General features: G+C 36.6%; 1 protein-coding gene across 12 annotated transcripts; it reads left to right on the top strand.

Annotated features, from left to right (window-relative positions):
• The first annotated feature begins 48,613 nt into the window (after window positions 1–48,613).
• Window positions 48,614–142,545, top strand: PTBP2 (polypyrimidine tract binding protein 2). 12 transcript variants are annotated; one of them, XM_005542636.4, is made up of 14 exons: window positions 48,614–48,698; window positions 50,388–50,418; window positions 79,706–79,781; window positions 97,044–97,216; window positions 98,035–98,178; window positions 104,863–105,027; window positions 105,114–105,224; window positions 112,291–112,486; window positions 131,648–131,787; window positions 133,269–133,302; window positions 133,720–133,812; window positions 140,380–140,596; window positions 140,700–140,777; window positions 140,951–142,545. In XM_005542636.4, exons 1-14 carry the CDS (start codon window positions 48,691–48,693, stop codon window positions 141,078–141,080), a joined length of 1,596 nt encoding a protein of 531 aa, XP_005542693.1. In that variant the 5' UTR covers window positions 48,614–48,690; the 3' UTR covers window positions 141,081–142,545. The 12 variants fall into 12 exon arrangements, 8 of the variants coding, with proteins under 8 accessions (XP_005542693.1, XP_005542692.1, XP_005542691.1 ...); XM_005542635.4 differs by having other exon boundaries at window positions 140,948–142,545; XM_005542634.4 differs by having other exon boundaries at window positions 131,633–131,787.
• The last annotated feature ends 1,634 nt before the right edge of the window (window positions 142,546–144,179 follow it).

Below are 144,179 nucleotides of genomic sequence, written 5' to 3'. Positions count from 1 at the left end.
TATTAAACTGGTTGAACCCCTGGAGATAAATATCACAAAACTGTTGAGCACCCTGCATGACTGGGTCACTCTGGAGTTTTTAACTCTAAGACTTGTCCACACTGAGCCTCCAGCAATTTGTTTATAGTTTATAGTTCTGGTTTGCCTACTCAGGCTCTGGTTCTTGCAGCATTTCCACTCATGAATGTCTATTCTGGTAAACCACGACTCCTTGTATTGGCTTATCTGTCTCTCCAATCCTGAGGGAAGCAGTTTGCCTTTTTTCCTCACCTATCTTAAGGATCCTAGAAGAGTTGGTTATTTTTCAATCTGCTCAGCTTTTTATTTGATATTAGGATGAAATGACAACTTCCAAGTTCCTTACATGTGGAACCAGAAACCGAAATTCTTCATCCTGTTATAGTTCTTTAAGAGAAACCTTAATTTGAATCCCACAAACTAAATGTGGCTAACCATTAAGATTTTTTTACGTTATTTAGGCATTGTTAAAAAGAACATCGATTTTGAGGCTCAGAGACATTATGACACTATCTTCTGATTTGGTTGATTGGCATCATATTCTACAACCTAAATTCACTTTGTAAGGATTCCAAGTGAATTATCAAGTAAAACTCCATGCAGAGACCACAAAGGGCAAAATAAGAATCAGGCCATTTTTCACTTGATGTTTCTGTTTCTTGCTGTCATCTCCTTTCTTCACTTCCAATGCAGTAAATAGCAGCCTGATGCAAACATAGTTGAACAGTTAATGTGAGCTTACCCTAGCTTCCACGTTGTTCCAACTATGACAAAAGTTCCAAACTGTTAAGTTGAGACCTATACATACGTTAAGGATTAACACTATATACATACCTATACTGAATAGATTAAGAGTCCTACAAAGGCTTTCATGATGCTCTAAGTCAAACACAAGGGAATATGCTAAAGAAAAAAATTAATAAAATTTCAACTGAATTAAATAATTTAGCAAAGCCCTTTTTCCATAAACTTATATAATACACTATTTTTATGATATTTCAGGCATATAAACATCTCACTAAACCTACCTTAAATATATTCCTGACTTGTACTTTAATGACAAATTAATAATTTAGAGTAGCAGTGTCAGTGGGGGAAAAAAATGTCCAAGAAATATATCCAAGTGTGATTCACTTTATAAATTTGTATTTGATTTTTTAAAAGAAGGAATTAAATGCAGATATCCATGATCTCTTTCACTCAATGATCTTTCAAGTGGTTTTTTTTTTTTTTTTTTTTTTTTTTTTTTTTTTTTTTTTTTTGAGCAGCAGCAAGATTATTGCAAAGAGGGAAAGAACAAAGCTTCCACAGTGTGGAAGGGGACCCGAGAGGGTTGCCCTCAAGTGTTTTTTGAGTTAAACTTTTGTCTTTAATGGTCTTTCTACTAGTCAAATCTCTCATTCCTAACATTGCAATATTTAAATATTTAATTTAAAATAAGTACATAATTTGAATGCCACGAATTCAGATTAGTCCATATCTTCCACAACCAGGTCAAATTGGTGACATTTCCTGGTACAAATATAGAGAAAGTGAAATGCTTAGCATACTATGCCTAGCACATAGTAGATACTTAATAAATCTTTGTTGAATTATTCCATGAATGAATTCTATAAACCCAGGAACTGAAACACCAATGTGGATCTTTTTCTTTTCACAAAATGTCAACTCAAAAACATAGGAAAGGTCTATTAGTGAAAGAGAAAGTGCATTTAATTCCTTCTGCATGAATATCCAAAATATTTCAAAATAAATTTATGAAATGAATTTGTCCTGGATGTATTTCTTGAACCATTTTTTTAAAAGATTGGTTCACTGTCCAGGCAACCTACAGAAGGGGAGAAAATTTTTGCAATCTACCCATCTGACAAAGGGCTAATACCCAGAATCTACAAAGAACATAAACAAATTTACAAGAAAAAAACAAACAACCCCATCAAAAAGTGGGTAAAAGATATGAACAGACACTTCTCAAAAGAAGACATTTATGCAACCAACAGACACATGAAAAAATGCTCATCATCACTGGTCATCAGAGAAATGCAAATCAAAACCACAATGAGATACCATCTCATGCCAATTAGAATGGCAATCATTAAAAAGTCAGGAAAAAAAGGATGCTGGAGAGGATATGGAGAAATAGGAATGCTTTTACACTGTTGGTGGGAGTGTAAGTTAGTTCAACCATTGTGGAAGACAGTGCAGCAATTCCTCAAGGATCTAGAACTAGAAATACCATTTGACCCAGCAATCCCATTACTGGGTATATACTCAAAAGATTATAAATCATGCTACTATAAAGACACATGCACATGTATGTTTATTGTAGCACTATTCACAATAGCAAAGACTTGGAACCAACCCAAATCTCCATCAATGATAGACTGGATTAAGAAAATGTGGCACATATACACCATGGAATACTACGCAGCCATAAAAAAGGAGGAGCTCATGTCTTTTACAGGGACATGGATGCAGCTGGAAACCATCATTCTCAGCAAACTATCGCAAGACAGAAAACCAAACGCCACCCATTCTTACTCATAGGTGGGAACTGAACAATGAGAACACTTGGACACAGGGCAGGGAATATCACACACCGGGGCTTGTCATGGGGTGGGGGGCTGGGGGAAGGATAGCATTAGGAGATATACCTAATGTAAATGAGAGTTAATGGGTGCAGCACACCAACACGGCACATGTATACATGTGTAACAAACCTGTACATTGTGCACATGTATCCTAGAACTTAAAGTAAATTAAAAAATAAATTAATTTTTAAAAGATAGTTCACTATCACTACTGTTTTAAATTATTAATTTGCCATTGAAGTATAATTCATGAAAACATTTAAAGTAGGTTTTGTGAGAGGTATTTATGCAGGCACACCCTGAAATAGCATTCCCTATAACTTTATGAGTATATAAATAAATACAATTATTTTTGAAATATTCAATGAAGGAGTTTTGCTAATGTGATTATATAAATGTGCTTCTCGATCTCCTGCAGTGGAGAGCAAAATTCATCAAAGGCCTCGGCCTTCATGCCCTTCAAGATCTACCCCAACCCCAGCCTGATCGTGGCAAGATCATGTTCCCAGAAAATGGATATAGTGGGGGACAAGCTTAATCCTGCAAGGCATGGCATTCCTTAAATGAATGGCTTTGGCTCAAGAACTCTTTATTGGCCTGACCAAAACTTTCTTAAATATGGCTTTAGTCTGCAACACCTACTACTGACTCCTTCTTCCTTCCTCCTCTTCCTCATAGAGAGCAAATCTACATTTCACACCATCTGAATTCTCTTTCCACTTTCTCTGGCTCCTTCCCCTTTATATTTCACAGATATTTCCCCCAATAAATCTCCTGCACTCCTAACCCCACCTTTGTATCTGTTTCTCAAGCCAATCTCAAGAACAAAGCTGAATAACTCAGTTTAGTTGAAAGTTTATTGATTGTTTTGTCTTTAAAATCTTCTCTGGGGTTTGAAGACCATGCAGTCCTTCATAGAACTCTTATTCTATCCAGTATAGATGTACATACTAATATTAACCATTAATATTTGTATAGAATTCCACCTAACAGTATGGAGATTTTATTGAGACTGGGAAGGACAGCAGGACAAAGCAAGCCCCAAATAGCTGTTCAATTAGGTTTGCATGAGTTGTTAGGCTCCTGGACTGGAACTGGAGAAAGGTGCTAAAAATCAGAAAGAGAGAAATATGGTGGGTGTCCTTCTCATTTAGCCCATTGTTGACCCGGCTTCTGAAAAGCTTCTAAAGTAAACTCAGATTGTTGAACATGGAAGCCAGTCAACCAAATCCAGGAGATATTGCCATTATGTCTTGGAACTTAAGAATTATTATAACATTTTTTTAGGATCAAATTGTGGTTAAAAAAATAAGTCTTAGTGGTGAGCAATGCCTTGATTTGTGAAATTAAAGCAAAGTTTAGCTTTGAAGATCTTATAAAACTTCCCTATTTTAGTAGAGGACAAAAAAAAGTTAAGATATGATTTTTGGGGTGCCAGGCGTGGTGACTCAGGCCTGTAATCCCAGCACTTTGGAAGGCCAAGGTGGGTGGATCATTTGAGGTCAGGAGTTCAAGACCAGCCTGGCCAACATGGTGAAACCCTGTCTCTGCTAAAAATACAAAACTTAACCAGGCCATAGTGGCACATGCCTGTAATCCCAGCTACTTGAGAGGCTAAGGCAGGAGAAAGGAGAATCATTTGAGTCTGGGAGGGTGAGGTTGCACTGAGCCAAGGTCTCACCACTGCACTCCAGCCTGGGTAACAGAGTGAAACCCTGTCTCAAAAAAAAAAAAAAAGATGTGAGTTTTTTTTGTTGTTGTCAAAAAAGTATTCTTATATTTAAAGAGCTCTCAAATATATGCTTGCATATTAGTTAATGTTAAACACTGCAGTTTACTCCAATTTAACCTTCACCACTAGGCTGACAACTCTCCAGATGTGTCCTTGTTTATCCAATGTAATGATTCTTTTTCTACATGTACAATTCCATATCAAGCATGTTTCATTGTTTCAATGTTGTTTTCTTATTACAAACAGGAAATTAATTGTGAAAGAATGCCTGGAAGAGAGGAGTAATAAGTTGCATGACCTGTAAAAACATTAAAACATAACATAAAAACTACAGTAAATAACTACCATGAATTGGTTGACAAAACAGAGAAAACAGTATTTACAGTGATTATAATTGCATACCTGTACAGAAGCAAGATTTTAGTATTAGCTATCAAGGGACACAACTGAGGCATCTGTAAGACATACGAGAAAAAGAGTAGAATGTTGTAGAATTTTGAAAGATGTGAATAAATGAAGAGGCCAGCTAGTCTTGCTGAGGGTATACATGGGGTTTGGTGGCCTGTGAAGGGAGCCAGCACAAAGACCCCCCGCAAAGTAACAGATTCCCAGGTCCCAGCCGCAACACATGTTTCCTTTGCAAGTACAAGGCTGAATTCCCTTGTCCCAACAGCGGGGTCTTCTGGAAGAAATGTAATCATGAGTACATCACATCATGCCTACATATTTCAATGCCTTTGTTTGGCCATAAAAAAGTAGGGGGTGTGGGGCATAGTGGAACTATAGCATGCGAAGGGGAGTTATGGCATAGACCAGCCACACTCCCTTCCAAAGACTACTGCCAGAGATAAACTCGGGGTTTAAATAAGATGATCCATAATTTACTAATATGTTTTCCTGATTGTAAATCAAGTATCCCCCCCAAAGCCAGTTCTAATAGAATATGAACTCAGGAGTAGACATCTTTGCAGGTTTTGCTCACTGTTTTATCCCAAGCACCAAGTATAGTGCCTGGCACAGAGTAAGCACTCAAAAAACTAACTGCGTATTGAATAAAAGATCATCCTTCTTCAAGAAATAGTGAGATCCTTGGGAGCAAGATCTGCATTTAATTGGTGTTTGTAAATCCAGCATCCAGCTTACTGAGATCTCCTTGGCATCAGTGAAGGCTTGTTGCAATAATAAATTGACTATTTAGAAATAGAACTAACAGAGAAAACATTTTCTTGCCAATCCAGAGATAGTACGTGGGAAGCTATCTTTGGGTCACATGTATGTGGCCTTTGTTTAGCAGGTGTCCTGCAAACTCTTCTAGCCAGCTAATGAGGTTCAAGAACAAGAATGAGAATGTATTTCACTTTTCTATGACTTACTGCACTGTTATGCTATACGATTTTCAACTATTATGAAATAATTTTAGATTTACAGAGAGATAGTGTTTGTGCAGATAGTACAGAGAATTCCCATATGCTCTTCACTCAATTTCCCAGTTTCCCCTAATGTTGACATCTTGCATATCCATGGTACATTTGTCAAAAGAGTTATGAAATTAACATTGGTACAACACTATTGACTAAGCTACGCTGTATTTGTATTTGGCCAGTTTTTCCACAAATATCCTTTTTCTGTTCCAGTACCAATTCCGGATACCATGATAACTATTTAATTATAAAGTCTTCTCTAACCTGTGAGAGTTTCTCATTATTTCCATGTTTTTTAAGATTTTGACTGATGAACAGTTTTGAAAATTCTTGGTCAGGTATTTCACAAAGTGTTCCTCAATTTGGGTATGTCTATTATGTCATCATTAGACTAAAGTTGTAGATTTTGGGGGAACAACATCCCAGGGGAAAAGTGCACTTGTCCATTAATTTCTAATGTTCCAAATTATAATGCTTTTTTTTTTTGAGACGGAGTCTCGCTCTGTGGCCCAGGCTGGAGTGCAGTGGCCGGATCTCAGCTCACTGCAAGCTCCGCCTCCTAGGTTCACGCCATTCTCCTGCCTCAGCCTCCCAAGTAGCTGGAACTACAGGCGCCCGCCACCACACCAGCTAATTTTTTGTATTTTTAGTAGAGACGGGGTTTCACCAAGTTAGCCAGGATGGTCTCGATCTCCTGACCCTGTGATCCGCCCGCCTCGGCCTCCCAAAGTGCTGGGATTACAGGTGTGAGCCACTGCGCCCGGCTATAATGCTATTTTACAAAGCAGTGTGAGCATTTCAAATCACAGGCAACACATGTCAAACCTTAAGCCAGTTTTTGATTGTGCAAAATCTAGATATCTTGGTAAATAGTTTTTTTGTTTGCCAGAACAATTTAATACATATTCTAGATATGCAAAGGTAGGCTGGGAGTCTAATCTGGGAGTGGGAGGGTCAAGACCTAAATTAGATGGTTGAGTAAAAATATCTGGTCCTGTTTTGCCCCTTTCATTACTGATCCCAGCAGCCACTAGAGAACAGGAAAAGAAAAATAGACTATTTGGTGGGCATACACCCAAGTTTTTTTTTTTATATTGCTGTCATGGGGGATGACACACTGCACAGTACTTGGCACATACTAACTGTAATAAATATTTGTTAGATGAATAAATAAATGACTGAATGACCAGTCCCCAAGGCACATCTACTGGTACCAATGACAGAATATTGGGCTCTGGGGACAATGGATTTGACCCAGTATGTCCGGCAATTTTTCTCTTTAGATGTCACAATAACCTGCCAAGATTAGCTATATAATAGACAATTGAAGGGAAACTGCCAGTGGGATCACATCAGAGGCTATGATAAGTATAAAAGCTAGAAATTAAATTGAACCACACGAAATAAGTTCATTTTTGCTTTCTTTTTCGAACCAAAAAGAAGATCCTAGAAAAAATTATTCTTTCCATTATTTTAATTGGGTATATGTATCTAACGACCTTAAGTCACTACATTTTTGTAACATTAAAATGAAGTGTATTGTGGGCAAAGATGACAAGAATTTTCTTTCTGTTGCCAAACTTAAGTGTAATGTATATTATTGGCAGTACTTCATTTTCATTATTCTCAAGGGGTTTACCTAGACAAATTCAAAAATGCACACATCACTGAGAAGGCAGTTTTCTATTTCTGAAATAATTCCCCCTTAAATAATGTTCCTGGCTTAAGGAAAATTTGGAAAAGATTTTCTCTTTGGAAAAAAAAAAAAAAAAAAAAACCTCAGATGATTGAAGAGATTTCACCTTCAAAGAGTTTTACTCCAGAGGGAGCCCCCTTTGAGAATTTTAAGCATTGCATGAGAAATGTATTCTTTGAAGATTTTCATGTTAAAAAACAGTTGCATGACTTGGGTATCCTCTTTGAAGTTTTTTTAAAAACAATATTTAAAGGATTTCCCTCTTCGAATAATTTCATGTTCCTGAGTTCTGTTTTTCTGAAAAGTATGACTCTCTACTCAGGTGGTTTGCTTTTCTTTTCATTTCCCCCCATTATTATTATAGCTTTAATGATTTTGTTCTAATAAGAGAGACTGAAGACGCTACTGTGTTAGGGCTCCTCCTACGTACTGTAAAACGAAGATTGGCTTTCCCATCTTCTCCCTGCATCAGATCAGATTCAACAATACTGTAAAATTACTACCTCCTATAAGTAGCCAATGTAGAGATATGACCTAACATAGGAGATTCTCTAAGAGTTGGTGGTATTTGGTGAATTACTCAAGAGCATCATAACTTGATTATAGGTAACAGAGAATATCTCAATGAATAATGTAATTATCATATTCCTAAATCAAATCCAGCTAAAGAGGAGAGAAAGAAATATTTTAGGGTAGATTGGGAGAGGCATATCTTGACTAACAGCAGGTTTCTTTCCTCTGCCTAACTTTTAGTGAGACTCTGTTTTATTTCCGAGGTGCTGAAGAAAACATAGCAAAAAGTATCAGACTTACTTTCAAATAGTTTAGGGGTTTACTTGGATAGTCTAACAAGGAGTAAGTGTATAATCTTACAAGGAGCCTAAAATGCACACAGATATCTACAACACGAGGTCTTGTGTTAATAGGTGCATCAGTGGAAAAAAATCCCTTAGAGCTTAGAGAAAGGAAAGGCTATTTCTGATTAGGGGCATACACATCTTTGTAAAGGAAGGGATATTTTATTAGGTTGGCGCAAAGCTAATTGTGGTTTTTGCCATTAATAGATAAGCATTAAAGCAATGCTTCCATTTGGAGCATAGTAATCCATAATTGGGTGAAGAAAACAATTTGATGGTATGAGACTAGCATTTTCTTTCCATAAAATAGTATGGTAGAAAATAGAATGTAATACAGCTTTAAAAAAGAATGTTCATCACAGAAAGTGGGGGAAAATGTGCTTTAATGAAAATTGTGTTTTATTTTTTAATTTCTGTGTATGTGTATGCATGTTTGGTTACAATGTAAATATATTTCTTACAATAGGTCTCAGTAAAACAAAGCGAAGGTCATTTGAAAGCCACTATGTTAAAAGATAGAAAAAGAGAGTCCAAGGAGAAAAATGAGCTAGGAAAATGAATACATTTTTTGTAAAGGCCTCTGCCTTTGGAAAGATGGAAACATGTTGAAGGACAAATTAGCTCACTATCTGGAAGAGAGTGTTCCCGAGCGGAGTAAGATAAGGCTGAAAAAGTAAGATGAGGTGAGAAAAGTAGTGAACTACAGAAGACTTGAAATCCAAGCCAAAGATTTCAGGTTTTGTTCTCACGTAGAGGAGAGCCATTGAAGATGTTTGGACAGGGGAGTAACAGTGTCAGAGTTACGTACTAGGAAGATTAATCCATCAGTGATAGATTGCAGGAAGTAGGAATTAGACCTGGGCAAGAGATTAGTGTAATATTATAACACTGACTGAACAAGAGTGATGTTTGTTATTTCAAAAATAAACCATATCTATTTGAAAAATACTTTATACATTCGTAAACACTAACACAGGATAAAGCATCATTGCTATTATCCCAAATAGAGATTTGTTTTCTTATATTAAAGTTTAAAAAACCTTCCTCCTTAATTGTGTTCTTTCAAATAGAAAGAATAAAAATTACATGATAGTGACACTATTGCAACACTACATACAAACACTATAAAAATTGGGAATTAATTTGTAGGCCTTTTTCTGTTTTCTTAATATTAGCATTAGGCTTTCTTTTTCCTAGGCATGCAAAAATTATAACTCAGAGATTTCCTTTGAAGTTATAGCACTCTCATGTTTAGTAAATTACCAATACAGGTAGAATTTATATTGCTGATATGTCTAAGAATTACTGTAACTCAGGAAAACCCCTCAAAAGGCCAGATTACGTCTATGCCTCATTGTATTTCAGGCCCTAGCATAGTGCCTGATGCATAAGAGGTAAGGTTGCCATATTTGACAAATAAAACTGCAGTATTCCTAGTAAAATTTGAATGTCAGACAAAAAATGCATATTTTTGGTGCAAATATGTTTCATTTCAGATAAACAGCAAATGATTTCTTAGTATGCATATGCCCCAAATATTGCATGGGACCTATGTACCCTAAAAAATTATTTATTATTTCTCTGAAATTCAGATTTCACTGTGCCATATATTTTATCTGGCAACTCTAATACTAGGTGTCCAGTAATGTTAAATGAATGCGTGAATGCTCGTGTGTGTGTGTTTTATTGTGAACAAATATGTATAGTATAAAATTTACCACTTTAGGTCAGGCGCAGTGGCTCATATCTGTAATCCCAGCACTTTGGGAGGCTGAGGTGGGCAGATCACTTGAGGTCAGGAGTTCGAGACCAGCCTAGCCAACATGGCAAAATCCTGTGTCTACTAAAAATACAAAATTAGCCTGATATGGTGGTGTGTGCCCGTAATCCCAGCTACTTGGGAGGCTGAGGCAGGAGAATCGCTTGAACCCTGGAGGCGGAGGTTGCAGTGAGCCAAGATCTCACCAATGTACCCCAGCCTGGATGACAGAGGGAGACTCTGTCTCAAAAAAAAAAAAATTCACTTTCAAATGTACAGTTCAGTGGCATTTAGTACATTCACAATGTTGTGCAACCATTAGTGTAATCCCTCTCCAGACTTTTTCACCATCCGGAATGGAAACTCTGTACCCATTAAAAAACTGCTCCCCGGCCGGGCGCGGTGGCTCAAGCCTGTAATCCCAGCACTTTGGGAGGCCGAGAAGGGCGGATCACGAGGTCAGGAGATCGAGACCATCCTGGCTAACACGGTGAAACCCCATCTCTACTAAAAAATACAAAAAACTAGCCGGGCAAGGTGGCGGGCGCCTGTAGTCCCAGCTACTCGGGAGGCTGAGGCAGGAGAATGGCGTAAACCCGGGAGGCGGAGCTTGCAGTGAGCTGAGATCCGGCCACTGCCATCCAGTTTGGGCGACAGAGCGAGACTCCGTCTCAAAAAAAAAAAAAAAAAACTGCTCCCCATTCCTTTTGGTCACCGCTGTTCTACTTTGGTAACCACTATTCTACTTTCTGTCTCTATGACTTTGCCTATTCTAAGTACCTCATATAAGTGGAATCATAGAATATTTGTTCTTTTATGTCTGAATTATTTCATTTGGCACAATGTTTTACCATTTATCCATGCTTTATCATATATCTGAATTTTACTCCTGTTTAAGGCTGAATATATGTGTTTTTGTTAGAGCATCTTAGTAGAATGTGAACATAAAGACGCCTCATAATCCTCACATAGTCTTTCAAGCTTTACCGCAATTCCAGCCCTTACGAGGTCGGAGTTTTGATCCTTATTATTGCCCATTTACAGGCCAACAGCTTTCCACCCCCATGTAAGGAGTATATAGGAGTCGGAGGGCAGCACCACCTGCAATAGAATCATTGAACAAACACATCCTCTTGTTCTGTCCCTATGTGATGTTGCCTCCAGCTGTCACAGCTTCCTCATTTCCTAAACACAGGAGCTTATCAGCCCAGTCCTTGAAGAGCCAGCCACCAGAGTCTTCTGGCTTTGCCAAATTTCCTGAACTTCTAACACATTGTCTCAAAATAGATCCTCTAAAGCTTTCTTCGCAACTGCTGCCATGTACTGGGGTGACAGCCGTTTACAATATATTCAGTAAACAATTGCAGTAAATATTTGGTAAGACCAATTGAATTATTTTGTATTATTTTGAAAAATGTACAGTCATTGACACATCACTGGCCATTTTGAAATCATGTTGGGTAACTACATTTAATTCCATGGTAAGACTTTTAAAAATCTTTTGAAATATGTTTATATAATAATATTTTCGTATATCTGAGATTTGTTTGATTTTCAACTCTTAAAGCAATTTTATGCCATTCTCCATATATATGAGATGGTTGCTAGGGAACTATTCAAGGTAAATATCAAGTAATTTGAGTTTGGGCTTCAAAGGGCAAAGATCTAAATTTGAGAGATCAGAGAAAGATAATAGCAGTTTGTTTCTTTTCTTTTCTTTTTTTTCTTTTTCTTCCCCACTTGCAAATCCAGAGACATATACTAAAGTCTCCTTTGTTCCTGTGCAAAATAAGTCAAGTATGGTACCCTGTACCTTGCCTGTGATGACACTCATCACATCTTATGGCACTTGTTTAACTGTTTACTCCTCTGTGCTATGCTACATACTGCATGAGGATTGTCTTGTGTTCCCGCTGGTTCCTTCCTCAATTCCATGATACAAATCTAGGCCTATAGTAGGCTCTCAATAAATATTTGCTGTTTAAGTGAATAAACTGGCTAGACTAATGTAATCGTTTATTTGATTTTTCCCAATTTTGTTTCTATTTCTCTTTCTTCTAGAAGTGGCAGCTAGGTGTGCCGGTGATCTAATAATGGCGGTCATTTTGTGTAATTTATCCTGACCTCACCCCAGCAGTGATTAGTACAAGAGTGAAAATATAATCCAAACTTGGGAAAATCAAAAGGAATTTTGGAGTTTTTGCTGGAGCTTGTGGAAAAGGGGAAACTTTCTTTGTCTGGGGTTGCTAAACTAAGGAATTGTAAACCCAGAGCGTAGAGGGGCCACTCTGTGAATAAGGCCAACAGAAGAGAACAGAATTGACAGACTGAGGCCTCCTGACAAATTCTGTATTTCTGAATTCAATTCTGCCTGACCTTTTCTATCTTTGCACATTTCAGTTTCATGAGTCATTGTATTCCTTCTTACTGTTTAAAAGAGTCTGAATTTTCTGTTACATGCAAATAAGAGTCTTGTCTGAAGTAGCAAGTTTTAAAGTAGATGGCTGATATGAAAAACCCTAGTAATCATGAGCAAAATTTCTCATTTTCAAAGTAATTTTAACTAACCCTCAAATTTTTCTGTGTGTGTGTGTGTGCGTGCATGTGTGTGTGTGTGTGTGTTAACTGTATAGCAAACACTGTTGGTCTTCTCTCCAGAAAATATTGCATGGCTTTACACTGTGAATTAGCCATGCATTTTTAGTAGGAGTAACCTTTTCATCTATTTCTGTTCAGGTAAGCACATGGAATCCTTTGGCTACAGTTTTACTACTTTGAGGATAAGTACATGACCTTACTTGGTCCAATCAAAGCAAAAATCAGAATTTTATTTTAATGGTTGTGGGAAGAAAAACTCTTTCTCTCCTGAATGATGTGGTGTGCAGATGTACAGCCTGGAATTGCTGCAGCCATTTTGCTACTGAGAGGTGAAGCCAGCTGGACTTCATGGGTTGAGTGGGGACTTGGAGAACTTTTCTGTCTAGCTAAAGGATTATAAACACACCAGTCAGCACTCTGTGTCTAGCTAAAGGATTGTAAATGCACCAATCAGCACTCTGTAAAAACACACCAGTAAGTGCTCTGTGTTTAGCTAAAGGATTGTAAATGCACCAATCAGCACTCTGTAAAAATACACCAATCAGCACTCTGTGTCTAGCTAAAGGATTGTAAATGCACCAATCAGCACTTTGTACAAACGCACCAATCAGTGCTCTGTGTCTAGCTAAAGGATTGTAAACGCACCAATAAGCACCCTGTAAAAATGGACCAATCGGCACTCTGTAAAATGGACCAATCAGCAGGACATGAGCAGAGACAAGGGAATAAAAGCTGGCTACCCCAGCCAGCAGCAGCAACCCACTTGGGTCCCCTTGCATGCTGTGGAAGCTTTGTTCTTTCTCTCTTCACAATAAATCTTGCTGCTGCTCACTTTTTGGGTCCGCACTACCTTTATGAGCGTAACGCTCACTGTGAAGGTCTGCAGCTTCACTCCTGAAGTCAGCGAGACCACGAACCTACCAGAAGGAAGAAACTCCAGACACATCTGAACATCTGAAGGAACAAACTCTGGACACACCATCTTTAAGAGCTGTAACACCCACCACAAAGGTCTGCAGCTTCATTATTGAAGTCAGCGAGACCGATAACCCACCAGAAGAAACCAATTCCAGGCACAATACCAGGAGGAAAATCAGTCTGAGGATAGTCAACACACACAGGAAGATGAAGCTGTGAAACACAGAAGCAGCCGGGCGCGGTGGCTCATGCTTGTAATCCCAGCACTTTGGGAGGCCGAGGCAGGTGGATCACCTGAGGTCGGGAGTTCAAGACCAGCCTGACCAACATGGAGAAACCCCGTCTCTACTAAAAATACAAAATTAGCCGGGGTGGTGGCACATGCCTGTAATCCCAGCTACTTGGGAGGCTGAGGCAGGAGAATCGCTTGAACCCGAGAGGCGGAGGTTGCGGTGAGCCGAGATCGCGCCATTGCACTCCAGCCTGGGCAAAAAGAGCAAAACTCTGTATCAAAAAAAAAAAAAGAAAAGAAAAGAAACATAGAAGCAGAATCTAATTCCTAATCAATTCTACTCTACTTTCATGCACCTGTATGTTGTTCTCTTTATTGTTGAAGCCAATTGAATTTAGTTTTCTGCTACTTGGGTTTGAAAGTATTCTATTACAATGTCCTAATTAAATCCCCAGTCAACTAATAAGACAAGATAAATTCACTGCAAAGTGCCTTATTTTGCTAAAATATCTCTTTTTCAAAACCAAAGAGGCTAGCACAAGGTATGGCACATAGTAGGAGTCCAATAAATGTTGACTGAATTGGATCTAAGTATTATTTTAAATAATAGCTATTATTTTAACAAGTTATGCCAGGCTATGCTAACGACATATGCATTCCTCATTAAATCTTCAAAGTTGTAGTTTATTATTAATCTTCATTTTATAGAGGAGAAGACTAAGGATTCAATAAATAATTAGTCAAAGATGTTCTAATTTAAGAGCACTTACACTTATTTTTTAAAATATTACATGCCATTTATAAAAGGGTTTTATGTTCTGAAGCTTGGCTAAGTAATAACTAACTCACATTTGAACTATGAGAGCTTCAAAAGCCAAAAAGGGCATATAAATTGACCAAGGTTATGTATCATGTTTGACAAAGGGTCCAGATAATTTTACCAAGTAGGAGCTACTTTCATTTTCCCAAAGTCTTGAGATCACTGAGGAGAAAGAAGTAAAGGGAAGGGATTTACTGTCAAGGAAGTCCCTTAATAAGGTGGTCAGTAAATTTTGCTAATTAAGTCCCCTGTTGCTTTCTTCTTGCTCCTCCCCACTGAAGATCCTGGAAAATCATAGAGAAGTAATTGTGGGGTGATTGGGTGAAAGGAAAAGAGAGCTGTAATGGAAAATGGAATGGGAGGTGTATGAGCCAGTATTAATAAAACAATAAATAATTAAGAGGACTTGATCTAACATGCAAGTTGAGAGCCCTTTCAGGAGGCTCTTGCCATTATGGTGTGTTTTCTGCCAACTTGAACATGATAGATATAGGTTTTTGCTTTTGTTCTAATTATATCTAACGTTAGTTACTGACTTTCTTTTATAGTTTTACCCACTCTTCTGACACTCATCCTATTGGTTAGGAAAGTAATAGTCAAAGCACTAAACATCACTAGAGTATGGAAATAGATGTACTAACTGTGGTAGACAGAACAACAATACCCCCTGCCCACCCAAAGATGTCCATGCTCTAATCTCTAGAAATTGTGAATATGTTACCTTACATAGCAAAAGGGACTTTGCACATTTTATTATGTTAAGGATCTTGAGATGAGAAGATTATCCCAGATCATGAAGGTGAGCCTAATGTAATCACAAGAGTCTGTATAAGAGGAAGGCAGGGGTGTCAGCAAGATAAAGCAGGTGTGGAAGAAAGCAGAACTTGGAGTGAGGTGCTTAAAGATGTTGGAAGAAGCCACAAGCCAAAGAATGCAAGTAGAAATGCATTTCTAGCCTTTAGTAGCTAGAAGAAGTAAGGAAATGGATTCTCCCCTGAAGGCTGCAGAGGAAACACAGCCCTTCCAACAGCTTGATTTTAGCCCTTCAAGACTAATTTTGGCCTTCTGACTTCCAGAACTATCAGATAATAAATTTAGGTTGTTTTTAAGCTACTAAATTTGTAATAAGCCCTTCAGTTTGTGGTAATCTGTTATAGTAGCAATAGTAAACTAATACACCAACTAATTCTAATGGATGCTGATCATAAACACTGGCACAGCAGTAATGGTATATACTGGCTGAATAAAGTACTGTCTGCAGGAAAACCAGTCCCTATTCCAGGGATGGGATTCATGCCTGAGCCAATGAATACAATAAATTCCAATAGCTACAATGATTGGTTCAAGGATGGTTACATGAGCCAAGCCACACAATCAGAGTCCATCTCAAAACTTTTATAGAAGTTTCTGAAAAAGAGACTACTTTTTTGCCATTGGATGTGAAGTTGGAAGAATATAGGCCAGAATAATCTTCACACACTTAATGAAGGTCCTGTCTGAGAGTAAGACTAGCAGAAGAATCGGAACTAAGAGTTGAAGAAGGAAAAGCAGATCTTAATGTAACTGTTTAAAGTTGCTTTGCTCAAATTTTTCAATTGTGTTATATCAGTTATCTGTTGCTGTGTAAAAATAACATCAAAACTCAGTGACTTAAACAATTAACATTTATTCTTGGTCGTGAGTCTATGGGTCATCTGGGTAGCTCTGCTGATCTGGTCAGGCTGGCTCCTTTTGACTAGGCTTTCTTAGATGTATGTGGTCATCTGGAGACGATTGGTCTAGGATGGCTTCATTTACATACCTGGTGGTTAGTTGCCTGTAGGGTGGAGCAAAGAGGACTACAACTGGTCTTTTGTCATCTAGCAGACCAGTGTATGTTTATTCACATGGCAATTACAGTATGTATTGGATAGCAGAAATGTACAAAGACTCTTTACTCTTATACAAGGAATGTTACTTCTGCCAAATTTTATTGGTCAAAGTAGTCACAAGGAAAGCCCAGATTCAAATGCTACTGAAATAAACTGTCTTGATTGAAGGAGCTGCTAAGTCACCTTGGAAAGCAGGTGAATACAGGGAGGGATGAAGAATTGGGGATAGTTTTAAAATCAATCTATCACATGAGCCTAAAGTGAGTTCTACTCTTAGATGTCTCCATTATAAGAACCAATACAGTCACTTTTTAATTGAGCTTAGTTTCTTATCTCTCATATCTACCAGAATTCTAACTAATGCAATGATTGTTTGACCTATGCAGCCAGATTTTGGGCTACCAAAGGATGAGTTTCATATGCACATATATGTCCCTCAAAGTTACTCTTGGTTGGTGCCTGGAAATTTTACTGTTTAAACTACTGTAATTGAGGAAATATTATATTAGGACTGCCCAATAGTAGCAACTAGCCACATGTGACTATTGAATACTGAAATGTGGCTAATTTGTACAATAAATTGACCGGTAATCATATTTAATTAATTCAAATTTAAGTAGTCATATGTAGTATGAGAGCATGCTATAGGTTGAATATTTATGTCCCCACAAAATTCACCTGTTAAATGCTAACTCCCAACATGATAGTATTTGGAGGTCAGGCCTTTGAAGGTAATGAGGTTATAAGCTCCTTCACCCCTTCTGAAACGTAAGGACATAATGAGAAGACAGCCATCTATGAATCAGCAAATAGGTCCTCCAGACACCAAATCTGTTGGCACCTTGATCTTGAATTTCTCAGCCTCCAGAACTGTGAGAAACACATTTCTTTTATTTATAAGCCACCCAGTCTATGGTACTTTGTTATAGAAGCCCGAACAGAGTAAGACAGAGCACTGGAGAAAACTGACAATATCGGAAAGAAGAAAATAAAACTCACCTATAACTAGGATGACTATATTACTTATTGTCCAAACTGATATACTTTTAAGAGGGAAAAGGGCACTTTACTTTTAAGAGTGAAAAGGGCACTAATGACAATTACAATGGGACAATAGGTGGAAACCAAAACTGATCCAAACAAATCAGGGTATATGGTCACTCTGCATAATACACAACATGATGTGATCTGGGTACATATGCTCTCTGATGTCTGTCATACTATAGGGATAGATTTTGTAGTATATAAAGAAACAGATGGATGGTGTTGCTTTCAGTCAATTCTTCAAAAATAGCTTTTCTCTGGCCAGAACTTTGAAAGTCGTTGAGTAACAAATTGAAGATTGGCACATCAGGATGTATCTCTATTGAATATTGCAGATTAAAAACAGGCCCATGTGTTTTTAACAGTCAGTCAAAGAGAGGGTTGAATTTGCGTCTTTGAAAGCTTACTTGGAAATTCTAGCAGGGGAACACAGCTGCTGGTATACCCTTGACCAAAGAATGGTTCCCCTTTATGAGGGAAGGTCATCCTCTTCAACTGAGCACAGGAAGGATGCACATGAAGGGGACACCCGCCTAGCCAGCCAGATCAGCCCAGCCAACCCAGGAAATCAATGGGATAACGGATGTCACAGCCAGAGTGCCATCACATTCTGCATCTTTTATTAATAGAATTAGCAATGGCTTGCGAAAATATTTACTATCACTTTAATTCTAGGAAAATAGGAACAAATAATCTCTCATTTATGTGAATCGTAATTTGCTTACAAAATGAGAAGGTAATTTAACTGTGACTTAATAATCTTGGTGCTTTATATTATTTCATTACAGCACTATAAAAACAATTTTATGGCCGGGCACAGTGGCTCAAGCCTGTAATCCCAGCACTTTGGGAGGCCGAGACGGGCGGATCACGAGGTCAGGAGATCGAGATCATCCTGGCTAACACAGTGAAACCCCGTGTCTACTAAAACTACAAAAAATTAGCCGGGTGTGGTGGTGGGCACCTGTAGTTCCAGCTACTTGGGAGGCTGAGGCAGGAGAATGGGGTAAACCCGGAAGGCGGAGCTTGCAGTGAGCTGAGATCCGGCCACTGCACTCCAGCCTGGGCGACAGAGCGAGACTCCGTCTCAAAAAAAATAAATAAATAAAAATAAAAAATAAAAACAATTTTATTTGGAAAATAAAATAGATTTTAAAAGATTAAATGTAATCATTTCTATGTAACATTTTCAACCAATATTAACCACTTCCTTTTCTTTCCCTTCTGAACCTGGGTCTTTATATTTAAGTAAATATATTTATATTTTAAAGTTAAATATAAACTATTTATATACTGGTGGACATTATATAGTTGATTCCACTTTTTATTCAAACTGATAATATCTGCCTTTTATTTGGACTGTTCACACTATTTATATATAATGTAAGTATTGATATAATTGCATTTAAATCGTTCACCTTAGGGTTTTTGTTTGTTTGTTTGTTTGTTTCCTATTTATCTTATCTGCTTCTTCACCATTTTTTTTTTTCCGTAAATTTTCTTGCCTTCTGTTGGATGGAATATTTTTCTGATAATATTGTAACTTCTCCTTTGGCTTCTGGCTATAATTCTTTATAGGTTTTTCAATATGCACTTTTGACTGATCATAATCTCCCTGTAAATAATATTGCACCTCTTCATATATAATTTAAGAGTCTTAGGCTGGGGGCAGTGGCTCACTCCTGTAATCCCATCACTCTGAGAGGCCAAGGTGGACAGATCACCTGAGGTCAGGAGTTCGAGACCAGCCTGGACAATAAGGTGAAACCTCCATCTCTACTAAAAATACAAAAATTAGCCGAGTGTGGTGGTGTGTGCCTGTAATCTCTGCTACTTGGGAGGCTAAGGCAGGAGAATCCCTTGAACCTGGGAGGCGGAGATTGTGCCACTGCACTCCAGCCTGGGTGACAGAGAGAGACTCCACCTCAAAAAAAAAAAAAAAAAGGAACCTTACAACATTATGTTTTAATGGTCCCCTTCCACTCCATGTATTGCTGTCATACATTTACTTTAACATTGACTAAATTTTTTCACTACAATATTGTAAAAAAATTTTACTTTGAAAATAAAAGAGATGAAAATATTATATAATATCATTTATATATAGTATTTTAACAAATGCTAGCTAGTTTCTTCTGTTTCAACTCTTAATAAAGAGTTGTTTATTTTTGCTTTAAACTATCAATTATCTTTTGAAGAAATTTAAAAGTGAAAAAGATGTTTTTAAATATACCTTCAGGGCCAGGTGTAGTGGCTCGCACCTGTAATCCCAGCAAGTTGGGAGGACAAGGTGGGAGAACTGCTTGATGCCAGGAATTCGAGACCAGCCTGGGCAACAGAGCAAGACCCCATCTCTCCAAAAAAGAAAGAAAGAAAAAAAGAAAATAAAAAAGCTAACTGAATACAATGGCATATGCCTGTAGTCCTAGCTACTCAATGGGCTGAGATGGAAGTTATTCCTTGAACCCAAGAATTAGAGGCTGCAGTGAGAGATGGCTGCATCACTGCACTCCAGCCTGGGTGACAGAACAAGACCCAGTCTCTAAAAGATAAAAATGAAAATGAAAGGCCAGGTTGGTGGCTCACACCTGTAATCCCAGCACTTTGGGAGGCCGAGTTTGGTGGATCACAAGGTCAGGAGATTGAGACCATCCTGGCTAACACAGTGAAATCCCGTCTCTACTAAAAATACAAAAAAATTAGCCAGGCATGGTGGCGGGTGCCTGTAGTCCCAGCTACTCGGGAGGCAGAGGCAGGAGAATGGCGTGAACCCGGGATGTGGAGCTTGCAGTGATAAGAGATCACACTACTGCAGCCTGGGCAACAGAGCAAGACTCCGTCTCAAAAAATAAAAGAAAATGAAAGTGAAAAAATATATATATACCACTGTGTTTACTTTTTCCAGCACTCTTCATTCCTTTATGAATATTCAGTTTCTCATCTAGTATAATTTTTCTTTTACCTGAAGAACATTTTTATTACAGTGCATATCTGCTGATACATTTTCTCAGCTTTTATCTGGAAAAAAATACTTTTTTTTTTCTTAATTTTGGAGACATTTTCTCTGAATGCAGCATTCTCATTTGACAGAATTTTATTTTATTTTATTAATTTTTCTGGAGGCAAGATGCCTCTCTTGGTCACTCAGGCTGGAGAACCGTGGCGCGATCTCACTCACTGCAGCCTCTGCTTCCCTGGCTCAAGTGATCCTCCCACTTTTTGTAGAGGTGGGGTTTGGCCATGTCTCTGAGGCTGGTCTGGAACTGCTGGGCTCAAGTGATCCGCCCACCTCAGCCTCCCAAAGTGCTGGGTTTACAGGCGTGAGCCACCGCCCCTGGCCCGACAGAATTTTTTTTCAACATTTTGAAGATGTCATTGCATGTCTTCTGGATTTTTTTTTCTTTTTTCTCCTGGTGAGAAGCCTGCGATCATTCTCATCTTTATTTCCTTTGGCTGCTTTTAAGATTTTCTCTTTATCACTGGTTTTCAACAATTCGATTATACTGTGGCTTCATGTGGTTTTCTTTGTGTTTATCATGCTTAATGTTATTTGAGTTCTGGGATCTGTGGGTGTACTGTTTTCATCAAATTTGGAAAACTTATAGTCATTATTTTTAAAAATATGATTAGCCCTTTCTCCCAACTCCAGTATTTTAATTATGCTGTTTAAACTGTTTAATATTGGCCGGGCGCGGTGGCTCAAGCCTGTAATCCCAGCACTTTGGGAGGCCGAGACGGGCGGATCACGAGGTCAGGAGATCGAGACCATCCTGGCTAACACGGTGAAACCCCGTCTCTACTAAAAAATACAAAAAACTAGCCGGGCGAGGTGGCGGGCGCCTGTAGTCCCAGCTACTCGGGAGGCTGAGGCAGGAGAGCGGGCGTGAACCCGGGAGGCGGAGCTTGCAGTGAGCTGAGATCTGGCCACTGCACTCCAGCCTGGGCGACAGAGCGGGACTCCGTCTCAAAAAAAAAAAAAACAAAAAAAAAACTGTTTAATATTATCCCATGGGTCTTTGAGTCTCTGTTCATTATTTTCAACTTTTTTTTCTCATGTCAGTTTGCCTAGTTTTACTGATTGCTCTCCGTAAGTTCACCAATCTTTACTTTTGCAGTTTCTAAACTCCACTAGGCTCATCCCAGCAAAATTTTCATATCAGATATTATCTTTCTCAGCTCTAGAAGTTTCATGTTATTTCTTTTAAAATCTTAGTCATATATTATGTAATAAGGTTATATACAGTAATCTTTTTATATCTTTTATGTCTGTCCTACTTATGTTTATATTTTTATTTAAATCTTTGAGCATATTTATAGTATCTATTTTATTTATTTTTATTTTTTATTTTTTATTTTTTGAGACAGAGTCTTGCTTTGTTGCCCAGGCTGGAGTGCAGTGGCATGATCTCTACTCACTGCAACCTCTACCTCCTGGGTTCAAGAGATTCTCCTGCCTCAGACTCCTAAGTAGTTGGACTACAGGTGTGCATCACCACTTCTAGCTAACTTTTGTATTTTTAGTGGAAACAGGGTTTCACCATGTTGGCCAGGCTGATCTTGAACTCCTGACCTCAAGTGATCCACCCACCTTGGCCTTACAAAGTGCTGGGATTACAGGTATGAGCCACCATGCTTGGCATTATAATATCTGCTTTAAAGTATCTGCTAAAACCCATCATCTGTATAATTTCTGGACATATTCCTACTGATTGATATATCTCTTGCACATGAGTCTCATTTTCTGCTTATTTGCATGTCTTGTAATTTTGGGTTAAGTTCTGGACATTGCAAATGTTGTGTGTGTGCTTTTTTGTTTTTTAGAGTATTGAATTTTGTTTTGTAGACATCTAAGTTACTTTTGGATCAGTTTGATTCTTTCAAGATTTGTTTTGTAGCCTGGTCAGGATGGTAAGATTAGTCCTACCATGAAGGTATGACCTTTCTGGGGTCTCTACTGAATTTCTAGGGAGTTCAACAAGGTCTTTCTATTCAAATACCTGCCAACCCTGCGTGAGCAATGGGATTTTCTCAGTTTACAGTTCCTCAGTCATTCTTTATCAGCCTTGTAGAGTTTCATCCTATGCATATGCAGCTCATTATTCACCATCAGACTTAAAGGTAACCCTTTTAGCAGATTTCTGGAGCTTTTTCTGTGCTCTCTTTCCCTTTTAATTTTCAGTACTTCAAATTTCACATGACTTAGCCTCCCCTAAATTTGATATTTGATATCAAGTCTGCTTTTCTTAACTGTCTCCTCACTTCACCAGAAAATGCCTTCAAGGCACAAAACTAGAGAGAACATGGAGCTCATCTCATTTTTTTCCCCTTCTCTTAGTCCTACACTGCTTGTTGCCCAATGTATGAAAACAGTTTGATATGGTTTGGCTCTGTGTCTTCACCCAAATCTCATCTTGAATTGTAATCCCCATAATCCCCACGTGTCAAGGGAGGGACCTGGTGGGAGGTGATTTAATCATGGGGGCGGTTTCCCCATGATGTTCTCATGGTAGGGAGTGAGTTCTCACAAGATCTGATGGTTTTATAAAGGGTTCTTTCCCCTTCGCTCTCTCTCCTGTCTCCTGCCACCATGTGAAGAATGTCCTTTCTTCCCCTTTGCCTTACACCATGATTGTAAGTTTCCTGAGGCCTCCCAAGCCATGTGGAACTGTAATTCAATTAAACCTCTTTTTTTTTTTTTTTTTTTTTTTTTAATTGAGACGGAGTTTCGCTTTTGTTGCCCAGGCTGGAGTGCAATGGAGCGATCTCGGCTCACTGCAACCTCCACCTCCCGGAATTCAGGCGATTCTCCTGCCTCAGCCTTCCTGAGTAGCTGGGATTATAGGCATGCGCCACTACGCCTGACTAGTTTTGTATTTTTAGTAGAGACAGGGTTTCTCCATCTTGGTCAGGCTGGTCTCAAACTTTAGACCTCAGATGATCCGCCCGCCTCGGCCTCCCAAAGTGCTGGGATTACAGGCATGAGCCACCGTGCCCGGCAAACCTCTTTCTTTTATAAATTACCCAGTTCAGGTATTTCTTTATAGCAGTGTGAAAACAGAATAATACACAATTTTTTTTAAAATATTTTCTCAAGTTTTCTGGTGTTTTTTTATTTTAATGTTTGGCGGAGGATCCAATCCCAGTTACTTTCTAATGACTAAGGACAGATTAATTGCACGTTAGAGCAACCATGTTGTTCATTAGAGTGTGGCCTAGATTCTTGTCTGGGGTCAACTGTCTTGACTATTTACTAGTAAATTTTCTGTTTTCCCCTGCGTGCACTGCTGCTGCGTTAGCTAGGAACCCAGATTCCACCACATGGAACTGGGTTCAGTTTGATCTACTCCTGAGAGTTGGAGATAGAACACAGTGATTTTTGAAGAAAAAATATAGAGCAAACTACTACCTGTGGTCCTTATGTTTTCTGTAGCTAAAGGGCCTTGTCCCCAGATGCCCAGACTGTGGTGAAGCTCATACCACTAGAGACTCACTCAAGATTTTGGTCATTATTTCCTAACCCAGGTGGTATCAGTTTAATATTCTTTAAAGTATTTGTGAACATTTGTGTATGGTATGCATGAAATATTTCACAATGCAAATTAAGAGTTTTGCTGCCAGGCGCGGTGGCTCACGCCTGTCATCCCAGCACTTTGGGAGGCTGAGGAGGGCGGATCACAAGGTCAGGAGTTCAAGACCAGCCTGACCAACATGGTGAAACCCCCTCTCTACTAAAAATACAAAAATTAGCCAGGCATGGTGGTGCATGCCTGTAATCCCAACTACTCAGGAGGCTGAGGCAGGAAAATCAGTTGAACCCAGGAGGTGGAGGTTGCAGTGAGCCAAGATCACACCACTGCACTCCAGCCTGGGTGACAGAGCGAGATTCCATCTCAAAAAGAAAGAAAGAGTTTTGCTTACAGTAAAGTTGAAACTTTAGAATTATGAAGTTCACATTTTGTGTTTTAGCCTTTGTGAGGTGAACATATTCCTGTGGACATATTGTGATCAGAAAACAGCAACCAACCAACCAAACAAACCAAGAAATAAAAACCTATTTGGCAATGTTCTATCAATTCTAAAAACAAGATGTCCAGGGAAAAGTATTAATAGTTATAAGGAACCCGATTAACTGTATTTCAGTATGGTAGCACTATTAAAAAGTTGGTCAATCCAGGCGAATAAAATGTAGTTTCTACCCTTAAGGACCTACAAGGTGTATATGGTAGAAGAGTCAGGGCAATGCGGACAGATCATAGGCTTAAGGAGATAATTAAGAAATAACAAGAATGGGTGATGGAGAGTCACAGGATATTATTACAGCACAAAGGGAAAGATTTTTAGGTAGAAATGGCTCATTAACTGACTCTAATAAAGTAAACAAATTATTTAGGCAAAGGGCATGGGTGATGTGATGTGATGTAATGCAGTGTGGGAAAGTTGGGAAGGTCATAAACAGACATAAACAAGGGCACTAAGACAAGAAATGCCATGATGGGTGCAGAAACTATTGAAGTTTTGTTTGTCTGGGGCATAAAGTAAGAGACTGGGATTGCCTGGAAATGAGGCTCAACACTATAACCATGTTAACAAGCTTGAACTTTACCTACAGTGAAGGGGAATCATTAAAGGACTTTAAGAAAATTGGTCCCATAAACACATCTGTGTTTCACATACGGTGGAGTGTGGAGTTAATATGGACAAGAACAGAGGTTAGGAACAGAGGTTAGAAGAGTCAAGATTATTATAGTAATTGAGTTCAGAGATGATGCCTGCCCCTAAACAAAGGTTAACGATAGAAGAGACGGAGTAATTGACGAATCAATGACACAGATGGTATACCATCAAGGAACTAGAAGGAAAGGAGTGTGAATGGTTTATGTATATTATTTCATAGGAAAAGATCTGCAAATTAAGAGAGATTGTGCTTTATGGCTCTGGTTTTCTCAGTGAAAGTAGTCTGAAAGTAAGTGGAGTATTTCATAAGATGTGTGCAGACTTAGAGTACTAGTTGAGGGAGAGGAGGCTAAGTAAAAATAAAAGAATTGATGGGTGCTGAGCATACAGCTGAGGTTTGAAAATATGACCTTATTGTGGCAGCATCTAAAAGACTAGGGGATTTCTCACTAGCAGTACTCAACTGTTAGGGTGTAGGAAAGAGGAGATTAAAGCCCTGATTAGGGTTTTTTTTGGGCTAAGTTAAGAGCATAAAGTTTCAGGGTTTCTCTGAGCAGTAGTCAAAAGCTTCTCTAGGTGAGCAAAACGTGTTTCTTAAGACATCTGTCCAGTACTCCTATGACAAGGAGGAAAATTGCATTTATTGGAGTTTCTCTTGGGAAGAACGATGTACACTATTATTTGAAAGAATTATTTCTGGAATAGTTCCCCAAAGGTATGTTGAAGCAATAAATAATATGAAATGATATGCATGGGGGGTGATTTTGTTTTGATCAACAGAGAGAGGAGATAGTACAAAAACAAGAAAAATGGAAGAAAGAGAAAAAGGTTGCAGAAGTCTGACTCCTGTACAACGTAACTCCTCACCATCACCCCTAAGTATTTGGGGACATACTTATAAATACCTAATGGAAACCCATTTATCATGTAAACTAGACAAGAAACTGAATTTCAATGCAAGGGATACAGATGCAAAATACAGATACAGGAACTGGAAGCACAGTGGATCATGAGAATTTAACCTCTCAGGAGTGAACATTGGTGATTCACATTGTTTACCTTCATTGGCAGGAAGGCCCCCACTACAGTGTCTCAAGAGCAAGATTCAAACTCTTTTCTCTCCATGTCCTCTGTCTTTATACATATGAAGTCTTCAATAGATAAACTCTATTCTGAGGCATCCCCTCAAGGATGTATAAGAGGAAATGAAGAAAAAAGTGACTGGATTTCTGACCTTTCACTGCCTCTGAATAAACAACTCAAAGCACAGCTCAGTACTGTCATTTTCATATAACAAGGGCATGACATTTTCAAACATCAAAGTACTATGATAGCACATGAAAATTTTCTGAGCAAGACTGGGTAACCAAAAACATATGCATTCAGTACTTATTGTACCCTCCTGTGGCTGGGCTAAAAAGTAAAACCACTCTAAAAGCAACTATATACCAAAAGCCATAGACTTCTGTTCCTCAAGGTAAATGCTGGCTCTCAGGTCTCTTCTGGCTGTTCCAAAAAAGACATTGTCTGGAAACAGCTTGTGAGATTGGTCACTATAATGGCTAATGCTGGATTAATCAATAATCAGGCTAAATTTGTGCTTAGTATGTCAGGAAAGCAGGGCTGCCACATGTTTTTTTTCTCCATTGAAATGCTTCCAAGTAATCACTGTAGGAAAATGTATTGGGCAAGGGTTGGAATTCTTTTGATTTGGGATTATACTGGGAGCTGGAGAGATAGAAACCACACTTTTATCAGTAATTATGTCTTCAAACATTATTCTGTGGCTTCTGTAGATGGGTATTATTGGCAGACATATTGGTGTCGGTTCTTAAACAAAGAGATACCAAACAAGTTGAGACAGTCACTGAGGAAGAAAAAGGAAAATGTCGAAGTTCATTTGATGAAGATGAAGGACAGAAAATATTTTACAATATTGTCTTACACATTCAGCTATCAAGTCTTAAATAACTCAAACTCTTTAAGCTAACAATATGTTGACTAATAGAAGTCCTTCGGGAACTGATTTAATTAATAGATAATAATTATTCATAAAATAATCATAATTAGCATATCAATTGTATGTAAATCCACTACTTCTGAAGTATTATACTTGAGGGTGTTGAAGGTGCTTAGAAACACTTTACAGTCTACATTATTTTAAACCTTCTGCTTATAATTAAATTATACTCTCTGTAAGCAAAGAATTATTTTTGGTAAAGAAAACTTAAAGTCCATTTCAACCTCAGATATCCTAAACAATCATGAAATCTGAATATTGCAGTTTTAAAAAAGATTGTATTGTAGCTTTTATATTTTCCTCCTCCTCCTCCTCCTTTTCCTCCTCTTTCTTCTTCTTTTGGTAATATAGGGAGGGAAATCCAGAAGATGTGCCTATATTTGACATGAATAAAAAAAAGTCCAAAGATAATTTACAAAATTATAAATTATTAACAGTTTATCTTAAAATATACCATAATTGCTCATTTTGCATTCCAAAGCACATGTAACATCAGAGTGGTCAGGTTGGTATCTTCTATTTTGCTATAGCCATGTGACCAATGGGATAATGTATTGCTTATTACTGCCAGAACCCAACAAAACTTTTCTATTTTTATGGAAGATATGAGAAAAGGATAGCTTTTGATGAGATGTAAATAAGCTGTGTCTCTGTTTACTATCAAAAAGTATTAATCCATTATATTAACCAAGGTAAAGTTATTATAATAGTATTAACATTAATATCAGTGGGAAAATATCCTATTGGCCTACTATAGAAGCTTTGAATCAAAGATAGTTTCCAGGCTATACTAAGAATCCTTAAAAAGTAACTAACAAATATCTTGGAACTTAAATATCCTCTATCCTGTCAATATTAAAGAGAAACTATAAAATACTATACTGGTTTTTCCCTCCTCTTCTGAGATATCAAGAACCTCAAGTGGCCAATTTTTTTATGAAATAATCCTATAACTTAAAAAAAGTTAAGATCTCATGTGCCTGTTTTCAATCTCTACCTAAATATCTCATATACTGATGTATGTGTACATGATTGTCCTGCTGCTGCTTAAAATCTTCCAGCACCTATCTACTGCATTGCCTTTAGGATGCAATTTACATTTATTAGCATGGCATATACAGGCATTTCATGGACAGATTTCCTATTCATTGTCCAGTTCTTACCAAAATTCTTAACGCCATTTTTATCTCTCTCTCTACAGGTTCCAAGTATTGCATCCTCTCTCATGACTCCCTGTCTTTGCACATGCTGATTTGTCTATTGGTAATGCCCTTCCCTGCTGTACCTACTGGCAACCTGACACATGAATCCACAATCACTGATAAAAGCTGATCATGTGTTCCCAACATTTTCCAACTCACATTCTGAAAAAATTGCACAGGAGTTCCCTCCTTTGTGCTTCTCCTGGTTATACTGGTGCTATGCTGAATTATAATCATTGACTTTCTTTTCTCTTTGCCAGCAGTTGCTTTACTTGAGGTTGAGGACGGTTGTTGTTGTTTCATCTCTATCACTCTAGGATATCACACAGAGATTGAGACATGGTGGATTTTTTTTTTTTTTTTTTTTTTTTGAGACGGATTTTAGCTCTTGTTGCCTAGGCAGGAGTGCAATGGCAGGATCTGGGCTCACGGCAACCTCTGCCTCCCAGGTTCAAGCGACTCTCCTGCCTCAGCCTCCCGAGTAGCTGGGATTACGGGCATGTGCCACCATGCTCTGCTAATTTTGTATTTTTAGTAGAGACGGGGTTTCTCCATATTCATTAGGATGGTCTCGAACTCCTGACCTCAGGTGTTCCACCCGCTTTAGCCTCCCAAAGTGCTGGGATTACAGGAGTGAGCCACTGTGCCTGGCCCAGACATGGTAGATTTTTAATAAGTATATGTTAAATAATTTTGAAAAATTTTGAAGAACCACAGTTCCATATCTTTACCAGCCTGGATTATTATACCTGTAATCTCGTACTTTTTTTTTCTTTCTTTTTTCTTATTTAAATCTTCCTTAAGTCTCTGCTTAAATGCCACCTTATCAGAATGGGCTTCTCTAATCTCCCCATTAAAAAAAAATCACGGCCGGGCGCGGTGGCTCAACCCTGTAATCCCAGCACTTTGGGAGGCCGAGGTGGGCAGATCACAAGGTCAGGAGATCGAGACCATCCTGGCTAACACGGTGAAACTTCGTCTCTACTAAAAATACAACAACAACAAAAAAAAATGGCCAGACTTGGTGGTGGGCGCCTGTAGTCCCACCTACTCAGGAGGCTGAGGCAGGAGAATGGCGTGAACCTGGGAGGCGGAGCTTGCAGTGAGCCGAGATTGTGCCACTGTACTCTAACCTGGGCGACACAAAGAGACTCCATCTCAAAAAAAAAAAAAAAAAATCACTCGATTCTCACTCTATTACCCTCTTTCTACCCAGCCTTGCTATCTTTCTATACAACAGTTATCATATCCTGATATATATATATATATATATATTTTTTTTTTTCTCCCTGTTTTTTTCTCTGGAAAGTAAGTTCCTTCATAGCAGTCAGAGTATTTGGTTTCTTACCTGTTGTATCCCTAGTTCCTAAAATAGTGTTTAAAACATAGAAAGTATAAAATTCATTCATTTAATAAATATTTATTGAGAGTCTAGTATTGTTCTAAGTGCTTCGGATACATTGGTGAACAAAGCACTTTGCCTATGTAGTTTACATTGAGTTGCTGAGGTGGAGGAGTGAGGAGGGTGAAAGAAATATAATAAAAAATAAATATAATAAATAAGGTAATTATGTACTATATTGGAAGACATGGAAAAAATAAAGTGCAGTGAAAGGGTCAGGTGTACTAAGGGGTCAGATTACACTGTTAAATAGGGTGGTGAAATAAATATTTAGGAATAAATAATATTTATTGAGTAAATAAATATGTATTATATGAATGAATAAATATTTGTTTAATGAATGAATATGTCTCCTATTCTGCTTGGCCAGCTATTATATATATACATATATTCCCTTATCTAGAACAATGCCTGGCACAAAATAAATAACCAATAAATAATTATGGAATGAATGAATTAATAGACTTTGTTAAATTTTCAGTAGTAATCATTTCTGTATCCTCAGTGCAGAGGTTGAAATAAGTAATTAGATATTACAATAAGTAATTACACATACAACATTTATATGTATGTAAAATAGCTGACCAAATAGAATATATATGCATACATACATACATAAACTTGAATTAATTGAATAACTTTGGCTCACTAACAACAACGACATGAATGAAAATTTCGTGAATAGAAACTTTCTTTTGTTTGAACTAGATATTTCAGCTAATGTAAAAATAATTTGGAAATCTATATTCTTAAATAAGGTAACCTGATCATAGGACATCTGAGTTGGAAATAAATTTGTACAATTTGTAGTGATGTAATTCCTTTCAGTGAAAAAAAAGCCGTGCTATATTTCACTCAGATAGGGCTTTAGAGGAAGAGCCAAATCTCCTAAACTACCAATCTAGTGTTCTTTCCATTGTATCAGACCAATTCAAATCAAAATTTTATTTCTGAGTTGACCTACTAGCCTCATATAAATGCAACATATGTTATGTCTCTAGGTAAAGTCAACTTGTTTTCTGTATTTCAGTCTCCTAAGCTATAAAAAAGGATAAGGAAGAAAAAATTTGCCATCTGCTTTGTAATGATATCACTAGAAATAATAATGTTCCTATATGAACTTCTAACTCCCAACTTTAGCTCATTTGACTGTCTAATTACTTATTTCATATATTTAAGGATTTTTACTGGGCTGGTTCAGGCACTGTGCTAAGCACTGAGGATACAGAGATGATTACCACTGGATAATTTTTTTTTTTTTCCCCGAGATGGAGTCTTGCTCTGTCACCCAGGGTGGAGTGCAGTGGCATGATCTTGGCTCACTGTAAACTCTGCCTCTCAGATTCAAGCAATTCTCCTGCCTCAGCATCCTGAATAGCTGGGATTATAGGCACATGCCACCATGCCCAGCTAATTTTTGTATTTTTAGTAGAGATAGGGTTTCACCATGCTGGTCAGACTGGTCTTGAACTCCTGACCTCGTGATCCACCCACCTTGGCCTCCCAAAGTGCTGAGATTACAGGTGTGAGCCACAGCACCTGGCCACCACTGGATAATTTAACAAAGCCCATTTATTAATTCACTCCATGATTATTTATTGGCTATTGACTTTGTGCCAGAAATTGTTCTAGATATGGGAACAGCAGCAAAAAACAGAATATGCAGTCACTGCTGTTATGTAGTATGTGTTTTAGGAGATGGGAGGTGAGACAAATAATAATCAACTAAACACAGATAGACAATGTAATGTTAGGCTGATTATCCCTAAGAAGAAAAGTAAAATAAGGAAGGGGATAGAGAGTGATGGGATAGTTATGATTTTAAATATAACCATCAGGAAAGGCCTCTCTGAGGGGGTCACTTCTGAGCAATACCTAAAAGAAATAAGAGAAAACTGCAAAGATGTGGGAGATGGGGAATCAAGGCAAAAAGTAGAGCTGGAGACTGATCTGCTTGACATCATGTTCTAGATATAACAAGGTGGCCTGTATGAGCAGTGTGCTGAAGCCAGCTAGTACTGGCCCGTGAGGACTAATTACGTGCATCTCTTCCCAACTCTATGTTTATCACACTTGTGGCTTGAAATTGGCCATAGCGGGAGTACTTACATTAAGCAAATCAGCAGACACAACGAAGCAGTGCTTCTCTGCCAAAGAGCCATTTCTTAAACTTTTACTGGCACACCACTGCTTCTGTTCCAGTGCACTGAAGTAGGGGAGATTAGTAAAGGCAAAATCATCTCGTTAGGATTTAGATCTGACTTCTATGAGTCCAGTTCACATGGTGGAGTCCTGGTCAAATGATTGTGCTTGTTTCCTTATAAATCCTTATAAACTCCCATACCCCAAAACTTGAAGTAAGCTTGATAGTTACTGCTTTTCTTATTGCAAATAGTGTCAAAGAAAAAAGCCTTTTTTCCCCATCCTTGAACTTATGTGCCATTCCTACTTTTCAAAAATGTTTAGTCTCCTCCTTTGACCTGTAACATTGGTTTTATAGTATTCACAATACCACCGTCTAAACCTGAAAGAACAAAAAACAGCCTAGAGAAAGGCCAGGAATCAAAAATACTAATACCTTCCAAAGTGAGTAGGACATAATAATGGTTTCATAATATCCAAATAGAAAGATATAGTACTTTCGTGTGACCCTAAAATACTCAGCATCGTAGAACTGCTATCTTAATTTTTTTAGAACTTTTTGTCAGCTGGGAGTGTGATGGTAGTGATGGTAAAGCAAATAATGCATTGCAAGAAATGTCATATGACATTGTTTTCTTTTTTTTTTTTTAATTTTTGAGACGGAATTTCACTCTTGTTGCTCAAGCTGGAGTGCAATGGTGCCATCTCAGCTCACCGCAGCCTCCACCTCCAGGGTTCAAGCAATTCTCCTGCCTCAGCCTCCTGAGTAACTGGGATTACAGGCACACACCACCATGCCCGGCTAATTTTGTATTTTTAGTAGATGGGGTTTCTCCATGTTGGTCAGTCTGGTCTCAAACTCCCGACCTCAGGTGATCTGCCCGCCTCGGCTTCCCAAAGCCCTAGGATTACAGGCGTGAGCCACTGCACCTGGCCTCATTGTTTTCAATTAATTCACAGTGTATGCAATTATAATTAATGTATACAGAGAATCTTATTTTTACTATTTTTTATATGTGATAGAAGATTTCATTTATTAACTCAGATACTTAAATACAGATAAAAAGAGGTTAAAGGCTGGGCGCGGTGACTCACGCCTGTAATCCCAGCACTTTGGGAGGCAGAGGCAGGTGGATCACCTGAACAGGAGTTCGAGACCAGCCAGGCCAACATGGTGGAACCCTGTCTCTACTAAAAATACAAAAAGTTAGCCTGGCGTGGTCGTGGGTGCCTGTAATCCCAGACACTCGGGAGGCTGAGCCGGGAGAATTGCTTGAACCTGGAAGGCGGAAGTTGCGGTGAGCCGAGGTCGTGCCACTGCACTCCAGCCTGGGCAACAGAGTGAAACTCCATCTCAAAAAATATAAATAAATAAAATAAAAAATAAAAGAGGTTAAAAGCTAAATAAAAGTTTTATTGGTTGTGAATCTGGTTTCAAGTCATAGAAATAACTCGACTGGCTTAACGAAAAGAGAGAGAGACACAGAGACCGAAGCAAAGAGAGACAGAAACTCAAGGGTAAGATTAGCTTTGGATCTTAGGAAATACTGGAACTAGGACCTGGAAAGCCATTGTAGATATAGTCTCTGTCACTTAGTTTTGTTCTCTCTACATCAGCTTCATTCTTTTATTCCTTCTTTAGATCAGTTATCTCTCCTCTTAGCCCACATTGTAGAAACTGACTATCCATTATTTCTGAGTTGACATGTTATCTTTCTAATCACAAAAGAAGGCCAACTGAGTCTTTTCTCCTATTTCTAAACTTCTGTGTGGAAGAATCTGACTGGCACACTTCGATAAGCAGCCCATTCCTGATCTAATCAGCTATGGCCTAAAGGACTAGGCTCACACAGAACAAATATGGCTGCTGAAAGCCCATCTGTTTGAAGAGGGTCAAGGAATTAGGAAAGAGATAATTCATACAGAACAAGGATTTTTTTATGGGCTAAGCAGATATCCCATAAGTGGCCACATCAAAATCTTTTTTGTTGTTGTTTTTGTTTGTTTTTTTGAGATGGAGTCTCACTCTGTTGCCCAGGCTGGAGTGAAGTGGCACTATCTTGGCTCACTGCAACCTCCGCCTCCCAGGTTCAAGTGATTCTCCTGCCTCAGCCTCTGGAGTAGCTGGGACTACAGGTGCCCGCCACCAGACCCGGCTAATTTTTGTATTTTTTAGTAGAGACGGGGTTTTGCCATGTTGGCCAGGGTGGTTCTCTAACTCGTGAGTTTATGATCCGCCCACCTCGGCCTCCCAAAGTGCTGGGATTACAGGCGTGAACCACCGTGCCCTGCTCAAAATCTTTCATAGTAAATTCTAGAGTAGAAAGGGACTAAAAAAAAATCACCAAATCCAATCCACTGCCCAGTCCAGTGATCTCTTCTGTCATCTCTCTAACAGATGCATTAAGCCTCTGCTGGTAGAGAGCTGACTAAAGCATGAGGCAGCTCATTCCAGTATGAAGCAATTTTATTGTTAGAAGGTTCATTCTTAAGCTGAGCTGAAATTTGCCTCTCTATAACTTTAATCCATTCTGCTTTGTAGAACAATAAAAACATGCCTAGTTCCTCTTTTTTGTATGACAGCCCTTTGTTTATTACAAGATAACATGTTCTTCACTAGTCTTCCCCATGGTAAACATCTCCAACTCCTTCAAACATTCTTTCTTGGACATGGATCCCCTATCCTTCACTATTTTAGTAGTCAGTTGGTTTTCATTGTCTAAAAAAAAATTTGTACTCTAAATGTATAAAGCAGTAAAGGAATACCTTGGCTCATATCAGAGTCAGTCTTCAGAAAGTGGATGATTCAGCAGCTCAGTTACTCATTCATCCTTCAACGAATGTTTAGAGAGTGTCTACGATGTGCCAGGCATTTGTACTAGGCACTTGAGAGACATCAGGGACAAAATAAACTGTTGTTCTAGAACTTGTATTCCAGAGGAGGGAGAAAGATAGTAAACAATAAATGTAAAACTAAATAAATTATATTACATATTACCATATAATATATGTTTTGAAAAAAGAATAAAGCAAGAAAAGGGGGTTTGAGACTGTCAGGGAGGAACACCAAGTGGCTGTATTAAATAGCGTGACCAGGGTATTTCTCATTGAGAAGGGAGGACTTGAATAAAGGCCTATAAATGAGGGAGTTATCTAGGTGAAGAGGGGAGTAGGGAAGTTTGAGGGAAGAGCAGAGAAAGAGCTTAAACAAAGGCTGTAAGGCAAGACAGCGTCAGGCATGCTTTAGGAAGAGCAAAATAGGCCAGTGTATTGGTGAGCAATGAGTGAAGAGGAAAGACATTAGAGATGAGGTCAGAGAGATGACGGGATTTAAAAACCTTTGTAAGGACCTTGGCTTTTGCTTAAAATGCAAGCAGTTTCCATTTCTAGATTCTCAGCAGAGGAGCGATATGATTTTATAATTTCAAATGAATCTCCTTGGTTTTCTCCTACTAAGAATAGATTGTTGGGGCCAGGCGTGGTAGCTCACACCTGTAATCCCAGCACTTTGGGAGGTCAAGGAGGGCAGATCACCTGAGGTCAGGAGTTTGAGACCAGCCTGACCAATATGGTGAAACCCTGTCTGTACTAAAAATACCAAAATTAGCCAGGCGTGGTGGTGTGTGCCAGTAGTCCTAGCTACTCGGGAGGCTGAGACAGGAGAATTGCTTGAACCTGGGCGGCGGAGGTTGCAGTGAGCTGAGACGGAGCCATTGTACTCCAGCTTGGGCAACAGAGTGAGACTCCATCTCAGGACAAAAAAAAAAAAAAAAAAAAAAGAATAGATCGTTGGGATACAAGAGCTTCTTTCCTCTTTCTATAGGCTTTATGTTTAGGCAAGCACCTTTTGCGTTTTAGTGTGGCTGCCAACATTGATCAGAGCTATATGCTTCCATTGAATACATTTGTGTCTATCATCACACATCAATTTCATGCTTATTAACTCACCTTTGAACCAACTCCTGGATTCAAGGAAATGCTATGCTTTGACTGATTTTAGGTCTGAATTACCTGAAACTATCACCATGAAAGGAGAATGATCACTTTGACTGGTTTACATCTGGAGCTGGGAAAGAGGGTCAAACCTACCCAACTTGCATGGCTACTCCACATCAAGAGCACAGAATGAACACTAAGAATGCCCGCCCTAATCATCCTAGTATAAGGAGAATTATTTTTTCATATTTATTCTAACTCAACATAATATGTGCGCAAAATTGAGTAGAACACGATGAAACTGTGACAACCTTAACTGAATACTTACTTCATTAACAAAACCTAAGATTGTAATTGCTTTGGGTCAATGCCTCATGATTTCTTTACAGGGACTGTTATCAAGCCACACATCTCCTTATATGGTAAGTATTTATGCAGCTTGTTTTTTTTTTTTTTTAAATACTGTAAACACATAAAATTTTTATTTGTCAATTAGAAATGAAAATAAAAAACTAAAGCAATACGGCCACTGTGTACATCAATGGATTTCTAGTTGGCAAGTTAGGTTAAGTGAACAGGAGGATTCCTAAAAGCCAGAATTAGGAATGGGTGTATATATCCACAGTAGTATACTGTGTCTCTCTACCAGTTCATTCAATTTTTTTTTTTAAATTAATCCTTTCTGTTGTTCAGAGCTGTAACATCCTTCTCTAACCACCTTTGTAAAACAGTACCCTCACTCAGCTACTCTATTTTTTTAATCTGTTGTATTTCCTTCAAAACTCTTACCATCCTCAAAACCATTTAATTTGTCTACTTGCACATAGTTTATTTCTTCCACTACAATGTAAGGTTATGAGAGAAGGGCTTTTTTACATCTGGTTTACTGTTGTATCCTTAGTGCCTGGAACAGTATCTGACATACAGTAAGTGCTCAGTAAGTACTGACTGAATTAATGAATTAATTATATAATGGATAAATGAATAGAAATGCTATGACTGGACCACTACAATCTCAAGAAATAATTCATATACATTATAAAAATGGGAAATAACAAAAGTTGTTTGATGTTATAGAAAATTGAGCATACTTACTGGTTTGTGATTTTTTGTGTGTGTTGTTTTTGTTCTGTTTTTAACTTTTATTTTAAGTTCAAGAGTACAAATGCAGGTTTGTTACATAGGTAAACTTGTGTCATGGGGGTTTGTTGTACAGATTATGTCATTACGCAGGTACTAAGCTTGGCACCCATTAGTTATTTTTCCTGACCCTCTCCCTCCTTCCACTCTCCACTCTCCTAAAGGCCCTAGTGTGTGTTGTTCCTCTCTATGTATTCATATTTTCATTATTTAGCTCCCACTTCTAAGTGAAAACATGCATTATTTGGTTTTCTGTTCCTATGTTAATATGCTAAGGATAATTTCCTCCAGCTGTCCCCGCAAAGGACATGATCTCATTCTTTCTTATGGCTGCATAATGTTCTATAGTGTATATGTACCACATTGTCTTTAACCGGTCTATAGTTGATGGGCATTTAGGTTGACTCTATGTCTTTGCTTTTATGAACAGTGTAGCTCGATTTTTTTAACCTATGAGAGACTTTCCATTTATATTCATTTTATACTCCTTTCAATATCATTTGGAATGCTGATTCTGTCTTCCCAATATATTTGTCATTTGCAAATTTGGTAAACATACTTCACTGTAAATATTAAGTAACAACAAAATCATATTCCCTTCCCCTTCCTTAAAAGGATACTTTATTTTTGTCAGGCCTCTGAGCCCAAGCTAAGCCATCATATCCCCTGTGACCTGCATGTATACATCCAGATGGCCTGAAGCAACTGAAGATCCACAAAAGAAGTAAAAATAGCCTTAACTGATGACATTCCACCATTGTGATTTATTTCTGCCCCAACCTAACTGATCAGTGTACTTTGTAATGTCCCCCACCCTGAAGAAGGTTCTTTATAATCTCCCCCACCCTTAAGAAGGTTCTTTGTAATTCTCCCCACCCTTGAGAATGTACTTTGTGAGATCCACCCCCTGCCCCCAAAACATTGCTCTTAACTCCACCGCCTATCCCAAAACCTATGAGAACTAATGATAATTCACCACACTTTGCTGACTCTCTTTTCGGACTCAGCTCGCTTGCACCCAGGTGAAATAAACAGCCATGTTGCTCACACAAAGCCTGTTTGGTGGTCTCTTCACAAGGACACGTGAGACAATTTCTACAATTGAAAATGATTATGGGGGTGAGGGGATCATAGTCTGAAGTGACAATCCTTCAACAGAGACATCTATTGCAAAACAATTAAGAGACAACAAAACTGGAACTATTTTCAGCTTCATTTCTTAGTTCTTCATTGCTACTGTTAAGAATTAAGCCGGGCGCGGTGGCTCACGCCTGTAATCCCAGCACTTTGGGAGGCCGAGGCGGGCGGATCACAAGGTCAGGAGATCGAGACCACGGTGAAACCCCGTCTCTACTAAAAATACAAAAAATTAGCCGGGCGCGGTTGTGGGCGCCTGTAGTCCCAGCTACTCGGGAGGCTGAGGCAGGAGAATGGCGTGAACCCGGGAGGCGGAGCTTGCAGTGAGCCGAGATCGCGCCACTGCACTCCAGCCTGGGCGACAGAGCGAGACTCCGTCTCAAAAAAAAAAAAAAAAAAAGAATTAAAACTACTTTGAAAACTTTAGAAATATTAAAAGATTTTGAAAAGGCTGATGGCTTTCATTTGTTGTTTCATTTGTTTCATTGTTTCAAAGTTCCTTTCTTTGTGACGTTTTCAAAGAATTTAGTTTTGAAGTGTTTTTCATTCCAGGTATGAGCTTAAAACTTGTATGTTGACTTAAATTACAGTATTTTTTTCTTTTTTTTGAGACCGAGTTTCACTCTTGTTGCCCAGGCAGCTGGAGTGCAATGGCACGACCTCGGCTCACTGCAACCTCCACCTCCTGGGTTCAAGTGATTCTCCTGCCTCAGCCTCCCTAGTAGCTGGGATTACAGGCACCCGCCACCACACCCAGCTAATTTTTTATATTTTTAGTAGAGACAGGGTTTCACTATGTTGGTCAGGCTGGTCTAGAACTCCTGACCTCAGGCGATCCACCGCCTCAGGCTTCCAAAGTGCTGGGATCACAGGCCTGAGCCACCATGCCCAGCTCAACTATAGCGCTTTTATTTGCAAATCACTTTCTTTGTTTTCACCCATGTGGCTATTTGCATAAGGCCACATACATTATGATGTGGATTTTATAAGATTTTTGTATTTCATAGTTGGTAATATTACAAGCAAAATGATGTTGTTTCCTTTGTATTTAGCATTTTTTTTCCCATCTTTAACTTTTCTGTGTATTTTTCTTTACTTTTCTCATTTTCTCCCCTAGTTTAGGTCTTTATGTATGATCATTCTAAAAACTGCTGATCCACTCAAACTATTGTGTTCTCTTCCAAGAATAATCTTTATTATGTGCGCAATATAGGAAGGACAGCCAGCTATGCTGAGCTTTTTTCAGTAAACATGGAGATAAGCAGTCACTATTGCTGAATACAAAAGAGGCAATGTTTGTGCTAAAACAGTCCTTTTCTCACTGCCATCTAATTCCTTCTCTTTTTTAATGTAAAATTTATTTTTATCAAAGTAACACATGCACATAGCTTAAAAAGTAAATAGTTCTGGAAGATTTACTGTGACATTTTTAAACCAAAAGTATCTGAGACAGGTTTCAATCAATTTAGAAGTTTATTTTGCCAAGGTTAAGGACATGTCTATGACAGCCTCAGGAGGTTCTGAGAACATGTGCCCAATGTGGTCAGGCTACAGCTTGATTTTACAAGTTTCAGGGAGACAATTTGTACATGTTCTAACTGAAAAGGTAGGACAACCCAAAGCGGGGGCTTCCAGATCATAGGTGGATTCAAAGATTTGATGATTGGCAATTAGTTGAAAGAGTTTATCTATAGACCTGGAATCAATAGAAGGGAGTGTCTGGTTTAAGATAAGGGCTTGTGGAAACCAAAGTTTTTATTATGCAGATGAAGCTTCCAGGTAGCAGGTTTCAGAGAGAATACATTGTGTTAAGATCTCTGTTTTGAACCAAAGACAAGAACCACATGATTATCTCAATAGATGCAGAAAAGGCTTTTGACAAAATTCAACAGCCCTTCATGCTAAAAACGCTCAATAAATTCGGTATTGATGGAACGTACCTCAAAATAATAAGAGCTATTTATGACAAACCCACAGCCAATATCATACTGAATGGGCAAAAACTGGAAAAATTCCCTTTGAAAACTGGCACAAGACAGGGATGCCCTCTCTCACCACTCCTATTCAACATAGTGTTGGAAGTTCTGGCTAGGGCAATCAGGCAAGAGAAAGAAATCAAGGGTATTCAGTTAGGAAAAGAAGAAGTCAAACTGTCCCTGTTTGCAGATGACATGATTGTATATTTAGAAAACCCCATTGTCTCAGCCCAAAATCTCCTTAAGCTGATAAGCAACTTCAGCAAAGTCTCAGGATACAAAATTAATGTGCAAAAATCACAAGCATTCTTATACACCAGTAACAGACAAACAGAGAGCCAAATCAGGAATGAACTTCCATTCACAATTGCTTCAAAGAGAATCAAATACCTAGGAATCCAACTTACAAGGGATGTAAAGGACCTCTTCAAGGAGAACTACAAACCACTGCTCAGTGAAATCAAAGAGGACACAAACAAATGGAAGAACATACCATGCTCATGGATAGGAAGAATCAATATCGTGAAAATGGCCATACTGCCCAAGGTTATTTATAGATTCAATGCCATCCCCATCAAGCTACCAATGAGTTTCTTCACAGAATTGGAAAAAACTGCTTTAAAGTTCATATGGAACCAAAAAAGAGCCCGCATCTCCAAGACAATCCTAAGTCAAAAGAACAAAGCTGGAGGCATCACGCTACCTGACTTCAAACTATACTACAAGGCTACAGTAACCAAAACAGCATGGTACTGGTACCAAAACAGAGATATAGACCAATGGAACAGAACAGAGTCCTCAGAAATAATACCACACATCTACAGCCATTTGATCTTTGACAAACCTGAGAGAAACAAGAAATGGGGAAAGGATTCCCTATTTAATAAATGGTGCTGGGAAAACTGGCTAGCCATAAGTAGAAAGCTGAAACTGGATCCTTTCCTTACTCCTTATACGAAAATTAATTCAAGATGGATTAGAGACTTAAATGTTAGACCTAATACCATAAAAATCCTAGAGGAAAACCTAGGTAGTACCATTCAGGACATAGGCATGGGCAAAGATTTCATGTCTAAAACACCAAAAGCAACGGCAGCAAAAGCCAAAATTGACAAATGGGATCTCATTAAACTAAAGAGCTTCTGCACAGCAAAAGACACTACCATCAGAGTGAACAGGCAACCTACAGAATGGGAGAAAATTTTTGCAATCTACTCATCTGACAAAGGGCTAATATCCAGAACCTACAAAGAACTCAAACAAATTTACAAGAAAAAAACAAACAACCCCATCAAAAAGTGGGCAAAGGACATGAACAGACATTTCTCAAAAGAAGACATTCATACAGCCAACAGACACATGAAAAAATGCTCATCATCACTGGCCATCAGAGAAATGCAAATCAAAACCACAATGAGATACCATCTCACACCAGTTAGAATGGCAATCATTAAAAAGTCAGGAAACAACAGGTGCTGGAGAGGATGTGGAGAAATAGGAACACTTTTACACTGTTGGTGGGATTGTAAGCTAGTTCAACCATTATGGAAAACAGTATGGCGATTCCTCAAGGATCTAGAACTAGATGTACCATATGACCCAGCCATCCCATTACTGGGTATATACCCAAAGGATTATAAATTATGCTGCTATAAAGACACATGCACACGTATGTTTATTGCAGCACTATTCACAATAGCAAAGACTTGGAATCAACCCAAATGTCCATCAGTGACAGATTGGATTAAGAAAATGTGGCACATATACACCATGGAATACTATGCAGCCATAAAAAAGGATGAGTTTGAGTCCTTTGTAGGGACTTGGATGCAGCTGGAATCCATCATTCTTAGCAAACTATCACAAGAACAGAAAACCAAACACCGCATGTTCTCACTCATAGGTGGGAACTGAACAATGAGATCACTCGGACTCAGGAAGGGGAACATCACACACCGGGGCCTATCATGGGGAGGGGGGAGGGGGGAGGGATTGCATTGGGAGTTATACCTGATGTAAATGACGAGTTGATGGGTGCAGCACAGCAACATGGCACAAGTATACATATGTAACAAAACTGCACGTTATGCACATGTACCCTACAACTTAAAGTATAATAATAATAAATAAATTAAAAAAAAAAAAAAAAAAAAAAAAAAAAAAAAAAGATCTCTGTTTTAATGTTAATGCTGGTCAGTTCCTTGATTCTGAAGACTAGAGGATACAGTGAGGCCACCCATGCCCATCAGGGCCTGAACTCCTGTTTTGGGTTAACTCTGGAATGCCATTGGCCAAGAGGAGGAGTCCATTCAGTTGGAGGGGAGGGGCTTCAAATTTTATTTCTGGCTTACAACAAAAACAAAACTCAAAAGTATACTTTTCTATCTCCTTATTTCTCATCCTGTGGTGCCATGCCCCAGAAGCAGCTACTTTCAATTCTCCCTAATCATCATGATATTTACCTCCATACTTCTGAAAAATATGCTCATGTGCCATTTTCTCACCTGTTAATTCTAGACATATTCTATTGACTTCCAACTTTTGAAGATGAGAGTTTATAACCCTACCACATACACATATGTGCACATCCATATTTCTCTTCCTTCTCTGACAAAATTGTTTCATAATCTTAATTTTGTTAGTATTCAGTGCTTATATTATTATGAAGATGGAATTACTTTTACAAACCGAGCCACAGAGTATGCTATAATTATATTTCTTTACAACTTTTCCTTATTCTGTAGTTAATTTAAAACATATTTCATGTGTTTTTGATTAATGCTTTCCCTAAGCTTGCCAATAGCACCACAAACCTCCGCTAAACATATACAGACATACTATATTTTATCTATAAAAGTTACATGTTTTTCTTAGAGACTTCTTTCCTTGAGCCTTCTGGTCTCATATTCCATTGTAATCATAGGACTAATGCAGAGCTATTGGAGCTTCTTTCACCAACATACAATTTTCTTCTCTTCTATAGTGGATCTCTGGTTTCCTGGGTTCAACATCTTCTTTCCTGATATATTACCCTCATTGGGAAATACATCTTCCAGAATATTCCAAATAAAAAAAAGCCATAGAAAACAAAATTTTGACATTTTGTGTATCTAGAGTTATGTTTATTCTATTTTCATATGTTACTGATAGTTTGGAAAGGAATACTTTTTCCCAGTACTGCACTCAGAAGCTTTGTGCTAGTCTGCCTAGAAGGGGTGTTGACAAGTGAAAAAAGTATCTTAGTACAGTTTCACCTTGAATTCCTTTAAAATGAGGCTGAGCATATTTGTTTTTACTTTTCTGTAATATGTCATAATCTATTCATATGCTTTATCTATTTTTCTATTTGATTGTTGACTTTTGATTTTTTATTTGTAGGAACTCCTTATATATTAAAGAAATTAGTACACTTCCCTTTTTAAATGGTAGGAATTGCTAATATTTTACACCCATTTAGGCAACTTGGCAGCCTTTTAAAATTAAAAAAAAAAAAAAACCCTATCTAGTAATTTTTATTTATAGTATTTATCTAGAAGACATATTCACACATGCAGGGAACATCTTAGAGACAAGGATATTCATTGCAGAATTGTGTGTAAATAGCAAGATTGGAGGCAACCTAAATGTTCATCAATATGATCAAAATAAATAAATCATGATTTACTTATTCAGTGGCGTATTATGCAGGTGTGTATAAATGATGAGGCAGCTCTAAACATACTGATAAGGAAATATCTCTAAGATGTAAATTTTTAAAGTTGAAAATATGTTACAGAATAGTGTGCATAATAGTTACCAATTTTGAATCAAAAGAAAAACTATATATGTAATCAATATATGTCTTTGAACATCTCTTAAAAAGTATGTAATTAACTGGTAAGATAGTTTGCCTCTGGAACATAGAACTCAGTAGCTGGAGAGCAGGAGTGAAGAGTATATGCTTTTTATTTTTTTGACACCACCTCCAAGCAGATATAGCAGAAAGTTTACAGGCACAGTACTGAGAAAAAAAGCATTCCTTTCCAAACTATCAATAACATGTGAAAGTAGAATAAAACATATCTCTAAATATGCAAAATATTAAAAAAAGTTTCCTACAGATTTTTTTTTTTCTGGAACCTTCTGGAAGACTCCAGAAGAGAATTGGATATATTCCCAGTGAGGGAATATATCAAGAAAGAAGATATGGGATCCAGGAAACCAGAGATCAAATATAGAAGAGAACTATATATTGGTGAAAGAAGCCCCAGGCCAGTAGCTATACAGCAGCTTTATTGATATATAATTTACATCCTCTGAAATTTATCAGTATTAAATGTTTAATTCAATGAATTTTAATATATTTACAGAGTTGTACCATCATCTCCACAATCTGGTTTTCAAACATTTCCATCATCCTGAAGAGAAATTTGTGCCCGTTTACAGTAATTCCCCATTCCCACTCCCAGCTCTAGGCGACCACTTCTTCACTTTCTATCTCTACATATTTGTCTTTTCTGGAAATGTTGTATATGATTTCACGTCTTTTGAGTGTGTTCGCCTCTATTTTGTATTTTGATCACCTATTCAAAAGTAAAATATTATCTAGTTGATCCTATTATATTATTCCTTCTTCTCAAATGAAGAAACTACAGGATGAAAAATTTAAATGATGTCTTTGGTAGTATAAGCAGTCAAGAGGTGGGGCTAAGAATAAAATCAGAACATTACGAACCAGATTCTACTTCCTATTTTTATTGAATAAATATTAGTCCTTATTTTGGCCTAGCATACGCTGAAATTTAATCATCGTTCACATAAGTGTAAATCTCTATAAAAGGTCAAAACATTTACCATTCAGATGGGAAAGAACAAATAGTTATACTGAAAAAAGATATGGGTATGAAAATAATACTGTACAGACACTTCACTTTTTATTGCCTTATTTTGTTAGGAATTCATAAACACTAATAGAATCTTGTCATATATTACAAAGGCTGGCCATCTGCTAATGTTGAGATTAATAATCTACCCCATGGTTAACTCATAAAATCATACAGATTTAGATTTGGATAGGGCTTTAGAAATTTATCTATGACATTTTCCCAGATTTATTCCTGTAGATACTAGCCAATCTTACTACTTTAGTGACATGTTTAACAACCTTTGTGAAAATCTCTATATAGATTTATTTTTATGAATATTGTTGGCTGTTACAATCTAAGCTACAAATTTGTGGTCTGTTCCTTCTCAAATGAATAACAGTGATAACAAAAATAATAAGCATGATGATAACCCTCTCTGCTAAGTATTTACTGTAAGTTTTTAACTGATCTAGGGAGGTGCCTTACATATGTTAAGGTGTTTACTTCACAGTCATCTAGGATGAAGGCCCTATTTCCTTTGTTTTTTTTCTTTTGAGATGGAGTCTTGCTCTGTCGCCAGGCTGGAGTGCAGTGGCGCTATCTTGGCTCACTGCAACCTCCGACTCCCTGGTTCAAGCTATTCTCCTGCCTCAGCCTCCTGAGTAGCTGGGATTACAGGCACATTTCACCACGCCCGGCTAATTTTTGTATATTTAGTGGAGACCGGGTTTCACCATGTTGGCCAGGATGGTCTCAATCTCCTGACCTCGTGATCTGCCCGCCTTGGTCTCCCAAAGTGCTGTGATTACATACCTAAGTCACCGCGCCTGGCCCAGAGGCCCTATTTTTAATCCTATATTCAGCAAAGGAAAGTTTCCTGGAGAGGTTAATGAACGTGCCTAATGTCACACAGGTATTAAATGAAAGAGCTCAAATCTGAACACAGGCTTTAATGAATATGCTTTTGCGTACACTGTTGCATTAGCCTCATTCCTGACTCATGCTATGCTTTGCCCTCTTGTTTTATTCTTATTTCACTTCATGTCTTAATCTAGTACTTTATGTGCGTTGATTTGTAAATTACCTTGCATTTTTTCTTTTCTTTTTTCTTTTTCTTTTTTTTTTTTTGAGACGGAGTCTCGTGCTGCAAGCTCCGCCTCCCGGGTTCACGCCATTCTCCTGCCTCAGCCTCCCGAGTAGCTGGGACTACAGGCGCCCGCCACCTCGCCCGGCTAGTTTTTTTTTGTATTTTTTAGTAGAGACGGGGTTTCACCGTGTTAGCCAGGACGGTCTCGATCTCCTGACCTCATGATCCGCCAGTCTCGGCCTCCTAAAGTGCTGGGATTACAGGCTTGAGCCACCGCGCGCGGCCACCTTGCATTTTTTCAAGAAAGTGTTAGCTTAAATAAGCAAGGAGATTAACTACTGTATGTTTGTGGTTTTGTACTGTATTAGGAAAAAAATAAAGAAAAATGTGTTTTTGTGAACACTGTAATTTCTTCTGCTGCCTAAGGAGAAGCTTCCCTCCTCATAGAATGGTTTGTCTTTGCTAAGGTAAAGTGAGAACCAATCAATCAATATTGATCAAGCGAATGTGAGTAATACCGAGAATTAATACCATAGTTCCTGCCCTTTGGAAGCTTGCATATTTAAGTGTTGAGTGAAAACACATGTACGAAACCACAATATGAAAAGTGATTATTAATGGCACCAATAACAGATCCTTTATTTTAAGGTTTAAGGTGAAGGGGGTTATTGTAGGAAATTTGACACGTGTGTGTGTGTGTGTGTGTGTGTGTGTGTGTGTGTGTTTTCTTTCTTGAGGCGGAGTTTCACTCGTTGCCCAGGCTGGAGTGCAATGGCACTATCTCGGCTCACCGCAACCTCCGCCTCCTGGGTTCAAGCGATTCTCCTGCCTCAGCCTGCCGAGTAGCTGGGATTACAGGCATGCACCACCACCCTGGCTAATTTTGTATTTTTAGTAGAAACGTGGTTTCTCCATTTTGGTCAGGCTGGTCTTGAACTCCCGACCTCAGGTGATCCACTTGCCTCAGCCTCCCAAAGTGCTGGCATTACAGGAGTGAGTCACCGCTCCTGGTCTTTTTTTTTTTTTTGACAATCCCATAGGCAAATCAATAATTTGTAAAAATGTGGGTGCTTTGAAGAGTTCTATAGCAAAGTGTTTGGACAAATGCTCTTTAAGGGTCTATCCAATTTAAAAGTAGTATTATTTACTGCCGGGCGCGGTGGCTCACAGCTGTAATCCCAGCACTTTGGGAGGCCGAGGAGGGCGGATCACCTGAGGTCCGGAGTTCGAGACCGGCCTCAGGAGGAGGAAGTTGCGGTTAGCCGAGATCGCGACATTGCACTCCAGCCCAGGCAACAAGAGCGAAACTCAAAAATATATATGTATTTTAAGAATTATATAGACTATAATTTAGTATAGTGAAATTCCAATTAGTAAAGGATAAGCGCTTTGCCTGAAGAAGATATGGAAAAACCCAGAGTATTGAGAGTAACTGGAGGGACACAGGGAGTATTTGTCATTTTTCAGAATTATAAGTGCCTTTGTGCTTGTGTGTGTTGGGGGTGGAGGTGAAGGGTGCAGGAGAAGGATGGGTACTGGCAAAGTCGTTACTCACTGAGCAGATTTTCAAGAAGTAGGTGCCTCTCCCAATTTTGTTGAGCCTCTGGTAAAAACACTTTAAAGTAAAATGTCCACTAGAGTATCAAGTAAAAATTGAGACCGTAAGATATAGCAAAGGGAGTCAATTTGCATAGCCCATTTTAATGCTTCTACCTTCTCTAAACAATCTGAAGACTCAGTTGCTCCCACTCCCATCTCCACTTTCCCTTTCATGCCTCCAAATGTTAAACTCCAACTATCGTAGCATTTTAACACATCGCTCCATTTGTGTCTATTTCCACCTAGGGTATCGTGAATATTTTCTACAGTTGCACACTAATCACCAACTGAAGTGAGGATCACATTTTCCTCCACGTGGCTTGGTACTACAGGTCTTGAAGCAAAAGCCTTATATTTCAGTCTGAGGAGTTCTACTTGCTTGAGAAAGTACTGTTGTTACCAAGTGGTCTTGCTCAGTGGGGTAAAGATTTTTGTTTTAGAGGCCGGAGCCAGTCTGCAAATAAAAGATGGCTTAGGAGAAAAGCTATCCAACGTTTTTTCCTTGGCCCGCATAGGTTGACGGTAGCCAAGCTGGTACTTGGCGTGGAGTGAAAAGTGGAGGCTGCTTAGGGGCCGTCCTGCAGTCAGGGAAGAGACAGTGTGGAGGGCTGTTGGGAGGTGTCCCACCCACGCCCCTCAAGGAGTGGAAACCAGAACGCCGCTGTCTGCAGCAGCAGGCCAGGTTCCAGAGGGCGGCAGGCGGAGGGCGGAGGGAGGAAGGCGCGCGGAGGCGCGGAGGAGGCGTCGGCGGCGGCGCCCACTCCCCCTAGTCCCCGCGCCCCGCCGCTCGCCTCCCGCTGTCGGGCGCCGGCGCGCTCGGCTCTTTCCGCCGCCGCCGCTGCCGCGCGCTGCCCCGTGCGCCTCGGCACCTTCGGCAATTTCCGTCGGGCCCCAGCCGCCATTTTCTCGCCGCTTGTGTGGCTCGCTGGCTGCGTGGCTCGGTTCTTGTGAGCGAAGCTTTGTCCGGTTCGGCAATGGACGGGTATGTAATCGGGCCGGCGAGAAGGTGTGTGTGAGAGAGGAGTTGGACCGTCCTTCGGCCCTATCCCGGGCCGGGGAGAAACCCTCCCGCGGCCCCTCCCAGGGCTGGGCTGCCGTTACCCAACCCCCGCCCCATCGCACACACCCCTCCCTTTGCTTCCCCCGGCGGGCTTTGGTCGAGAAAATGAGAAGAAAGCGGGCTTGGAGGCTGGGGAGGCACTGGGGCGATGGCGGGGGTGAGGATCCCGGAGTGGGAGCGGGCACCGGCTTGGCGGCGGGGGATGGGGTGGGAACCCCATAACGTCTCGCCGGTCCGTCCCTGCCCCCTCTAGGAGCCATTTCGATCCGTACCCTGGGACCCGACCCTTGGGTTAGCGGTGCCTGTGAGAGCGAGTGGGATGGGCAAAGACAGGCCTTTGGAGTGGGGGAACCTCTAGGGGAAGAGAAGAGAGCCACCCCTTGTGGACCCCAGCCGTCCGCAGCCTCTCCGGCCTCGCCCGGCCCGCCGTGGTCGGGAGAGATGCGGGTGGCGGGAGCTCCGGGGAAAGCCTAGTGGGAGCCGCTGGGGAAGGGGGGAGGGCGTGCGGCGGCGGGAGGAAGGGGGAGGGCAGATGTCATACTCCTTTGTTTTCATTTGAGTCTGGTAGTGGGGGCGGGAGGGAGGAAAAATGCCTTTTTGTGGGGACTGAAGACATTCAAGGCTTGGCAAAAGGGCCCAGAAATTAAATCATCTAAAAAGCGAAGTGTTTGAGGCCGACATCAGTCACATGGGCAAAGGCCAACAGCAATGGCAGAAACAAGAGCAGATAGTCAACACAGGGCTATCTCTTTAGCTACTTTGGTTAGTTTCTGGAAAAATGACTACAAAAACCCAGAACCATGCTACATCTTTGCGAACCTGAGTGAAAACTGAGTGAGGTGAGAGGCAAGACTGTGAAATGGTAGGGACCAATGTCTCTCTGACACGCTTCACACCTGAAAAGACTCAGTAATTTAAGTCATCGTTAGAAAGGGGGCAGGCTTAAGGTCGAAAATATAGCAGTATGCAGCTCTTTTGGGAGTGTAAACATAATATCATTTAGCAAATACATTTATTAAAATCAGTGAGTATTTGAAGAATCAAAAATTTGGTTAAGCGCCTAGAGTTTGGTGTTTTTTAAAAGATGTTATAAAGAAGATTTTATAAAAGTTAACACAGTTTTACAGAATTCAAATCGTCCTAGATGTTACCTTAAGATTATTTTCCAGATGAAACAGATCCAGAGAATTTCAGTTTTCCCCCCAGGTCAACACGGCAATTGATGTCAAAACTTGCACCAGAATTCATGTTTCCTGATTCCTGGTTCCTATGGAAACTACTAAAGAGTTTAAGCGTTAAATTATTAATCTCAGTGTATTGGTATTGTGGAAATGGCATAGTGTTTTGGGTTTTGTTCTTTTGGCTATTGAATATGTTGTCAAAAGATACCACGAGGTTACTGAATTTTTGCCTCACGTTTGAAAGTTACTTTTAGAAAACCAGGTTGATAACAGTACAGGTAAGTCACTGACCATCTGTGGTATTTTTTTCCCCATCTGTGTGTGAGTGGCTGGAAGATTTATGAATGATGAACTATCTTAAAAAGTTGTAGAGCCAAAGAGTGATTAGAAGAATAACAAGAAGTTGAAACTATTTATTTTTTCTTTGCAGAATCGTCACTGAGGTTGCAGTTGGTGTGAAGGTAGGAAAAGATTATGTTTGAAACTGGGATCGTTGGATCTACTGTCATCATAATTACTGGAAAATTTTAGCTTTTGCTTTTGAAAACTATACTGTAGCTAACAAAACCCAAGTGTAAAATGTTTCATTTCTAAAGTTGGACCATATTAACAGTTTGTAATCACCATAAGTTTTTCTAGAACTGGCCATCTGCAAGAATAACCTTTTAAAGTAAGTATGAATGATCAGGAAATTAAAAATGCTTTCATACATGGCTTCTTGTAATATAAAATGATACCCCAATTTTCTGAGGGGAAATAATGATTTTAAATGGATGGTAAGTGGTTTGACCTATATCTTATAATTTTGTTAATCTAAGTTTTTTTTTTTTTTTTTTACTTTTTGTCATATGAAAATGAATATATTTTGGTCAATTAGAAGGCACATTAGAAATGAATTATCCTGATCCTTAAAAAGAAAGTTGTTGAGGCAATTAGCTTCAAATTTGAATCAGAAGTTAAGAGCTGGTTTTTCTATTAAAGAAAGGCTTTATGGTAGAGATCCTTTGGAATCCTTCCTTTTGGCCAAGAAAACTACTCATCGTTTAAACTTTAGTTCTAATGCTTAACATTTTCTTGAGTACTTGCAAGTTTTAATGTCACGATGTATTGTAATTTTTTTTTTTTTTTTTGAGATGGTGCTTCACTCTGTCGCCCAGGCTGGATGCAGTGGCGCGATCTTGGCCCGCTGCAACCTCTGCCTCCTGGGTTCAAGCAATTCTCCTGCCTCAGCCTCCTGAGTAGCTGGGATTACAGGTGCTCACCACCACGCCCAACTAATTTGTATTTTTAGTAGAGATTGGGTTTCACTCTGTTGGTCAGGCTGGTCTCGAACTCCTTACCTCATGATCTGCCTGCCTCGACCTCCCAGTGTTTTGGGATTACAGGCGTGAGCCACCGTGCCCAGCCTGTATTGTCGTTTTTCATTTGCAAACCTGTCTGTCCTGAGAGGCTATCTGCTTAGTCCATTGATGCTGACTGTTCAGACATTTTTTGGAATTCTTAAAATTGTATCCATAATGATGTTATGTTCTTTCGAATACTTTTGGGGATGTTACTGTGTTTTCTTGCTTATTTTCTGTCGTCTTACCTATAGTGAACTAGATATTTGTCCATTCTTTAGGCTTGTTTCTTTAGTTCATTTTGTACAGACTGAAGGAGAAATAATAAGCTCTTTTTGGTGTTAGTATTTTTCTTTTTTTTTTTTTTTTTTTTGAGCCGGAGTCTTGCTCTGTCGCCCAGGCTGGAGTGCAGTGGCCGGATCTCAGCTCACTGCAAGCTCTGCCTCCGGGTTCACGCCATTCTCCTGCCTCAGCCTCCCGAGTAGCTGGGACTACAGGCGCCCGCCACCTCGCCCGGCTAGTTTTTTGTATTTTTTAGTAGAGATGGGGTTTCACCGTGTTAGCCAGGACGGTCTCGATCTCCTGACCTCGTGATCCGCCCATCTCAGCCTCCCAAAGTGCTGGGATTACAGGCTTGAGCCACCGCGCCCGGCCGGTGATAGTATTTTTCAAGTTGAGTTAGTCATGGGATTTAAAATCAGGAATAGCTAAAGAGTGCAGAATGGTAGATGTTGTAGTTTCCATCCAAACAGATTTCTTCTGTGAATTCTGGAAAATAGTAAATGATACAAGTGTGAGTGTCCACTGTTAGAGGAAAAGGAGAGTAGTTTGTAGATAACGCTCAGAATGAGTAGACAGAAAAAAACTGAGGAGACTAGGAGTAGGATGTCCAGATGTAATGTATTGGTTACACCAGTTTTTTATGTTAGTAATTTGAGGAGAACACTTTAGAAGATGATAAAAAAAAGTTGCAAACCATTTTTAAAAATCCATTGTTTAATATAAAAGTCTGAATAATTAAAGTTAATTTAATTTTCTGGAATAATGGTTAAGAATTTTTGCTTTGGCGTCAGGCCTGTGTACAAGTAGTTAAGTGTTCTTTAAAAACATTTGTGGCTGGGCACGGTGGCTCAAGCCTGTAATCCCAGCACTTTGGGAGGCCGAGACGGGCGGATCACGAGGTCAGGAGATCGAGACCATCCTGGCTAACACGGTGAAACCCCGTCTCTACTAAAAATATAAAAAACTAGCCGGGCGAGGTGGCAGGCGCCTGTAGTCCCAGCTATTTGGGAGGCTGAGGCAGGAGAATGGCGTAAACCTGGGAGGCAGAGCTTGTAGTGACCTGAGATCCGGCCACTGCACTCCAGCCTGGGTGACAGAGCGAGACTCTGTCTCAAAAAAAAAAAAAAAAAAATTTGTAAATTTGCTTTAAAGACACTGATGCATGTTTAAAAAAATTCAAACTGATTCACAGGTTTTTTTTATTTCTTAGGTGTAGGTAATTGTGTTAAAATTTTGTGCCTTTTTACCTGAAATTATTGATATATTACCACACATATAAACATCTTTATTTACATAATTGGATTTAAACTATTGTTCTGGCCCACATCTTGCCTTTTTTTTTTTGTTTTTTGAATGGGAGTCCCCTCTGTCACCAGGCTGGAGTGCAGTGGCACGATCTCAGCTCACTGCAACCTCCGCCTCCCGGGGTTCAAGTGATTCTCCTGCCTCAGCCTCCCGAATAACTGGGACTACAGGCGCCCGCCACCACGCCAGACTAACTTTTGTATTTTTAGTACTGACGGGGTTTCACCATGTTGGCCAGGATGGTCTTGTTCTCTTGACTCCTTGATTCGCCCGCCTTGACCTCCCAAAGTGCTGGGATTACAGGCGTGAGCCGCTGTGCCCAGCCCGTCTCTTGAGATATAATTTGACATAAAATAAACTACCCATATTAAATATACAATGTTTTGTCTCATACATACTCTTGTGCAACCATCACCACAATCAAGATAATGAACATCAGTCACTCCCCACAATATCATCTTGCACCTTTGTACTCCATCCCTTCTGCTTTTCTTTCCCCAAGCAACCACTGATCTGCTTTCTGTCACTGTAGATTAGTTCACACTTTTTAGAATTTTAGGTAAATGTAATCATGTGGTATGTACATTTTTGGCCTGTGTTAGTCCACTCAGAATTATTTTGAGATTCACCCATGTTGTGTTTCAATAGTCCATTCTCTTTTATTGCTTAGCAATATTACACTTAATGGCTATACAGCAATTTGTTAATCCATTCAAGTCTTGAGGGACATTTGTTTTCTGTTTTGAGCTATACCTGTACAAGTCTTTGTATGGACATAGGCTTTCATTTCTCTTCGTCGGCGGGGCTATGATTGGAAAGTCTGGATCATGTGGTAGGCATATGTTTAACTTTTTAAAGAACTGCAAACTTTTTAAAAGTAGTTCTACCATCTTACATTGCCATCAGCGGGGTATGAAATTTCCAGTCCCTCCACATCCTTTCTAATGCCTGTTATCTTGTCTTTTTGATTGCAGACATTCTAGTGTATATGAAGTGATATTTCATTGTGGTTTTAATTTGCATTCCTCTAATATCTATGATGTTGAACATCTTTTCATGTGCTTTTTGTCAACTGTTACCTTTGGTGAAGTGTGTGTTTATATCTTTTGCCCAATTTTTTATTTGGTGGTTTATTTTTAATTGAGTTTTGAGAGGTCTTCATTGTGGTTATAAGTCCTTTATCAGATATATGGCCTGCAAATCTTTTCTGCCACTCGTCTTCTCGTTCTCAGCATTGTCTTTTGAAGAGCAACTGTTACTAATTCTTGTGGACTCCAGTTTACCAAGTTTTTCTTTTATGGATTGTGGTTTTGGGGTCTTGCCTGAGCCATTTTTGCCTAACTGTAAGCCATGAAGATTTTTTCCTTCTGTTTGTTAATAATAATAAAAATAATAATAATAATATTTTTTAGAGACAGGGCCTGTCACCCAGGCTGAAGTGCAATGGTGCAATCGTAGCTCAGGATAATCTTGAACTCTTGGACACAAGGGCTCCTGCTTCAGCCTCCCAAGTAGCTAGTACTACAGGCACACAGCACCATGCTCAGCTAATTTTTAAATTTTTTATAGACCTGGTGTCTGTCTGTTTTGCCCAGGCTGGTCTTGAACTCCTGGCCTCAAGCAGTCTTTCTGCCTCAGCCTTCCAAAGTGTTGGGATTAAAGGAATGAGCCGCTGCCCTTGGCCACCTTTTTTTCTAATAGAAGTTTTATACTTTGGTTTAACATTTAGGTCTCTTTCATTTTGACTTAATATTTTGAATATGGTACAAAGTGTGGGTCAGAAGTATTTGGTTTTGCATGGGGACATCCAGTGTTTACAGCATTATTTGTTGAAAAGACTATCCTTTCTCCATTCACTTGGCTTTGCAGCTTCATGAAAAATCAGTTATCTCTGTATGTATGATTATATGTCTGTACTCTATTCTTTTGTATTGACCCATTTTCCTTCAGATGTTAGAAACATACTGTCTTAATCATTGTAGCTTTATATCAAGTCTTGAAACCACTTACTTAGTCTTGGCCCTCCAACTCTGTTCTTTTTCAAAGTTGTTTTTAACTCTTCTGAGTCCTTTGTATTTTCATATGAGTCAGTTTTTACAAAAACTGCTTGGATTTTACCGGATTTGACTTGAATCTGTAGAGCAATTTGGGGAAAATTGTCATCTTAACAAGTGAGTCTTTCTAACCATGACTACAGTTGATGTCTCTATTGGTCTTTAATTTCTTTAAGCAGTGTTTTTTTTTCAGTGCACAGGTTTTGTACATTGTTTGATTAGATTTATCCATAAGTATTTTATATATTTTGATGTTATTGTAAATGATATTTTAAAAACGTAATTTCCAGTGGTTTACTAGTATATAGAAATGATTATGGCATATCGCTCTTGTGTTCTGATCCTGTGGGAAACTCATTTAGTAGGTCTAATAGTTTTTTTTATATGTCCCATCAGATTTTCTTGAGAGGGAGTCTCAGTCACCCAGGCTGGAGTGCAGTGACACGATCTTGGCTCACTGCAACTTCTGCCTCCTGGGTCAAGAAATTCTCCTGCCTCAGCCTCCCAAATAGCTGGGACTACTGGTGCATACCACCATGCCTGGCTAATTTTTGTATTTTCAGTTGAGGCAGGGTTTCACCATGTTGGCCTCAAACTCTTGACCTCAAGTGATCTGCCTGCCTAGGCCTCCCAAAGTGCTAAGATGATAGGCGTGAGTCTATACCATTATTACCTATACCAGCCTATGCCATTAAATTTTCTACATAGACAATTTATACCCAATTGTTTTTAAATAGTTTTCTTCCTTTTCTATCTGGGTGCCATTTTTTGTCTCCATTTTCTTGTCTGTGGTATCCAGTACAATGTTTAATAGAAGTGCTGAGAGAATATCTTTACCTTGCTCCTGATACTGGGTGAAAACTCTAAAATTTCTTCCTTAACTGATACAATTCACTAGTGAAGCCATGTGGGGCCAGATGTTTGTTTTCTTTGTTGGGAGGTTTTAAACTACATATTTAACTTATTTAATAGATACAGGGCTATTCAGTTTGTTTAGTTCTTGAGTGAACTTCGGTAATTTGTCTCTTCTGTAGGACTAGTCCATTTCCTTTTAAGTTGCTGAATGTATTTGGGTAGAGTTGTTCATGATACTACAGTTTTTTTTTGAGACGGAGTCTTGATCTGTCGCCCAGGCTGGAGTGCAGTAGCGCAATCTCTGCTCACTGCAACCTCCGCGTCCCGGGTTCACGCGATTCTCCTGCCTCAGCATCCCAGGTAGCTGGGATCACAGGCACACACCACCACACCTGGCTAATATTTTGTATTTTTAGTAGAGATGGGGTTTCACTATGTTGGCCAGGCTGGTCTCGAACTCCTGACCTTGCGATCTGCCTGCCCTGGCCTCCCAAAGTGCTGGGATTACAGGCGTGAGCCACTGTGCCCAGCCATGATACTACACTTTTGATACCGTTGAATCCTTAGTGATGTCAGCTCTCTCATTCTCAGTAGGGATAATTTATGTCATTTTTTTTCCTTGTCTGTCTGGATTGAAGTTTATTGATTTTATTAATCTCCAAAATATCAGCTTTTGGTTTCATTGAGTTTTCTCTGTGGTTTTTCTGTCTTCTATTTTATTGATTTCTGCTGTTTTTATTTTGTTTTGCATTGTGTTTAGCTTGATCTTCATTTTCTACTTAGTTAATGTTGAAGTTGATGTCATTAACTTGATACTTTTACTTATGTAGGAGTTTAGTGCTGTAAGTTTCCCTTTGAAGTACCGCTTTCATGGTATTCCTCAAATTTTGACATGTATATTTTTATTCATTTCAGAATACTTAAAAAAAAATTTTTTTTTGACCCAGGAGTTATTGGGAAGTATGTTATTTATGTTATTTAATTTCCAAATATTTGGAGTTTTCTATATATCTGTTATGTATTCTTAATTTTTGTTTTATTCTGGCCAGAGAATGTATTTTCTAAGACTTGAATCTTTGTAAACATGGAGACTTGTTTTATGGTCCAAATATTATATATCTTGTTAAGTATTCACTGAATACTCTGATTTCTCTGCAGATTTGGAGAGATCTCTGCAGCTCTTTTCTCTGGTACTTTGACCTGTAAACTCTAGTTACTTTGGTCTTCTCAGGCTCTTGGCTCTTTCACAATTAAAGTAGACTTTGAGGCTCAGTGTGGTTTCCTTATAGTTGTGCTGTGGCCTGGACACTTAAGGGAGTAAGCTGAGGCAAACATGGACTCATTTGTTTTCTAACTTTCAGGGACTATTGTCCATCATTGCCTGATCTCCAGTGTCTTGAAAACCCATTGTTCTGTATATTTGCTTGATTGTTTGTTGTTGTTTCGGGAAGGCAAATCTGGGTCATGTTATTCTATCTTGACTGGAAGTAGAAGTCCACTGTTTTTTTTAAATTATTTTTAATTTTTTTTATTATACATTAAGTTCTAGGGTACATGTGTACAACGTGCAGGTTTGTTGCTTATGTATACATGTGCCATGTTGGTGTGCTGCACCCATTAACTTGTCATTTACATTAGGTATATCTCCTAATGCTATCCCTCCCCCTCTCTGCACACCCCACGACAGGCCCTGGTGTGTAATATTCCCCTTCCTGTGTCCAAGTGTTCTCATTGTTCAGTTCCCACCTATGAGTGAGAACATGCAGTGTTTGGTTTTCTGTTCTTGTGATAGTTTGCTGAGAATGGTTTCCAGCTTCATCCATATCCCTACAAAGGACATGAACTCATCCTTTTTTATGGCTGCATAGTATTCCATGGTGTATATGTGCCACATTTTCTTAATCCAGTCTATCATTGATGGAGATTTGGGTTGGTTCCAAGTCTTTGCTATTGTGAATGGTGCCGCAATAAACATACCTGTGCATGTGTCTTTATAGCAGCATGATTTATAACCCTTTGGGTATATACCCAGTAATGGGATCTCTGGGTCAAATGGTATTTCTAGTTCTAGATCCTTGAGGAATCGCCACACTGTCTTCCACAATGGTTGAACCAGTTTGCAGTCCCACCAGCAGGGTAAAAGCGTTTCTATTTCTCCACATCCTCTCCAGCACCTTTTGTTTCCTGACTTTTTAATGATCGCCATTCTAACTGGTGTGAGATGGTATCTCATTGTGGTTTTGATTTGCATTTCTCTGATGGCTGATGGCCAGTGATGATGAGCATTTTCTCACGTGTCTGTTGGCTGCATAAATGTCTTCTTTTGAGAAGTGTCTGTTCATATCCTTCGCTCTCTACCATCAGAGTGAACAGGTATGGCAGAAAATTTTTGCAATCTACTCATCTGACAAAGGGCTAATATCCAGAATCTACAAAGAACTCAAACAAATTTACAAGAAAAAAACAACCCCATCAAAAAGTGGGCAAAGGATATGAACAGACACTGTTTTTTAAAATTACATAATGTGGTCTCAGCAGTTATAGTTCTGCCTCATTCTTTGTTAATGACAATGGAGGATACTCTTGTGTGACTGCACCACAGTGTAGTTACTGGACATACCACAATTTAGTTTCCTACATTGATGGACATTTAGGTTTGATTCCAGTTTGTGGTTAGTTATAACGTGTGGACATATTTAGAATAGAAGTAAAAATGCTGTGTCAAAAGAAATTTATGCTTAAAGAGTTACTAGAAACCACACTGCCAGAACACTCATTTGTTTTTTACAGGTGTGTATGGGAGTGCCTGTTTTTCCATACCCTTGGCAATTCTAGGTTTTATCAAAATTTAGAATATTAGATTATTTTACACTAAAAATGTATTTCGTAATTTATATTTTGAAATGAGTGAAGTTTTCAAATTTGGCTATCTGAATTTCATTTTCTGTCAACTGCTTGTTTGTGTACTGGACCTAGTTTAATGGTCATTTTTATCACAGTTCTTTGTATAAAAAAATTGATTTCATATGCATTGTAGGTATTTTTTCTTTGAGGTTTTCTTTTTTGCTTTTTTGATATTCTTTGTTGTATAGTTTTAGGCATATATATATTTTGATTAAGTGATTTTGCTTTTAAAATCCATTTGATATGTAAACATTTTTAGCCGCAGCTTCTTCATCTTTAAAATTAGGATTTTATTTTTTATTTTATTTATTTATTTTTTTTGAGACGGAGTCTCGCTCTGTCGCCCAGGCTGGAGTGCAGTGGCCGGGTCTCAGCTCACTGCAAGCTCCGCCTCCCGGGTTCACGCCATTCTCCTGCCTCAGCCTCCGGAGTAGCTGGGACTACAGGCGCCCGCCACCTCGCCCGGCTAGTTTTTTGTATTTTTTTTTTTAGTAGAGACAGGGTTTCACCATGTTAGCCAGGATGGTCTCGATCTCCTGACCTTGTGATCCGCCCGTCTCGGCCTCCCAAAGTGCTGGGATTACAGGCTTGAGCCACAGCGCCCGGCTAAAATTAGGATTTTAATAGTTCCACAAACTAGGTCCTTAGTTAATGTTAATGTATTTGCATTTAGAATATCCACATTTTTATGGCTTCAGGATACAAATGAAATCTCATTTTCCATTATTTTATAAATTTGCGGTATTTGGCTTTTCTTGATTTTAGACTTTTTTTTGTTAGCTCAGTGAGACTATAAGAAAGAATATTTGTGAGTTTGTAATAGGAAATTTGTTACTTTTTTTAAAATGGCTTTTTATTTTGTTCGTAATTTGTAATTTCAGTGGTGTCATTTCAGTACTCTTAACTGTTTTGCCAATGTGAAATCCTTGCAAAGTAATGGACCTATTACTTGGGAAGACAGAATTGTATGAAATGACTGTAGAATAATAGAGGATGGTCCCCAATACGGTAAAATGTTAACTTTTTAGATGTAGATTTTAAGTATGGTGAAAGTTGTAGCAGTGTTCTTTAGGAAGTTAACTATTAATATCTCAAGACCTATAACTGGACAACTAATAAATAACCTATTTCTTAAAATGTCAGCTTTTTCTAACTATTCTGAAAGTACTAGTTGTAAATTGCTGAACTCATGATTTAAATTATAATATGACTGTTGAATTCACTATCATTGGCTTGCATAGAAAATTACAATCAAATAATGCTAAATGTAACTTTTCTGGTGATAGTTGAGTATAACTGGTTGTTTATTATGGATGTGTTATTCAAAACTTTGGGTTTTTAGGTTTTGACTTTTCTTAAAATGCTTTTCTTATGCTACTTAATGCTTTCTCTAGGGTATTTTTATTAGAATTTCAGTTAACAGATATTTTAATGTCTGCGAAATGACAGTACTATGTTAGATATTGATGTATTGTCTCCTTGAGGGCAGTGACCCTAGTTGTTGTGTTTGTTCCTCCAACATTAATAGTACATGTGTTAAATAGTGCATACACACTTAATATTTAATAACTCTTAGAAGTGTCATAGGCTTTAATATGCTTATACTCTAATGAACCATTTATCAATAAAAAGGTGAATTCCAAGACTATGTCTTTTAGGACTTCATCTAGTTAGAGAAATAAGGATCCAAGGTTTTAATTAAGTGCTATGTGGCTACAGTAGGAAAGATTGATTTGGGTTGGTAGGCTCAGAATAGTGATCTGTGACCTAGCCAAATTGGGAGATAGGGGAAGGAGTGGAGAGCAATAGGCATTGAGAGAATGACATTAACTAAAGTTGTGTGTGTAGGTTGGCATAATTTTACAACCATTGATCAGTGAGTTGAATAATTTGGCCTTTATGGCTAAGAGTGTGTATATGGATATAAGAGAAAAGATAGAATGGCAGGTTATATAGAAGGCCTCAATTACAGGTTGTGAAATTTGTACTTCATCTAGTAGGCATTATTCTATGTACCTGTAATTTCTCACATAAAAGTAGCTCATTATTCTGCTTTCTTTTTTTTTTTTTATGCTATAACAAATTTATTGTAACAACACAAAGGTATTATCTTACAGTTTTGTAGGTGAGAAATCTGACACAGGTGGGCTAAAATGAAGGTGTTAGCAGGGCTGTGTTCCTTTTTGCAGGATCTGGGGGGGAATTTGTTTTCTTCACATATCTCAGCTGTTAGCTTCATCTTCAAAGAAGCAATGGCAAAGAAGACTCTCACATCACATCACTGACACATTCTTGTGCCTCCCTTTCCCACTTATAGGAACCTTGTGATTACACTGGGCCCAACTACATAATTCAGGATAAATGTTTAAATTACAAATCAATGAAGTGGCAACTGAAACAAGTTTTAACCTATTCACAAGAAAGGGCTTTGCTGGAGTGGTGGCTCACACCTATAATCCCAGAACTTAGAGAGGCTGAGGCAGGCAGATCGCTTGAGCCCAGGAGTTTGAGACCAGCCTGGTCCTCATAGCAAGACCCCATCTCTACAACAACTTAAAAAAATTAGATAGATCTGGTGGCATGGGCCTGTAGTCCCAGCTACTTGGGAGACTGAGACAAGAGGATCACCTGAGCCCAGGTGGCAGTGAGCTGTGATCGTATCACTACAGTCCAGCCTGGGCGAGAGGATATCCAGTCTCAAAAGAAAAAGGAAAAGGGCTTTCCTGAGGGTCAAATGAAGTACAGTTGACCCTTGAACAACATGATTTTGAACTACACAGGTCCACTTATGCATGGATCCACTTACACAGAATTTTCTTCTCCCTCTTCCACCTAAGACAGAAAGACCAACTCTTCCTCTTCCTCAGCCTACTCAATGTAAAGACAGTGAGGATGAAGACCTTTATTATGACTGATCTCCAAAAAGATTGGCTTCAATATTTCATGGAGTGTTATGAATTAGAATCCTGAGTCTCTATATTGTTAATTATTTTCGTCTCTTGGTCTGTGTGTGTTCCTAAACTGTAGTAGCTTTCTTAATTTAGTTCCAGGCATACTACATTAGGGGATAAGGTGGTTAAGTGATATTTTCACTTTAAAAGTAATAAGGTGTCACAGAAAGTTACCACAAGAGGTTTTTTGAGTAGTACTTCTTTTTTATAACTATTGTAATGAATTTTAGACACAATAGTATCATGAACCATTGTGTGTGTATCATTCAGTCCCAAAAACCATCAGCAACCCCTAGCTAAAATGATGATATCCAAACTCTGCTTTTCTACTTCTGTTATTTTGAGATAAATTTCAGATATTCATATTGTTTTATCTGTAAAGGCTTCAGTGTATAACTTTAAAAATAAAGACTCTCTTTTCTTTTTAAAATATAATCAAAAGACTGTTAGGACACACACACAAATTAAGTTACTTCATATTATAAAATGTCAAATTTGTATTAAAATTTCTAATTGTCTCATAAAAGTCATAGTATTTTTATAGGTTTTTTTTAGAGGGGGAAGGAGTCATGATAAAATAAGATCAGCATATTTAACAGGTCGTTATTACCTCTTAAATATCTTTTAATGTACAAGTTCTCCGTTCCTGTTTTTTTGTTTTTTTTTTTTTGGTTTTTTTTGTTGTTGTTGTTGTTTTTTTTGTTGAGACAGAGTCTCGCTTTGTCGCCCAGACTGGAGTGCAGTGGCCGGATCTCAGCTCACTGCAAGCTCCGCCTCCCGGGTTCACGCCATTCTCCTGCCTCAGCCTCCCGAGTAGCTGGGACTACAGACGCCCGCCACCTCGCCCGGCTAGGTTTTTGTATTTTTTAGTAGAGACGGGGTTTCACCGTGTTAGCCAGGATGGTCTCGATCTCCTGACCTTGTGATCCGCCCGTCTCGGCCTCCCAGAGTGCTGGGATTACAGGCTTGAGCCACCGCGCCCGGCCTGTTTTTTTTTTTTTTTAAGTTGCATTTCATTTGTTGAAGAAAACTGGTTGTTGGTCTTACACAGTTGCCTATAGTCTACATTTACTGATTGCATTCTGATTTTGTAATTTAATATGTTCTCTATGTTTCCAGTAAATTGGTAGTTGGATCTAAAGACTTGGTCAGGATCTCTGTTTTTTTGGTAATATTTTTAAGTGGTGGGTTTTTATTTCTATTAGACATGGTTTCTGACTTTTCATGTATGTGATGTTTTTCCTAGGAACATTTCTTATACTTTACCTTGTTTGTGCTAGGCATAGTCTGTGCTCAATAATTATCTCTCTTTTTTTCCTGTTTTTTGAGAGATGGAGTCTTGCCCTGTTGCCCAGACTGGAGTGCAGTGTCCCAATCTCAGCGATTCCTCTGCCTCCCGGGTTCAAATAATTCTCCTGCCTCAGCTTCCCGAGTGCTGGGACTACAGGCGCCTGCCACCACGCCTGGCTAATTTTTGTATTTTTAGTAGGGACAGGGTTTCACCACATTGGCCAGGATGGCTTCAAACTCCTGACCTTAAGTGATCTGCCCACCTTGGCTTCCCAAAGTGCTGGGATTACAGGCATGAGCCACTGTGCCTGGCCAATAAATGTCTCTTAATGAGTATTCTTAAAGGATATCTAAAAAGAAATGTAACTTAAAATTCACATAATAGTAATACTATGCAATGTTAACATTTAATGTAAGTTGGAACTATTGATGGTGGACAAGAATGTTTTGTCAAGTTAAGAACATATGATTTGGAATGAAAAGATGAGGGTTTGACTTTTATAGCATTGAACAGGTTAACCTCTGAGCTTCAGTTTTATACATTTTTAAATGGTTTAAATTGTACCTACCTCCACAATTATTTTAAGTGTTAGATGAGGTAAGGAAAAGACTTATGCTGAAATGATGAGAATGGTTGTTGTTGTAGTTCTTTAATCTGTAAATCTACATTTGGAAGGAACACTTATGGAAATCAAATACAGTAAATTAATTTCTAAGAGATCCTGGAGTTCAGGTTAAAAATAGCTGCAGACAGGACTAAATATCTTTATTAGTGAACAAAAAAATAAAAGTGACTTAGAATTTAGCACAGAGAAACAAAGAGATGAAAATAGAAGGGTTAAAAATACATTGGAAAGGAAGAGAAGTTCTAACAAACATCTAATTAGAATTCCAGAAAGAAGTTAAAGATTGCAGAAAGGCAAAATATGAAACTCTAAAGGCTGATAAGTTTTTAGAATTGGTGAGCTATATGAATTCTTAGATTTAGGAGACACAAGAAAACCTGGACATGTAACAGTGAAAGAGCGGAGCACCAAAGACATAAAGATCTTTAAAGCAGCCAGAGAAAATCAGATTCCCTAAAGAATAAGAATTAGAAAGCCCCAATATGCTTCATCAGCATGGGCATCCAGAAGATAGTGGAATAATATTTTCAGTATGTTGAGGGAAAATAGCTGTCCGCTTATTATTTTGTAGTCAACTAAATTATCATATAAGGAGAAGAACAAAATAAAGACGCTTTTTGAAACACTTCATTCTGCCTCCAAAAAAGCAATTTAGGAAATTTATCAACAGATCCACTGAAGGAATTTCTGGAGTTTGTACTTCAGGAAGAAAGCCAATGACACCAGAAAGTAAGTCTGACGTAGAAGTGAGGCTAATCAAGAAAATTGGTAGGCCTGTGAGTAAATCTAATTATTGACCATATAAGAATGTAATAGCAGTGATTGTTAAGGGGTTTAAAAATAGAATTAAAAATACTGAATTATAACAATATGTAAGAGAGTGGTAGAGACACTGGAGTTTAAGTTCTGATGATGTAGTATTTATTGGAGCTGTGTTATCAGTTACAGTAGCTACTAGTCATTTGTTACTAAGCACTTGACATGAATGTAGTTTAAGTTGATTTTCTACCTTAGTTGAAAAATACAGATTTCTAAGCCGTAGTCTGAAAGAAGAATGTAAAATATCCCACATTTTCATATTGGTTACATGTAGAACTGATAATATTTTTGTATTTTGGGTTAAGTGAAATGCATTATGCATTGCCTTTTCCTCTTTCTTTCTTTCTTTTCTTTCTTTTCTTTCTCTTTCTCTCTCTCTCTCCCCCTCTCTCTATCTCTCTCCCCCGCCTCCCTCCCTCCGTCTCCCTGTCCTCTCTCTCTCTCCTCTCTCTCTCTCTCTTTCTTTCTCTCTCTCTCCCTGTCTGTCTCTCTCTCTCTCTTTCCTTTTTTTAAGATAGGGTCTTGTTCTGTCCTCCAGGCTGGAGTGCCATGGCATGATCATGGCAGCCTCAACCTCCTGTGCTCCAGTGACCCTCCCACTTCAGCCTCCCAAGTAGCTGGGACTACAGTTGTGTGCCACCACACCTGGCTAATTATTGAGTTTTTTTGTAGAGACAGGGTCTCGCTATATTGCCTAGGCTGGTCTGAAACTCCTGGACTCAAGTGATCCTCCTGCTTTAGCCTTGCAAAGTGCTGGGATTACAGGACTGAGTCTGGCCACCTTTTTCTTTGTACATAAATTGGCTAATAGAAATTTATGAGATTATATTTGTGGTTCATACTACATTTCTTTTGGACAGTGCCAGAGTGAATCAGATAAGCTTGCGTTTTGAAATCCTAAGGGTGAACACAATAGAGATAGAACCCAAAGAATTGGGGAGTGGGGTTGACTGAAATTAAAGATGTATAATCCAAAAGAAGGCAAAAAAAAAAAAAAAAGAGTAAGACACAAAATTAGCCTATATGTTAATAGAGTGGAAAGGTTCTGTGAAGGGTTCCTTAGAACCTTTAAAGGTAGAATTTTCTTGTCTGGTTGCAGGAAAGAGTGGCATTGTTTTTGTTCACTTTTGAAGCTACAAAAACAGGTAATGATGAGGAAAATTGGGACATGTTGAGGAAGGAAGTAGTTTTCTGGAATGTAGGTTGGGTTAGAGTAGCAGAAGACAATTTAAAGAGTAGTTTTTGACAGTAATATGGAGAGCTTTGAATGCAAAGAATTTGCAGTGAGGACCTTTGAAAATTGGACCTGCTTTCTCCTATCTGTATTTATGTTTAAATAAACTTGACTCTCTGTGAGTATTGTTATATATGTTTTCATAGCTACTGTTGTAGTAGCGTTTCGTTTTTTTACTAGCTTGCTTTCAAGCCACGCTGTTGATTAAATATTTGTGGGCCATTTTAAGACTTCTAATCTTTATCTGTGATGAACTTTGAGGAAGAGTTAGGTTTTGTAAGTGTTGAACTCCAATAAACATAGTTCCACTTTCCTTAACTTCTCAAAAAGATTGCTGTTTGATACAGATAGTTGTCTAGGCAAGCTATTAGCAGGGTTTCAGGTAAGACATAGTGTTTGCTATTTGTTTTAAGCAAACTCTTCCTTCACTTACTCAAATTGTAGCAAACATCTTCTACACCCATTTCCAGTTCTTTGTCTTAATAGTTCAACTATTGTAAAAAGGAGTGGTATATATGTAAACTCTTGGTAGGCTTTGGTTTGATTGAATTAATAAGGTGGTTTTTTGTGTTTGTTTTGAAACGGAGTCTTGCTCTGTCGCCCAGGCTGGAGTGCAGTGGTGCAATCTCGGCTCACTGCAACCTCCGCCTCCCGGGTTCACGCCATTCTCCTGCCTCAACCTCCCAAGTAGCTGGGACTACAGGTGCCTGCTGCCATGCCTGGCTAATTTTTTGTATTTTTAGTAGAGACAGGATTTCACAGTGTTAGCCAGGATGGTCTTGATCTCCTGACCTCGTGATCCACCCACCTCGGAAATACTTTGCATTGTTGCATTGATTGGGTTTGAGCCCCTGTTGTACTTAAGTGATAATGAACAAGCCTTTTATTCTCTGAATTTCCCTTTCTTAGTTTGTAATATTGAGGATAATTCCTAACTTGCACGATTGTTGTGAAGATTAAATAAGACAATAATATTGGTAGGAGCTGTTTATAATCTTTCTCTCTTATGTACAATTCAAATATATGTGGGTTTAAATACCAAAATACCACTTTAAAAAATCTAGGCTGAAATGGACACTTCTAATGTAGAAGTAGTGCTTTAGAAAAGAATGCTTTGTTTCATACTCTTTTTTTTTTTTTTTTGAGATGGAGTCTTGCTGTGTCGCCCAGGCTGGAGTGCTGTGGCGCAATCTCTGCTCACTACAAGCTTCGCCTCCCGGGTTCACGCCATTCTCCTGCCTCAGCCTCCAGAGTAGCTGGGACTACAGGCGCCCGCCACCACGCCCGGCTAATTTTTTGTATTTTTAGTAGAGACAGGGTTTCACCATGTTAGCCAGGATGGTCTCGATCTTCTGACCTTGTGTGATCCACCCATCTCGGCCTCCCAAAGTGCTGGATTACAGGCGTGAGCCATCATATTCTTTTCCCAGTATTTTATGTCTAGTAACTCAGAAAAAAATGATCAGATAAGTATATTTTTAATATGCTGATTACAACATTATTTAAATATTTAGAAATAACAAATGTTCAGTGATAAGGAAATGAATCTGTTCATAAACATTACAAATGTTTTCTAAATGTTTTTCATATGTGTGAAAAGTAGGATTAAAAATAACTTTGACAAATGCATACAATTTGTATGTGTCCCCAAAAACTGGAGGGCAGTATACCAAAATAGAGTAGTTCTCTTCAGGTTGATGGGATTCGTTTTTCATAATTCTTTATATATTTTGTCTATATTCCACATTTTAAGTATTTTATGATAAAGTTATTAATATTCAGTTATTAATATTTCTTAATTGATTAAACACTGACTTTTCTTGTTTCTTTAAAAAACTTAGCATAACTTGATATAAATCTTTTTAATTGCAAAAAAAACATAAAATTTACTGTCTTAACCATTTTTAAGTGTACACTTAAATTGTTCAGTTATTCTTATACGTACTTAATAATGCTACATTGCGAAACCCATCTCCAGAACTTTTTTCATTTTGGAGAACTGAGACTCTATACTGATTTTAAAACTCTCCCTTTTGTCCTTGCCCTGGTAACCAGCATTCTGTTTCCTGTGTCTATGAATTTGACTACTTTAAATACCTCATATAAGTGGAATTATACAATATAGGTTAAGCATCCCTAATCTGAAAATCCAAAGTCTGAATGCTACAAAATGTGAAACTTTTTATTTTGTTTAGTTTAGTTTAGTTTAGTTCAGTTCAGTTCAGTTCAGTTTAGTTTTTGAGACGGAGTCTTGCTCTGTCGCCCAGGCTGGAGTGCAGTGGTGCAATCTCGGCTCACTGCAAGCTCCACCCCCCAGGTTCACGCCATTCTCCTGTCTCAGCCTCCATCGAGTAGCTGGGACTATAGGCGGCTGCCACCACGCCCGGCTAATTTTTTTGTTTTTTGTTTTTCTTTTAGTAGAGATGGGGTTTCACTGTAGCCAGCATGGTCTCTATCTCCTGACCTCGTGATCCGCCTGCCTTGGCCTTCCAAATTTCTGGGATTACAGGCCTGAGCCACCACACCTGAAACTTTTTGAGCACTTACACATGATGCTCAAAGGAAGTGCTTAGTGGAGCATTTTGGATTTTAGATTTTCAGATTAGGAATGCTCAGGTTGTGTTTGTCCTTTTGTGACTGGTTTACATTCACTTAACAATGTTCTCAAGGTCCATCCGTGTTGTAGCATGTGACAAGATTTCCTCCGTTTTTAAGGCTACATAGCATTCCATTGTGGTACACAAAAGTTGATTTGAAGCCCCCTGTGTCATCACTCATTCTTCCATAACAAAATACCATAGACTGAGTGACTTAAAAAAGAGAAATTCTTTTTCTCACAGTTCTGGAAACTGGGAAGTCCAAGATCAAGGTACCAGCAAGGCAACTTTCCTTCTGAGGCCACTTCTCTTGAAGCGAGGCCATCATTTTACTTTGTGTGCCTCACATGACCTTTTCTTTGTCAGCACACTTTGGGGGAGTGGGTGGCACAAGCTCTCTTGTGTTTCTTCTCATAAAGGCATTAATTAATATGAAGGCCCTGCTCTCGTGATCTCATGAAATCCTCCAGTTAACTCCTAAAGGCCCTATTTCTAAATTGCATCACATTTGGGGTTAGGGCTTCAGCATGTGATTTTCGGGGAAACATAAGCATTCAGTTCATAATACCCTGCATATAGTTGACCCATACTTCTCTCCTCCAGGTGATTACTATACTAAATTTGATGTTTACCATTCGCATCATTTTCTCATTTACTACGTTTATATATTTTTATCTTAAGTAATACATGGTTTTGTTTTGCATATTTAAACTATAGATGTACTATCATGCTATATGTATTCTGTAATTTGCTCTTTTTGTTCAGTGTTATTTTTGTTTTTTAAGTTTATATGCATACCTCTAATTTTCATTGCCATATAGTATATGTTATATGAATATATCATTATCTTGTTGACAAATGAGTTAATATTTGTTGAGATTGATTTGTCAAATATTTTAAACTTTTTTCCATTACAAACTGCTGCTGTAAGCATTTATATGCATATTCTAACGTGTTAATATTAGAGTTTCTCATAGATTGTGTCTTTTCAAGTCGATTGAATATTAGCATATTGCTTTCATAGGTGATTATACTAATTACACTGTTAGTGCTGGATGTAGATTCTTGTTTCTGTACATTCTTTGAAAATCGGCATTGTTGGACTTTTTAATTTTGCCGATCAAATGTACATGGGAAGGATATCTTGTGGTTTTAATTTGCATTCCCTATTAATGCTTTATTTTAATGATACATTTTATTAGTTTATTGGCCATTGATATTTCTTCTCTGTGAAATGCGTGTTTATAGTTTGTTCATTTTCTTTTTGACTGTAGTTTTATCTTTTTTAAAAATTGATTCCTGCTCGGCATGGTGGCTCACGCCTATAATCCCAACACTTTGGGAGACCGAGGCGGGTGGATCATTTGAGGTCAGGAGTTCTAGACCAGCCTAGCCAACATGGCAAAACCCCGTCTCTACTAAAAATGCAGAAGATTAGCTGGGTGTCGTGGTGGGTGTCTGTAATCCCAGTTACTTGGGAGGCTGAGGCAGGAGAATTGCTTGAACCCAGGAGGTGGAGGTTGCAGTGAGCCGCAATCCATTGCACTCCAACCTGGGCGACAGAGCAAGACTCTGTCCCCCCGCCAAAAAAAAAAATTGGGTTCCTAGGAGGTTTTATATACTCTGAACACTTAATTGTTTTGTTAGTTTTTTTTGTTTTGTTTTTGTTTGAGAGAAGGGGTCTCACTACGTCACCCAGGCTGGAGTGCAGTGGCACAGTCACAGTCAGTGCAGTCTTGACATCCCAGGCTCTAGCAATCCTCCCACCTTTGTTTCCTGAGTAGCTGGAACTACAGGAATATACCACTATGCCCAGCTAATTTTTCAATTTTTTTGTAGAGATGGAGTCTCACTGTATTACCCAGGTTGGTTGCAAACTCCTAGGCTCAAGCAGTTCTCCCTCATTGGCCTCCTAAAATGCTGGGATTACAGGCGTGAGTCACTGTGCCTGGCCTGTTTTGTTAGTTATATGTCCTACAGATAACTCCTTCCTCTCTCTGACCTGTTTTTTTTACACTGATGAATAGAAGTTGTAAATTTTAATGTAACATTTATGTTTTTCTTTAAAAAAATATTTAACCTAAGTCCTTACATACAGGCTTGTGTATTTTATTTTGAAAGTTTTAAAATTTTGATTTTCACATTTAGGGCCTTAATCTACCTGGAATGTATTCTTTGTGTAACATATGGTACAGGTTTAATTATTTTTTCTATAAGGATAGCAAGTTTAGTACCTACTTGATTGAATAGTTCAGCTTTTATCCAGTGATCTGCTTTATTAGCCCTTCAGGTTTCCATATATTCATAGAACTGTTTCTGTGCTATGTGTGGTAGCAGTACAACAGTGTCTTAATTACTATGGCATCAGCATTAAGTTTTGGAATCTTGTACAGCGAGTGTCAAAACTTTGGTTTTCAAAATTGTCTTGGTGTTTTCTTCGCTGCATTTATTTTAAGATCATTTGGCTAAGTTCTATGAAGACTTTTTGGGTCTTATTTATACTTGCCTTAAATTTAGTAGTTAATTGGGAGAACATTATAGTTGCATTATCAAAATAAAATGGCAATTTTTTTTTAGCTGAAAGGCAGAGAACTATAACATTTCTTTGGAGAATTTTCCACTTTCTTTCTAAGAGACATGCTTAATGCAGAAAATATGTTAAAAGGATTTTAAACAGCTTATATGTAAGGGTTGAGGGAACAGGGATACTTGGACTAATACTTCAGTTTTTCTAAAAGTATTGGTTTATTGAGTACATACCTTGAAAACTGTTTTATTGAGAGCTTCAAATTTCTCAGAATTGTATAACATTTTTGAATTCTCTCTTTTGTTACTAATATCAAGCACCTATGTTTTCTTCTATTTCTTGATTTGTTTTGTCATAGAATTTATTTTACTGGTCTTTTCAAAGAACCAACCTTTTTATTTGTTTTCTTTTTTGTTGAGGGCAGTGAAAGGGTTCACTTTAAGTTGATCCTGAACCCCTTTATTTTCTTGTTTTAAAATACATTCAAGGTTAAAGGTAATCAGCTGATAGCTTTGGCAGTGTTTTTTTTGTTTGTTTGTTTGTTTTACTTTTAGAGTTCTCTTTTTATTATAAACTTAAAGGTTTTAAGCTACACAAAAGTAGAGGGAATGGTATATAATACACTCTTTTTTTTCTGTTGGATAGTATTTATGCAAATCTCATATTTCATTTCATCTGCAGCTATAACAGAATGTGCCTCTAGCAGATATAATTTCTCTTTTAAATGTGACATTGGTACTGTTATAAAGTTTAAAATAATTTACTAATGTCATCTAATCTCCAGTATTCAAAATACTTTTTTTCATTATTTTTCTTACCTTTTCTCTGTTGTTGTTGTTAGATAAACTGAGTCATCTGTACAATTTCCACTTTATGGATTCTGCTTATTATACCTCCATGTTATCATTTCATATGTTCCTCATGTAAACAAGTTTACCTGAAATACGGGGGGTTGATCAGACTCTGGTTTAATTTTTATCAAGAGTATTTTGCAGATGTACTCTATGTAATTCCTGTTGTATCTCACTAAGAGGATCAGAACGTCATGTTACCTCTTCATAATGTTAACATTTATCAGTAGGTTCAGGTGTCAACTTGATGCATCTGTTACAGAGTGCATCATCCTTTTACCTGATAGTTTTTAGTAGCTAATGATTGCATACTTTTATTAGGTGTTGCGAAAGTGGTGCTATTCAAGTTTTCTGATGAGTTGGTACCCTAAAACCTCCAATATAACCAGTATGAGTTCCTTTTTGTTGTTAGTATTGTCGCAAAAGCAAAGAGTTTAATAACATTTATTTGCTAATGTATTGTAGTAATCATTCTTTTTTTTAAATCTCTGAGCTGTTAAATGAAAAGAGAACAGTGCTAAGCAGCTTGTATGGGGGGGGTGTGTGTGTCTGTGTGTGTATGAATTGTGAAAAACGCGGTGACTCAAGCCTGTAATTCCAGCACTTTGGGAGGCCAAGGTGGGCAGATAACAAGATCAGGAGCTTGAGACCTGCCTGGCCAATGTGGTGAAACCCCGTCTCTACTAAAAATACAGAAATTAGCCCTTTGTGGGGCGCGCGCCTATAGTCCCAGCTACTCGGGAGGCTGAGGCGGAAAAATCGCTTGAACCTGGGAGATGGAGGTTGCAGTGAGCCGAGATCGTACCACTGCACTCCAGCCTGGGCAACAGACTGAGATTCCATCTCAAAGACAAAACCATGTATATATGTAAGTTTGAGGAAAAGAATTGTATGAAAATTCAGGATAATTAATGAAAGTAAATGAGAACTTCTTTATATTTTCTGTTTTTTTTTTTTTTTTTTTTTAATTTTCTCAGTAAATGTTTGAATGTTTTTAATGTAGAAAATGTCAGTGGGGTTCTCTGGAGAGAAAGATTATAGTACATGATTCCTCCTATTGTGTATATACCTGTATTAAAATATGCAATAAATGCGATTTTTAAAAATGTCTTATTACATAGAAAAGAAGACCAGAATACTAGCTCTACACGTTATGTCTTGATCAGTGAAGATTAGCTAGCAAAACAACCATAACTTAGGGATAGCTTTATTTGTGGGAAGTGTAATTCAGTATGCCATGTATTAAAAATCATTTGTAAAGTCTTTAAAAGAGCATCTTATCTTTTTTGTAGGTGATAATATTGGCTATCTATGTAATGTCTTAAGTTCCTTAAATTATCCTTTTTCTTATTTTTTGTGTACATTGTTTATAAAATAATGTGATCATCTTAATCTACCATTTTGATTATGGTTTGATCATTCTTTACTATTTCCACTTGCTAATAAAGACTTTGTACTTATTAAATTTTGATGAAAAGGATTATTATAACATGCCTGGTTTTACTTAAGTGCCTTATTTAAACTTTCTGATTGTAATTCTTTCTTTGTCAGGTTTCTTATTGTTGTGGTTTACATCTGTTTTCAGGTGTAATTGTCCTCTCACAAATGTATCCCATTTTGGGTGATAAAATACCTGATCACCTTATCCTTATAGTTTTCTCCCTAGAATCTTTTTTGTTATATTAATCAAAGTTTATTTGTGAGAATGTTGTGAAATGTAAGAAAACGAACATCATGAACCTGCCACTCAAATAAAAAACTTGAATGCTACCAATACTGTTGTATATTCCATATGCAGCAGTATTGCTTTTTTTTTTTTTTTTTTTTTGGGAAAGAGTCTAGTTCTGTCACCCAGGCTGGAGTGCAGTGATGCTATCTCAGCTCATTGCAAGCTCCGCCTCCCTGGTTCACACCATTCTCCTGCCTCAGCCTCCTGCATAGCTGGGACTACAGGCGCCCACCACCACACCCGCCTAATTTTTTGTATATTTAGTGGAGGCGGGGTTTCAGCATGTTAGCCAGGATGGTCTCTATCTCCTGACCTCATTATACGCCCGCGTCGGCCTCCCAGAGTGCTGGGATTACAGGCGTGAGCCACTGTGCCCAGCCCAATATTGCTTTTTAATCCCCCTTCTTACCCTGTCATGGGTAGGTGGCTGCCACAACTTTTGCCTTATTTTTTCAATATGGATTTTTCATGTAAATGACAAAAATATATTTTGTTTTTTTTTTTTTTTAGTTTATGGAAATGGTATGCCCATATAATGTTTTCCATGTCTTGTGTTTTAATTCAATAATTATTCTAATAAATAGCTGTATTTTTTGGATAGTTTTATAATAATCATTGCTGTGGTATACTCTTTTGTGAAAATACCCATTTTATCTCTTTTATTGGACATTTGGGTTGATGGACATTTGAATATTTAAAGATTTTGACTTACGCCAGGCATGGTGGCTCACGCCTGTAATCACAGCACTTTGGGAGGCCAGGGCGGGTGGATCACAAGGTCAGGAGTTCGAGACCAGTGTGGCCAACATAGTGAAACCCCATCTTTACTAAAAATACAAAAATTAGCCAGGTGTGGTGGTGTGCGCCTGTAGTCCCAGCTACTCAGGAGACTGAGGCAGGAGAATCGCTTGAACCTGGGAGGTGGAGGTTGCAGTGAGCTGAGACTGCGCCATTGCACTCCAGCCTGGGCGACAGACTGAGACTCCATCTCAAAAAAGAAAAGATTTTGACTTTAAGAACAATACTGCTGTGAACTTTTTTGTACTTGTTTCCTGGTACATTTATGCAAGCGTTTATGAGAGTGTATATTTAAAGGTATAGATACATATTGCTAGTGTGTAAAATAAACTTTACGAGATAGCACTAGATTATTTTCCAGTGTATTGTTCCTATTTATGTTCTCACCAGTAGTGCGTAGGAGTTCTTGCTTTTTCAGATCCCCACCAGCACTTGGCTAAGTAATTTCTTAATTTTTACCAATTTGGTGTGTAGTATTTTCTCTGGTCTTCCTTTGTCTTTCCCTGATTATTAATGAGGTCTTACGTCTTTTTTTCCCCCACATTTATGGCCGTGGATGTTTCTCTTTTGTGAAATTCTGTGAAATGCCTATTTGTGTTTTTTGCTTGATCAAAATATGAGTTTATTATTTAAATGATTTTGTAGTTTTAAAAAATTGCCGGAGGCAGTGGCTTGCGTCTGTAATCTCAGCTATTTGGCTGAGGGAGGAGGATTGCTTGTGGGGCCCAGGAGTTTGAGGCTGCAGTGAACTATGATTGTTCCATTGCACTCTAGCTTGGTGACAGAGCAAGACCTTGTCTGAAAAAAAAAAAAAAGGTGTGTCTTTTACGGTTACCTATTGTTTTTTGGTTATTTGTGTTGCTGGTGTCTTTTCCCAGTTTGTAGCTTGCCTTGTCACTTCTTTATGCTGTCTTGTCTTGACTCACTCTTTCTCTCCTTCCTTCCTTCCTTCCTTCCTTCCTTCCTTCCTTCCTTCCTTCCTTCCTTCCTTCCTTCCTTCCTTCCTTTCTCTCTCTCTCTCTTTCTCTCTCTCTCTCTCTCTTTCTTTCTCTCTCTCTCTCTCTCTTTCTTTCTCTCTCTCTGTTTCTTTCTTTCTTTTAAATAATTTCAACTTTACTTTAGATTCAGGGTTACATGTGCAGGTTTATTACATGGGTATATGGCATGAAGCTGAAGTTTGCAATACAAGTGATCCTGTCAGCCAGATAGTGAGCTCAGTACCGAGCAGTTAGATTTACAATCCTTTCTCCCTTCCCCTGCCACTAGTTCCCAGTGCTTATTGTTGCAGATAATACAAATTCTTAATGCATAGAGTTTTAATGTGACCACAGATTCCCTTTGCATCTTAGATAAAAATCATTTATATGATCCCATTCTTTACACATTCCAAATTTTCCTTTGCTCTTGTCGGACATCTTCCATGTTGATTGTTGGAAGTCTTGAAGGCAATCTCTAATAACAGTTTTTAGCTCCTCAACTGTTGCTATGATACTGTTTCTTATAAAGAGATTTTAAGGTAGAATTTATCAGTATGTTCTTTCATATTCAGTTTTCTTGTATCTTAATTTAAAAATCCTTACATACTAAGAGTTCATAAAGGTATTTTCTTCTGAAATTTTTCAAAAATTTGCCTTTTATGTTTATCTCTATCAAAATTACTTTTGTGTATTGTATTTGGTAGGGATCTGGTTTCATTTTTTTGCCCTTATTAAGATAGTCAAATTGAAATCTCTGTAGTGACTTTTTCATATTACAGGTGTGTATATCAAAAAGTCAAGGCTGAAAAAACTATCATAACAAAATGCAGAACATAGTGGCATAAATACACTAGAAGGTTTTTTTTGTTTCTTTTTCTGTCATAGCAAAAGTCCTGCTGGTATAAGAAAGTGATATGAGTCTGCTCCATAAGATTATTCACTGGGCCAAGTTTCTTTGATATTGTTGCTTCACTAATCCCTAGGCTTTTGTTCTTGGCTATGTGATCTGTTGATACGTGATTGTGCTCTCCTTGTTTTTAAAAAATGTTTTCCCTGTAGTTTTCTATTTCGTTGTCTTTTTTAAAAAAAAAAGTTAGCTTTTGATTTTACAGATCCTCTTCATTATTGTCTTCTCTATTTTTATTTGTTGCATGAGTCAGGGCTTTTGCAAGCCTTTAATAGGTAGGTGGTATTCAGTCCACCTCTTCATCATCTTTGTGGCACCTCTGTTTAAGGAGACCAGGAATATTCACCTAGGTACGTACCTTTCTTCCTCTCTGAGAATCTGTTTTTCCTCAGGAACTTATTATTTGTGTCCTTGCCCTGTGTCTTTCTCTCATGGTTCCCCAGGCTGACATCTCCAGAGGAGAAAATGTTTGGTTAGCTCTCAGTCCCAAACCATAGCAGAGCCCAGAGACTGTTTTCACTCTCAGCCTTCAGTCCTTGGTTGCCTTCTTGGCAGACCTGGCATCTCTTCCACCTGGAAGTGATACATGGTATTAATAGTTGGACTGGACTATTATGATAAACAGAGTATCTAATAACCATGAAAAGAAAAAACAAGAAATTTGTAACATTGAAATGAGTGAATGGCCTTTAATCTGTACTTTTGCATTTTTTTTTTTTTTTTTTTTAGTCATTTCTTTCTCTGACGTGTAGAGTGTATCTTCCTATTTTTGCATTTTCTTATTTCTGTGGGATGTTAGTTTCTCTTGAAATATCATTGATATTACACAGGAAGAAAAGTTTCTATGGTCAGATTTAATAAGAGTATTACGCTAGTCTTAACATTTAATTTCTTTTAGTTGAATCTAAAATTGACATCATTCTTAGATGAATTTAAAAATTTAAAGAGCACATATTCTTTCGTAGGTATTTTGATTCTAAGAACCACTAATTTGATTTGTTTCAGCAGTCATTAATGTGGGGCAGTCGTCAGTCACTACCCATTGATCATTTATTCCATATACATTCTAAGTTAAATGATCAGACTGAAATAATTCAGGTGAAATTATTCTATCAGTTAATGTGGTAATGTTAACATTTATCAGTAGTGCTGAATCACTTCTTTTGGGCATAATAGTGGTAAGCTTTTTTGCTTATTGGCAAAGACAGGCATAATTGCTTTTTTAAATAAAAATGTAATTTGTAAAAATACTTCAGTAATTTTTGTAAAATCTCAAAATTGCAAATAATTTGACATTATTCTCAGTAATGAAGGCTGTTAAATCTGCTCTCTTAACAGCAGGTATGAAACCATTTGAGGAAGAAAAAGGTCATAAATACAAGCTTAAAATGGAAAGACTTTTCCATGCAAAAAGATGCATTGCAGGAAGGAGGAAGAGTATCCTTCATAGCACACCACAAGTCAGTGTTAGAGGCTTTCTTTTATACTTGAGTAGGCCCAAGATTCCCCACCTATCATCTTCCAAAATTACCTGTGATCCACTGTAATCACAAGTTTTGCAGTGGTATACTGTAGGTGTATGGAAGGATTTGAATTCACAAATAGACATCTAAAGAATAAGCTGATAATAATGCATTTGAAAAGAGGTCAGGTATATTTTTGAAAACTAGGAGAGTTAAAGTATTTTTGTGAACTAAGGAACAAATAAGGCATTGACAATATTTTAATTGATTAGGAATTTTGTTCAGGTTGGTAAACATTAAGGATCGTTTCAGTTTTGTTTTTGTTTGTTTTTTACTTTTAAAATATCTAATCTGGACTTCTGTGGGTTTATGGAAGGGCTGGCTTTATCTCTCTATCCTGTGGTGGCGGGCCAACCTTGATTTTGTATACGGAGTAACTTGACCTTCAGTTTTTTTTGGTCTAAGAACAAAGGCCAAAAAATATGTAACTGTTAATAATAACGTTAATTCACTTACTGAGTCAGTAAATATGTGGGAACGTTGTACTTGGTTGACACTTGGGAGTATTATAGTGAGCACTACTGATGTGGGCCAGGCATTTGCCTGGTAATCACTGTTCATGTATTATCACATTTAATCCTAAGGGCTGTGATGTGGATGTTATCCCTATTTTACAAATGAAGAACTTGAGGCTTAGAGTGATTAAATACTGTTAACCTAACTGGTAAGTGGAAGTTGAGCTTCAGAGCATCCTTTCTTAATACCATATTTTCTACTTGTCATGACAACTTGAAGAAAGCTAGGAAACATCTATTGTTGATAATGAGCCAATAATGTGTATCAGTGGCTCTTAAACTTTTGCATGCATGAGAAACACTTGAGGATTTTTTTTTTAAACCTGGCTTTTTGGACCGCACCCTCAGAATTTCTTATTCAGTAGGTCTGGGATTGGACCTGAGAACATGTATTATCAGTAAGTTTCCAGGTCTAATCTTAGGATTAGGCACCACACTTTGAGAATCGCTAGAGTATTCAATTAGATCTTAGGGACTACACTGTGAGAATCACTAATGTATACAATTCTGCTCATCATGTTCTTATAAAATTATGCCATGCCAAATCTTCCATATCTAGTTTAGAAATTGGTTAAGAAATTAAGCCTGATGTAAATACGGTATCAATGTGACTTGAAACTGGTTGTATTTTTTGTTTTTTTTCTCTGCGCATTTGATGCCAATAAGTAGAAAGCTCTTAAAATATTTAAGGGAGATGACCTATGGATATCTGTTTACCGTTCTCATATTTGTTGTAATACAGTTTATTCATTATGAGTTTAAATACAAATTAGCATAAAGCTTATGGTTAAATTTGGATTTTTTGGACTTTCTGAAATGCTTTGATAATTCATTATCTCCTTTGCACATTTTTTTCATTTTGATGGTTGCATTTAACTTCTTTGTACTCATTGGTTGTTTAAATCAGCCAGTATTGATTTAACCTATTTAAATACTAATATCCATGTATGTAAATATACATAGCCAAGGCAAAACAGTTGATTTTAGTTAGTTTAAATATTAGTCCATTCATATTTTTGTAAATACATAACATTTTCAAAATAGCTAAAATGTCACTGGCTGGTTTAAACAACTGTGCAGTTCCCAAACAGATGAATGTATAACCTTTTCTCTATTTTAAGACATAACCTTATTTTTTTGCAGAAAGAAATCTCTCATTCCAAAGATTTTGCCTTTGCTTTCAGTGTTCTAGCCACTGAAGTATATACCTGCTTAATTTTAATAATGATGATGATACTGATATCTAACTCACCAGAATGAAGTTCTAATTTTATAAAAATCTGAGTTATCTGCATGAATAAAGGACCATTGGGATGGAGGATGTAGAGAGAACGTTTCTGAGAAAGTCTAGCTGGTGTGGCTTTGGTTTGTTTGTAAACAATTTGAGATAGCTTTCCAAAGCTTTTGCTTATAGAATCTAATCACTTTTTCTATTTATTGCCTTTTGGACTTAAAGAAGGGAGGGGGAACATTGTTGCCTTTGTGAGAATGGGGGAGGGATAGATGGGAGAGTAGAGGGATGAAGTTAATTTTTTATTATAGGGATTAACATTTTTCACTGTTCCCAATAGTGTAACATTTGACATTTGTTTAAGTGAAAGACTTTTAGATTAATATTTTTAAATTTAAAGATATCTTATGCTAACTTGTTTTTGTTTTTATAGAGAGGATCTGACGAACTGCTCTCAGGCAGTGTTCTCAGTAGTCCAAACTCTAATATGAGCAGCATGGTAGTTACAGGTAAGTGTTACTCTCTTAGCAGTCTGTCATTTACCATTTTAGGGGGCAGAATGTTAAAACTCAAATTTAACTCTGTTATACTAGGAAAGCCTTTTTTTTTTTTAAAGCCTTTCTTTTTAAATGCTGTGTTGAAACATTTTAGAGTAAATTTTACTAGAGTATATATGAGCTGAGTGAAAACAAACAAACAAAACCACCTGAAGTTGGTGAGTCTTAAGTTTGATTGCTTTTCATTTTTGAACCACAAATGTAATTCTCACATTATAGTCCCCTCATGTGCCCCTCTGGTATTTTTATTTTGTTTTTATTTTTTGTGTTTGTGTGTTATATAATATTTTTACTTTAAGTATTTATGCCACAACCCTAAAACCCACATTGTAAGTAAAAACCAAAGAATTCAGCTACATAGTTGCAATGGTTTTAACTAATTTTTTGCTGAAACAGTATTTTAATTCTTAGAGTTGATCCTTTTATGTTGTCTACCTGCATATTTAAGATGATTTGTTTTAATCTTCAAAGTTAGAGTTAAAAAAAATTTGTTTATCTGAAATAATGTTGGTTGGTTGTAGGATCTGTTAGTAAACCAATATAGACCAAATTTTAGACCTTAGTTTTATGGCTGTTGAGCCAAATTTTTTTTTTTTTTTTTTTTTGTATTTTGTTTTGTTTTGCTTGAATTAACGTGTTCTCATCTGAATGGGCCAAATTTTGAATTTGATGATTATTATTATCAAATGAATTTACCTCACAGCTCAACATTTTACATTATTTACCTGAAACTAAAGTTCCTTTTTCTGTATTTTAACTTTGAATTATTTGCTTGAGGAACGAATTATATTTGGCAATAAAAGGATCATAAAAGACTAGAAGACATTTTGATTTCCCTTAGGTATCTGTGCTTATGTATACATACATCTTGACACACATAAACACAAAACACACATCTCTGACAATTCAGTTAACTAAAAATTGTAAGGACTTAACAGATAATAGTCACGATTTGAAGATAAATTTGTCAGCAGGTCATTATCATTGATTTTGCTATGTAGTGATTACAAAGCAAAATCACTGGGCCATGATTTTGATAGTCAAAGTACCATGTACACGTAATTGAACAAATAGGCTTAAGTGTGTAACTTGTCGGTTTCTCTTTTTGTTTTTCCAATGCATACTGTGATTGATAATGGGAAATTAATTCCAAATTAATTCCTAATATTTAGGGCTCATGACAGAATAACTAGTAGTAGCCTTGACCCCTTTTTCGGTCTCCCCACAAAACCAAAAACTGTGTAACTGAATAAAATATGTGGAACAACTGTTGTTTGGAAGTGATGAGCAGACGGTATAAGATCATCCTTGAGAGAAGGGTAGCATGTGAGGTAAGTATCATGAACACTCTGGCTTTCTGCCTTGGACCGTTTCACTGCTGTAAACCACAGAGAAGTGGAGAGCTCAGTATACAGGTCTCACTGAGCTGAAGAGACTAAGAGTGGGTGTCAGAACTGCTCAGTCATTTGGAATTTATGGGGAAGTCCTGGAGAAAAGAGAGCTGTATAGGGGTTTAGGGGTAGAACAGGGGGCAGAATTTAGTATGGTCATTCACTTCATTCAGAGTTTTGGATAATGACTGGGTTACATGTGTGCAGGTTGAGACTTTGCCAGGTCTGTCAGAAATTGTCTGCTCTGGGGCTAAACAGTGATTCCATAGGTTGCATAGTACTCTGAAACATTGGAGTTCTGAGAAGTCAGAATGCAGACACCTTGCAGGGTACTTCAAACACTCCATTTAGACTACAGAAAGCCTGGACCTGAATAGAAAGGATCACACCCCATAGGAAGTGCCATCTATAAGACTGAGATAAAAACAAAAAACCAAACCCGATAGGAAGTGAAGGATTCACCAGTTAATCTAACCAGTAACTGATGATGGATTAACCAATAATTTAGTTGCCTTTCAAAACAAAATAACACCCCCAAGAAAGACAACATGATATAGTTTTCTTGCTACTATCTTCCATAATATCTACCATACCATCAGAAATTATAAGTAATGTGAAGAAGCAGGAAAGTAACCCATGAAATATAAAGACACATTGAATAGGAACAGATTCCAAAATGACCTAGAGTTAGAATTAGCAGACAAGGACGTATTTTAAGTTGTAAAGGAAAAGATTGAAATAATGAATGATGGAGGAGTGCTTAAGAGATAAAAAACTATGAAGAAAGCATGTAGAAATATTCTAATTGAAAAATATAGTATTTGAAATAGTTGGGACTAATTCACTGGTTGGAACTAATAGCAGATTGGAGACAAGAAGAAATGTTAGTGAACTTGAATACACATGAATACAATGATTAAATCTTTCAGAGAAGAGAAAGTATACCTAATGGACAATGAAGCAGTCTGACATATAATTTGAGCTTCAGTGTGAGAATGTGGAGGGAAAAAACATATATCTGTTTGAGGTAGTAATGACTGAGAACTTACAAAATTTGAATAAAATATATCAACTTACATTCCTAAGAAGCTCAGGTAAACTCCTCATGTAGGCTAAATAAAAAGAACCATACTTAGACACATAGTGGTCAAAATATTGAAAACTAGAAATGAAGAGCAAATCTAAACAGCCAGGAAAAAGACATCTAACAGGAGACCAATACCTTGTATTAAAGAGAGAAAAAAAAAAAGAGAATTTCTTTAGACTGAATGGAATGACATTAGATAACTTGGCTCTGCAGGAGATAAAGAGGAGTACTGGGAGTGGTTAATATGTGTATAAATTTTAAAAGGGCTCTTTCTTTTCCTCTCAATTTCTTTGAAAGACTTTATGTAAACAACAACTTTGTATTATGGGGTTTATTATGTAAATGGATTTTATATGACAACTGTTAGTACAAAGTGAAGGTAAATGGAATTTTTCAGTGGTAAGATTCTTATATTTTACCTGAAGTGATGCAGTGTTAACTTTAATATGAAAAGATTCTGTTAAGGTTGCATATCAAAATTCTAAGTGTAATCTCATTTAAAAAGATTTAAAGAAGTATAGCTAAAAGCCAATAGAGGAAAAATTGGAGCATTGATGACTACCTGTTTTCAAGAATTACTGCAAAGCTACAGTAATTAAAAATAGCATCATAATGACATAAAGATAAATAGGTCAGTGAGACAGAGCAGAGAGTTCAGAAATTAACTCACACAATTATGGATAACTGGTTTTTGACAGAGGTGCAAAGTCAATTCAGTGGGAAAAAGAGTAGACTTCAACAAAGGTTACTATAGCAGTTGGATCTATCCATCTGCAAAAAAAAAGATCTTGGATATGTATCTCATACTACATATGAAAATTAACTCCAGATGGATCATGACCTAAATGTAAAACCAAAAATTATAAAACCTCTAGAAAAAAACACAGAAAATCTTTGTGACTTTGGATTAAGCAGAAATGTATTTGATATAACCCTAAAAGTACAATCTGTTAAAAAATGGAATTTGACATCAGAATTAAAATCTTGTACCCTTCAAAAGAAACTGTTAGGGAATGAAAAGACAAGCCATAGACTGAAAGAACATCATAACAAAGCATATAGCTGATAAAGGACTTCTATCCAGAATATTAAAAGATGCAGTATATGTAAACTCAGCAGTCAGGCAACAGACTACTCAATGAATTGGCCAAAATATTTGAACAGGTAATTTCGCACAAGAGATACACAGATGGTAAGTAAGCACATGGAAAAGCTGATCAGCATCATTAGTTATTAGGGAAATGAAAATTAAAACTACAGTGAAATAACATTACAAACTTATTAATAGTGACTAAGATTAAAAAGAGTGCCATCTTGGAAAGCATGATTTGGGAAGAATGAGGAAGAATCATAATATTCACAATACTGCTGATGGGAGTGTAAAATCATAGAACTACTTTGGAAAACAATTTGATAGTTTCTTCATGATCCAGATTATTTGTCTCCTAAGTATTTACCCAAGAGAAGTGAAGGCATCTGTTCATTAAAAAACTCTCATGTTAATGTTCATAGCCATTTTATTTGTAATCACCAAAATGTGAAACAAACATTCATCAACAGATGAACTAATAAGTAGATTCCTGTTTTGGCATCATATGCTTTTCTGTACAGTGGAATATAAAAACAGCCATATAGAATGAGCTATTGATAAACACAATAGCAAGAATGAATCTCCAAACAGTTATGTTGTGTAAAAGATGAGAGAGAAAAAGAGTACATCCTGTATGATTCCATTTATATAAAACTCTGGGTAATGCAAACTAATCTAAAGCAAATTCGTGGTTCCTAGGAGTTTAAGAGTGGGAAAGGACAGGCTGGAGGGGTGACAGAGGGACACAAGAAAACTCAAGGGTGATGGACATATAAATTATTGTGATGGTGGTTTTATGGATGTATATGTATGTCAAAACTTGTCAAATTTTATAATTTAAATACATGTACACATACTAGAATGGCCGAACTTCAGAACATTGATAACACCAAATGCTGGCAAGGATGTGGAGCAGCAGGAACTCTCACTTACTGCTTGGTGGAATGCAGAGTGGTACAGCCACTTTGGAAGACAATTTGGCAGTTTCTTAGAAAACCATATGGCCGGGCGCAGTGGCTCATGCCGGTAATCCCACAGTTTGGGAAGCCGAGGCAGGCGGATCACCTGAGGTCGGGAGTTCAAAACCAGCCTGGCCAACATGGAGAAACCCTGTCTCTACTAAAACATGCAAAATTAGCCAGGCGTGGTGGTGCATACCTGTAATCCCAGCTACCCAGGAGCCTGAGGCAGGAGAATTGCTTGAACCCAGGAGGTGGAGGTTGTGGTGAGCCAAGATTGTGCCATTGCACTCCAACCTGGGCAACGAGAGTGAGACTCCATCTCAAATATACTTTTATTGTATGATCCAGCAGTTGTGCTCCCTGGTATTTGCCTAAAGGAGTTGAAAACTTAGTCTGCACAGAAAGCAGCTCATGGATGTTTATAGCACTTTTCTTTATAATTGCCAGAACTTCATAGCAACCAAGAAGTCCTTTAGTAGGTAAATGGCCAAATAAATTGTGGTGTATATCCAAACAGTATAGTGTTAATCAGCACTAAATGGAAATGAGCTATCAAGCCATGGAGAACCTTCAGTGCGTATTACTAAGTAAAAGAAGCCAGTTTGAAAATCCTATATACCATGTGATTCCAACTATATGAGATTCTGGAAAAAGCAAAATTATGGAAACAGTAAAAATCAGTGGTTGCAAGGATTTGCGAGTTGAGGGAGGGATGAATTGGTGGAGTACAGAGGATTTTAGGGCAATGAAAATATTCTGCATGCTATAATGATAGATACATATCATAAATTTTTCCAAACCCATAGAATGTAAGACACTTGGAGTGAACCCCAAGGTAACTACAGACTTTGAGTGATTATAATGTGTCAGTGTAGGTTCATCAGTTGTAACAATGTGCCATCTGGTGGGAGATGTTGATAAAGGGGAGGCTATTTGGGGGCAGGAGGCAAGGAAATCTCTCTGCTTTCCTCTCCACTTTGCTGTGTACCTAAACTTACTCTGAAGAATATCTTTGAAAATTTATTCATGTGCTTGCATTGCATTTCTTTTGGATATTACTGGTCTAAGTAGTCCAATTAAAAGACAAAGATTGGGCCGGGCGCGGTGGCTCAAGCCTGTAATCCCAGCACTTTGGGAGGCCGAGACGGGCGGATCACGAGGTCAGGAGATCGAGACCATCCCGGCTAACACGGTGAAACCCCTTCTCTACTAAAAAAAAATACAAAAAAACTAGCCGGGGGAGATGGCGGGTGCCTGTAGTCCCAGCTACTCGGGAGGCTAAGGCAGGAGAATGGCGTGAACCCGGGAGGCGGAGCTTGCAGTGAGCCGAGATTGCGCCACTGCACTCCAGCCTGGGTGACAGAGCGAGACTCCGTCTCAAAAAAAAAAAAAAAAAAAAAAAAAAAGACAAAAGATTGTCAGACTTGATTAAAAAGCAAGGCCTAACTACACTGCCTATAGGAGGGTCAGGTGGAAATACCAAGATGCAGGTTGAAAGTAAAAAGATGGAAAGTGATATTCCATGCAAACAGTAAGCGCGAGAAAGTTGATATGATTATATTACTAGACAGAAAAATTTAAGACGAAGTATTACCAAATATAAAAAAGCATATTTCATAATGCTGAAGGGTCAGTTTATCAGAAAACATTTCTTAATTTGTATGCCAATAATAACAAAGTATGTTAAGAAAAAGATCACAGAGCTAAGTAGAGAAACAGAAATCCACAATCATAGCCTGATTTTTTAAACTATAATTTAGAGTCATTGATAGGACAGTTACAGTCCTATCCCCCAAATAAAAAGATACATAATTTGAAAAATGCTCTCATGTTGGCTTAACTCACATTTATAAAACTATACCCAGTAACTGTAAAATAACTTCAAGTGTACATAGAACATTCACAATGGTAGACCATGTATTGGATTACAAAATAGCTCAATAAATTTCAAGTGATTGACAGTTCATATAGTATATGACTATAGTGGAATTAAATTAGAAATCAAAAATAGACATCTAGGAAAGTATGAAATATTAGAAATTATACAATTGTGAACAGCACATGGATTATAGAAGTGTTACCACAAGGACATTTTTTTTTTTTTTTTTGAGACGGAGTCTCGCTCTGTCGCGCAGGCTGGAGTGCAGTGGCGCGATCTCGGCTCACTGCAAGCTCCGCCTCCCGGGTTCACGCCATTCGCCTGCCTCAGCCTCCCGAGTAGCTGGGACTACAGGCGCCCACAACCGCGCCCGGCTAATTTTTTGTATTTTTAGTAGAGACGGGGTTTCACCGTGGTCTCGATCTCCTGACCTTGTGATCCGCCCGCCTCGGCCTCCCAAAGTGCTGAGATTACAGGCGTGAGCCACCGCGCCCGGCCCACAAGGACATATTTTTGACTGAATGAAAATATATCAAAATTTGTTGGATACGACCCAAGGGAGTGTATGGTGTGAAGTATGTCTTCAAATACCTATATTATAAAAAAAAGGTTTAAAACTCCCTATTTAAGACTGACCAAGAAAAGACATAATTTACCAGTGTGGGAATCAAAGTCGAGATAATCACTTTCACAGAAAGTGGAAATGTACAGAGTATAATAGTATAACATTAATAATATAAAGTGGAGCTAGCACTTTCAATAAAATCAGAGATATATAGAATATAATAGGAAAATAATATTACCAATGTTGTTAAGGCTAACAAATTCAACAACTTAGATGAAGTAAGTTTCTTGACAAATGCAAAACTGACTTAAGTATATAGCTTAACAGCTATATACTACTGTATTATACAAATCGGAATTTATAATTAAAAAAATATTTCCACAAAGATTACTCTAGGCATAGGTTGTTTTACTATTGAATTTTATGAAATTTTAAAGAAATAATAGCTGTCTTTGAAAATGGAGGAGGGAATACTGCCCTGTTCACTTTATGAAGCCACTATAACTGACAGCAAAACCTGACAAGGGTAATATATCAAGATTTCAGACTAGTATTTCTCATTACCCTAAATGCATATATTCTTAAGAAAATGTTGGTAAATCACCTCCAGTAGAATATGAGAGGCAATTCTGAGACTTACACAGGATTGTAAGGTTTGTTTAACATTTGAAAATGAACTCAGTGTAATTTGTCACAGTGATAGAATGAAGAAGGAAAAATATCTCTCAGAAAACTAGTAAGAGAAGGAGCTTTTTACAATGTAAATAAGGGGTATCTAAGAACCTACAAAAAATTTCATACTTAATGGGGAAATATTGAATGTTTTCTTCTTAAAATCAGAAATGGAGCAAGGGTGTCTGTTTTCTCAATTTTTTCCCCCTAACTTTCTGCTTACATTAAAGCAGGTGAAATAAAAGACATAAAGATTGTAAAGGAAGAAAGAAAACTGTCTTATTCACTGTTCAACATGCTTTTTAAGATAGAAGACCTAAAGGAATCTACAACAGATTTGGTAGAACTAATAAGTGAATTTAGAATAATTATAGGATACAAGTTCTGTATACAAAAATAGTCTCCTTATACTAGCAGCAAATTCTTAAAAAATGAAATTTTAAAAAATCCATTTATTAAAAGTAGCAGACAAAAAATATCAGGAAAAAAACTTGACAAAAGATGTGTAAGACATCTGCACCAATATGAAACACTGCTAAGAGAAGTTTTAAAAAGACTTACATGAAGACATAGACCATGTTCATGAATTAGAAGGCTCAGTATGTTAACATGCCAGTTCTCCCTCAATTGGGATGGCATTGAATCTATAAGGACTTCTAAATTGAGAGTAGATTCTAAAATTTATGTGGAAATAAAAAGGAGCTAAAATAATTAAAACAATTTTGAAAAAGTAAATTTTGCCACTGTTCTCAGGACTCACCACAAACCTGTAGTTAATCCAAAACAATTTAGTGCTAGCATAGTTAGTGACATAGTGATCAGGGAATAACTCATGCATTAAAGTTGCCTTGGTCACTCAATGAAGAAAGAGAAGGCTTTTAAACAAATGTGCTAGAACAGCTGAATATACGTACAAAAAAACAAAAGAAACTCAAACCCTACCTTATTGCATATAAAACAATGAGATTATATAAAAACTAATGTATAGAGTTTTTAGGAAAAAGCATAGGGTATACTTGCCACTTTGGGATAAATGAAGATTTCTTAAAACAAAAATTACTCATCTTAAAGGAATATATAAACTTGACTCCATCAGCATGGGAAATTTCAAAAGACATTGTTCAAAAGACATTGTTAAGACAATGAAAAGGCAAGGCACAGACTTGGAGAATATAATATTTACATATCAGTACATATATATGACTGTATTAGTCCATTTTTATGCTGCTGATAAAGACATACCTGAGACCGGGCAATTTACAAAAGAAACCAGTTTAATGGATTTACAGTTCCATGTGACTGGGGAAACCTCACAATCATGGTGGAAGGCAAGGAGGAGCAAATCTACATCTTACATGGATGGCAACAGGCAAAGAAAAGAGAGCTTGTGCAGGGAAACTCTTCCCTTTTTAAAACCGAGAGACATACTTCATTATCACGAGAACAACATGGGAAAGACTTGCCCCCATGATTCAGTTACCTCCCACCAGGTCCCTCCCACAACACATGGGAATTCAGGAGGAGATTTGGGTGGGGGACACAGCCAAACCGTATCAATGATAAAGGACTTGTATCCCAAAAGACTTGTAAAAAAAACTCCAATCAATAAATATGAGCAGCCCAATTTTTTTAAGTGGCAAAAGAAGTGACATTATAAGAATGGGTAACAAGCACACGGAAAGATTACACTAGCCATCAGGTAATCACAAGTCAAAACCATTATGAGACAATTGACACCAACTAGAATGGCTAAAATCAAATAGGTTGGCAATACCTAATGTTGATGAAGATGTGGAACTGCCTTTGATTACTGCTGAGTATGTAACATAGTTGGGAAAATTTTTTTTTTTTTGAGACAGAGTCTTGTTCTGTCACCAGGCTGGAATGCAGTGTGGCATGATCTTGGCTTAAACTGCAACCTCCGCCTCTTGGGTTCAGGTGATTCTCCTGCCTCAGGCTCTTGAGTAGCTGGCACTACACGCGCACGCCACGACACCCAGCTAATTTTTTGTATTTTTAGTAGAGACTGGGTTTCGCCATGTTGGCCAGGATGGTCTTGCTCTTTTGACCTTGTGATTCACCCACCTCGGCCTCCCAAAGCGCTGGGATTACTGGCGTGAGCCACTGTGCCTGACCTAGTTTGCCATTTTCTTACGGAGTTAAACATAAACGTACTTTATGGTCCATAACTTCTACTTTTAGTTTTTTACCCAGTAATAACATGTTTGCTGTAAAACTTGTATGTGTATCAAAAACTTGACTGATAATGGTCCCAAACTTGAAATAACACAAATGTTTATCAACAGGAAAATGGATAAATTGTGGTATGATCATACAATATATTACTACTTACTGATAACAGAAGAGTGGTTAGTAATACATGCGAAAACATGGGTGAATATTAAGCATTGTATGAAGCAAAATAAACCAGACAGACCTGAAAGAGTACATAGAGTGATTCAATTTCTTGAAAGTTTAAGAGCAGATCATTAGTTTTTTGTTTAGAAACCAGAATGTTGGAGATTAACAGAAAGGGAATATGGTAGCATTTTCTGGTGTGATGGAAACGTCCTATGTTAATAAACTAAGTTGCAAAACAAATCCAAAATTTGTTTGAAGCAGTAGATTATCTCTGAGAACTCTGAATTACCAGTAGTTGTGTCTTGCTATAATGCGAAATATGAGATTGGGAATGCCTAGGTGAGTCCATGTAAGCAGGGGCCTAGATATGGGATTTGGGGTGTGTGTGTGTGTGTGTGTGTGTGTGTGTGTGTGTGTGTAGCTTGGACTTTGTTGTGTGTGTGTGTGTGTGTAGCTTGGACTTTGTTGTGTGTGTGTGTGTGTAGCTTGGACTTTGTTTTGTGTGTGTGTGTGTGTGTGTGTGTGTGTGTGTAGCTTGGACTTTACCAGATTTACATTTTAGAAAGAATTTTTGTTCCATTTGTATTTCAGAGGCAGTATTGTATACAGGGGAGAATAGTTTTAAAACATTACCGTAGTTCATTCCAAAGATACCAAGGTCCTGAATTTTAGGGTCTTGGAAGGAGAATATGCAGGAGATGTTAAAACGAGTTATCTGGAAGAAGACAAGTTTGGAATAATATGAAGGAGTTTTGTCTTAGAATTCCACTGGGTTGGTGGAAGATGATGCCATTAACAAAGGGGGAAAAGTAGGAGAACAAAGGAGACTCGTTTTTGGTGGAAAGAAAGAATAATCTGCTACTGCTCTATTTTTCTAACTATGCATTAGGGATGATATATGGTGTACTTCATGACCAAAGAATCAATCTAATCTTTTTGTAATGATGGCATAAAATTCCTTTAAGCTTGTTTTAACACAAGAAGTCAGTTTATTTAACCTCTGCGTACAGAGGAAATGCTGAGTTTTAAGATTTTTCTATTTTTTTCTGACAAAGATGAAAGTCTGCATATATTCTAAGAGACACCAGTTTGAATACTGTCGCTTATAAGAGCAAATAGCATAAAATACCTTTAAAAATTGGTGATTATATTTGCCTGGAAAAATAATCCATGTAATTCAGATGACTCAAAAGGACATTGGTAGACAATGTTACAAGGACACTTTTATGGTTATCAGATATAGTACAGGATTTCATTTTTATGTTCCAGCTTCCAGCTTTATCTAAAATATTTCTTGTAATAGATTTTACTGTAGAATTGTTTCCTAAGGCATCTGTCTCAACAGCCTTTCTCTTACCTATGCAGACTTTTCTTTCTCTGTACCTGTTGAATAGGTGCTTTTTGTCAAAGAAAAAATTAATTTTACAGGTTAGAAAATTTCATTTTATTAGAAACTTAATCTCAGGTAAATAAATGTTTAATAAATTGATACAGTAAGGACATTTTCTAATGAATTGGTTCCTTCGAGAGATATAAAAGTGAAATATTTCAAAAATACAACTGTTCCCAAGTAGCATTAGAATTTGATTTTGTTAAATTTGTAACTATTTAGCAGTGACTAGGAGACTTGACAATTCTAAGATACAGTCTCTTTAATTTTTTAGTGATTTCTTTGTAGATATGGAACTGGAATATCCCTTTAGGTATACGTATTTCTGCCAGTGCTGATTGTTACTCTATAATAGCAGGATTTTTTGAAAATTATTGGTAAACATGACATTTTGCTCTACCTGAAAGCAGTTAAACCATTCCAAAGAGTCTGGAACATTTTACTTAGAACTCTTTTAAGATTTTCATTTTGACTTTTACAGACATATTTTTGAGGTGATGTCATTTCGTTTTGCTATAATGTTTTGAGAGTATTCCAGTAGATTATTTCATAGTTTTACTATTTATGAAGGCTTTAACAAGTTATCTTCTTGCATATAAAGGTAGTGAGAGCATTCTCTAGGTGCCTTCTGTGTTTTTCCAGCTCATGCCTAATATACTTTGGACAACTAGGCCACACAACTACTTGGAAATACAAGAGTTAATAGGTTTCCTTTTACGGAAACCTCGTGAGGCTTTTTGTGTGGTGGGTGTTGCAGAAACAGCCAACAGAATAACAGAAGTACCACCTATCTGCATCTACCTGCTTTTTTTCTTGTTAAGTCTTCTTTGGAATTTGTTTCTCATACAGGAAAGAGTAGCAGCATTCATTTTTTTTTCTTAGAGTCTTTTTATTTATTTATTTTTTGTTTTTCTAAAGCTGGAAAACACTGCTTTGCTTTGAAATCTAAAACTGCTTAGAATTAAAACTGCTTTGCCTCTCAGTTTCGTATTTGATAAAGAGAGTTAGGAAAACTTTTATAAATGTGTGCCTCTGAAAGACTTGGAGAATGAAGATGTACTTAAGTTTTGTCACTAGTTTTCACTGGACGGAAGCATAAGGTTTTGCAGTGTTGTATTTTATATTGGTACACAGTTGAAAGTATAATGGTGAATGAGTAGGACTAAATAATTTACACATTATATGAGAAAGTAGGCCAGGTTCTGTTGCTCATGCCTGTATTTCAGCACTTTGGGAGGCTGAGGCAGGTGGATCACTTGAGGCCAGGAGTTGAAGACCAGCCTGGCCAACATGGTGAAACCCCATCTCTACTGAAAATACAAAAATTAGCTGGATGTGGTGGTGCACGCCTATATTCCCAGCTACATGGGAGGCTGTGGCACGAGAATCACCTAAACCTGGGAAGTGGAGGTTGTAGTCAACCAAGATCACGCCACTGCACTCCAGCTAGTACAGCAAGACTCTGTCTCATAGATTGGATGGATGGATGGATGGATGGATGGATGGATGGATGGATGGATGGATGGATAGATAGATAGATAGATAGATAGATAGATAGATACTGTGAAACCCAGTGCTAGAGTGTTTATATTAATAAGTAAAGATAGGTAGAGTATCGGAACAAAAACAGCATGGGAAACTTAACAGTTTTGGGGAATTAATGAGTAATCGGGATTCAAAGCAAGTGTCAGATGAGTCGGGGAAATGAGAAAAGTAGAAGTGGAAATTTTAGGGGTGCTATTAGAGAAATTCAGTGAGGAAGAAAGGGTTCACAGTTCCTTGTCGACTGATGGATGTGGTGATTTTAAAAATTACCCATGATCTTGCCGACACCCATTTATGTAAAATTCGACACCCATTTATGTAAAAATTGCAGGTAAAAGCTAGTGGAGAACAAAGGTCAGTCAGAAGGAGAAAAGTGATGTACTGATAGAGGTGAAGATGCTGGCTTTAGAATTGAGGTAGAAAACTGGTTTTGAGGTTGAAAGAGAAATATTCAAGTAGAAACCATTTTAAAATTTTATTTGCTTTGAATCTTTGAGTACATGAACATCTTCCCTAAGCAAGAGGCTTTAAAAGAGTTGAATAATATATGGAAAATGGTGTGCTTAAAGATTTTTACATTCATATGCAATGAATAAAATTTATATGCATAAATAAAAGCATTACCTCATACCTTCTTAATTGAACAAACATTTGAATTATTACTGGTTTTTACACACCCAAACAAAAGTTCTGGGTTTCCTGGAGGAATGGAAGGGAAAGATCTCTTTCATTCCCTCAGTAGACCTTTCCTATTCAGGATCGTGGGAAGATGCTGAAGAACTGTAGAACTGTAACACAGGCAGACCTAATGCTTTGTAAGTTGTGAACCACAAAATTTTGGGCCCTTTTTCAGTGTTGCTGGAGTGTTTTTATATTAGAAAATAGGCTTTGTTATATTATTAAAGGAGTCCCCATTCCCACATTCTCATAGTATCATTTATTTAAAATGAAGACTTTTATAATATTTGGCACTAAGATGTGAATACTTAGTAGTCACCCTCTGGAAGCTATTAACTAACTGAGGGAGTGTCAGGTGGTGCAAATGTTGATCGTTTACTACAGTAACTGGCTTGGTCTTTGGGAGAAAAGGACAGATCTTTTTTAGGCAACCTGTATGTAATGTAAAGTTTGTATTTGAGTTCCTTCTATAGTGTAGTTGTTTAAGAGCACAGACTAGGAATCATACTCCCTGAGTTTAATCCTCTCTCTACTACCTCTTGTCTGTACCACTTAGTAACTATCTAATCTTGGGCATTTAACTAATTGTTACCTGTAAATGGGGTTGATAGGTCGTGATGATAGCAATCTGAGAGTTATAAATTGCTTGGCATGTAGTTAATTAGCAGTGAATGTTAAATATTGATGCAAAATAAAATTATGTCTTTTCTGTATTTTTCTAAGACGTCAAGATCTTTGTCTTTTGATTCTCAAAAGTTTCCTACCTTCTTTCTGTGTTATTCAGCTGTTGTACTTCTGCTCAACATCCGCTGTCCAGAAAACATCCAATACAAATCCAAAGTAAATTATTTAATTTCCGTAATAATAGGTTTAGGCAGGCTTTTGCCTTTTGGGAATTATTTTTGGAAAATCATTTGAAAGGGGAAGCCTTTTTTCTCCTTATGGGTACAGCGATAGGTAGTATCTTTATTGGTGTTTTTTTTTCCTTGTCTTTCTCCCAGAAGGAAAAGGACAGACCAAATTAGGAGAAACTGAAATTTACTTTTTTGAGTATCGTGATACCATAACCTATAACACATGGGGCTTTAGGTTGGACTGTGTAGTATTTGTTCTTGTTATTCAAACAAACTAATGAACGAGAACAGATTATCAAGTTTCAGTATTCACACTGCTTTGTCAAAAAAAGGTCTTAGTCCTGTATCAGAAGAATATGTGTTCCTTGTTGACTGATGCCAGTTGTTGTGTGTGCCAATTACATGTTTTAAAGTATATGCATATTTTTTGGATTCTGTGCTTTAGCTTACATTTTCTGTTAACTGGCCTCGAGATGATTTTGTTAGATAAGATACTACAAAATGCAAAGTTCAGTCTCTTCCTTTTGACAAATTCAGGTGCCCTGTGCACACACAAATCTTTGTCAGTAGTGAAAGGACATGGGATAGCTTCCTGTAGTTTTTTTTTTTTTTTTGAGACGTAGTCTCGCTCTGTTGCCCAGGCTGGAGTGCGGTGGCGCGACCTCCGCTCACTGCAAGCTCTGCCTCCCAGGTTCACGCCATTCTCCTGCCTCAGCCTCCCGAGTAGCTGGGACTACAGGCGCCTGCCACCACGCCCAGCTAATTTTTTGTATTTTTTTTTAGTAGAGACGGGGATTTCACTGTGTTAGCCAGGATGGTGTTGATCGCCTGACCTCGTGATCCCCCTCCGCCTCCCAAGGTGCTGGGATTACAGGCGTGAGCCACCGCACCCCGGCCAGCTTCCTGTAGTTTTTTCATATTTCTGGAGTGGTGAAGAGCTAGCCAGCCAAGATTTTCAGGGTAATATATTCAGAAGCCAGAGCTTACTCTTCTGTACAAAGACAACCTAAGGGAATTTTTAAATGCATTGGCTAGCTGTTCAAGTATATAAACCTAAGTGAAACTCCTACAGTAAAATATGACTTAAGTATAGCTTGAGTCCATATATTATCTCTTAGAGATACCTTCTCTGGTCATCCAGTAAAATCATTACTACCATCATCTTCAAGTCCTAGACAAAGTCACTTTTAAGCACATCACTGTTTTACTTCATAACACATACCATAGAAAGTATCTGGTTCAGGTACTAGTTAGTCCAGCTCCCCACTATAAGGTATCAGGAATCATAATCGTTTTGTTCACTCTGCTGTACCCTCAGAACGTAAAACGTTGCTAGACACATCCCTGAATACCCAGTAAATGTTTAAGGAATTAATGAGTGAATTAATTTTGAAGACACTTTGGAGACCAAGATAATCTTACAGTCTTACAGATATTGTTGAACATATACAAACACATTATATTGTTTATAGGTTGTGTTGAATGTTTTGGGAAATACCATAAATTACCTAAAGGTTTATACAAAATGGAGTATACATGTATATTTCTGAATGTGTCAAGATCCTTCATTTTAGCTACAGTCTCAGAAATATCCTTGAGATCCTAAAAGATTGAGAACCATTGATTTGGCATAGTAGATTGCAAGTCCTTCAAACAACTCTATTTAAATATTACCTATTTTATAGGCATTTTGAATAATGTTTTTATTTTTTGGTGAAGATTTGGAATGAAGGCCATTAACTAATTTGTTGATTAAATTATATTACTTTAAATCTCATGGTAATAGAATAAGATAATTAAGTTCATGAGTGATTTAGAATATATTGATCTTAATAGTCACAAAATATTAGGTAGTTTAGATGGTAATAGTAATATATTAGAAGAAGCTCATTGTAGATAAGCCATAATTGGATTGACTGCATTATCAGTTTTGTAAACTTTACATTCTTTGATCCCACATTCAAGTACGTTTTTCAAATCAAACAATTTATCATTTCTCAGGTAAAATTATCTTCCTAATTTTTGTCAACCTAGTTTTTTCACTTTTAAAAATATTCATATTAGTTCATTATAAGATGATTAAATTACAAGATACAGTCATAAATCTTGGAGATAGTGATGGGGATACCCTCCGGGAAGTGCATTGTTAGGTAATTTTGTCACTGCATAAATGTCATAGAGTACATTTACACAAACGTGCTACCCATGTAGGCTATATGGTATATGTAGCCTTTTGCTCCTAGGCAACCAACTTATATAGCATGTTACTGTTCTGAATACTGGAGGCAGTTGTAACACAGTAGTAAGTATTGATGTTTCTAAACAGAAAAGGTACAATAAAAATATGGTATTATAATCTTATGGGACCACCATTGTATATGTGGCCTGTCAATGACCAAAATGTAGTGAATGTGGCACGTGACTGTGATTGTATTCTTTAGTCATTGGACAGTTTCTTTATGAGATTACATTTTAATGTTGTTATTAATAATTACTCTTTATAATACTATTGAGAAACACATTAACAGCAATCTTAACTAATTGATAATTTCATTTAATAATAGGTGGATGGGATTTTATTCCTTTGAAAGCCTAGCATTTGAATTTTTAAGAATTATTTAAGTATTCTCAGATACGTTTTTAAGTTCTTTTTGGAAATTTGTAGTTTTTTACATAAATAGGAAGATTCATACATTCTTTTATTGTTGATATATAAAGACTATTTTTTAATGTCTTTCAGCCAATGGTAATGATAGTAAAAAATTTAAAGGAGAAGATAAAATGGATGGTGCTCCTTCTCGTGTACTTCATATTCGAAAATTACCTGGGGAAGTAACAGAAACTGAAGTTATTGCTTTAGGCTTACCTTTTGGTAAGGTGACCAACATCCTTATGCTGAAAGGAAAAAATCAGGTACACTTTTTTTGGGGTTTATGAAATGTTAAACCCCAAACTATCCAGCAGGTGTGAATTAATTGTAAAAGGGAGAAAATAGGAGGTTATTTTTCTTAAAGAACAGAAGTTGTATTCTCAGTTTTTCAAGTAGGTATCTGTGGGAAACTAATGCTAGGTAGCCAAATTGAATCACTATAGTTTTTAAACTTTGCCTTTTGAATTCACTTTAGGGCTGTAATTGAGTAATTGTTATGAAATTGTGGAAAATACAAATGAAGTATTTCTTTTACTGTGGCTCTGTCTTGGATATCAGAAATCAGTAGAAGTACTAGTCGCATCTTTCCTTAAGCTTACTTTATGAGAATATGCAATTTTATTTAAAAATATTAAATGATGCCATTTAGAATAATTTATGAAATTTAACACTCCCTTTTATATACTTAATGTTAATCTGACATTTAATTTGTAATGTTTTTCTTTGTCTCTGTATAATTATACTGCTTTGTAAATGACTTGGAAATCATATATTCTCTAGGGTAGAAGTGGTAAAATTCTGATGCTAGAAAATATTTACATTTTCTCTAGCATTTGCTGTGGGAATAGATTTGTGGGTGTGAAAAATCATAGGTGGAAGGTGTACTCAGTTCTAACTTTCTTCTGAGGTTAGCTTTAACTGTATACCTAAACTTCAACAAGAGATTTCTAATTCTACTTATTTAAAAGTAACTTGAAAGATTATATTCTAGATAATTGATTAAAATCAACTGAATAGATTGCTCAGATATTAATTTTATTTGAATTTATAGTATTAAAAATTGTGCTACTTAAATTTTCAGGCATTTTTGGAACTAGCAACCGAGGAAGCAGCTATTACTATGGTTAATTACTATTCTGCCGTGACACCTCACCTTCGTAACCAACCGATATATATCCAGTACTCGAATCACAAAGAACTAAAGACAGATAATACATTAAACCAAGTAAGTATGTGTAGATGCATAAATAAAATGGCCTAGAACATATTATGAATCTCATAAACATTAATAGGAAGGAAATGTTTACCTGTTCAGATGTTCCTTATAGGCATCTTCTTGTTATTTTTAAGGTATTTTCATGCAGAATGTTTCTGAGTATTAAATACTATGTCATTTTAAATTCCTTTAAACCCCTGATCAAATGTTCTTTTTCTTGTTGCAAGTTAAAATTTTTGTGGAGAAGCTTATCAGGTAGGATTTGTTATTAGCATAAACTATTTATACGACTCTCCTGCTTAGAATTTAAGGTATGAAGTTCAGTGCCTTTGGTTATTTGACTTTTTTTATAAGTTTTAATTTCTTATGGAAAAAAATTTTTGAAGATGTGTTAATGGTTTTCCTGGAAAAGAAATCTTAAGGATGAGGAATATATGAATGTATTGATGTTTTAAAAATGTAATGTAGAGGATATTATTTAAAATTAATGTATTTAAAAATAGCATTAGAATGTTTTCTGACCTACATTATAAGACTGCTGTAATTATCTAAAACTTTCGCTGTTTTAATATAGTTTTAAAACTAATGATATCTTTCTCTGTCAGTAAAATACAGACTTTTTCTTAATAAAAATGTAACGGAAAACTATTCCTTATAGATTTTTGTCACTTTACAAAGTGACAAAATGGTTTAGATAGTTTATGAAAAATAAGCTTGTAAAACTTTTTACCTAAAAGATAGGACTGAAATTTCAGCTGGTTTTTTAATTTGATGATGAATTTTTAATTTCTTTTGAAAAAGAATGTACGCTTCTAATAATTATCAAGAGGAAGAATACCAAAAGAAAATATCTGCTGTTCTTTCTTTTTACTTAGATTTTTTTTTGCATTTTTAACTTATTTTTAACAAATAATGGTATATACTTAACGGTGTTCAAGGTGATGTTTTAATACATATATATAGTGGAATGACCAAATATGGCTAGTTAACATGCTCATCATTTCCAATACTTACAATTTCTTTATGGTAAGAACATTTAAAATTCCTTTAGTACACAGTGGAATGTGGAAAAACTGTTTTTCCTCTGCTCACACCACAACAATCAACACAGAAGGCTTCTGCGGCCAGAAATGTGAGGGAATTTTTTTTCCACATGGCAAGCAAGCAGTCAGGTCTACAGTGTTCTCCAACTTAGCTCAGTTTCAACACTATCTGCCAGGAGATAGCATCAGATCCCACAGGTTGAGGGCTCAGTCCCACAAGATGTCCTCAGACACCAGCAAGTCAGGCCTCTGGAACTTCTGATTGACCAGCTTTAAGTTAGGGTTCCCACAGCCCCCTTTTTGGATTTCGTTAATTTGCTAGAGCAGCACAGAGAACTCAAGGAAACATTTACTGAGATTTACTAGTTTATTGTATAGGATAGTACAAAGGATAATAAGCCTCTAATCATGCCTTGGTCTTTCAGGTGACCAGTCCCCATCCTGAAGTGGGGCTGCCAGCCATCAGTCAACTCATTAGCATACAATATTATGCATTACAGTAGTTGCCATGCTGTACAGTAGATCACCAGAACCATTCTTCCTGTCTGAAACTTTGTACTTTGACCATCATCTCCCCTTTCCCTGTTCATTCCTCCCTCCCCCAGCTTCTGGTGACTTATCTTTCTACTCTACTGATGTGAGTTCTGCTTTTTTAGATTCCATATGTAAGTGAGATAATGTGTCCTTTGTCTTTCTTTCTTTGGCTTATTCCTTATTCCCTTAGCGCACACAGTGTCCTCTTAAAATGGCATTTAATGTCCCATTTCTATTTCATTATTATTTAAGTAATTTGCAAGCACATTCTCATGTTAAAAGATTAAACAAAAGGAACACGTAAAGAATAAAGCTGGGGACTAGGCTTGGTGGCTCACACCAGTAATCCCAGCACTTTGGGAGGCTGAGGCGGACGGATTACCTGAGGTCAGGAGTTCAAGACCCCCCCCCCGACCAACATGGCGAAACCCTGTCTCTACTAAAAATACAAAAAGGAAAGAAAAAAAATTTAGCTGGGCATGGTGCCAGATGTCTGTAATCCCAGATACTCGGAGGCTGAGGCAGAGAGAGTTGCTTGAACCTGGGAGGCGGAGCTTGCAGTGATCCCAGATGCGCCACTGCACTCCGGCCTGGGTGACAGAGCGAGACTCTGCCAAAAAAAAGAACAAAGCTGGCGCCTACGCATGGATGTGGAGGAGGGGGACTTAGGATGACCGTTGGAAGCCCCATTGAGAGGGGATATTTGAATAATGATCTTCAAAGTGGTTAGGGAATAAGCCACTTACTTCAGACAGAAGGAATAATCAGTGCAAAGTTCTTCTGTTGAAAAAAATGCTTTACAATTTTATTTTTCATTTTCTAAAGCCCTTCAATCTCCTTTGGTCATCTTTTTTTTTGTAGTCAGTTATGTCTTGTGACAGCAGTACTTTGAGGATACTAATTACAGTATTTAAAAAATATATCACTCTATGCTGAGTTATTTTTTCAGTGTTAGCATTTATGTTTATCTTGTTCTCACTCTCTTCATCCCCTGTTTGTTGTCTCTTCATATTTCAGAATGGACAATTATATTTTGTTAAAGTTGTCTGCTTTCCTCTAGGATAAAGTAATGAAGAGTGTCTACCAAGCTGTTACTCCCATCCCCCCCAAATACCAAAGAGCTCTTATTCTGGGTCACAAAACTCCCTTTAGAATTTCTGGTACCAGCAGGGCACTTTGGCTCGTGCGTGTAATCCCAGCACTTTGAGAGACTGAGGTAAGTTCGGGGCAGCAGTGAACTGGTCACACCACTGCACTCCAGCCTCAGCATCAAAATGAGACCCAGTCTCTTAAAAAAAAAAAAGAAATAAAGAAAGAAGGAAATTCTGGTGCCTTTAAGAGAGAGGTTTTTGTTGTTGTTGTTGTTTGATGGTGAGGGTACAAGTTGGTCAGAGGAGGGAGAAGAGAAATTTAGCTCTTTGTTAATGAACTAGACTTTCTGTTCATCCATTTTTCACGCACTCCCTCCTCCTGTGAACCTGCCAATTTCTAATTTGGTTCCTGTGACTGCTACCAATATAACTCCTGTTTGCTGTGTGTTCACTGTGTCTCCAGTCTATTTGGTTCCATTCATTTTCTGTGTTCCAGGAATTTGATAAAATTATTCTCAGCTAATGATGACCTTCCCTCCCTTCAGTGTTTGTTTATTTTATATTCATTCACTTCTAGGCATTTTAATAGGGTTTCATAATAGAAGACATGCAAATGGGTATGCATTAACCATGAATTCTTCCACATCCCTTCTTGAAATCACCAGGTCCTATTAGTTCACACTTTTTAATTATCTGCCTTGTTTTCTCCATCTTTCCTGCTACTTGTATTGCTCAAACACACTCATCTGTTGGCTATATTACTACAACAGTTATCTTTATAAACTACTTTCTTTTTCTTTTCCCTCTTGGAATTTTTTCTCCCTAGTACAGCCAGTGCGTATCTTTCTCAAATGCACATATCTAAGTTACGCCCATGCAGTAGGTCCTGTTCATGCTCAGGGTAAAGGCCTTTTCTGAGATTACTGCTCTTTGTCCTCTGTTCTACTTCCACCCTATTTGCTTATGCTTCTGTCCCAAAAGTAATGGTGTATCCTGTAACCTGGCATGCTTTCTCCTGATGTTAGTTGTTTGCTGCCATTATGTCACTGCTCTCATGCATGGAATATTGTGGGTTGGCCTGCCTTTTGCACCAACCTTCCTCCACCTCACACTTCACATGACCAGTGTTAAATATCTTGAGGTCTCCCTTTAGCTATTACTTCCCCTAAAAGCTATCCCCTGATAAGCAAAGAGTAGATTAGGTTTGGATTGAGAGCCTTAACTCCAAATGAGATACCGCTATGCACATAACCAGAGTGGCTAAAATTAAAAGGATAGGTAATAAAATATTGGTGACAGCCAGTTTTGAAAACTTGGAATATCTGCTAAAGTTGAGCATATACTATTCTTTGACATAAACTCAAAGTAAACTCGCTCCTAGTTAACATACCTGAGAATATATACATATGTATGTTAAAAGATATGTCCAAGAAAATTCATGGAACACTGTATGTAGTAGTCCAAAAAACTATAAATGATCCAAATGTTCAACAGCAGCAGAATATGTTGTGGTGTATTCATTTAGTGGAATATTGCTTTTTTTTTTTTTTTTTTTTTTTTTTGAGATGGAGTTTCAAGCCTAGGTTGGAGTGCAATGGCGTGATCTCAGCTCACCGCAACCTCTGCCTCCCAGGTGCAAGCGATTCTCCTGCCTCAGCCTCCCGAGTAGCTGGGATTACAGGCATGCACCACCATGCCAGGCTAATTTTGTATTTTTAGTAAAGACGGTGTTTCTCTATGTTGGTCAGGCTGGTCTCGAACTCCTGACCTCAGGTGATCCACCCACCTCGGCCTCCCAGAGTGCTGGGATTACAGGCGTGAGCCACCATGCCCGGTCGGAATATTGTATGGTAAATAAAATGGACAAGCTACTGCTACGTGCAGAACATGGGTAGTGTACATCATAATTACTGAAAGAAGCCAAACCTAAGTAGAATACATCTGATACGATTCCATTTTTGTAACATGGAGGAAGCATGAGTATGGCTTACAGAGTGTTGATAATATGTCGTTTTTTATCTGGGTAGTTATTTCACAGAGATGTCCAATTTGTGGTATTTTATGGAGCTTTATACTTAGGTTTTGTGTCCTTTTCTGTGTGTGTGTAATATTTTGGTAAGAAGTTTTATTAAAATCTATGTTGGCAAGCCAACTCTGCTCCATGAATTATAAGAAAAAATATATGAAGTCTTTAAAAAAATGAAATCATAAAGAAATGTATGAAGTAATTTGTTACTGGTGTGGGAGAACATGATTGTTAAGCCATAAAAGGAAGATAGAGAACAATGAATAGTGTTAAATAAAAGTATGAATAGTATTGAATTAAAAAGTATGAATAGTATTGAATAAAATATGAATAGTATTGGGAAAAAAGTATGGAATAAGTATAATATTTGTGTATATATATATGCTTGTAGATGTAGCTAGTATCTCTGGAAGGATACCTAAGATAATACTGTAAGGGGTTGGTAGGGGAAAATAGAATGGATGACAGAGTTGCAGAGGAATTTTTAATCTTTTACACCACTTTTATACCATGATCATGGATTCCTATTTTAAAAAACACATTTTATTATTTGAAGCAGTAGATGTTAGTGTTTTTCTAAGTTGTGGTAGTCTATGCTTGTTATTATAGGTAAATACCATAAGAACATGTTCACTAATGAAGATAATATTGCAATGAGCTACTTAAAATATTTAAATATATTTAAACATTTGAATAGCTACTGCTCTATAAATCTAATTTTACCAATTTACAATTAGTTTTTCAATAATAGTATCAAGATGTCTACTAAAATAAATAATCTATTACATTTCAAAATGTTGGGTTTTAGTAAGTCATTTTGGCTAATATATAAATTTATAGATAAAATTAAGTAACATTTAAATGATTGTGTAGATATGTATCTGGACTCTCAAGCCATGTGATCTGTGATTATATAATATTTTAGTAAAATGACTGTTCTTGTTTATTCTCCTAAGTATCTTAATTCTTTTGTATTCTCTTTCATTAACTGTTAATGTAGATTTTTCAAACTGTAAAGCTATGTATAGGTATTTGTGGTATTTGTCATTGTTATACTTTAGAACTATTTGCCTTTGTTGTTTTTTGACCACAGATAAGGTAGAAAGAAATTATGTCCTTATCATAGACTCTGTCATAATAATAATAGGAAAGGGATAATAGTAATAAAGGCAGCCTTTTGGAGGGAGCATTTAACATAATATTTGATTGGAAGATTTCCTACAAATACTATGTTTATTCAATTTTATGGTTATATTTTTTCACATTTTAAAATCTCAGAAATTTGATGTGTCCTACAGTAGTCTATCTTCCATAGTTCAATTGGCAACATCTATTAGTCATACTTAAAACAATAGTGCATTTTATAATTGATGGTGTATTTGATACCGTAAAATGTATGGGAAATATCCTTCATATAATATCTTGAAGTTTACCTGAGAATTTTTTGGTTTTGGACTGGACTACACATCGATTTCTAATCTAAAAATTTTGGTGTCAGAAGTTAAGTGTAGTATGAAAAATGTATTTTCTGCACGTTCCTATTTTAAGATTGTATTAGAAATAATAAGCTTTATGGGAATTCTTTTGGATAATTCAGTAACCCCCTTGTTGAGATTTACAACGTCACTGTTTTTTGGAGTGATTAATGTTAAAGTTTTATTGTTCTCTAGATTTCTGTTTAAAACATTTTCTGATGATACATGTGTCTGTAAAACTACATCTTGTTTTTTGAGAATAAATTATATATCGTATCTTTGCTTGTTCAACATTGATTCAAAGCCTGGATAATTTTTTTGAATGAAATACTAGTAGAATATTTGATTTATTAAGCAGGTAGTACCTGGCTCATGGCAGGTGCTTAAAAATATTTGTTGGGTGGCCATTAAATGTTGTTTAATCTGTGTAAGTTCTAGGAACAAAGTGAACTAGTAGTGTAACAGGTAGCAAAGTATGTGACGATAGTGGGTATGTTTCTAAACTACATAATATTAATTTCCAGCGTGCTCAAGCAGTTCTTCAAGCTGTGACAGCTGTCCAGACAGCAAATACTCCTCTTAGTGGCACCACAGTTAGCGAGAGTGCAGTGACTCCAGCCCAGAGTCCAGTACTTAGAATAATTATTGACAACATGTACTACCCTGTAACACTTGATGTTCTTCACCAAGTAAGTTTAATCTTCATAATTACCTATAAATTAGAGAAATAATAATATAGTAAATAAGTAACGTTTTATTTTTAATGTTTTAACAGATATTTTCTAAGTTTGGTGCTGTTTTGAAGATAATCACATTTACAAAAAACAACCAGTTTCAAGCTTTGCTCCAGTATGGTGATCCAGTAAATGCTCAACAAGCAAAACTAGTAAGTCTTTCTTTTGAGATAGTGATTTTTTTTAATTGAAATGTATATGTAAAAATATATACATATACTTAATGATATCTTGCAGTATAGATAGTAGAAATTGATAGCATTAAAATAATATTAAGAAACCTTAATATTTGTCATAAAAAAGAAATACTTATTTTTAGGAAAATCATAGTTGTAGTTAACCATAATGTAGGCTTCTATTATTTTACTTTTTTTTTTTTTTTAAATTTAAGGACACAAGTTTGTACTCTTAAGAAAAAAGCAGGACTATGTTGGGGATGTGCACCTGCATAAAATTTGAAGTGGCTTTCAGTGGGAATTTCAAAGTAATTAGTTTTCAAGAGAGTTTGGCTGAAATACTCAGATGTGGCTCAAATGCTATGATAGGCTCTCAGTTTATTTAAAATTATATATTTAATGTCTTTTTTTTAAAGATTTTATGAATAGGTTTCTAGACACATTTTATTTATATCATTTATCTTTTTTGTCATTGTTATTTATGGAGGATGTGAGGTCATTGAGAAATGTAAAATTTCCTGTCAAGGCTGCCACTGAAAACTGCAAACCACATCTTTGCTTCCAAGTACCTTAATCTTCTGTTTGTATATCTGAAATCTACTTTTGCTCTGTCTCTTTAACTTTTTGTGCTATAGTATCTCATTATTATTACTATTCCATTATTAAGCCATTAAAAATTCGTTATTAAGCCATTATTATGAAACCATTTAATAAGCTTACATTTGTCGTAACTGGTTTTCTTTCGTTCGTTCGTTCTTTTACTTTCAGATTAATTATTCTAATACTTAAATGCTTCCTCCAGATCAAGATTACTTCTGTGGAGCCCAGACCATTTTTTATAATTGTTTCATTGCATTTGCATCCTCACAACCTCATTTCTGGAGCAAAATTAGTTGTAGGTAGCAGAAAGGCTATACAAGTAATAATAGCATAATTGTAATAGTTTACCAAGTGCTATAGTCTCATTTTTTCTGACCACTACTCTATGTTATCAGCAAAACAGGGGTTTCCCCTTTGTTACAAGAGGATGCTAAGATTTAAAGGTGAATTACTTATAATGAACACTACCTATAAGGTAGACGTTTTTTCAGTCTCAGACTTTCTTTCAGTATGCTGCTCCTCACTGGTTCTCAGGTATAATCTAATCTTATTATGCTTTCCTCTTCAGGCATAGGTTGACAATTAGAATTCTTTTTTTTCCAAAAAATGAGTATCCTCCTTTCACATGCTGTGGCTACCAAAATCAATGTGGTATGAGGTTTTATGATTAGGAGACAATCTAGAAATCATGGTTTCTGTGACATTTTTCACAACTTCAAACATTTAAATATAGTCTACATTTTTCTTGGTGTGGAATATTTTCCTTGCTCTTCTGACCTCAAAGAAAAGTATTTGTTAGAGGACCAATTAAATGAAATTTGGGGATTGTACTGCATTTGAGCTATAATTCTTATGGGGAAAATAGTTTATATGTGTATCTTGTCTGAAATAATACATGATTACATTTAATCTCATAAAAGTACCTCAATTAATGTCAACTGTTTGCAATTTTCGTTTAATCTTCTGTGAACAGATACTAAGCATCCAACTATAATATTGATGTTTGTGCACAGGTATGCACTCAGGTCTTCTTGGCAAAGATCTAAAGTTATAATTCTAAGATAGTAGATAATTGTTTTATTAAGTACTTATTCTGGTATCAGAACTCACACTTCACTTATTAGAGAAGGAAAAATAAATTTGTTTCCTAAACTTGCTTTGCCCCATTACCTTGTAATCTAGACCCTTTGGTAAAATTTACATTTTTGATAACTGCAGTAATGTTCATTTTACATGCCTGCATCTGGGCTTTACCTAGAGAATATCACATAATAACATAATTTGACAATTGGTACCAGTTTAAATCCATCAGCATCAACTACAAAGAAGCCCCCTACTCTAGTTTAAAAATCTCCTCACATTTCTTCAGTCAACAGTTTCTCTGTTTTTCACAGTGCCTCTATCAGATAGAAATTTTCCCTTCTACCATATCTCTCGTCACTCTCACTTGCTTGAAGAAGAAAATCACATGGAAGCCTCATCAGTTTTTCTTGCAAAATCTGCTAATACTCACACTTGTCTTTCTCTTCTAATAAAAGGCATAGATGTTTAGTTGTGTAAGACCAATAAACACCAAAGCCTATCGTCTTCTGCCTCTCAAGAGACTGCACTATCTGTCATCCCCTCTTTCTCATTTGTTTCTCTCTATGTTGGCCACTTTTCACCAGTTTCAAGTATTCTCAGCCTCTTACATTTTAAATGAATTTACCTTCAACTTTCAATCCATCCATCTATAACTCTACTTTCTATCACCCTTCCTCCCCTCTCCCTTTTCACTCATGACTTCTTAAGTAGGCTATCCTTGTTGTTTATTCTCATTTCTCTACTTACTATAATTTGGTTTTAGCACTGTTGACCCAAATTACTCTTCCCCAGTGCCACCAGTGATTATTAGAGTAGCTAAATGCTAGTGGTATGATTCAGTCCTTGTCTTACTTAATATCTAGATAATATTTGACACTGTGCACCATTATCTTAAAATTCTCTTTCTTCCTGGTCTCTGATACTTCTCACCTAGATTTATCCTACCCCTCTGACTGTTTCTTCCTTGTCATGTCACTCCCCTTCTACCTGGGAGGCCTCACCTGCTCTCACAGCTCCGTTAAACCTCTGTGATTCAGACAGTGTTCACATCACATTTTCTAGCTCAGACCTTTCCTAAGAGACCCACACTAAGAACCTGGCAGTCTAATGATTATCTTCAAACTTAGTGTGTTCAATCCAGCTCCTGTTTTTGGTGTCTACTGTTAGTAAAGTGCAAGATACCAACGTCAGTCTCATTAACAAGCCAGAAAACATGGTATTTTTCCCCTTCCTTCCAGCCTATCATTAGATATTATTGATTATACCTCCTAAATTTTTGTTGAATCTGGCCTTTTTTCTCCAACTCTTTTGCTGTCACTGCAGTCTAAGCCAGTGTTATTCAAGATGCTGGTCTCTCAAGGTAGTTAGTGTATGTCACACTGAAATCAGCATACTTCTAGCAAACAGTATACTTAATGTCGATATTGACGTAAATTTTGACACAGACTTATATTCATGCAGAGTGGCCTGGGCTGCTGGACCGTGAATCATGATTTGAGTAGCATTGATGTAGTAATAGTTCTCTTTCATGTCTCTCCTTCCTTGGCCTTCTGACTGAACTCACCATTTTGACATCTTCCTCTGCCTCCATTATTTTTCCACAGAGTACTAAGAATGATATCATCCTCAAGTCATATTGCTTCTAATCACAATACCCTTTAGTGACTTTTTTGTCCTTGTGATGAAGTCCACAGTTCTTATCATGGATCATGGCTTATAAAACTCTAAATCAGTCCTCAGCTTGCCTCTCCATTCTCCTCTCATGCCTTTTTAGCTATATTGGAGTTCTTTAAATAGCTTGCATACACTGTATTTTCTCTGATGTCTTGATCTTACAGATTGCTGTTCCATTTGCTAATACTATTTTTTCTCTTCATCTCTTTATGCCCAACTTCTGCTTCTCTTTGTCTTTCAAGTATCGGTTTAGAAGTCTCTTTCTGAGAGAAGTCTTCTGTAACATTTCAACTAGATTAGATCCCTTCCTTTCTTAGTTATCAGTGCCACACATACAATTTTTAATTTGTTAAATGTGTATATTTTCTGTTGGACTGTAAGTTCTGAGTACCATGTCTGCTTTATTCTCTGCTGTATTAAGCATTGACATTTAGGGTGAAAATCAGAAGTCATAGTAACAATCCTAATTATCTATAAAAAGTATTTTATTCGATCCTCATATTTATTAAAGGAAACACCTTAATACCTTTTAGAAAATCTTGTTTATTTATTGGAAAGTAGTGTATTAGGCAAAGATGTGCCTTCTTGGCATTCTAATTCAGCTTTTGTAATGTTGAGGAATATAATTACTTGATGCATAAAAATACCAGTCTTTTTTACAGTATAATAAGACAGCTAATGTAATCTCCTTTTCACCTGGGATTTAAAAATTGTTTTACGTAGTCCTTACATTATAACACACATGAGTAGGAAATGGTTCTTTTTGGTTTTTGTTATTAGAAACAGCTTTTCAGAAACATTATGTGTTTTTTAGGAATATCTAGTTGACACTGGACAGTGATATTGTGTCTTCTGGAAGTCCTGTTTATATGATCATTTTATTTTAACGTATAAGTGGGTTGTTTCTTATTATTTATTTCTTCCAGGAGATTCCATTTCATCATTAATAATAAAAATAAATATGAGGTAAAACATTTGTGAAAGTAAGATTGTGTCATTCATTTCCTTCTCGCAGAGTACACATTGCTTTATGCAGATTCTTTGAGAGACCTAATGGATTGTCCTTTCCTAATATCTTGGGCAAAGATTCTGCTTGACATCTGCTTAATTTACAATCTGTATATTTTACATTCATATTAATGGAGAATTTATGATGAAATCAGTGGTTTTAGGATGCTTTAGGAAAATCCTGCATAATCTACCAGGGTGGAGTTGATAGTGGTAAATAATTAGTCTGAAATATTACAGTAGTATTATAAGCTTAATTTTGTGTTGTTGATTTTGATAATTTTTCATGACTTGCCAAAAATTAAAAAGTAGATATTTAAAGAATTTGGAAGTTATGGTTTCTCTCATCGTGTGCTAAATCTGATCCCCAACAATCTCTTCAAAAAAGTAAGTTATAAATAGTAAACATTCTGAAAAATGGAAATAGTTTTATTGTGGCTTTTCATGTTTTTAGTCCATATGCAATGTTTCATTGTGCTGCTATAATTATGCTTTCTTTGCCTAATATCTTTCCTGTGTTTTGATTTCCATGTTTTAGCCATAAACTTCAAATTTACATGAAAATTTTTTTTCTGATTGTTTTTGCTTACTGTCTAAACTTTCACTGTGAGTAGGCACATTTGGAAGGTCTTTCTGCAAATTGTCTTGAGCTTTTACTGTCAGAAATCTTAACTCCAACAAGATCACCGCATTCCTGATTGCTGAACCACAGGACTGGTTTGTGTGCTACTGCTTTTCTTGGGATTTTGCAAATACATGAGCTTGAAGTGAGCTTGCATATGTTTTTTAAATTTGATTTTACTCCCTTTCTTGTTTGTGGTCACCTACTTTAGTCAACTATTTAAAATACCTGGATTTTTGTTCTCATGCATCCTCAACTCCTATTTCTTTCCTCTTTTGCTAACAGATGATTAATTTACATCTTGTTTGCTTATTTCTCTAGCTCTTGTACCTTAGGTATACTTGTGTATTTTCCACCTACATAAAGTTTATGTTTTTGTTTTTGTTTTTGTTTTAATGTTCAAAGGGAGAAAATTTCAAAGGTTCCTGGAGGGGTTTCTAACAATGGGCATATTAATTGTTAGATAATTTGGCAGTCGCCATCAGTATTGCTGGGAAAGAATTCAGCTCCTAAAAAACATAGTGTGGGTTTAGTAATTTTGTATCAGCACTTTTAGCATTAACCTAGATACTGTGACTCAAAGCCAGATCTTTTCTCATAAGGTATCATTTTCTCTTTGATAACATTGAAGTAGTCACCTAAGAGTGAATTTTGCTACTCCTTTTGATACTTACCTGTTGTGTAGAAATGTCAGTTCTATTACTTATCTTACATTTTCCCTATAGGAATGCTACATTAGTAAATAAATACCTATCTTCAGTGCTTTGTTTGCCTTTACACCAGGGTGTTGAATTAATAGTTATGTTATTCTGGCTGATAAAGTTGATACATGGCTTCCACTTTTATGTGATGATAGGTACCTTGCCTAACCCAAATGTAATTCAAATCCTGATATGTATGAAGTCCCTTTGAGTTTTTACCAGTGCTGTATTGAAGTGGATGAACCTGTGTTGAATTATTTTCTAGGTTAGTTTTTAGCTAGGTAAATTAGTCACGTAAAAAATTCATGTATTAAGAGAAAAGGTTTTATATTCCCAGAGGTGAGAATATTTGAATTAAAAGCTTTATATACTTAAGCTAACTGTAGAGGTTTACTTTTTCCATAACACGACATGTTTATTCTTTTAATGAGAAGTTAACAGTATGTTCACCTGTTCTCTAGTTTGTTTCCAGCTTCTATCCAGCTGAACTACAAATGGTGATTATATAGGAGCAGAAAAAATACAAGATAATCATAGCAGTAACATAGTCCTTTATGTTGTATTTTCACATATGTGATCTTTAGTTTACTCCTCATAATAACCCTGTGAAGAACCATGACAGCCATTGTCATCATTCCTGTTTTCCCAATTAAGAAATTGAGATTCAGAGAGGTTAAACAACTTGCTTAAGGTGACCTAAAAGACTCTAGGCTTTTAATTAATCTAGACCTGGCACTTGTCAGTTTCAGAACTTTTCTGGAATGACATTGGATTTACTAATTTCATCAAGACAGTCTGATTGGGGGTGAACATTTCAGGTTAAGGAAAATAGTTTTTTCTTTTTTGCCTCATTTTATGGGAATTGCTATTATGTGTTAGGATAATTTGGTTTGAAGCAGCTTTGTACAATGTGGCATCAAATAGCAGTTACCTTATAAAACTGTACTGAATCATCAAAGTACTGCCATCCAGCAATAAATATATGTATAATAAAATTAACCTTATTGAGCAGAGTAGTGTGGCACTACTTTGCAGGACTTCCTGTTTGTGATCCTTATTAATTTTTTTATTAAATTAACCTATTTGCAATTTTTTACAATTAAAAGTATTAGCATGGATGCTTAGCTGATTGTATTTTAGGTTGAAGTAGCATTTTCTATTTAAAGAAGATAATATTTGGGGGAAACTAATACATGGACAGCTGGAATAGCAAAATTTGATGTATGAAATTGGAATCCTTTTCCTGGTAGCTTTTTAAGTTCGAGTTTTTGTTGTTGAATTTTATTAAAATTATACTTTCACTAATTTTTATTTTTTGTTTAAGATAGCTGATGTACTTTATTCACTTTTACAGGCCCTAGATGGTCAGAATATTTATAATGCCTGCTGTACCCTAAGGATTGATTTTTCCAAACTTGTGAATTTGAATGTAAAATACAACAATGATAAAAGTAGGGATTATACTCGACCTGATCTTCCGTCTGGGGATGGACAGCCTGCATTGGACCCAGCTATTGCTGCAGCATTTGCCAAGGAGACATCTCTCTTAGGTATGATTTTTATTGGCTTAACCACTTTTCTCCCATTTTGCCAAATGGAAAAGTACCAGTAAGTATAATGAATCCTTCCATTTTGGACCTTACCAAATTGTGTTAGGTTTCATGAGTTTTCTTTTTCTCAAGTGAGAAGGCATATTAATACTGTTAAGAACAACCCAAAGTGTTCTCCATAACTCTACGTAAAATTATGTTAGTTTTGTTCCTTTTAATACCTTCAGCTTCTCTTCCATGCCACTCGCCCAGAACAAAAGAAGAAAAGCTCTAATGAAGAAATACTGTTGAATTCTTAATGCCATAGTTACACTTTAAACTTGATGTCACTATGCCAAAGTCTAGGCCCGAAGTTCTTGTGTGTGTTTTTCAGTGCTGATCTGATTGTTTTAATTTAACATTGCATGGAAACAGTGAAATATTAAGAGACAAAACATACATAATGGGTGGAGGCATGTAGGATTTTTTTTTTGAAGCATATTGTAGTGGCCTTTAAACAATTCAAACTAGAAGAAATTTTCTGTAAAATTAATTGTGCTATTTCTTTGCATTTTGTCTTAATCATTTATATTTTACTTTGTACCACAATGGACTTGAGCCACCTAAAAAAAAATACCGTGCAAGCATATGCAGCTTATAGTTGATAGAGTGAAATCAAGATGAAGAAAAAAATAAAGGAAAATCTTATTTTGTAAGTAAAATATGCAAAGTGATTTTATAAGATGGAATTTTAGAGTCTCCTTTTATTTGATGTATTTCTTGATTTCTAGTATTTGTAAGATTATCTTTAAGTCATGATTTTTATACATATGGAACTCAAAATTGATAGTTGACAAACTAGCTTTTACAGTTTAGTTTATGTCCATCATTTCAAAAAGAAAAAAATCATACAATTAAGTAGTTATTGGAAATACTTACTTCCCAGTATATAACAATCATGCCATCAGTTTGTGAATCTGAAATCTGTAAGTGGTATATATGTAGAGAAATATACTCTTAAGGCAGTTGATATTTGATTCTAGTAACTAATTAGAATTAACTACCTGTTAATTCTGGCAACTTTAAACAAACAAATCTGACCCTTTATTTGAATTTTCTGGTATATCTAGCACAAGTCATAGTGTTTTTTATGACTGCAGTAGATGCTTTAGGTCACTTACACTCTTTCCGGACAGAATCTCTACCCCTCTGTGTGTGTCTAGCTGAATTTGTAATTCAAGTTAATAAGATTGAATATTTCACAGTATACAGTTTTTAAAGGCAAAGTCAAGAGTGAAACAGTGAAACATGGTTTTTGCTTATAATTACTACTATAGATTATTAAACTCTTTACTGATAGACATTGTTATAGAAAGAATCAGAATTTATTGAGTGGCTTCTAGGTCATAAGCATTCAGCTAGGCACTTGGCAGATACATTACTTTATTTTTTATTTTTTTTTTTTGAGACGGAGTCTCGCTCTGTCGCCCAGGCTGGAGTGCAGTGGCGCGATCTCGGCTCACTGCAAGCTCCGCCTCCCGGGTTCCCGCCATTCTCCTGCCTCAGCCTCCTGAGTAGCTGGGACTACAGGCGCCCACAACCGCGCCCGGCTAATTTTTTGTATTTTTAGTAGAGACGGGGTTTCACCGTGGTCTCGATCTCCTGACCTTGTGATCCGCCCGCCTCGGCCTCCCAAAGTGCTGGGACATTACTTTATTAAAACAGATGGTGTCATCAAGATTTTACATATAGTTTCTAAGAAGTTGAAAAATTCTTAGAAACAATTTAAAGATAAGATACCGAGCAACTCCAGCTAGCGTTAACAATGGACTACTAATCACTTCTTTGGACCATACTGAGCTATGTGTATTTGCCCATCTGAATATACTTAGATGCGCTTGGATCCTGGGTGGGAGGCTTGTTTAGAAGTCACCTGGATTCTTCTCAGGAATTTTTCAGCATTTTCCTTGTGATCTTATGACCTTGGTGAAACTTTTAAAACAATAATAAAGTCATTTTTTTTTTCTTTCTTTGAGACGGAGTCTCACTCTGTGGCCCAGGCTGGAATGCAGTGGCGCAGTCTTGGCTCACTGCAACTTCCACCTCCCGGGTTCAAGCGATTCTCCCGCCTCATCCTCCCGAGCATCTGGGACTACAGGCATGTACCACCACCCCGGCTAATTTTTGTGTTTTTTCGTAGAAATGAGATTTCACGATGTTGGCCAGGCTGGTCTGGAACTCCTGATCTCAGGGGATCCGCCCGCCTCAGCCTTCCAAAGAGCTGGGATTACAGGTGTGAGCCACCATGCTTGACAGCTTTTGTTCATTTTTTAAGTGTTTTATGTTTTTACATTAAAAGCATGTAAATTAAGTTCCTCCCTTCACCAAAAAATTGTCTAGTGTCTTTTTCCCTTCACCAAAAAATTGTCTAGTGTCTTTTTCCACTTCTGTGTTGAATTTTTTAGTATAATGCATTTTTGTTTCTTCATCTCTGCCTCATAAGAAAAAGGAAAAAATGTTTAGCCTTTCCTAAGTGACTTCATTTTTTTTTTTTTTTTTTTTTTTTTTTTTTTGAGACGGAGTCTCGCTCTGTCACCCAGGCTGGAGTGCAGTGGCCGGATCTCAGCTCACTGCAAGCTCTGCCTCCCGGGTTTACGCCATTCTCCTGCCTCAGCCTCCCGAGTAGCTGGGACTACAGGCACCCGCCATCTCCCCCGGCTAATTTTTTGTATTTTTTAGTAGAGACGGGGTTTCACCGTGTTAGCCAGGATGGTCTCGATCTCCTGACCTCGTGATCCGCCCGTCTCGGCCTCCCAAAGTGCTGGGATTACAGGCTTGAGCCACCGCGCCTGGCTGTGACTTCATTTTTTATCTGTTTTAATGTTTTTGCATCTTGTTATAACTGAGCTTTTTAAGTATACTCAAAAATAGGTTGAAAGTAGGTGAGTTAAAGGTTTTAAAAATCAGATAATGGACCCAAGTTTTGATAATTCACAAGAGATAACCATTTATTTTAATATTTTTAATGTAAATACATGTTTTTGTACAAAATTAAAATTGCTCTGTATTTGCAGATTTGCATTATCTTTTATTGTAATTGATATTTTACTTAGAATTTGTTTTAAAATATAGTTTTAATACCTGCATAGCATGTTAGTGGATATGTTGTACCTTTGAAAGTGGACATGTAGGCTGTTCCATACTTTTTATTAAAACACCCTTGTACTTTTTTGCCTCTCAAATTATTTTCTTAGACTAGATTCCTAGAATTAGAATTATTGGGTCAAAGAAAATGTTAAAGCCTATTTACATTATTTGCAAATTTCTTCATCTAAAGGTGATATTAACTTAAACTAACATTAATTATATATGAGGCTGGGTGTCCTACTTTTTCCCCTACCAGCATATTATTTTTTAATTTCACAAGATTAATTTGATAGGAAAATGTCTATTATTTTAATTTCTGTTAAGATTTAGTTTGCAGTCTTTAAATGTTTATTTGACAGTCACAATTCTCTAAATTGCTTACCTGCATTCTTTCTGTTAGGATGTACAATAATTTTTATAAAATGGGTAGTAAGGATATTAATATGCGTATTTTGGATAGGCCAAGCCTTCAGCTTTATTCACATATGTTAGACAGGTCAGTTTTTGGAAAAGTATGTTTAAATAATCTTACCTTTTTAAATAATTGATCTCAATCCCAAAGTATTCATTTGTACGACATGAAGACACTATTTTCTTCTTCATACATTTGGTGAATATTTGATCTCAGTTTCCACCTTTATTTTTGCTTTTTAAACATTGTTTACAGTGATACCCAATATCGCATAAGTGAGGACATGCCTTTTAGAATAGTAACTAAATCTTTTCCTCTAATTATTTAATCAGATGACTTCAACAAACTAGTATTGATGGGATTAACTTCCTGCTCAGTCTTCCTGAAACAGTACTTGTTCAAAATGAAGTCATTGAATTTGTTTCAAAAATTTTGTAAGAACACAAATATAAGGTGATACTCTTTTGCTAAATATTTGTGTTGGGCTTCCTTTACCTTGTATGATTTTTATATTAGATCTAGCTGCTTGACTGAATTTAATTACTTTAGAATCAGTACTATAAATTTGAATTGATTTATTTTCCACAGTACTTTTTTAAGACTAACATTTATATCTGGCTTTTCTGTTTCCTTCAATGCTAGGTATCATAGTGTCTCAGAAAATGTAATTTGTTCAAAGAAAGGAGACTGAGTACTTTGTAATGAGTTTAAAAATCTGACATCTAAATACATAATCACAAACATGGCAGACTATTAGTCATTCACATATTCTGTTTCAAAGAAAACGGTGATCAAAAATCCTTCAGATTATAAATTGAGATATCATTATCATCGTTTTCTCATGTTAAGAGGTGTAGTTAATTTATTAAGGGGTAGATCACTTAGAAAAGTTGCTGGAAGTAATTTTTCATGATCCTGTTGTCTGCATTCTAAAAATTAGGAGAGAGAGTGTGTACAAAGAATATTTATTTTAGAGCTTTCCTTGTATTTCAAATTGAGGAACAGGCATTCTCATCATAAAGTTTTTAAAAGAAAGGCAAAGCAGATCTTTTGTAGGAAATCATTGATGTTAAAATAGTTATCATTGTGAACAGATACAACATTTATTCATAAAGATAAACATGTAGGTCTTATAGAACATTGTTTCTCAAAATTTTGCTGCACATTGAAGTCACCAAATTCTACCCCAGACTGAGAATAGTTGGAGTGGGTCACAGGCATTCCTGTGTTTTTAGGATCTCAAGATGGTTTTACTGTGTAGCAAGAGTTGAGAATTACTGACACAGAAAATAACTCGTGACTTAATTAATGTCATTTAAATCTATTTTGGTACAGTTCTGCTGGCATAATTTTAATTAGCTGTTAAACTGAATTTTTTATTTTCTATCTATTTGTGATACATAAAATTAACTGGAAAACTTATTTTGATTTTCTTTCTTTGTTACATTTGTATGGGTTATTCATTTGGTAATATTTATTAATTTATTATTAGAGATTTAAGCTGTATGCTAATATAACGAATCCCATACACCTGTCATCTTGGTTCAATAGCGGTGACACTTAGTTTTATCTATTCAGTTTTTCTTTTGTATTCTAAAGCAAATCCTTGACATTATGACATGTCTTCTCAAATATTACCATAGTATCTCTAAAATAATTACATTTTCTTACCAAACCATAATATGATTATTACACTTAATCAAAATTGACAATGATTTCTTAATGTCATCAAATACCCAACTTACATTAAAATTTCCCCAATTATCTTGAAAATGCTTTTAAAGTTTGATTTGTTCAGAACAAGGTCCTATGGAGGGCCGCACATAGCATTTGGTTGTTTTATCTCATTAGTCTGTTTCAGTCTGTAATAGTCATCTCCCTTTCTCTACTCCCAATCTCACATCCGTTTACTTATGAAGTGACATGGTTATCCTTTTAGAAAGTTTCACAGATTAGACTAGCCTTGCTGTTTCCTTAGAGCGTCATGTTAACTTGTTCCTCTATCTGCTGCGTTTCTTATATAAACTTAAAGTTAGTTCCAAAGGCTTGATAAGATTTAGAGCCTGTTTTTCTTTCTTTTTTTTCTTTTTTTAAGTGCTTCTTGTGCTTCCTATTGTGTCTCAGTAGGAGACATCTAATATCTGGTTGCCCCACTTTTAGTGATTTTAATGATGCTTTAAGACTTTTGTGGATTTGGGTGTTGACCTTCTGATCCTTTCGTTACATTTTTTTCTGCTAATGATTTTAGTATACACTAATGGTTGCTACCTTAATTAATTTCACTAGTGGGTTGCAAATATTGCTTTTTCTCCCCTAATTCACATATTCCTTCTCTACATTAATTAGCTGAAAATCTTTATAAAGTAGAATTTTCCTTCATCAACTAGAATTATCAACCTTGTAATTCAATTTGTGCAGGACAATTAGTTAAATTCTTGCATTTATTTGCTAATTTTAAGTTTTTGCCCAGCTTTTGTTTTCAGGTAAGTACTTAAACCAGCTTATGAACAGGTACATTATAGATTCTTCCCACTGTCTGCTTTAAACTTTTGAAACTGTCAGTTGTTTGCAGGTTCTAGTAGCCCAGAGTGGTTTGAAATGGTGACCTTAGCCCCGATGTATGTAATTATTTAATTTGGCCTTGAACAATGGCCCAAAAAAGGAAGGGGGTGGTGTGGATAAAGGACTAAGCAAAATTAATTAAAATTTAGAAATCTTTCTCTCAGAAGGAATTCATGCCCATAAATGGAAGACCAGGATACATTAATATTTTCTCAGTAAATACCAATAGATTATAAATCACTTTTCTTGTATACATAATTGTGAAAAAACCCATCCAGGTGTGCATGTGAGCTGTTTATTCATTGAGAGGATTTAGATCTTTTAGGTGTTTTTTGTTGTTGTATGTGTACTTTTGTGTAGTCTGCCTGTTCTATTCTTTTTGAATAGGATGATATGTACAATTTTAAAAAGTCTTTTGTGAAATGTGGCTTTCTTAAATACATTATTGCATTTCATCTACAGTGATGAAGGGAAAAACTACAAAACTAGACAGATTACATATTAATTAGTATTGCAGTAGTGAGGTAATAGAGTAATACTGATACATTTTCTTACAATATATGTAGGTGATGCTTGTGTTCTTTACTTTTGTGTGTGTGTGTGTGTTTTTAAACAAGATTCATTATATTCTTTCAGATATGATTTAATAAATTTAGGCTGTTCAGGGTTTCCTACAGAGATGAATGCTGCTTCTAAGGTTTTGGGTTTCTTGAACCAGAGCTTAGAAAGAACAAGAATATGGCATGGTATTTTCGTGGTTTAGTAAGGCTACTTTTAGTTAATTATTGTGATGTAGGCCGTTAAGTAGACTTCTCTAAAACGAAACCCCAGTGAAAAGGGGTTTTGAAGATGCATATATACTGGTTTCTAAGAACTAGGCTTTTTGGATCATTGGTATTGGTAGAAGGGATTTGCTGTGTTTTCTGCCGCCATTGAATCTCTGTATAAAGTTTGGCTCCGCTATCAAAATGCTTAGATAGATCCCTTTGCAGTAGTTGCCACCCTAGGAATAGCTCGAAAATTATTAAGTTAATACTAGTTCCTTAGATTCCACCTCTATTCCTTGGAGTTTGTTTTTTGTTATTTGTTTTTTTTTTTGAGACGGAGTTGTCTCGCTCTGTCGCCCAGGCTGGAGTGCAGTGGCGCGATCTCGGCTCACTGCAATCTCCGCCTCCTGAGTTCACGCCATTCTCCTGCCTCAGCCTCCGAGTAGCTGGGACTACAGGTGCCTGCCACCATGCCCGGCTAATTTCTTTGTATTTTTTTTAGTAGAGACGGGGTTTCACCATGTTAGCCAGGATAGTCTTGATCCCTGACCTCGTGATCCTCCTGCCTTGGCCTCCCAAAGTACTGGGATTACAGGCGTGAGCAACCGCGCCTGGCCTGCTTAGAGTTTTTTATGTCATCATTTTGTGACACAAACATTTAAAATACTGTAGCTTAGAATGAAATGTCTCAATCCTAGGAGCCAAAAGTTTGCTGAATATGAATACTAATATTAGCTAACCATTTTTCTGTCCTGTTTCAGGCACTCAACTGTTCTTAGCCCTTCACAAGTAATACATCATCTCTAAATGTAGTTACCATTATAGATCCCATTTTACAGATTTGGAAAGTAGGGCAGAAAGAACAGTTTGCTCAGATTCCCTTAACTTTTGAGTGACCAAGCCCTGGCACTCAATGCCAGGAAATCTAGTTCCAAGGTCCGTACTCCTAACTAATAAATAGTGGAATAAAATTAGATTAGCTTGACATTTTAGCCTGTCATCTTCTCCCCTGTAGAATAGTTATCAAGAATAATAATATACATGTAGTAAAAATGTAAGTCCCATCATTTTAGCTTTCTTTCTTTTTTTTTTTTTTTTTACATAGTAAGATATTTTTTGTTACCAAGTCCATTCAGTATTTAGCCTGATTATCTTATTGATTAAAAAATGAAAAGTGAGTATTGTTCATACATTCATTCAAAATTGGGTACAAAACAAGGGTAGATATGTAACATGCAAATAATAAACTGAACTTATATTTTTATCTTTTTGGCAACACATTAAAATTTATGTCAATCTAATTTTTTCAAAATCTTTTTCTATAATATTTTATTAAGACTAATTATAGCAAATAGTAGCTGTAAAATTAAACCAAAAAACTTATCTACTGCAGGACATATTTGAAAGCTATCCCCCAAGAAAGACCAAAGTAATCACATGTACATAAACATGCTAGTCTTTCTCAGAAATATTAAAAATACATAGATTTTAAAGCACATTGCTGAATGCCATAACACCAAAATAAAAAATACATATTAATTAAAAATTAATATTTTATTTTCAACGTAAATCAGAAATACTTGGTCAGAGGTCACTACCTGTCCTAACTGTCCCATAACTTTTACTTTCTCATTTCATGTGTTTTAATATCTAAGAAGTAAAAAATCGTTGGAATGTGCTTCTTTGTATGTACAATTTTAAATGATGTTGACTTCTTTGGATTATTGAACTGTCCTCTACTTTGCTGTAGCTGAATTTTTAAAATGTTAATTTTTAAGTCTTAAACTGTCTTTTGGAGGAAACATTGGAAGAGCTAAAGTAGATAGAGTTTATTTAAAATTTTTTAACACTGGATAAAATTTTTACTTTTGAGTCACAAATTAATTTGAAGCTGTGTCTTTTAGAGAGCTTATTCAGCTCTTAATTTCATTATAAGTAATATTTGAATGAATGTGTTTTATATCTGGAGTGATTTTTATCATCTGAGTAAGGGAAATATGTTTGATGGTAGTTGGGTACTTGGAAGGTATTACGGGTTACAGATGAGAAAAAAATGTTACTACATCATTTCATGTTTACATACTGACCAGCATTTTCAGTGAAATACGCTTATTACAATAGGACTATAAAATGTTTTTCAAAGGTTTAATTATCCAGGGCAGATAGTTAAGACTATGTGATCATCCATTAAAAACTTTTCACATAGTCTTGCTTAAATGGATCCATTATGTTTACCCTTTATATTGTCCTCATCTGTAGTTTTAAGAAATTTACTTCGTTTGTTAATACTTACTTTCCGTTACCTTCCCCTTTTCTATGACAATCTGTTGATACTTGAAGACCTCTCTTGTATTCATCTTAGAGTTAATATTTTTAAGGCCAAACAGCCTAAGTTCTATGGTAATCAACTCCAACTTTGCATAATTAAAATCTTCTGCATAAAGATAAGTTTAAGTCAAATCAGATTGCAGATTTTATTAAAGAAATTGTGTTTTTAAGAGTTGACAAATATATATTGTATGGCTAAAACAAAGAAAATACTTCTTTTGCTTCTGCATTTAGTAGAAGAAAAACTATATATGTTTTTGACCAAAGTATAAAAGATGATTCTTTCCAGGGAGGTAAATTATGCAGAAGATTTTCACTAGCAGCTCTAAACGGCTATCCTCAATTAATTGCCATGAACATTTCATAGCCCTAGAAGGATGTTGGCTCACTTCAGTGTCATCCTGGTTTATTCATTCATTGTATTATTCAGCAGTCATTTTAACACTGTGCTACACACTTCAGGGACTCAGGAGAATAACAGAGTTTCTGTTTTCGTGAAGCTTCTCATCAGAGACAGCAAACATATGAGTTAGATCTAATTGGAGGCAAACTGAAATATATAGTGGAGTTAGTGTGGTTATCAGCACATAAATGAGTGATCCATCAACAAAAGGAGAAATTGGGAGGGTTTTATGGGCCAAAAAGATAGCGTGATTAAATGTGATAGAGTATATGTCATGTTTTAGGAGTGATAAACATTCAGTTATGTGTGACGAATAGGATAATTGAAAAAATATGAAAGGTAATGATGCCAGAAAGTATTATGGGACAAGATCTTAAAACCGATGTTATCCAGGGAGTATGAATTTTATATGGGAATTCTTAAACTCCTTTTTGACTGGAAGATGAGCGTCTGAGTATCTGTGACTATTTGATGATATTATGTACCAAGTTTTAGATGTTTGGCTTTTTTCAGGTTATCAAAGTGGGGGATGAGTTAAGAACCATTGCTGTGAAGGATTCATCAACTATTTTTAGGCAGTTGGGTAAAAATGAGCAATTTAGTTTTAAGAAACCAACTGCGGCTCCAGAGTATGTTGGAAAAGTGAAAATAGAGATTAGGAAAAACAGGTAGGAGACTCTTAGTTTAATTAAGCTGTAATTATACATCTAAGCTAGAAATGTAAAATGAGAATGCAAAGTAAGAAATCTGGGGAAAATTATATGTAAAAGTAATAGGACTTGGCTCTTATTGATATGATAGCTTATGAGAAAAATGAGGAGTCCACCAGACAGTAGGAAATTCAGCCTAAGACTTGGGCAAGAGTTCTGTGGAGTTGTGTATTCAGAGGCCAGAGATGTGATGTTTAAAATTTTGATTTAAGATTTCCCAGGTATAAGAAAGCAAGAGGATTAAAGCATTGTAATTAAACTTTAAGCAGTGCATATTTATGTTATAGATAAGATAAACAAGAAGTCTAGCAATCAAATAAATAGGATTAAAATTAGTAGTGATTATTCAGTACAGTGTAGTTACATAAGATTATTCACAAGAGTGTATAAATCAAATTACAATGGATTAAGGATATAAATATGATGAGAAAGTAACTGTACTCTTTGAAGAAGTGTGCCATAGAAAAGAAGAAGAAATGGGGTGGTAGTTCAGGAGTAAAGTAGGAACCAATGGGGGGAATGTTTGCAGTGAGGCAGTATGTATAATCATTTAAAACATGGGCTTGGAGTCCTCTCATTTCCACATTTGGACATAATGATAATAATACTTTCCATTTAAGGCTGTTGTGAGGATTAAATGTGTTAATGTGCAAAGAACTTTGTACAGTGCCTGGCATATAATAAATGCTTGCTACCTATTAACTAGTATTTGTTTCTAAGGCTAGTTTAAGTCCTAGAATTGATTGTAAGGATTAGATCAGGAGTATAGTGTACATGTTGGGATTTAAATATAGAGATATATTTTTTAAGACCATTGTTAGAACCAGAAGAGATTTTTTATCAAGTTCACACAGAAATGTAGGTGCATTGGCTGGGCGTAGTAACTCGCACCTGCAATCCCAGCACTTTGGAAGGCTGAGGCAGGAGAATTGCTTGAGGCCAAGATTTTGAGACCATTCTGGGCAACCTCGCAAGACCCTATCTCCACCAAAAAAAAAAAAAAGTAGATGCAGAGCTGGAAGCAGAACCGAAATCATCAGTGTTACAGTCATTATTCTTTCCTGTCACCATTATATGTCTTTATGAAGCAAGGGAGAAAGAAGAACAGATGAAAGAAGTGAGGATTTTGAAGTTGGTTGAAAAATTTGATTGAATTCTGATCTGAATATTATAAGACACTTGCTTAACAAGTTGAAAGTAGGAAAGTAGACTTAAGACTCTGTTGGATTTGGGGAAACTCTCAAGAATGGACTGGAAATTCAGCTAAAAGTGGATTACAAAATATTTCTAGAATTAGCATTTGTGGGGTTTGTGTGTTTTCACTCAAGTATTTGTCAAGCCCAGATGAAAGTGTAGACAGAATATAAGACTGGATTTATCTAAGTCTGGAATTGTGTAACATTAAAGAAATAGTAGCAAATGAGCAGAGTGTTGGTCCAAGCTTAGGCTCTATGGTAAAGTCAAGTCAAGGGAGAATAGAAAGGGGGTCACCATAAAAGTCAAAAGTGGGTTTAGTGGTTGTGTAGGAATAGGAGGATCAAGAAAAGAAAGAAGTTAGGAAAGGAGATATAAGTGTTGAATGACCATTACAAAAAGAGACAGAGGAAAGAAAAATCAAGATGTAGCAAAAGAAGTTGCTAATATGGATGGATGTAGTAAAAACCATGAAAGTAGATGTTTTTAAGAAATCATGAGACGAGAGTCTTGGAAAAGTCATAGGTTGATGCAGGGAATGGAGAAGAAGGAAATAAAGCCAGGTGCTGAAGTCTTTATGTAATGGGAGGAGATGTTCCAGTAATCCAATGGCTATTTTGATGGGAAAGAGTGTGGTATGATTAGGTGGCATTGACATTGGAAACCAAACTTACTGATGGTGGTAGAACAGCAGTTTGAAAGTAACATTGGGCGGTGAGGTGGAGTGATGCATGATGCATCCTTATTCTTTCCTTTGGAGAAAAGTTGAGGGAGACCAAAAATGACTTTTTGAGGGGATTGTGGAAGTTTCATTAGAAGAAAAGTAAGTTTTTAATTAAAAAGTTAATCTGAGGAACAGGTAGAATAAAAGTGTAGCTGTTAATGATAGAAGAGAATGGATTCCATAAGGCAAAATAAGAACGAAAGGAAGATTGGTGGAAGAGAAAGAGGATTGAATTGTTTCAAGAAAGAATAGCAGGTGTCATGCTTATGAAAAGTAAAATTTTTATTTTCAAATCAGGAAATAAAATGTAAAATGTGCCTTCCAAACCCCTTGGTATACATGGAAGATTGGTTCTAGGACACACACAGTCCCACTCCCTACCGCCTACCCCCGCCCCCACATACCCCCGGATACTAAAATCCACTGATGCTCAAGTTCCTTGTATAAAATGGTATAGTGTTTGCATATGACCTATACACAACCTCTTATATGTACTTTAAATCATCTAGATTACTTGTATTACCCAGTACCATATAAATGCTATGTAAATGGTTGTTATACTATATTGTTTAGGGAATAAGGACAAGAACAACTTTCTATACATATGCAGTACACCATCGTTTTCCCCCCAAATATTTTTATCCAAGGTTGGTTGAATCGGAACCCAGAGATACAGAGGGCTGACTATACTTTAAGAATTAGAATTAGCCAGTCATGGTTGCAGGCGCCTGTAGTCCCAGCTGCTCCGGAGGCTGAGTCAGGAGAATGGCATGAACCTGGGAGGTGAAGCTTATAGTGAGCCGAGATCGTGCCACAGCGCTCCAGCCTGGGCGACAGAGCGAGACTCCGACTCAAAAAAAAAAAAAAAAAAAAAAAAATTAGAAGGTGCTGCCAGGCGCGATGGTTCTTGCCTGTAATCCCAGCACTTTGGGAGGCTGAGGCGGGCATATCACTTGAGGTGAGGAGTTTAAAACCAGCCTGGCCAACATGGTGAAACAACCGTCTCTACTAAAAATACAAAAATTAGCCAGGTGTGTTGGTAATCTTAGCTCCTCAGGAAGCTGAGTCAGGAGAATCGCTTGAACCCAGGAGGTGGAGGTTGCAGTGAGCTGAGATCATGCCATTGCACTCCAGCCTGGGCGACAGAGTGAAACTCCATCTCAAAAAAAAAAAAAAAAAAAAAGGGCTTTAGAGTCCTACCACGAATGCTCTTCTGTTCAGTAGTACACAAGACTAATTACTACCAGATGTGAACAGGGAAAAGAAGTAAGACCAAAAAAAATCATAAATTACTTTGGATGGAACTTTTAGAATGGAAGATGGAGGGATAAATTTGATATTTTTCAGAATCATAAACTCTCACAAGTAAGGGGAACCTAAGGAAACAAGATGATTAGATGTAATAGGAGATACTGGACCAAAAAAAAGGGGGACATTAGATGCAAATTGAAGAAATCTGACAAAGAATGGACTTTTGTTAATTTATCAATATTGGTTGATTAATTGCAACAACTAATAAATTGCAATACCATACTAATGTATGGTGCTAATAATGGGGGATCTGGGGTTTCCAGGTTGTATAAGAACATTGTAATGTCTTAAGTTTGTTTGTAAATCTAAACCTTTTAAAATAGCTAAAAATTATAGATACAATCTCTAAATGATTTAATTAACAAAACCAGTTTAATTCTTCAGTTGAAATGAGCAAGGTTAGGGATACCTGTGTGTTTCAGTGTAATATCTGAAAGGAAGAGAACAGATACATAATTTGTATCACTTCTGTCTGGACTTAGGGTCTCTTGTCATATACATGGCTGGGCATCCATCAGCTTCTGTGGAGGAAAGGTTAGTAATTATAGTGTCAGAACTAACATGAGAATTTTAGGAGATTGCTGAGTCACTCACAGTGTCTGGGTGACCCATCTGATGAGGGCCATTTCACATGAAGAAGATTCCTGCAGCACCTTCTTTTCTTCAGCACATGATCGTTTAGGAAGCTCTTTTACATTATTTTATCTTTATAACAATCCTCAGAGTAGATCGAGTATTTTTATCCCTCCTTATCAATATGTGAAAACAGTTTTTTCCTGCATATCTGCTGCCTTAGCTAAAGATGCAAATCATTAAAGTTAAAATTATAATTTCTGTAGCTAAAAGTAATCTGTTAGAGCCAGTGTATACAATATGTTTAATATGCTTTCTATAACTTTCTCAAAGGGCCCATGGTGAGTTTATTGTCCTCTCATTTAGCTGGGAGTTCAGAACAGAATTATTTTCTAGAATGTATTATGATATAAATAGTGCATCATGAAATATTTTGTAGGTTTGTATATTTTTATTGCAGCAGACAGTATTGAGATTAAACCTAAAAATACCTGATTGACAAAGTAATTTTTCAGACAAAAGTATATCGAGGGAAATTGGAGAATCTTCAGAGGCTTTAAAAGTCCAGGAAAATCTTAGACTACTCCAGTGATTTAGAACTGTGTAAAGGTAGCCTAAGTCGTTTTTCTAAGTTATCAGCTGAGGGGAGGAAATAATGAAAGAGAAATACATACTAGTGGGATTAAGGACAGGTGGTGGCTCCTCTTACCTATTAAAGCATTCTTACACCATACTATGAACTGTGTAAAAGGAAGGATCATTGGACATAATAGATCACCTGACAAGGTGGCCCAGAATGGTGGAAGTAAATCGACAAGTGAGGAGACTGAATTAGCATTCAGACAGTGGGGACCTCACACCTTGCATTCCCCTTTTTGGTAAGATTTTTATTACCTCCTTAGTTGGAAAGAGGTAAATTCATCTATTTTGAGCCCAAATTTTTCTGACTAGAAGATTGGTAGTCTTATTTTTACTAAAGTGCAAGATTATTTAGTAAAATATAGCATTCTCTGGCTTTTTTTTTTTTTTTTTAAATGTTTCAGATCTGTCACACTAAAAAGGGCTTTAGGCTGGGTGTTGTGGCTCACCCCTGTAATCCCAGCACTTTGAGAGGTCAAGGTGGGAGGATTGCTTGAGGCCAGCAGTTTGAGACCAGCCTGAGCAACATAGTGAGATCTCAGTCTCTACTAAAAATAAAAAAAATTAGCCAGGCCTGGTGGCATGTGCCTGTAGTCCCAGCTACTTAGGAGGCTGAGGTGGGAGGATTGCCTGAGCCCAGAAGATAGAGACTGCAGTGAGCCATGATCATGCCACTGTACTCTAGCTTGGGTGACAGACTGAACCTTGTCTCAAAAAATAAAGGGTGCGGAAGCTTTAGCCTAGACTTTTAATTCTCAAATTACCATTATAAATTTATTTTAATTATTAACTAATTATTTTAATTCTCAATTAGTGTTTTTCCATGATAAGGCTTGATGTTCTAAACAATATCATACCACCAAGTTACCTCTGCTGGAAAACCCAGATTTCAAGAAAAAAAAATGTATTTTGAAAACAATTATGTCTTAAATATTTAAAATTCTTTTTGACTGGTTTTCACCATCTTTAAATGTTTTTGGTAAGTAATTTTCATTAGATTATTTAAATGTATAGTGGCACAGTAGGGTTGTATCTCAGATATGAAGTGATTTTTCATAAAAATAAAGTGTTAACCTTAGGCCAGTATGTTTAGGTCAATACTGAATTTAAATAGATTGATAATTTTTTAAATATACTTTATGAATTTGTAATTTTTCCTGAGATTTCAAGAGGGAAAAATGAGTAGGAGATGACTGAGAGCTGTAAAGTTTGGGAGTGTCAATTAACTCATCATTCTTTTGAAAAATATATGTCATATATTACAGCATTTTCTTTTATTTGAAGTGAGTAAATGTTATCTTTTAAGTTCCTTAGTAGTTTTTGAGGACTCCATATATACAAAGCATGTGAATATTTGGTAGCGTTTTACAAATGTCCAGAGATTTGTGAGAGTTCCCAAGATCCTTATAGGGGGCCTACAAAGTTTAGTATTACTTTTCATGGTAATACTAAAATATAGTTTGCCTATTTTTACTTTTTCTCTTAATAGCGTACAGTGGCATCACTCTGAAGGCTAATAGTATGTGTGTTTGTGTGCTTTAAAAAGTTAGTGGTTTTGTCCGGGCACATTGGCTCAGTCCTGTAATCCCAGTACTTTGGGAGGCTGAGGCGGGCAGATCACCTGAGGTCAGGAGTTCGAGACCAGCCTGGCCAACATGGTGAAACCCCATCTCTTCTAAAAATACAAAAATTAGCCGGGCGTGGTGGCGGGTGCCTGTAGTCTCAGCTCCTCGAGAGGCTGAGGCAGGAGAATCGCTTGAAGCCAGAAGGTGGAGATTGCAGTGAGCCAAAATCTTGCCATTACACTCCAGCCTGGGGGACAAGAGCGAGACTCTGTCTCAAAAAAAAAAAAAGTTCTTGGTTTTAATTTCTGAAATGATAACCATTAATAGAACCCAAATTAACAAAAACTCCTTGTGATCCTCTATAGTTTTTAAGACTATAAAGGGGGCCTGAGACCAAAAATTTGAGAACGTTTTCACTTTGAGATACAAAGTTTAAGACAATTGTAGTTAAATAAGTAGGAGATACAGAGTATTTTAATAAACAGTAGATGGTTATAAGAGTCAAGAGATGTACAGAGAAAATGCTAGTGATGAGCAGATTTTTTTGGTAACTAATTTTAATTCCACAGTGAAGATTTTTTGGTTTAGTGGGCCCTTAGAATTGCTTCTTCCTGTTAGGATTAAAAGTGAAACCAGAAATTAAAATGATTTAATTTTTTTATTGTGGTAAAGATCTAGTCCAAATATCCTTGATGGACTTTTAAGAAAAACAGGCTTTGTATTGTTAAAAAGAGAATTTGAGGCTTGGTACTGAACAACTTCTGCATGCCATATTGAAGTTGGTGGTTTTGTGTTTGTTTGCCATCAGTCGGATCTCATAAAGACTATGGAATTTAATAGAATTTTAAAGTTACCATTTTTCCTAAAAGGTAGCTAACTGAAGGCAGGAAAATAGGAGAATGATGCAACAATATAATAACTACATCTGGAGTTTCTGCTACTAATAAATAATTGTATTGTCAACTTTAGTCAAATATTCTGTGCATTCAGTCAGAGCTATCTGAAAATACTGATGAATAGTATTACAGTGTGGGGAGGTCACTTCTCAAGACTGCAAGAAAGAAAAGTTGTTGTGTGTAGGAATGCACGCCTGGGAATTAGGAATGTATGCTTGACAACAAATGAACATATCTGTTGAATGTTAAATGAGAACAACTTACGGGGTGGATAGTGAGAGGTATAGTATTTAACATGGAGAAGTTAGTAATATAGTAGAATATTTGATTGAAAAGATCCACATTGGTGTATTCAAAGACACACTGAAGACTATTATGCATTAGTAAGTATTAAACATGAGAATTTTTTAAGAATAAAAGGGGATGAAACAAGATTGGCCATGAGTTCATCATTGTTAAAGCTGGGTGATGGCTACATAGAGGTGCATTATTATAGTCTCTTTACTTTTGTATATGTTGGAAATTCTTCCAAAACAAAATGTAAAGCCATAAAAAAGGTAGCAAAGTAAGAAAAAAGGAGAGCCAACAAAAAAGGGTATAGACAAAAAGCTGTGAAAAGAAACTCATCAAGAGCAAGAGTATTAAATGAGAAACATATGCCACTGACAGAGTTCTCAGAAGAGATAAAGGCTGAATTAAAAAGAGATGGAGGGGAAAGTTTCGTAAATCAAAAATTTAGGTTAAGGATTGTGAATATTAAAGAGCACTTCAGACTGCCATTGAAAGGTCACAGTAGTGTCTATAAAGTAAAAAGATCAAAACTTGACTTTCAAAAGAGTAAGATCTCTAAAACCAAAGGTAACAGCAGATTCTTATGAAATGCACCAGAAAGCTGGAAAGAAAGAAGAAATAAAATGTGAACTTATGGAACAAGAGTGGTAAAGGCCCATTCTACCCAGGTATGTTATGAAATCAAATTCATTTAGTTTGGGTGTTTGTTCCTCTATGTTGGGAAGGTAAAAGAGAACATACAATTCATTTGTTTAGTGAACCAATATTTATGAGAAATAAGCTAGTGTGTAAGAATTTAAGGGATGAACGTATTCCAAGCTGATTGGTAATTGAAAAGTAGATGAAGGGTGCTAACACAAAAGGGAATTCTGTCTAGAATAAATGACTGAAGAGATGGTGACTTAAAGGTAGTAGGACAGCAGTAAGACTGGAAACTAGAACAATAAAATAAGGAAATGATAACATAGATTGGGAAAGGATAGGAAAATACTGAAACAAAATCTGTGTTATAGTGATGGTTTCTTGTTCTTTGAACTGGAAGAGTGTTGTTTTGAAGAAACCTGTATTATAATTACTTGAGCGTATAATTAAGAAGGCAAGCACATTTTGCTAAGATTTTCTTTATTTGCATGAATTAAATAATGATGTTCAGAGTGATTTGTCTCTAGGAGCTGAAAGACTACTATCTTTGTTTCTTAAGCTGTAATTATTTGTCTGATTTCAAGTGTGGGTTTATGAAGAAGATAGCACTTGCAGAAAATAGTGAATTACCATTATGTATGTCGAAAGTGATACTTTTTTACATTTGGCTTATTACTGTAAATCATGGAAGTGAATTTTCCAAGCCTGTGACTTGGAATTATATTCTTCATGCTTTGTTTGCTTTTCCAGAGGAAATAGAGTATTATATATTTGATATTTTAACATAATACAGGTATGTACTTTAGTTCAATTAATGGTTTTGTTGAAATCGATTATTTTTCTCTACTACACATCAGCAAACAATTTTTCTAAACACTATAAAAATTAACTTTCAGGAACCATTTGGAATGGTCAGCCGTAAGCCATGCAGCCATCGTGCTTAAATTGGTTTTTGTAAACGACTTGTGTGTGTTTCGTAAAATATGCTTTATTTTAAAATTAGGGCTTCCTGTTGCAGCTGTTCCAGGAGCTCTGAGTCCTTTGGCTATTCCAAATGCTGCTGCAGCAGCTGCTGCAGCTGCTGCTGGCCGAGTGGGTATGCCTGGAGTCTCAGCTGGTGGCAATACAGTCCTGTTGGTTAGCAATTTAAATGAAGAGGTTAGTAAAATAATCTCTAATGTTTATTCTTTAATTCCATTTCATTCGTGAAAGTTTTTCATGTTTATTTCATTTTGCACTTGCCTTTCTTTTTATGTACATTCATTAGTCGAAGTATTTTCTGTATGTTTCTACTTCTGAATAAAATCTATGTATTGTTTAGGTAATACTTTTCCTTAAACAGTCATGTCTCTTTATATCTATATTTGTATATTTTTTAACCTAACCTATTTTTCCTAAGAAAAATATGGTGAAGTACTGTAGTTTGGCTTATCATTTTGTTGTTCTTAAAGGCAAATGTGATCTAATTTGCAAATTTAACTGTAAAACAATTTTGCTCTTTGCCTTTTCTAATTATTTGCTTGTTCATTTCATGCTTATATGTCATTGCATTTTTTTTAAATCTTATTTTATGTGAACTACTCTAATACATTTTTCTTTGAAGGTTCTTCCAAAGATCTTGACGAGGCACTCTTCCAGTCTTTCTTAGTAATTTTTTCTTTGCAGTTATTAGTCATTGTCTTCTAAAAATATTTTTTAACTTTATTCCCCTACCCCTTCCTTCCTGACCCCCGACCCACCCCACCCACCTCGCCCAGTTAAATAAAATTTATTGCTAAGTTATTTTCTTTAGTTGTACATTTTATGTCTGGTATATTTTATTTTGAATGCTATGAAAGCTGGTATGAAATGTGGGAAGCTCAGTGTATCAGTTTATGATGTCTAATTTGAATTTGTTTCATTTTTAATTGGCCTCTGTTAATATGAACATTAGCTTATTTTATCCATTTAATACTATTATCATTCACAGTTCTGCATGCTAAAATGTTTGAATCAGAGTGCCTTTGTTTTTGTTTTAAGACTTTTGCCTGCATTTCATAACCAGCCATGCTTATGCAGTTAAAGTTCAAAGTTAAAAATTCCTATGCATGCTTTCCTTCCCTATGTTGAGATGAAATGCTGTAATTTACTCTTTGATATAGATGTACTTTACCCATATTTGTCTTGGATGACTACATTTTACTCAGTTTTTCTTGTACAGTACATAAACCAACCATTTTCTGACCAAATTCCTGCATTTCCTATGTACTGACCTATATTTTATTTTGTTTTTGTTCCCCAATTCCTTATTTTTTTCTTCTGCATTGCTGTTTCCCTTCCCCATTTCATCCTTTTCCCTGTGTGTTCACCTTCCCTTTCCTTGTCTTTTCCCAAATGCCCATTCCCTTCCCTGTCTTATCCTTTATTTTCCTTGTCCTTGTCTTCATTCCCTGTCTCCATTCCCTATGTTCATGCTTCTGTGCTTGAACAAATGTTCCTCGGACCAACTTGCCCCAATTAACCGCCTTGAACCATGATCCATGACCACCTCACCATTCTGCGGGAACCACCCTTCGTTATGGATGATCTGTTCATCTCCGCTCTTCCTCGACTCTTCTCTCTTCTTGTCTTACGCTGCTTGCTCTTCTCTCCTTCTAAAGATGGTTACGCCCCAAAGTCTGTTTACCCTCTTCGGTATGTTATTGTTAGCACTATACTTTTATTATTGATTTGATTTTTGTTTCACCTTAATTCTTATTTGTAGCTAGCACTTTGGCTTAAAGTTGAATAGTAAATCTTTTGCTATTTTTCTTTGCTATTTAAAACTCTCCATAGACACAAAATTTGTTTTAATGCATGCTAATTTATTTTGCATGGTCTTTAATTTAATATCATTCACATAGCTTTGAGGGTTTATCAAAAATTATTCTTTTCAAAATTCACTGTTCAAAATCTTGATCTTCTTTATTCATTTGTGAGAATGATGAGATTGAATGAGTGATCATGTTGATGTCTGAATGTTTCATTGATATGTCAGAAAGATAATCTTTAGGTGACTTTCACATAAAATTAATTCCATTTTTGGATTACCTCTCTGTGGCTCCAAAAAAGGTGTTTATGGAGATGTGCAGCGTGTGAAGATTTTGTACAATAAGAAAGACAGCGCTCTAATACAGATGGCTGATGGAAACCAGTCACAACTTGGTAAGATTAAACTATGTTTCATCTGTACATCTTCACTTCTGCTTTCAAATGCGTATGTGAATCTGTGAATAAAAATAAACTCCTTTACATCAGTAAGAAATTATTTATTTTAATGGCCAGGGCTCAAAATGTCATTTTAATGTGAATAGTTGTATGTGGTGAACATATTTGTATTTTTCTGCTATCCTCCTACTGTTTTTCAAATGCACTCATAATAGGAAAAGATTTTAGCTTCAAAATTGTAATAATAGTTTCACATGAGAATTATTTATTTTGAAGATTCATAGTGATTTTTGTTCTAGCTACTCCTTGTTAATAGAAGCTAACTGTTCATATACCCATAGAATCCTTCTTAATGCCGTGTTATTTTAATTCTTGTAAAGTCTTGCGATACCAGGTTTACAAAATGAAAAGCTTGTGCTAAAAACACTGTTGTTCATCACTTTGGGAATCTTAAAAGGTAGTTTAGTCAAGTTACACTTTATATCATTACTTAAATAAGTAATTGATTATTTTAATTAAACTTATGTCATTTGACTTCATACATAGTTGAATACATAAATCTAGAACACACCTGCACATTCACACCAGTGATTGACTGTAAATGCCAGGATGTTCTTACAGCTCTGTTCATTGAGATTCAGGGATAATGGTGCCTCAGACTGATTGTATTCACATTGTTAATTTGTAAATTTGCCATTTTTGATGTTAGGACGAGTGTATCTTTGCTTTTATATCCCCGTGAGACTCAGATGAACAACTTGTTACACTAGACTAATTTTGGCCTTTGGCATCACGTAGAAAATTTTGAATTTCAAACACATAATAGGTTTGAATTTTAGTGTTTCTTGGCAATACTCTTAGCAACTCAGATGAGGTATAAAACTATCCATCTGGCTCTCCATTTTTAAAATGGTGGTATGTGTCTTACAGAGGTATGAAAGTGCTGATTATGTCATGATCCTTAGTATATATTTTCCTCTGTGTGCACTTCTGTACTCTGGTTGGAATAGTAATTGCTGTTGCTTTCATACATGTTGTAAGTAGCACTTGGCAGTACTTCATAATCAGAGTGTTCTCAAATATGTCATTTTTTCCCCTAATTGTTTGAGGTATGGGTGGCATTATGTGTCATTTAAATTAAGGATGCAGAGTCTTTATGGTTGATAATTACCTGTGGTAGAGTTACCTCAGATCTTCTAGATAGTTTTTGTTTTATGTAAAGACTGTTCTAAGTAATACTTTAATTTTTTGCCATACTTGTAGTCTGCTTGGGCTGCCATAACCAAAATACCACGGACTGAGTAGATGAAACAACGAAAATTTATTTCCTCAAAGTTTTCAGAAATAAAACTTTGGGGTCTAGAAGTCCCAGATGAGACTGCTAGCAGATTGTTTCTGGTGAGGTCTCTCTTGACTTGCAGCCAACCATCTTCCCCAAGTGTCCTCATGTGGCCTTTCCACTGTGCAGGCACGTTAAGAGTCTCTTCCCCTTATAAGGATACTAGTCCTGTTGAATCAGGGCTCTACTCTTAATGACCACATTTACCTGAATTACCTCCTTAAAGGCCCTGTTTTTAAGTACAGTTACATTGGGGGTTAGGACTTCAACATACAAATTTTGGGAGGACACAGTTGAGTTAATAGTACTTAAATTTGTAAATCATTTATTGTCATTAAAGTTTTGACTTGCTAGGAAGGCTTATAAGTTTTGGACTATATGTAGTGGTAAATAATTCATTTCTCATTGCTGCTAGGTAGATTTTTGCTTTCGTGAACTATGTGACCATAAAAATATGTACTGACACCATCACTTCCTTTAAAGCACACCCACACACACACACCCCCACACCCACACAAAACTCTGTGGTGTACTATTGAGAACAAATAAATGAGGCCAAAACATTTTTTTGTTTCTGAACTCTATTCTTATTCTTTTTGGTTTTCAAGGGGACTCTATTTGTGAGTATTCATTGCTTTGTATTATAGGCAGATGTCTTTATGCTTAAGAGGTAACATGGGAAAAATAAGTGGCAAGGAAAATTAAGAGAGATACTCAGAAATGTTTAAATGTGAATGGAACTGTAAATCTTACAGGCCATGTTAAATTGTTTCAGACCAGAGTTTTAAAATTTGTAAACATTAAGGTGTTTTCAAATATTAATACTCTTAGAATTTTTCTTAGAGTATTATTGGGTAATATTTCTTAGAGTATTACTGTATAATTTGTAAATTCTCATCTTTAAAAGTAGTATATTGATCTCCAAGATTAAAATAAATTCTAACGAAATGCCAACTAGTAGTTTATTCATAGTAAAATAATTTAGTTTCTCTGGTTCATGTTTTCAAGAACTATTTTTTTAAATGCCTGCTTTTAATATATAGCTACCATCTCAAAAGTAAACTTAGTTCTTATTTATAATAAGCCTTTACAAAATTATATCAAGATGTTCTGTAAAGTGAGTGGAAATCATTCTGCTGTTATGATATTTGAACAGTTTTTGTGTATATTGGTTTTCACTTCCACTGTTATGAGTAATGAGTAATTGCCACACTTTGGGGTCATTGCTGTTTTCATAAAAGAGAGATCTTACCCTCCAAAACAAAACAAGGGAAGGAGAGGGAGACAGCAAATTTATATGGAGAAAAATAGGGAAAAATTAAAAATTATGGTAGAATCAAATTCTGATGCATCAGTAATAGTGAAAAATGTAAAGGAATAAATTTGTTAACTAAAAAGATTGTCAAACTTAGTATTTAAAAAGCTACCTGTATACTTTTTACAAGAGACATGTAAAGCAGAAGGATGGAAAGATTGAAAGGAAAAGGATGTGAAGAGATACTAATATACTGGGCAGATAGTAAGCAAAACAAAACTTAAATACCTTTATTAACTTAAGACCGAGAATTGATAAAGGATTTAGTTCACTGGGAAGATATAACAGTTTGTGTATATGTGTGCCTAGTGAAATAGCTTCAAAATACATAGTAAGTGGATAGAACTACAGGTCGACTTGAGCAAATCTATTATAGTGGTGGATTTCAGTTCACCTTTCTGAATTACATGTCAGACTGACCCGAAAAAGACAAAATCAACAAAGATACAAATGATACAATTACCTTAACAGAATTATGTGTCTAAAAGTTACACATCCAGTACAGTTTTTAAACACATACGGAACATTTTTGAAAAATCAGCCACATACTAAACCATAAAGCAAGCTTCATCTAATTTCAAAGAGTATCATACAGACCTCATTCTCTGACTATTGCACAATTAAGTTAGAATTAATAACAAAAAAATGCATTTAAAATCTGTGTCCAGAGATGTAAAAATAAGTCTCAGTATTGCATGAGTCAAAAGTTTGTTTTTTTGTTTTGTATTGTTTTGTTTTTTGAGACAGGTCTTGCTCTGTCCCCCAGGCTGGAGTGCAGTGGTATTGTGGCTCACTGCAGCCTCGACCTCCCAGGCTCAAGCAATCCTTGTACTTAAGCCTCCCAAGTAGCTGGGACTACAAGCATGCATCACTTGCCCGGCTAATTTATTATTATTATTATTTTTTGTAGAGATGAATTCTCACTCTGTTGCCCAGACGGAAGTTATTTTAATGGGAATATAAAAATACTTAAAATTAAGCGATAAAGTACTATATACATATAAATTAGATATATGTGGTACAGTGAAAGAGATGACGGGAAGTTTTAACTTTAAGAATAACAGTGTTACCCCCAGGAAAGGAGATATTAAAGATAAGACTAGAAATCAGTGGTATAAAAGACAGTTGAGAGAAAAAAACATGCCACAAGTTGGGTTCTTTGAAAAGACTAAAGAAATGGACAAACATCTAAAGATTGATTAAAACATGAGAGTGGTAACACAAAAAAATATTTTTTTAATTATAAAGGGGAGAACCATTGAAAAAGCTCCAGTTTCCACATCATATAAATGCCACCTATATCTGTAAATTTCTTGAGGTCTTTTAAATTTTTTATTATTCATTAATATCTTCTTCATAGATGGATTAAGGGAAAGGTAAAAAAATTACATTCAACCAAAAATGCCATTTCAATTGTGAAACACTGACTTTTTCCTTCTTTATTATTGCCTTGTCCATTTATGCCATATTTCTTAGAATAGGAGACTTCAAAGTGTAAGATTTACATTGTTTAAAATTTTATTTATTTAAAATTAGTAATTCAGATAGTTTTCTTCTGCTCTGTTTACTCATTGTGTACTTTCAGTTTTTGACAAACCTTTGTTTTCTTTTTTACTTAAAAACTTTGGTACTCTAATTATCCTCCCCCTTCCCCTTTAGATCACTTCAGATCCTATTGTCAGCAATCAGCTGGCTAGAACTCTCATTACCTGGCTACCTTCTGAGGTAGCTGTTTGGTTATTTTGCTTTATTCTAATCCCATTCCTCTATCACTCATCTGTTCTGTATACAGTTACTATGCCTGGGACTTTTTATTTTCTTATTCCTTCCCTCCATTATCTCAAAGCTCAGCTGTTTGTGCTTTTTATTTAGACAGCTTTTTTTCTGACAACCTTAAGTCTACTTATTTATATCACTTTATTTCTCAAACCCATACTTAATAACACATTTTGTCTGAGGTAGTAGCACTTTATCTAAACAAAAGTTTATTCACTTAAAACAGTTACAGAACTTTAAAATTTTATAATTCAGTGGGTTTTATAGTAAAAGGATTTTATGTACTGTCACTGTAGATAATTGGTTTTACAGGTATAAGTGTAAATTTGCAAGTATATGAAATTAAGTATGTGAAATGCAGTGCGAGAAACAAATAAGAACATTCAGGCTTGTGAGAAGATTGTTGTTTTTTTTTTTTTTCTGTTAGCCTTGGCAGAAAATCTGAGAAAACTTAAAATATATAACACTGGAGTGACAATCAGGAAGAGTGCCCCCCCCCCCTTTGTTTTTAAACAAATTAGAGAAGTAAGTTCAGTGGCTAGTGGTTATCACAATAAGAAAAATTTAAGCAAGTTATAGGTAAAATAATTTACTTTTCTGAATGGTACCTCATATTTTGACAGCATTATCCTTTTCAGGTCTGTTTTATGTTTAATTGGTTTATTTATACATGTGAGTATGAGATTCGTGGATTTAACCAGTTCTTTGTATCTTCTGTGTCAAAATGTATACTGTAGTATGCTGTTTATATTAGAAACTCTTTGAAAGTGGATGTTCTCAGTTTCCTGATCTTCCACATTGTCTTTATCTCTCTGCTGTTTTTTATTTGTTTTTGTTTGGTTTTTGTTTTGAGACGGAGTCTTGCTCTGTCACCCAGGCTGGAGTGCAGTGGCACCATCTCAGCTCACTGTAACCTCCACCTCCTGAATTCAAGTGATTCTTCTGCCTCAGCCTCCTGAGTAGCTGGGACTACAGGCACGAGCCACCATGCCTGGCTAATTTTTGTATTTTTAGTAGAGACGGGGTGTCACCATATTGGCCAGGCTGGTCTTGAGCTCCTAGACCTCGTGATCCGCCCACCTGGGCCTCCCAAAGTGCTGGGATTACAGGCGTGAGCCAACACGCCTGGCATCTACTGTTATACTTTAATGTTTTCATCTAGTTGATTATAGTCATTTAGACCTTCAGTTTAACCAAAGGGCATGACATACTAGAAATGGTCTTTTTTAGTTATTTTGACTGGTGAATAAAACATGTAACTGTTTCTAGCATCAGACCAGTTCATTTAGTTTAAAAATGATCCAGCAGCTATGTCAAGAAATAGTCATGTAATGTTCTTTGTTCACACACTGCACTATGTTCTGGGGTAGAGGCAAAGGTTTGAATTTTGGAATATTTGCATTATACCAATTGAGCTTTCCAAATCTGAAATGCTCCAGTGATCATTTCCCTTGAGCAACTTGTTGGCATTCAGTTTTGGATTTTGGAACATTTCAGATTTCAGATTTCTGCATTAAGGATACTCAACCTGTACAGACTGGGAAAGGTATAAGCCATATTAAAGAATGAGTTTCAACTTTGTCCTTGAGTTTTAAGCATGTGTTGACATGATCAGATTTGTAATTTACGAAGGTCATCAAGCTGCTGTATAGAAAATGGATTGGAAAAAAAAAAAAATCCAGCAGGAAGACAAACGATGAGACTGAGGTATCCAGATAAAAAATAATGGCAGTGAAAAGTAGAGAAATAGAACATGAATTTGAGAGATAATTAGGAGGAAGGCTATCACAGTATTTAGCAATTAGGATGTGTAACAGAAGGGAGAAAAAGAGCTAGGGATGATTATTAAGTTTCTTGTGTAGCTCACTATATGATTTGTCAGCAGGATTGTTGAGGAAGATAGATATTCATAATCTGGATTTTCATTCTATGAAAGTAGCTGGCTTTTTTGCCAGAATGCCATGTCTAGTACAAATGAAAATGTACTTAAGTCTTGTCACCAATGGCTATGGTAAATTGGTGATTTATTTTAAAATCATAAGAAAATTCAAATTTTTAAGCTGTTACTTTAAAAGAATTATTTTTGTTTTGAGCTTTGATATTGTTTGTTAATAGACATGCTTTCTTTTTATAGCCATGAATCATCTTAATGGACAGAAAATGTATGGAAAAATTATTCGTGTTACTCTGTCGAAACATCAGACTGTGCAACTACCTCGAGAGGGACTTGATGATCAAGGGCTAACAAAAGATTTTGGGAATTCCCCATTGCATCGTTTTAAGAAACCTGGATCCAAAAATTTTCAAAACATTTTTCCTCCTTCTGCCACTCTTCACCTATCTAATATCCCGTAAGTATATAAGCTAGAGTATATTAAGGAGATACATTCTATTTTGATAAAATGTGAAATTTATTATTAATCTTCACTTTTTCTTCCCATTCAATTTTCCTAGTCCATCAGTAGCAGAAGAGGATCTACGAACACTGTTCGCTAACACTGGGGGCACTGTGAAAGCATTTAAGTTTTTTCAGTAAGCAAGCTTCCTTATCTTTAAATTAGTGTCCTGATAAAAGTTTTCTTTAAGTAGTTTTTATTCTTGTTGTTTATAGAAATTTTTGATTCTGGAATGGCCAAAATTCAAGTATTTAATAAGCCATTTCTTATTTGTATGAAGTATCTGATTTTATAATTTTGTTTCAGAAGAGATCACAAAATGGCTCTTCTTCAGATGGCAACAGTGGAAGAAGCTATTCAGGCCTTGATTGATCTTCATAATTATAACCTTGGAGAAAATCATCATCTGAGAGTGTCTTTTTCCAAGTCAACAATTTAAAAAGGGGAAGATGAAGATTGGGGGTGAATCACATTGTTCAGTGTCATCACCTATTGACTGTTCAGAAAAGTGGGGACCAGAGTTTGATTTTTTTTGCTTTTGTTTTTTTGGGTTTTTTTTTTTTCCATGCTGTTATCATTCCTTGGTTATAAAATGAAATGGCATATGTAAAGGCAGAGTTGTTAACTGCTATATTTCATCTGTTCTATAGGGAAGCCATTTTTGTCTGTTTAAAATTTCAGTTTAATTTTGCTTTTTTTTTTTCTTCCTTTCAACTTAGTTGACATACGTGCCTTAAAAAGGAAAACTAGTGTTGCTATTGTGCATTTACTAGAAAAAAGGAATTGGTTGTTTAGGGCACACTGTTATATGGGAATTAAAATATGTTTAGGCAGGGGTGTGTAAAAAGGTTAAGTTTTTGTTTCTCCTGCTTGGAACTTATTTTGAATTACTGGCTTTCACCTTTTTTTGTATTTAATCAAATAAGATACATGATATTGAAAGAATAAAGCAGCATTTTTAGTTTTTACTACCTTAGGCTTTATTGCTTTAAAAACAACATTGGCCTTTTGTATCTCACAATTCTGGTCTAGATTCAGTTATGAATGTAGGCATTAGTTAAAATTAACAAGATGCAGAGTATTAATTTCTTAAGACAACAAAGTGATTTCTGTAAGTTTGAGCCCTATGTGGAAAGCATTGTGGAATCTTAACCTTTTTGTACACACTCTTGTGGGACGTATCATATAAATGTCAGCACTAAGTAATGTCTTGTTTGTGGCTGAATATTTTTCGTAGATGTTTTTGAAGTTGACATGACTTACGTGCATTTAAATATATATTGCCATCCTTAGTTTGTAATTAAGATTTGGAATATGGTTGTGGATTTCTGAGCATGTGCAGACTGGTCTAGCTAGTTCAGGAACTGGTGCATGTATTTTTCAAAGATAAAGAAAGTGTACTGCGAAAATATGCAGGAAGATTAATTTTGTGGCAGTTTTCTAAAACTGACAACCAGGTGGGACCAAAGTTTATGTGCCTTTAGTCTTAATTTACCTTGCATTGTAATATTCAGTTTTAATAAATCTTCAAAATATTTTGTATTTAGGAATAGATCTGACTTTAATAAAAACATGGCTCAGAATCTACAGGTCAAATTAATTTGAACAGTTCTTGTCAATCTGAATTGTTGATTCTGTTTAAATGACCAATACTTTTTGAAATTGATGTACTTAGTTTCAAGATTCATAGATTCTGTTATCTATGTAGACAGAATGGTCATGTATATTTTCTATTAGTTGAGTTTTTACATCTTTAGAAATGTAAAATTCAGTATAGTTTGAAAGCGGCACAATTAAAAATTAATTTTCTAACAAAGTTGGGAGGTTTGATGGTTGTTTAATTTCATTTTGTGTGTACTCTGCTTACCTCTGTAGCATGCTCAATAAACACTTCTGTAGCTCTATATTCACCTTTTCTGTCTTTCTCTGCTGCCTTTTCTCTCTCCTCCTCTTTGTTTTCACTCCACTGTGCTTCTGAATTCATGTTTATTCTCTGCCAGGGTGGGAAAGGAGTAATAATATTACAATTCTATGGCTTTATACCATAAATAAATCTAGATGCTGTGAAAATATACCAGCTGTTTTTTTTTAATTTAAAAGATAGTAACTGCTTTTCAGGAGGACACATATTAAACATTTCCCACCCTGTTATAATCTACTGCTTTAAAGACATAACTTTTACTGTAGCTTGTTAATTCTATCTCTTTTGTTGTTGTTGTTGTTTTTTTTCCAGTAGATTTATGCACTAATAGATCTTTTGGATTTGCCATGCTCTCTTGCTGCAGTTTCATCTTTCATCTTTTGTGTCTGCTAAAGATTTCTTACTAATAATCTTAGACTATCTTGTGAGTTAACTAAAAGAACTTGATGTTACTGGGAAGAAAGAGCAGCATATCGCCTGCTTTTGCTGTGGGTGGGAAGGATGATACACATTCAAGTATTTAAAAACTTAGAGTAATTTGCATTTAACAACTAAACGTGTTACTAAACAGTTACAATTAGGGTGCTATTTATATTCAAAATATTTTGGTCAGTTTTTCTAAACAGATATGTTGGTGTCAGATAACTTTGGAGTTATGCATGATGTTTCTTAGGTTTGCTCTGTTACAAAATATCCCACACTTATGCAAAACTTACACGTAGGATAATAAAAAGTAAATGAAGGAACATAAAATATGTTTTACTATACCTAATATAGTAATTCAGTTACCTCCAAGAAAGAAGAACATAGTAAGTAATTTTGTTTACACTAGTGTCACTGTTGTCATCTGAAGAACCACCATTAGAGTCAACAGTTTGGGATGATTTGGAAGCTAGGTGATCTGTGTTTTTTTTTTTTTTTTTTTTTTTTTGTAGCACAGAGGAACTCTAGCAACATCAGGTATGTCTAAAGTCTAAGAAACCAATCCCAGGGTTAGTGAACAGTAATTGAACAAAGCTGCTCAAGGTGGCGTTTTTCTCAGTAATGAGTGGTGGTGATAATATTTGAAAGTAGCTTTTGCCACCTTTTCAGGTGCTCATTGTGGGTGGCATTGCCTTGGGAAGGAGAAACTTAAGTCCCGAGCTGTGTGTGGGAACTTAGTTTGCGCCATTTGCTAAGCTGGTGAGAGTTCCCAATCTCCCTAGTGGGAGGTAACCAGAAACCAGCTCTTCTTGCCTAAGGACTTACAGCAGATTCTATACTCTCTTACACTATACCTCAATACAGCCTTCCTTCCAAAAGCACCAAGTCAGTAAAGGGGGATTTTGACATTCTGGAATATTTTTAATTCAGTACATGAAATTAACCCAGACCTTGGCATATAGCGAATTACTTATTAAAAGTTAGGTAAAAATAATAACAGCTTTGTTATATATTAGTACTCTATGCCTCTTAGAGTGAACTAGCTAACAATGAAGTATTCTCAGGACTCAGCTGCTTTGTTAATAGAGGTATTAACTTGAATATTTAAAAATAACTTTAATCAGAAAAATTATTTTTGACATTTAATAAGATGTATTTTGGAAATGGTCTTTTTTTTTTTTTTTTTTTTTTTTG

The sequence above is a fragment of the Macaca fascicularis genome, chromosome 1 (assembly GCF_037993035.2).
Source record: "Macaca fascicularis isolate 582-1 chromosome 1, T2T-MFA8v1.1".
Lineage (NCBI taxonomy): Eukaryota > Metazoa > Chordata > Mammalia > Primates > Cercopithecidae > Macaca > Macaca fascicularis.
This window is presented reverse-complemented; position numbering and strand designations above follow the sequence as displayed.

Bases quoted from the DNA above. Each gene is read 5' to 3' on its own strand.
- PTBP2 (XM_005542637.4), top strand. The intron at 105,028-105,113 runs GTAAGTTTAATC...ATGTTTTAACAG, and splicing joins CACTTGATGTTCTTCACCAA to ATATTTTCTAAGTTTGGTGC. The intron at 105,225-112,290 runs GTAAGTCTTTCT...TCACTTTTACAG, and splicing joins ATGCTCAACAAGCAAAACTA to GCCCTAGATGGTCAGAATAT.